The sequence below is a fragment of the Trifolium pratense genome, linkage group LG3 (genome assembly GCF_020283565.1).
Source record: "Trifolium pratense cultivar HEN17-A07 linkage group LG3, ARS_RC_1.1, whole genome shotgun sequence".
In the NCBI taxonomy this organism is placed as follows: Eukaryota; Viridiplantae; Streptophyta; class Magnoliopsida; order Fabales; family Fabaceae; genus Trifolium; species Trifolium pratense.
This window is the reverse complement of record NC_060061.1, coordinates 45,379,903-45,513,718: the sequence shown is the minus strand read 5'-3', so window position 1 is coordinate 45,513,718 and position 133,816 is coordinate 45,379,903. Positions and strand designations below refer to the sequence as shown.

General features: G+C 32.4%; 14 protein-coding genes, 2 long non-coding RNA genes and 2 pseudogenes across 33 annotated transcripts; 12 read left to right on the top strand and 6 right to left on the bottom strand.

The window, feature by feature from the left end:
* Nucleotides 1-2,698: 2,698 nt before the first annotated feature.
* LOC123918958 (indole-3-acetate O-methyltransferase 1-like) lies at nt 2,699-8,176 on the bottom strand. Its single transcript, XM_045971159.1, has 4 exons — nt 7,889-8,176; nt 6,988-7,404; nt 5,043-5,318; nt 2,699-3,632 (listed from the first exon to the last, which is right to left on the bottom strand). The coding sequence occupies exons 1-4, from the start codon at nt 7,988-7,990 to the stop codon at nt 3,276-3,278; spliced, it is 1,152 nt and encodes a 383-aa protein (XP_045827115.1). The 5' UTR covers nt 7,991-8,176; the 3' UTR covers nt 2,699-3,275.
* A 6,041-nt stretch (nt 8,177-14,217) lies between these two features.
* On the top strand, nt 14,218-25,977 carry LOC123918955 (annotated as a pseudogene).
* LOC123918957 lies at nt 15,700-17,777 on the bottom strand (annotated as a pseudogene).
* A 3,352-nt stretch (nt 25,978-29,329) lies between the features above and the next one.
* On the bottom strand, nt 29,330-34,268 carry LOC123918954 (putative BPI/LBP family protein At1g04970). Its single transcript, XM_045971158.1, has 6 exons — nt 33,594-34,268; nt 32,536-32,672; nt 31,539-31,890; nt 31,121-31,369; nt 30,505-30,630; nt 29,330-29,646 (listed from the first exon to the last, which is right to left on the bottom strand). The coding sequence occupies exons 1-6, from the start codon at nt 33,996-33,998 to the stop codon at nt 29,440-29,442; spliced, it is 1,476 nt and encodes a 491-aa protein (XP_045827114.1). The 5' UTR covers nt 33,999-34,268; the 3' UTR covers nt 29,330-29,439.
* Nucleotides 34,269-39,604: 5,336 nt separating this feature from the next.
* LOC123915224 lies at nt 39,605-40,033 on the top strand. Its single transcript, XM_045966365.1, has one exon. The coding sequence runs from the start codon at nt 39,605-39,607 to the stop codon at nt 40,031-40,033; it is 429 nt and encodes a 142-aa protein (XP_045822321.1).
* Nucleotides 40,034-41,047: 1,014 nt separating this feature from the next.
* LOC123918953 (syntaxin-52-like) lies at nt 41,048-44,434 on the top strand. The gene is made up of 6 exons (XM_045971157.1): nt 41,048-41,359; nt 42,722-42,934; nt 43,217-43,419; nt 43,509-43,609; nt 43,703-43,747; nt 43,997-44,434. Exons 2-6 carry the CDS (start codon nt 42,726-42,728, stop codon nt 44,126-44,128), a joined length of 690 nt encoding a protein of 229 aa, XP_045827113.1. The 5' UTR covers nt 41,048-41,359; nt 42,722-42,725; the 3' UTR covers nt 44,129-44,434.
* Nucleotides 44,435-47,698: 3,264 nt separating this feature from the next.
* On the top strand, nt 47,699-53,006 carry LOC123918952 (transcription initiation factor TFIID subunit 6-like). The gene is made up of 12 exons (XM_045971156.1): nt 47,699-48,020; nt 48,121-48,207; nt 49,186-49,287; nt 49,390-49,498; nt 49,755-49,849; nt 49,942-50,079; nt 50,186-50,281; nt 50,555-50,679; nt 50,951-51,083; nt 51,358-51,483; nt 51,693-51,804; nt 52,520-53,006. Exons 1-12 carry the CDS (start codon nt 47,895-47,897, stop codon nt 52,801-52,803), a joined length of 1,533 nt encoding a protein of 510 aa, XP_045827112.1. The 5' UTR covers nt 47,699-47,894; the 3' UTR covers nt 52,804-53,006.
* A 1,629-nt stretch (nt 53,007-54,635) lies between these two features.
* LOC123918948 (putative disease resistance RPP13-like protein 1) lies at nt 54,636-62,710 on the bottom strand. 8 transcript variants are annotated; one of them, XM_045971147.1, is made up of 9 exons: nt 62,533-62,710; nt 62,322-62,378; nt 57,874-61,542; nt 57,119-57,350; nt 56,310-56,758; nt 55,760-55,911; nt 55,606-55,667; nt 55,186-55,335; nt 54,636-54,867 (listed from the first exon to the last, which is right to left on the bottom strand). In XM_045971147.1, exon 3 carries the CDS (start codon nt 61,492-61,494, stop codon nt 57,883-57,885), a length of 3,612 nt encoding a protein of 1,203 aa, XP_045827103.1. In that variant the 5' UTR covers nt 61,495-61,542; nt 62,322-62,378; nt 62,533-62,710; the 3' UTR covers nt 54,636-54,867; nt 55,186-55,335; nt 55,606-55,667; nt 55,760-55,911; nt 56,310-56,758; nt 57,119-57,350; nt 57,874-57,882. The 8 variants fall into 8 exon arrangements, with proteins under 8 accessions (XP_045827103.1, XP_045827104.1, XP_045827099.1 ...); XM_045971148.1 differs by having other exon boundaries at nt 55,207-55,335; XM_045971143.1 differs by having other exon boundaries at nt 56,351-56,758.
* Nucleotides 62,711-64,627: 1,917 nt separating this feature from the next.
* Nucleotides 64,628-69,506, top strand: LOC123918950 (cell division protein FtsZ homolog 1, chloroplastic-like). The gene is made up of 6 exons (XM_045971150.1): nt 64,628-65,110; nt 66,754-66,853; nt 67,273-67,502; nt 67,793-67,960; nt 68,471-68,704; nt 69,013-69,506. Exons 1-6 carry the CDS (start codon nt 64,835-64,837, stop codon nt 69,280-69,282), a joined length of 1,278 nt encoding a protein of 425 aa, XP_045827106.1. The 5' UTR covers nt 64,628-64,834; the 3' UTR covers nt 69,283-69,506.
* Nucleotides 69,507-71,273: 1,767 nt separating this feature from the next.
* On the bottom strand, nt 71,274-73,967 carry LOC123918951 (UPF0235 protein At5g63440). Of its 7 annotated transcripts, none has more exons than XR_006812999.1 (5): nt 73,495-73,967; nt 72,961-73,415; nt 72,400-72,468; nt 72,151-72,297; nt 71,274-72,078 (listed from the first exon to the last, which is right to left on the bottom strand). XR_006812999.1 is itself a non-coding variant. In XM_045971151.1 (5 exons), exons 1-4 carry the CDS (start codon nt 73,607-73,609, stop codon nt 72,238-72,240), a joined length of 699 nt encoding a protein of 232 aa, XP_045827107.1. In that variant the 5' UTR covers nt 73,610-73,967; the 3' UTR covers nt 71,274-72,078; nt 72,215-72,237. The 7 variants fall into 7 exon arrangements, 4 of the variants coding, with proteins under 4 accessions (XP_045827107.1, XP_045827109.1, XP_045827110.1 ...); XR_006812997.1 differs by having other exon boundaries at nt 71,274-71,551; XR_006812998.1 differs by having other exon boundaries at nt 71,274-71,548.
* Nucleotides 73,968-74,343: 376 nt separating this feature from the next.
* LOC123918947 (V-type proton ATPase subunit e1) lies at nt 74,344-77,381 on the top strand. Its single transcript, XM_045971141.1, has 4 exons — nt 74,344-74,485; nt 74,637-74,777; nt 76,066-76,113; nt 76,989-77,381. The coding sequence occupies exons 2-4, from the start codon at nt 74,680-74,682 to the stop codon at nt 77,050-77,052; spliced, it is 210 nt and encodes a 69-aa protein (XP_045827097.1). The 5' UTR covers nt 74,344-74,485; nt 74,637-74,679; the 3' UTR covers nt 77,053-77,381.
* A 2,304-nt stretch (nt 77,382-79,685) lies between these two features.
* Nucleotides 79,686-84,249, top strand: LOC123918945 (calmodulin-2-like). The gene is made up of 2 exons (XM_045971140.1): nt 79,686-79,810; nt 83,637-84,249. The coding sequence occupies exons 1-2, from the start codon at nt 79,705-79,707 to the stop codon at nt 84,131-84,133; spliced, it is 603 nt and encodes a 200-aa protein (XP_045827096.1). The 5' UTR covers nt 79,686-79,704; the 3' UTR covers nt 84,134-84,249.
* Nucleotides 79,886-81,234, bottom strand: LOC123918946. The gene is made up of 2 exons (XR_006812996.1): nt 81,082-81,234; nt 79,886-80,158 (listed from the first exon to the last, which is right to left on the bottom strand). It is a non-coding gene; the product is annotated as an uncharacterized LOC123918946 (long non-coding RNA).
* A 1,172-nt stretch (nt 84,250-85,421) lies between the features above and the next one.
* Nucleotides 85,422-86,249, top strand: LOC123918944 (calmodulin-like). The gene is made up of 2 exons (XM_045971138.1): nt 85,422-85,540; nt 85,640-86,249. The coding sequence occupies exons 1-2, from the start codon at nt 85,435-85,437 to the stop codon at nt 86,077-86,079; spliced, it is 546 nt and encodes a 181-aa protein (XP_045827094.1). The 5' UTR covers nt 85,422-85,434; the 3' UTR covers nt 86,080-86,249.
* A 16,360-nt stretch (nt 86,250-102,609) lies between these two features.
* Nucleotides 102,610-118,508, top strand: LOC123918941. Of its 3 annotated transcripts, none has more exons than XM_045971135.1 (2): nt 102,610-102,764; nt 104,299-104,885. In XM_045971135.1, exons 1-2 carry the CDS (start codon nt 102,662-102,664, stop codon nt 104,772-104,774), a joined length of 579 nt encoding a protein of 192 aa, XP_045827091.1. In that variant the 5' UTR covers nt 102,610-102,661; the 3' UTR covers nt 104,775-104,885. The 3 variants fall into 3 exon arrangements, with proteins under 3 accessions (XP_045827091.1, XP_045827093.1, XP_045827092.1); XM_045971137.1 differs by lacking the exon at nt 104,299-104,885 and adding an exon at nt 117,971-118,508 and having other exon boundaries at nt 102,626-102,764; XM_045971136.1 differs by lacking the exons at nt 102,610-102,764; nt 104,299-104,885 and adding exons at nt 116,771-116,926; nt 117,971-118,508.
* On the top strand, nt 105,475-105,999 carry LOC123918943. Its single transcript, XR_006812995.1, has 2 exons — nt 105,475-105,737; nt 105,913-105,999. It is a non-coding gene; the product is annotated as an uncharacterized LOC123918943 (long non-coding RNA).
* Nucleotides 118,509-119,129: 621 nt separating the features above from the next.
* Nucleotides 119,130-119,567, top strand: LOC123915223 (calmodulin-2/4-like). The gene has a single exon (XM_045966364.1). The coding sequence runs from the start codon at nt 119,130-119,132 to the stop codon at nt 119,565-119,567; it is 438 nt and encodes a 145-aa protein (XP_045822320.1).
* Nucleotides 119,568-123,705: 4,138 nt separating this feature from the next.
* LOC123918940 lies at nt 123,706-133,180 on the top strand. 3 transcript variants are annotated; one of them, XM_045971133.1, is made up of 3 exons: nt 123,720-123,860; nt 132,145-132,405; nt 132,558-133,180. In XM_045971133.1, the coding sequence occupies exons 1-3, from the start codon at nt 123,758-123,760 to the stop codon at nt 132,911-132,913; spliced, it is 720 nt and encodes a 239-aa protein (XP_045827089.1). In that variant the 5' UTR covers nt 123,720-123,757; the 3' UTR covers nt 132,914-133,180. The 3 variants fall into 3 exon arrangements, with proteins under 3 accessions (XP_045827090.1, XP_045827089.1, XP_045827088.1); XM_045971132.1 differs by lacking the exon at nt 123,720-123,860 and adding an exon at nt 130,763-130,920; XM_045971134.1 differs by lacking the exons at nt 132,145-132,405; nt 132,558-133,180 and adding an exon at nt 125,172-125,705 and having other exon boundaries at nt 123,706-123,860.
* The last annotated feature ends 636 nt before the right edge of the window (nt 133,181-133,816 follow it).

Below are 133,816 nucleotides of genomic sequence, written 5' to 3'. Positions count from 1 at the left end.
TAATTATTAAGCGAGTAGTGAGAATTAACGAGAGATTGGATTGTGTTATTGGGCCTTAAGCCCAATGGGCCCTGCCATGTGGGTGGCGCCCATATAGGGCAAGGTAGAGAGAAAAAACTCATTTTTTTCTCTTTGTCTTGGAATTTAGAGAGAAGGAAGAGCATTGGTGAGCTAGGGCAAGAGGGAAAGTGAAGATCCAAGAGCAATTCTTCGAGATTTTCGTCGGTGAAGGTAAAAGAGTATATTTCACATTCGTGGGTGACTCGAGAAAGGGGAGAATGTCGATTTCTCCGTACCCGAACTTTTTCCACCCCATTTTCATTTTGGTTTGGGTGAACTTTTCTTAAAGAAAATGAAATATAATGTTCATAACATGGTTATTATGCTCTTACCATGTTGTATGAACAAATTGATGGGGTTTAAAAGGGGAATTTGTAGATGTTTTGTTAAGAACTTATTGTTTATGAAGTTTGTTTATAAATGTGTCAAAATCCATGATATAAGTGATTGTTGATGTTAATAAGTTGCTTATAAGTGTTTTTGAACATGTATAGACGTAGTATATGCTTGGTATATGTTGTGGGAGTGACATAAGTGATTCTGGGGTCAAAATAAGTGCTTTAACGCTCAAAATCACGTTTCTCAGTTTGGATCTGCAATTGGCGCACCATGCACAGGTTTCTGGCGCACCATGCGCAGAACTGGGTTTTGCCTCTGCCATTGGCGCACCATGCGCCAGTTTTGGGCGCATCATGCACAGGTTTCAGGTCAGCTATCAACCTGCGTTAACTTTCGTTGACTTGTGTTGACTTTTAACAGTTTTTGTCCCCGTGACCTATTTTACTCAGTTTTTCGCGTAGATTCTGATTCCGGAGTTTGTTTTGTGAGATAATGCATGCTTAATATAGTTTTCTTATATTATTAGTATTGTGTTAAAATGTGAGTAAATGCATTGCATGCGATAATGATGTGTTGATGATGTTTGTTTGAATATCAAAGAAGTATATTAAGGTGTTAATCAACTTAATAAAGAAGGATATTAGAATTATGATATTCTAATAAAGAAGGATATTAAGGTATAGTGTTATCTTAATAAAAACGAAATGTTGGATAGTGTTCCACATTATAAATGAAGAGCTTAATGCTATTGATGGTGAGTGAATCATGAAATACATACATGCATTCATTAATTATACGTGATATTGGATATTCCAATAAAGAAGGATATCAGATTATATTTATCCAATAAAGAAAGATATTAGAGGTGAGATACTCTAATAAAGAATATGGTACCACATGTATTAGATATGTCTAGGATGACATGGCATGAAGTTGGAGCATTAGATTGCATTAGGATATTTGTACATCATGTGATAATTGGTATGTGATACATATTTTGCTAAGTGTGATAATTGTTATGTGACACTTGTGTTTGGAATTGTTGGTAATTGTCCATGTGTGTTAGACTTGTTTTATGTGTTGATTGTCCGATGATTGTAAATATTATTGGCTTCAATCTCTCGTATACTATGATTGGTATGATGATGATGATGATGATGTATATTTATGATTTATGAATATGCATGAATTGTGATGAAGTGTTTAAGTATCGTTTACTTACACTTGTAGATTTTGAGTATGTTATCTAACTCTCTTTTATGTGTTATGTGCTGGACCTTTAGGGGTCCAGATTCACAGGTTTTGTGTTTATCGATGTCGAGTCGTCGGTGAAGCTCCGCTCTGATTGTGACACGGGAAAAAGGGTTGTATTTAAGTATATTGAGTCTTTCGTAGCTTATGTATTTTATATTAGGAAATGTACGTTTTATAAAGAGGATTTGTTTTGTATAAACGACTTTTACTAATTAATTACATTAGTATTATTTTTGGAAGAAGAATGTAATATCTCGAACAAACAATTTATCAATCAATTGATTTGAGTCTAGGACTTTATTTTATCTTCTACGTGGTTTTTGAAAAAGAAATTTTAAAGTTAGAATAAAGACAATAGTGGTTTTGGGTGTTAGAGCTAACGCCGGGATCCGCGTCCTTTCTTGGTAGAGTGGTTATTGATATGAATTCTTTTAGCCTCTCCATATTAGGTGATCAATAGGGATTAGCTAGATATGCTCAGTACTACGAAATCAACTTAATTATATATATCAACTAATGTTAAGACTCAAAACCTTACAATATTCTTGTATATTTAATATGAAATGTGAGTTGAGTAGACATAAATCTTTCTCTGCAAGTTCAAGCTTTTTGTATAAGCCTAACAACATAGAAATAATGAGTCAATTTTAAAAGAATTTTTACTAGGAGATGCATGGAGAGGAACTGAAAAATCTGTTGGTTTTTTTCTCTATATTGATTTGTGTTTGCTTTTCCTAACTATTCTTTTTCGTTGACCTTTTCAATAATTCTTTTTTTTCAAGCTTTTCAATACTTATTTATGGAGGTACATTATTTGTTTTCAAAACAATATCAATACTTATTTGTATAGTTTTTAGTTATCTAGCTCGACTTATTGAATTAATAACAATGATTGGGAAGTCTCATCGGTTCAATTATCAATTCGATTATGAAAACATCGATTCTACCAATTAAATTTCTATACGAGGTTTTGTTATTAAACTCGACATTTTCTTTTAGTAAAACGTTGTCGATATGGTTCATTAATAATTTGGATAGTTAAAGCCAACTATCTTATATATAAGAGAAGGTAACATTTCAAGATCCATGTATGCACATTTTAATTCTAAGTGCACATAACTAAAATATTTGGCTATTAAATAGTTTTGCTACAATACACAAACACATTGCATGTTAATCATAAAATGGATATATCTTCAACACTCAAGCTTGTTAACCATAAGAGAAGGCACATCATTCCATTCCATCCATAAAACTTTCACAAAATCTAGACATACACTAATGTTTAGAAACTACTAATTAAGATCAACAATAAGACACAAAATAAAGAAAGAAAAAAAAAAACTAAAGTCTAAAGAAGACCTTTTCTTTGTTGTCTTGTAATATTCAAAGGCTCTTTTCTCATGATTTGGGTTGTGTGCAATCACGAGATTACACGGTGAACCACAACTGAATAGTCCAACCAAAATAGGGTACTCTAAATTTCAATTTCAATATTTTAAATATTTTTAAAAGAAATGTATTGAAATTTAGACCGTCTCATCTTGATTAGATGACTTAGATGTGGCAAACTACGTGCAGTCACACGTCACACAATCCAAACCCTCTTTTCTATGTCTCCTTCACTGATCAAAAGAAAGGGATGCAACAATGTGAAAGAACTGAAGCTTCTCTAATAACTCTTTGCCATGGTTTGTGGCTCTTTTCTCCACTCTAAGGAAAAGTTCCTCACTAAGCTTATCACCAATATGAGCATCAACAAGAACACCAGAAACACTCCTACAACTGTTGGCTAGAGCTCTTCCAACTTCACTTGCATCATCTGGTTGATTCACCACTAGCGGGCTTCCTCCTTTGAAAACTTCAAGTTTGTTAATGGAAAATGAACCATTAGCTTCAACCACTTCCTTGAAGTCTTGTAGGCTTGGTGCATAAATTGGAATGTTGAAACTGTCTCTCTTCTCATTGCTAATTAACCCCTGTGATCAAGTATATATATGATTTAATTTAGTGAATTTAGTTCATAAATCATATACTTATAAATATATTAGATTTATCTTATGTGTAAGAAAACACGGTATATCTTTATCAAAAAAAAAAAAAAAAACCACAGTATATCAGGTTTACAACACGTTTACGTATAGCATTGGGTATACCCCCAATGCTATATCAATATATTAGGAATTGAGGTTGTGTAGGGTCAGAAAATAGTGACTGCACTATAGTTGTCATATATATAGATCGTCAGATCAAGATCAAACAGTATAAATTTAAAGCCTAAAATATCTCTTTTTATTTTACTAAAATCATGTTTGACAAAGATAAAATCAATTTTGATGATTTCCCTTTTAAACCAAAACACTTTTCTTACATGTTACATAGAGATATTTTATGAACATATTATGTACTCTATTAATTAAAGTATTGGATGCCTAACATGGAATGATATACTAGTACATGGTTTCGGTGATTAGATCCAAAGACAATAACTTTTGGGTCCCTTATCCTCCAAAATTCCAAATCATTAGATGAAAATAGATAAGAGATGAATGAAAAACATTCTTTTTTGTTTTGCTTTAAAACATGATGATGATGATTTTGTGTGTTCAAAACATCTAAAACCTAATTGTTGGTTAATATTATGGTCTGGCTGCCAGCAAGCATAGTCAATTATTGCTATTGTCATAATGTAGGACAATGAATAGATGGCTTCATAAAAATTGTGGTGGCCAACAAACATCTAACATCAACTTTTTCAATCATGCCATGAGAAGTGACAAATTAATGTGACACCTAAGACAATGCATCATTTATGTTCTTGTCCCAAGTCTTTTTTTGTCTGCCAATGACAAACATTTTGTACTGTGTTTGGATTTACTAAAGTCATTTTTAAAGCCTAAAATTAATTTTCTAATAATTGGTGCTTTTCGATTAAAATTTACTCTTCTTCAAAATTGATTTTTAAGATAAAACTTGATTTATAATTTATAATTTAAATTTATTGTTTAATTTACTCTTGAAGCAAATACGAAAGGATTATATGTTGTAACTATATTAACGCAGTAATCATTCTTGATCGTCTCATAAAAATTGAAAGGTTGAGAATAAAATTGTGTTCAATCCACATTTATCAATTAAGACCGTCTGATCACTTTTGGACGGTCGAAATTGTTTATTGCATGAAACAGATACAACAGACAATCCCTAAATTTAATATTCTCTAGTACTTTTAAAAATTTCAAACTTTTAACCTTGAAATTGTTGAATATTAAAGTCAAATTTTTTGTATAAACAAACTTCGATCAAAATCAATTTTTATCGCCACAGAAATTATTTGACACATTAACAAAGCACTCATAAAAAGGTTAGTGAATAAGAACAATTATTACCTCCTGGACAAGATCATCCCAAGCATCCTGAAAATGGGTCCCAAAGAGGAGACCAGCCCCACCTTGGTCTGTTGGGTCCACTGAAGTCCTGCCTAAACAAACCAAGAACATGGACCCCTTATTTTTCATCTCTATTGATCTTGAGCTAAGAAAACCTGCCAAATCTGTTTGGAATTGTTTCTTGTAAGCATTTGCTGTTATGTCACTAGCACCATGGATGAAGACTCTTCCTTTGTTGTATGCATTTGACCTTTTGTCTTGAACAGAATCTGGTACCTGTGGAACCAAACCATAGTAAATTTTATACTTCAATTGCATTTCAACATACTTCAGCATTTGTCCCTTTTGGATTGGATTTGTGTTTTGGTGATAATTAAATACATTATGCAACCGTCACATATATAAAATATAGTATAATATCGAATACTATAGTATAATATTGATCAATAAATATATTATGCATAAAGGGGTTTATCTTTTCTTTTTATGTTATACTCTATGCTCATATTTATGGATTTATCACCTCAAAGCTCTGCTCCAGTGATAAAAAGATAGGTCTTAAATATCATAAGTTTCGTATTCGAGTCCTGCTAATACTTTTAGAGGAAGGTAAATGTAAATATATTTGTAAGTGTTCATTGAACTCTAACATCTTTCCTATTTTGGATTGGGGCATCATCTTCTCACCCTAAATTTTTGGTAACCAAATGTTTTTATGGATTATCTGTTATAGGATCTAAAGAGCAATTTCAAAGTGTACATGCAAAACAAATGATAATATTTTATTCCTAATATACCATAAATTGAATCCTTAATCATATTAATCATATGCTTAAGCACCTTGAAATGTTTTGGTTACACATTGACATTGGTTAAGTAAATAATGAGGTGAAGAAAAGTATGTACTTAATTACTATGCATGCATTAATTAAAAAATAGTTCAATACGTGTCACTCTAACCCTGAAATGAGGTGTTTTTTCAAGTACTCTATAGACCATGGATTAGTTGCATAACTTTTGACCATAAATTATGGATTAGTCTTTAAACTAATGCATTACTATATTATCATATTATTATCCTCAGGAAAAGGAAAATATTTCTTGTTTTTTGTTGTAGAAATTACTGCATAGAAACTACATATATTCTTTGATGGGTGGGGTAGGGATGTGTATATAAGATCATAAGACAGTTATAAAATGAAGAAAATGCTTAAAAGTTTTAGCAAACTAACTTAATCATTATTAACCAAAAATTTCAAGAAATGTATGATACCTTCAAGTTGAAACTCAATCCAAAGGTTTGGAAAAGATAGAAAGTCAATGATTTCAAAGGGTAGTTCTTGAAAAGTATTTATAGCCTCTTTCTTTTTTAGAGAAAATTATAGTATTTAGGTAAAACTAATCATAATTGTATGCTAAAATAATAAAAGAGAAACACAAGATAGATAGCTCTTGCTTATTAAATAATTTAAGTTATATGATTGTCATCATAAATTTTTAGTTGATTGTGTTTATAAAGATAATGTTCATATATGCAAATTATTGTTTATAAGCTATATAAAACTAAGCCTATAATTGGTAATGGTGTTACGATGGATATGTCAGAATCACGGTGATTTGCAGAAACTACACTAATTTGTAGCTTTCAAAAAAATAATCACAGTAGATCACCGTGATTCTGACATACTAACCGTGATACTAAACGTATACTGACACTTCACATTAAATATATGTATTATATTTAACATGTGACGGGTGCGCAATTTTAACATGACAATGATATGCATGCGTGGTCATCACTTTATTTTGCTTAAATTATTATCTACATATCAGTGTCATTATCGAGTTAGGTCTAAAAATACATACATCAATAGAAGATAAAGAAAGAAAGAAAGAAAAAAATAACAGAGTGATGTTGATATATTAACAAGAATTGATATATTACCTGAGATAACCAATGCAGAGAAAATGCAGAATGAAAAACATCAACCGACCTAGCCGGAAAAAGTCTCCGGTAAAAAGAGCCGGGGACACCAGCAGCAAAGTACGAGCGGTGATTGTTAGCAGCAAGACACTCTTCCATACTAACACCAGAGTTGGCTAATGGAGGAAGGAGTTGAAAAAGGGTATTAAAGTCATTACTTGGAAGATCAGAGAAAAAAGCAGAGAATTCAGGTGGATTGAATCCTAATGCTTCATAACGTTTAGTGATGTGTTTTATGATCACATCCATAACATTGATAGTGTTGATTCCACATGAACAACCCAAATCCACAACTACAAATGGTATGTTAGGGTCATGAAGGACAACTCCATCTAGTGCTTCTTTTAGAAGGTGAAGCATTGACTTTGCATGTATGGCCTACACAAAAATAATATTCAATAAATTAATGAATTCTTATGTGTTATTTTTATGATATTTAGCATTGAAAAATATTTGATTAGAAAATTTTTGCTTAATTAGTATTCATGTAGACATGTGTTATTTTATGCATTAATGTTTACTTTCTTTGTACACACTAAATTATGTGACAAATTTCATGCTAATCTATTTTTAATTTTGATCACTAATTCTATTTTTTTTATTTCGTGTATGTTTAAATAGACAGTGAATTTGATAAAATTATGATGTATCACCAATTTGTTTCGAAAAATGACACTATAAAATTTCATCAAAATTATGGTACTATTATATTTTCATAGGAGGATTTGCCATTGAGAGAGAGAGAGAGATAGAGAGAGAGAGAGAGAGAGAGAGAGAGAGAGAGAGAGATGGAAGGAGGAAGATGGAATGATTCAATGGAATGATATAAAAAAATTAAGCACAAATTAACACCATAAGGTACCTGTCCTTGAGAATTGTTGGCATAGCTAGCCTCTCCTTTACCACCTTTCATGCTAAGCAAGCGTTCTAGCTTCATATTGGACACTACAACATTATCACCCATGACTAAGTGATGTGATGAAGTAAAAATAACTAGAGGAAGAAGGTATGTGTCAATATATTTAAGTTGTTTTTTCAAGGTCTCTATGATAGCTAAAATGAGAGCAAAGAGAGTTATATATATATAGACAAAGGAGGAGAATAGTTTATATAATCAATTATATGTTGGCTACTATATTCTATAGGGCCCTTTATTCATACAAGCAATTATTATGCATTACATTAATGCATTACATCTCTCCGGTCTCATATATAAGTCATTTTTCAATTTTTGTATTCATTCGATAACTAATATATCTGACATATATTATAAATCAAATACACGAGTTATTAGATGAATATAAAAAATGAAAATTTACTTATATATGAGACCTAAAGGAGTATAAAAATATACTAAAACACACAAAAATTTGAAAGAATAAAATAAGTAAGTATAATTATAATTATAAATATAATTATGAACTAATAGTAATGCAAAAGGGGTAATATTAATATTAATTATTAAGTATAAGAAAATAAAACATAGTACAAAAAAGTTGAAGGAACAAATTATGGGCCTCACATGCAAAAAGGAAGGCCCAAGATTGGCGCCGGATTTTAATTAATTTTTATAGCCACCAAACAACTTCTGCAATTTGCTGCGGTTGAATTAACATGCTCTCACTTTTTTTTACAAATGGTAAAAAGAGAAAAAGAATAAAACAACAGCAGCAAAAAAGCATATATGTTAATGCCCGACAAAAAATAATATACTGACTTGATTAATAATTTACTGACTTGTGTGTGCATTGGACCAACACTCTCCCCTTTTGTCCTTGAGCTATTCTCAATTCATTTTAAGGACTTTTTTTTTAATGTTATGTATAAAAATCACATAAACCTTGTTTTTAACGTTCATAAAAAATTGTCCTTCAAAAAAAACGTTCATAAAAAATTGAAATGGTCTCTCCGAAAAAAAAATTTGAAATAGGCTTAGGATTTTGATTAATGAACTTAATTTAATTTTTTTTTGTGTTAAGCGTTCGATTTGTTAAACAAAAACAAATTTCAGTTCAATAAATATATAGTAGATATTATTTTTTCATCGACGCTAGATCAGATGATATTTTTTTTTTATTTTACAAAAAGATGATAATGTTTTATAACATAAAGATCAAATTTGAGAATAAAAAGTTAAAGGATTAATCTAATTGTCGCGGCCGATTTTCCTGTAAAAAAATGAGTGGCCATGAATTTTAATTTGGTTATGTAAAAACTAGAAAAAGATTTAAAAAATATTAATCTCGAACGACCATGTTCGATGATGCAGAGATACACAAATCTAACGGTGTAAATGCAAATTCGATTCCGCTAAACAAAATCTGACTGATGCGATTGCAGAGAACAAATCGCAAATCTAACGGTGTAAATGTAAACTCGAATGAATTAACTACTGATTGGTTTCACTGTGAATGTGATTGGGAGTGAATTAAAGTAGAATGTATATATGGTTTATTTATTTAGATTATTCATCAAGTTTATCATATAAAAATAATAAATAAGAAAAAAATATTATTTACACCTTTTTTTACAAACATATAAAACAACTTAGAAAAAGACTAGAAAGCAACAAAAGCAAGAAAGTCTATAAACAAATTAGAAAAATAAATATATGAGAAGAGAGTACCTTTGTCTTCCATGAGTAAAGTTAATCCACCAATTTTTTTCTCGCTGTTTCTGAATTCTTATTCCCTAATTTATACCGGTAAATTAGAATTTTAGTCATTAATTAAGTGAATTCGTCAAACTAATTTATGATTAAAAATTATTCTAATTAAATTAGTCAAATCAATTTTTTTCTTTAGTCAATAAAAAACAAGTCAACTCATTAAAATCAAATATTTATTTTTAGTATTATTATTACTTTTTTTATTATTTTATTATAATTTAATTTTTTTAGTCAAAAGTAAATAAAAAGATTAAAATATGTCTAACACACATATTTTGTTAGAGTTTAATTGATATTCACTGACGGTGTAAAATACTTTTACACAATCGTCCGATAAATAACCATCATTTTGTCATGTCATTTCAAGAAAGTGGGGTCATGTGGCGGAAAACATGGTTGGTATTGGTTGACAGTGTAAAATTATTTTACATCGTCGGTGCATATCAATTAAATCAATTTTTTTTAATGATTTTGTTATTTCCATCATTTATCTAAAATTTGATTAATAAATTTGTTTAAAATATATCATTTTAGTAAGGAAAAATTACACTCACCTCCCCTGAGATGTATTAAAATGACACTGACACCCCCTCTATAATTTAAAAACTTACATTAACCTTCTTCATTTTCATATCAAATACACAAACACCTCCCTTATTAACTAACACCGTTAACTTTACGTTAACTTTTTTTTTATTTGTTCAAGTTTTTTTTTTTGCTACAGTTTGTTAAAAAAATCATAGAAACCTTACAAAAAAAAATAAAAAATCATAGAAAAGCACAAATTTTTGAATCAAAACAACAATCTCTAAACGGGCACCACACACAATCATAAAACTAAACTAAACAACCTCCAAAACACTACAACTATTGACCAATGATGACATACTATGGAAACAAATGTTGTGGCTCAATCCGGAAAAAAAAAGATTAATTTTCACGTCTATCTTCTTATTTTTGTTACTAATTCGTTGATATTCGACATCATTGATATGTGAAAATTGAAAACAATATAGTGTCAATTTGTTGATATGAGAAAACAATAAAGATTCAATTTATTGGGTTCGATATTGAAAGGATGTTAATGTTCTTTCTCCTTCTGTTAGAAGTTCCATATTGCCTAGAGATATGGTAAAAATAGCTTTTATAAATGTAGTGCAAACCTCAACTCTCAAGCTAGCTTTTGTGGTTGAGTATAGGCCTCCCAAATTCTAATATGGTATCAGAGCTTATCCTAGATCCATTTGTTGTTTGTTGTGGAGACCTCCCATATTTGGGCCACCCGTTGTTGTTGATCCCACATTCCATCTTGTTCAGTTCTGGACGTGAGGGGGTGTGTTAGAAGTCCCACATTGGCTAGAGATATGGCAAAGATAGCCTTTATAAATGTAGTGCAAACCTCAACTCTCAAGCTAGCTTTTGTGGTTGAGTATAGGCCTCCCAAATTCTAATACCTTCTTCAACTACAGAGAAACCCTAAAATATTAAATTTAAATTAATACGACTAATGATTGTTGAACTAAAAAAAAGTTAATGGAGAATTAAAGGTGTTAGTAGATCATGAATTATCATGCGTCTTTTGTTTACAACAAGCTGAAGACGAAAAACATCTTTTCTTTTCATGCCCTTTTAGTAAGAGAGTATGGAACACATTTTTATCTTGGTTAGGGACATCGTTACAAACCGGAGTCGAAGATAGAGATTATTTTCTTTTATTTGGTGATTTGTTCAAAATGAAAGACAATTGTCGTGTTCGATACTTGGTATGGTTGACAACCACTTGGAATATTTGTAATCTTCGCAATAAAGTAATTTTTAAAGACAATATTCTGGATATTTCGTCGTTATTGGAGACAATCAAACTTGATTCTTGGTTGAGGTTCACTAGTCGGTATGGGCGTAGGACTTGTACTCCTTTTCCTTTAGTGTTATTTTAATAGACCTCAGGGGATGTGAGTGTAATTTTCCTTTTTAATAATTATTTTTTTCTATAAAAAAGAAAATAAAAATAATTTATATATCTAGATGAAATATACTTTTTATATTGAAATTAATTTATTTAATGAATAATTCTACATCATAAAAAAATATTAAAACTCTTACATAATAATTAATTTAATATTTTATAAATAATTTAGAACACAAACAACAACTATATGGGTTTATATGAAGAAAATAAACAAAAAATTATGATTAAGCTTCGTTGTTGGGTTTAAACTCTTAACTTTCAACTCAAAATGATTAAGCTTCGTCGAATTTAATCTCTTAACTTTCAAAATAGCACTTTAATTTAACCCTCTAACTTTCACAAATTTGCGATAAAAAAATGAAAACTAAAGCCAGCTTTGTTAGTATAAGTTTATTAACAATCATATAAATCATAAATATATTATTATTTATTGACTGAGATCATTTGAGACTCAATCTTAAAAAATTTATTGAGAGTTGAGAATTTTTAAATAAAAAATAAATTAATCAATTATATAACTAAAATTTGCCTCAAAGGATAAAACAATTGATAAATTGCAATATAAGAGCATCTTAAATAGAGCTTCCTATTTTGTGTGCTTAAATGGATGGGTAGGAATGTCAACGAGGAGCGGATTGATTGGAGGATACTTTATCATCCCTGCCCCACCATCTAAAATGTTCTTCATTCCCATCCTCATTCCCCGTTTTGGGAAGTATTCTTCCTTCATTTTTATCCCTGCAGATCCCCACAGTTCATGCGGAGATCCACGAACCTTAAAAAGTATCAAATTTCTACCATATAAAACTAGTTGTAAAAAAATAGTAAATTTTAATTATAATACAAATAAAAAATTATAATATTATTACAAGGCTTGTGAAAGTAATAAACATCATATATAAACAAATGTATACACATATTATGTGAAAATATAATTAAAAATAATTTATAAAGTACTTAAATATACATTTATGAATGTTATTTTAATAACGTTTTCGGGGACGGAATCTCCTCCGCGGGGGATAAAATCTCGTCCCCATCCCCAAACCTCTCTCGGGGGGTCTTTGTCCTCCATCCCCATATCCAAGAGAAAAATTCTCCGTCTTCGAGTCCCCAAACGGGGCAATCCCTGCGGGGATCCCCATTTATTGATGAAATTGACATTCCTAAGACTGGAGTGTCAGATCGTTTCAATTAAATATATATATTTTTAAATAATATATATAAAAAATTATACAAAGAGAATATTTATTTATAATTAATGTAAGAGTCTTGTACTCCTATAATCTATACCTATATATAAAGATTATACAAAAAAAATTTGTGTGGACTTTTCATAATACTAACAATACTCTTGATTTTTTTTTGAACAAAAATCTTTGTTTAACAAACTCACCATAACATAATTTTTTTTAGCAGCAAAAATCTTATATTAATTAACAAACTCACCATAACATAAGACATGCATTTTTTTATTTATTTTCGACATAAGTTTACATAATAGACACAGACAAACGCGGAACGCGAGCTATCTGGCCGCTAATAAATAAATGTTAAATATGATTTTGCTCTCTATAAAATGGCGATGTTTTAAGTTTAATCATTACTTAATTTTTATTATATTTTTAGTTCCGATAAAAAATTTCTTGTACATATATAAGTTTTAGTCCATACTAAAACTAATTTAGGTAATTATCACTAAACTCTTAAATTTTTTATCGGCATATTTAAAATATTATATAAAATTTATTCATTAAAATTTATAATTTTTTAACATGATATTAATTAAATATGAATTTTTTTGAACGACAAAAATTCAAGACAAAAGTAATGAAATTCAAAATTTTGAATTCGCTTTTTCTGGAGAAACTTTTTATAATGTTCTAAACATACATGTGAAAAGATCCTTCAAAAATACACTTTGTCTTTAACAATATGGACCATAATTGAGTGCAGAATTATTTTCTAAGACTAAAAAATTAATAAAAGTTAAGTAAGAACTAAATTTAAAATGTCACCATTGTACAACCAAAAATATATTTAACCCTATAAATAATAATAATATTATTTTTTTCAAAATCATAAGAAAAATTATGTATGCTAACTCTGGTCCTGAATTGACTACTTTTAAAATTCTAAATCAGCCGGCAACATAAGAAAGACTTTTAACCCTTTTTGCACTTCGTTGACTGACTTCCACTGGTTAGCACTTAGCATTTAGCATTTTCCATATAATGATGTATGGCTAGACTCTTGTCCTCAGTTGACTGATCACTATAAAGGATTTGTAAAGTAATTATTTGTTACTATATTGTAATGAATTTTAAAGAGACTTTGATATGTATTATTTTAGATGGAAAGTTGAGCCTAATTCAAAGGTAAAATATAATTTGTCTCTACTTGTAAACATATATTTAAGTCGACTCATATTCGATGTGATACTTCTTAACGCGTTGTCTCATGTCATAATCTCAATAACAATAAGTTTTTTTTAAACCTTTATATATATATGATCATCATCTTTGCCTCATCTCTCATCTGCACACTCCCAAAAATGATGAATCTATCATCTAGTCTCTCTCTTTTTTTGCTCTCACTATCTTGTTTTATGGCTTGTTTTATGGCTTGCTTTGGTGCTAATTCAAATAGAAAAAACATCACCACAGATGAATTTTCTCTCCTAGCATTCAAATCTCTCATTACTTCAGACCTCTTGTCTAATAACTGGTCAACCTCAACTTCTGTATGCAATTGGGTTGGTGTCACTTGTGACAAACAACATGGTAGAGTTCGTAGTTTGAATATCTCAAACATGGGTCTTAAAGGTACTATTTCCCCAAACCTAGGGAATCTCTCGTTCCTTGTTAAACTTGACCTGTCCTACAATAGCTTTGGAGGCCATTTTCCTAAAGAGATATGTTCGTTGCACAGATTAAAGGTTATCGATTTTCGCCATAATAAGTTTATTGGAGAAATTCCTGCACCATTGGGGAACTTGTCACAGCTTCAATATTTGTACCTTGGCTCTAATAATTTTAGTGGATTTATCCCTCAATCTATCGGTAATCTTCGTCAGTTGAAAATTTTGGTTACTGAATATAACAAGATGTCTGGACCCATACCTCAAACAATCTCCAATATGTCTTCACTTGAGTATGTCTATTTATCTGGTAACAACTTTTCAGGTACTTCCTCCATTTCCCTCCTATATTAACCGGCACATTTAAAATATATATTCTTTTGTTCTATTATGATTTATTATAATAGCATTTTAATAAAATATTTATTAAGTTTAAAAAATTAATATTGTCACATGGTTGATCGCAACTGCGATTGGGATGGTGCTGAAATCATTTTATGTCAAAATTGATCCCCCAAAACCGGTCCAGTGGATCGGATAGTGATGGTGAAAACCAAAAAATCTAGGGGGAGTAAGTCAGACTACTTATAGTTTATTTACCCATCAACCAATAACAACAAGCTATATGTATGTGAAATAAAAATTGGTTACAAATTATTTGTGAGTACCACATGTAAATTTACTTATGCGTGTTCTCGTTGATTGTTGGACAAATACTCCTAAATTATAAGGGGTAGAATAGATGTCAACTTTTTTTAACTCATATAACAAAAAATATCGATGAAGTTTCTTTTACCTTACTTTTCCATTTTTACCCTCTCTTGGTAGTATTTAGTCAATTAAATATCTTAAATAGCTAATAAAATGAATATTAATATATGTTTCCAAAAATAATTATTGAAATGTTTTCGTGAGCATAGTTTACTTTTCCATTTCTACTTACTAGTATGATACCCGTGCCAAGCACGGGGGCAAAACTTTAAAAATTTACTTATTTTTGTTTACAACATAAATAAAAATTATGATGAATAGAGTAACAAAAAACGCATGATAAAAAATAATGGTCGATTTTTAGAAAATCAAATAACTCATATAATTTCTTTTCGTGATATCTAAACTAATGGTCAAATTTTAGGAAATCAAACTTACGATTTATTGACACCATTAACAAAAATATATCATCAAACGGTGAATCTCATTTAAAGTAATAACGGATTTGTGCTACATGAGCTCACACATCTCGATGCATCTTCGCATAATATCGATGAAAGTTATTTTTATATCACTGTAGTTGGTTGTGTATACCACTTATACATAATCCACCTTAACAAAATATAAATGTTTTCTTATAAAAAAAACGATTCAACAGGAGAAATAAATAAAACAATTGTCAACACTATTTGAAACTTCAACATATTATTTTGAAGCGTGTTTCATAATAGTCATCTGTTATTCATAATAGTCTGAACTGCAAAAAAAATGATGTGAAAAAAAAATACGAAGTTAGAAAAAAAATACACAAATAATAATAAATGAAATTTAAGCAACATTAATAGTATATTATAGTGTTAAGAAATAACCTGAAAAGTTTAGAAATCTTTATACGTTCTGAAAAACTTCGCGATAGACAACATTTGTGGTCTCACTACAAATATTATCATCTTCATCCAAAATCAACAACTTCAATCCCTTTCTAGATGTAACGCGAGAGACAGCAACATAAAGTTGTCCGTGAGTGAAAACGGGCTTCGGAAGATAAATGCCTACATGAGATAAAGACTGGCCTTGACTTTTATTGATGGTCATTGCAAAACAAAGAGTTATTGGAAATTGCCTACGCTTAAATTTAAATGGTAGGCCAGGATCACTTGGTAGCAAATCAAATCTAGGAATAAATATTTTATCCCCCGCATTTTTTCCTGTAATGACCGTAGCACTTATACTTTTCTTCCCTAGGTGGGTCACTGTTAACCTCGTACCATTACATAAACCTTTTTCCTGATCAACATTTCTCAGGAGCATAACAGGACATCCCACTTTTAGTTTCAACTTGTGATTAGGAATCCCCGAAACCTTGATATCATTTAAAAATTCTGTTGTGAACCAATCTCCTTGAATCTCGGAATTTTCATCTGATCGAACACAGGAGTCAGAGCTTAAAAACTCTCTCTCATCACCGGGAATCAGTGACATAAGATAATCATTAACATACTCAACTGATTCAAGAGTCGGGGCAAGAATTCCTCTTTCTTGAAAAAATTGTGGATTGTTAATATTATCCAGAAAGTTTGGATATACAAAATCGACCAAAGACATCAACGGATTTGTAGTATCAGTTATAAGCAAGTCTTCAGGGATTTTAATATTGCTCTAACCATCTCCATCTGCATTGTCATCACCGTCACCAATTGATAGTATCCATTTACCAAAATCTGCAATTTCTTTTTGTTCAGCCGGTATAGATGATGCACCCAATCTCATATTCACATTAAGTCGCATTACAGTACAATGAGCCCATAATTTTGAAGAATTAATTGCCGAAGAAACAATATCTTATCTTGACCCTCTCCTGATTACAGGTAATATCTGTCTGAAATCACCGCCAAGAACCACTGTTATACCACCAAACGGTTTGTATTTGTTGAGCGGATGTTTCTTTTCCATAATATCTCGCAAAAATCTATCAACACATTCAAAACATAGTTTATTCATCATTGGTGCCTCATCCCAAATTATTAACTTGGCTTCAGAAATTAGCTCTGCCTGTAGACTATCCTTTTTAAAGTTGGATGTAGACAACTCATTAATCTCAATAGGGATTCCAAAAGATGAGTGTGCAGTTTTTCCACCTGGTAATAACAGTGATGCAATTCCGCTAGAAGCTGCATTTAATACAATTAAACCTTTTGATCTAACAGCAGCAGACAATGTTTTCCATATAAATGTTTTTCCAGTACCCCCATAACCATATAAGAAAAAGAAACGACCATAACCTGAAAGAACGGATTCCATAATCTTATCATATGCATCCCTCTGCTCACTGGTCAACATGGATAATAGAGAATCATGTGTCTTTGCCAATTCAGTCTTGTCATAATTAAGGGCATCTACGATAAACATATTGTTGTAGGTCGGCATGCCGGTACGATCTGGCTGTGGCATAGACTTGTAATTCTCAAGAGTTTTTCCATTTAAAATAAGCAGCTTTTCAATCTCTATTAAACACAAATTCTTCAAATCATTTTCACTAATTTGTAGATGTGCAATTTGTGAATTAAACTTGTAAAATTATATGTTTACAAAATATAAAATTCAATAATAATAAAATAATGAGTTAAATAAAATTAGAAATAACCTGGAATTTTCAATTCCCTCCTCCTTGAATGTAAAATGCCATCGGACAACAAATGCCATGTTGCCTCCCAAACATCTTTAGCGCTTGTCATCGTACTGTTTGTTAATAGAAAAACGAAAAACCTACGCAATTGATGACCGGAACCCAACAAACTTGATTCAGTTATTCCATCTATAAACTCTTTGTCATCATCAAGTAAATCCAAAGCATCACATGCTTCTTGGAAGGTGTCATATGTGTGACCCTTAACTGTTTTTAGACATTTATATCCCTTACAACCTCTCTGCTGAGTAAGCAATATTCGCATATAATACATTTCACCAACACCAGGGGGTGTGTAATGAAGTCTTCCAATACAATAACCTTGCTGGCGTGGCTGCCACCTTTTTTCATCCTTCACATATGTAAATCTTTCTGGAAATTCAGCATACGTTAAATCTCTCCCTTCTTCATATACACGATTTGCCTCAAACCAAGCAAGAAACATAGTAGATTTTCCCTCATTGTAGTTCACAATTGAATTCATGTCATGAGAGCCTTCATATAAGATAGTTTGTTCATTATGCAAATGATATGTCAATTTAAGCACAGGAGGCCATTTTTGGTGTATATCAAAAGCCAATATTCTCCAAACAGCCTCGCAAGGTGAAACGTACCTATATCATAAATAAATATTCAATCAATTTATGAGATTTAATTAGTATAATTGACGCAATTTTTATGTAAAATAAAGAATTAGATATATGAGTTTGTTTCTTCCGTGAGATATTTATATTTTAAATTGACAAAAGAAAATTCAATAGTTTGTACACCAACTTAAAGAAAAAAGTATATTTATGGTGTACACCAAAAACAATTGTTTGTAAAAAAAAAAAAAAAAAAGGTCAAATTTGGAAGATGAAACATACCTACAGTCGTAATACTGTTTTATTTCATCTACTGGCTTTTCCTTGTCATGACCTTGACTATCAACAGATACTTGCATTGTCGCCCTATCAGGACCTTTGTTGACATATTTGAAAAGGTATTTGATGGAGTTAGACTTGTTACAATATTCAACATTAACATGTCCTGCGTATTTGATCAGAAGATATGGATTGTATGGGACAACATAACGATTATCTAAATAGACACCTTGTTTCTCAATTTCTATCCCGGTGTCACGGCGTCTATATCTCGGGTAACCTTCATCGTCGATTGTGGTAGTTTGTTTAAAAGCTTTTGGAAAAAATTTTGTACATCTTACTCCATCCATGCAAGGCGAGCTAAGTCTAGCACCACCGCAAGGTCCATGCATCATATACGAAGATACAACATCAGCCAATCTTGGGTACAATTTACTATCAGGTAGCTCAGCAGAAATGATTCTATCAATGTCATCAACTTTCTTCAGATTGTTATTTGAACTCAGCCAGATCAAGATATGTGCGTGTGGAAGCCCTCTCTTTTGAAACTCAACGGTGTACATGCCTGTAAAAAAACATTTAAAAATCAAAATACATAATATCTAAACAACTTCAAATAAAATGACGAAATATAAAATAAATATAGAAACCTGCATCAACTTTTTCAAAGAGTTCCTCCTTCTTAAAATCTGCCATCAGTCGATCCAATTTCATTTTGAATACGCGACTAACGATGTCCGGTCTATCAGATGCAGTTAAATTTCTCTGCTTAACAAAATCTTGAATTTCTCTCCAATTTGAATTGCACGTGATCGTTACAAATAAATCGGGATATCCAAATTTCTTACAAATTGCCATTGCATCCTGACAATTATTGAACATGTAACGATTGCCACCAGTGAAAGAGGGTGGTAAAATTATTTTCCTCCCTACATTAGAAGCATCAGTTTCACCTCTACTTAATGCCTCTTGCAAACCAGTCAACATGTCACACCGTATGCTCTTTTGGTTATTTCTAATAAATGTCAATCGTTGTGATTCAATCATGGTATAACAATCAACTACAAATTGCTGAAACAACCTCCTTGAGTTAACAATGTTGCCATACTCAACTGTCCTATCCATGATTCTAAATGCAATGAACTCTCGTATGGCAATACTTGTTCTCTTGTGAACTTTATCGGGTTTGTTGACAGTACTAAATGGAATATATGGACTAAATTCATCCTCACCGCGAGGAAACAACAACGGGTATTGTAACGGCATGAAATATGGTTCAGTTTCATATAACCTCTTAAACTCACCGGATGAATTTCTAACAATAATATCTCTTCCATTCTCCATATCAGTCTGATCACCAATAATTAAAGCAGCAACTTCATCACATGTTGGCAGATTGTGCATCCTTGCATCTCTTGAACGTTTTCCAAATAAACTTGAATTCTAATTCATGCTATAAAAAAAAAGATGATTAATGGTAAAAAAAAAATTCATAGAGGAGGAGTGAAGCCATATAAATATGAAACAACGAATAAAAAGAGTATTATGATGCGTAATATATATAGGAAAATTATACTACAAAGTACAAACTCATAAACATAAGGATAAGCATAAGCATGAATATATAAAAGGAAGAATTTTATTTAAATTAAATGTAATTAATATCAATTGTATGAATATTCAAATTCATTTCATTGACATTTTTAGCATCTAATATATTCCTATAATAGTTAAGCATATTCCTTATTCTCATTGGCATCCATCGTATGAATGAGATGAATTTTTCATGATGATGCTAGTTCTTTTAATAATATCGAAACATTCGTTTATATGATTTTTTTATTAAAGATAAAAAATTATTTTATGTTATATATTCATGAGATATTATTTTTTGCATTTCAATTTGAATATATATTAGTGAGATATCATTTTTTAAATATTTTCAATTTGAATTATATATATATATATATATATATATATATATATATATATATATATATAAGAAAATTAGTTTATTTATTTTGATTTATTGAAAAAAAGACAAAATTGATTTTGTTAGGTTATGCACGAAAAATAATAATAAAAATTATATACATATTATGATAAAAATAAATATATTTTGACAATTTTTTTTTTTTGTTAAAAATATATCTTGCATGAAAAAAACAATTTATTTGAAATAATAAAAATTTGAATATGGAATTAGAATTTGAATTATTTCCTTTTTAAATAGACAAATTCAATTAAATGCAATGTTATATGCACATGATTTAGGGTTGAGATTAAGGTCCTATATATAGTGAAAAAAAAGGACATATGAGTAATTTGGTCAAATTAAATGTTTCCTTTTAAATTACCCTAATAAAAATTTAGGAATGTTTTATGCACATGATTTGAATCAAGACACAAACAATGACTTTATCCATACCATCCCCACATATTTGCGATCCAAAAAAAAAAAAGCATAAAAACTATAAGCAACAATCTTCCCCACATATTTCCTTTTTAATACTATTGTGCCACAATTTGACAGCTTTGATTGCTATGAAATAGGATCACCACATTAGTATTACTTTTTATAAACATAATTACATATTAAATTAAATGGACAAATATATGAATGTAAATATATAGAATAATAGTAAACCAAAAAAAAAATATATATATATATATATATATATATATATATATATATATATAGAATAATCAATTGCCGGAAAAAAAAATTATGCCTATCAATATCAATTTGTATTGAATATAAATAATCAATTCCCTTTTTATATATTATTATTATTATATATTTGATTATTTGAATTTTTTGTGTAAAAAAAAATTATATAAATAATTAATAACAATTTCCGAAAAAAGAAAACTACATATTATGTCTATCAATATAATACAGATGTTGTGACAAATTTCCGGAAAAAAAAAATTAAATTAAATTAAATGGACAAATATATGAATGTCAATATATAGAATAATCAATTGCCGGAAAAAAAAATTATGCCTAGCAATATCAATTTGTATTGAATGTAAATAATCAATTCCCTTTTATATATTATTATATTATTATATATTTGATTATTTGAATTTTTTGTGTAAAAAAAAATATATAAATAATTAATAACAATTTCCGAAAAAAAAAACTACATATTATTAGTGAGCAATCTCATATATTCCTGTTTTATAGTATATCCTACAATTAGTGACAAATCTCGGTCATAATACAGATGCTGTGACAAATCTCGGAAAAAAAATTAGTTAACATATTTCCTTTTTAAATATCTATATTCAATACAAATATTGTAGGATGATTGTGAGCAAAACATTTGAAATTGAGCAATAAATACAAATATGTGAGGATGAATGTGAGCAAAGCATTTGAAAATTTGCATTAAATGAGGCTTAGAAAATAAGCCTCAAATGTATAGTATTAAGATTAAGATTAAGATTAAAATTCACCTTAAAGAGTGAAATTCTAGCTACTAGACAACCTGACCACGAAAAAATCAACTACTTGATTCAACAATCTTGCACCTAAGCCATCAAATACTTATAATCATTGAGTTAGGATGTCGATTTTATATGGACATCCTTAAAACATATTGATGATATCCAAATTATCAAATAATATATAATAAAATATTTCAACAATTTTCTATTTGGACAATATGAATAATTATATCATAGATTAATATGGATGATTGGCACGAAGATTTCATATAGCGTGATATTTAAATCATGTATATTTTCAACTGGTCAAACTGAACCCTTTAGTGACATCAAACTAAAGTTTGTAACTCAATATTTATGGAAATGATACATATATGGATATGGATTCGCTGCAGTAAAAAAAAACACGCAGTTTCACGTAATAACATATCTCGATCGTTAATTTAAAATTCGACAGTTTAGATTTTAAATAAAGTTTTATAAGTAAATTGATCTCAGTCACCCGTCATAAACTGGACGGCCCACATTCGTTACAGCACCCTATTGCAACCGCTGCTTCCATACATATATATAACCACCTGAACTTAATGCTATCCTTTTTCAGGTTGGATACCCGAGGAAATTGGCTATCTTGATAAACTTGAGTATCTCATATTGGCACACAATAGCTTCAATGGATCTATTCCTTCCAAACTCCTCAACATATCATCAATGAAACACTTGGAGCTTGAATATAACAACTTCTCAGGAACAATTCCATCAAATGCAAGATATAGCCTTCCTAACCTTGAAAAAATACACTTTGATCATAACAATTTTGTTGGAAATATTCCCAAGAATATATTCAACTCTTCTAAGCTCATTGAATTTCAATTTAGTGTCAATGCATTCAGTGGAACACTACCTAACATTGCATTTGAGGATTTAAGGTTTCTTGAAAGGTTTTTAATAGATGAAAACGATTTGACAATTGATGATTCCTTTCAGTTCTTTACTTCTTTGTCAAATTGTAGATATTTGAAATATCTAGCACTATCAAGGAATCATATATCATCCAATCTTCCTAAGTCAATTGGAAACATAACTGTAGATCACTTTTGGGCAGATTCATGTGGAATTTATGGTAATATTCCCCTAGAATTTGGAAATATGAGCAACTTGATAGCTTTTTCTCTAAATGGGAATAATATAGATGGACCAATACCTAGTACATTCAAAGATTTACAGAAACTTCAGGCGTTTGACCTTAGCGAAAATGGACTAATAGGATCATTTATCGAGGAGCTTTGTCAAATCGAGAGTTTAGTTCAGTTGGTAATAGAAAATAACAATCTTTCCGGAGTTTTACCAACATGTTTGGGAAATATGACTTCTCTTATATATTTATATTTAGGATTGAACGGTCTGAACTCTACAATACCTTTCTCTTTTTGGAGTCTCAAGGATATCATAGAGGTGGATTTTTCCTCTAATGCTTTCATTGGTAATCTTCCACTTGAGATTGGAAATTTGAGAGCAATTGTACTATTAGATCTATCAAGAAATCATATTTCAAGCAACATTCCGACAACTATTGGTTCCTTAAATACTTTGCAGAATCTCGCCTTAGCAGATAACAAATTGAATGGATCAATTCCCACGTCACTCGGTGACATGGTGAGCTTGATTTCTTTAGACTTGTCCCAGAATATGTTAACTGGTGTTATTCCAAAATCCTTAGAAATTTAGAATCACTTTTGTATCTTCAAAGCATTAACTTGTCATATAATAGATTACAAGGTGAGATTCCTGATGGTGGACCTTTCAAAAATTTCACAGCTCAATCATTTACACATAATGAAGCACTCTGCGGCAATTCTCGCTTGCATGTACCTCAATGTGTTAAACAAGTTAAGAAAACTTCAAGGGCAAAGAAGTTATTACTCAAATGCATAGTTCCCGTAGTTGTGTCAACCGTTTTGGTTGTTGCATTGATCATACTTCTAAAACAAAAGAAAAGGAAAAGGAATGCAAATAATCTTGAAAGGGGATTGTCAAGTTTCGGAGTTGCAAGAAGAATTTCATATTATGAACTTGTGCAAGCAACTAATGGATTCAGTGAGAGTAATTTACTTGGAAGGGGTGGTTTTGGCTCTGTGTATCAAGGAAAGCTTCCTGATGGTGAGATGGTCGCAGTTAAAGTAATTGATTTGCAATCAGAGGAAAAGTCAAGGAGTTTTGATGCAGAATGCAATGCAATGAGAAATCTACGACATCGAAATCTGGTTAAGATTATCAGTAGTTGCTCAAATAATCTTGATTTGAAATCATTGGTGATGGAGTTTATGTCAAATGGAAGTTTGGAGAAATGGTTATATTCAAATAACCATTGTTTAAATTTCTTGCAAAGGTTAAATATAATGATAGATGTTGCATCTGCATTGGAATATCTTCATCATGGTTCTTCAATACCAGTGGTTCATTGTGATCTAAAGCCTGCTAATGTCTTGTTGGATGAAAATATGGTTGCGCGTGTTAGCGATTTTGGTATTGCTAAGCTCATGGATGAAGGGCAATCTAAGACTCATACACAGACTTTGGCTACTATTGGATACCTTGCACCAGGTCATTTCTTCTCTTTTACTTTACATTTTCATCTTTTTGTTTTTAGTCCTAATCAATCTATCTGATTTTGTCTAAAAAATACTACAATAAATGTTACTCCCTCAGTTACATATTTTATGGGTGCGTTTGATCTGCAAAAAAAAAAAAAGAAGAGATTTGATTTTAAAATAGTTCCTAGGACTGGACAAATTGGGCGCCAAGGAAAGGACAAAAAATGATATTATTGTCCTCCACCGAATCACGGGACAACTTTTTGTCCTCTGCACAAATATTCTAGAATACCAAAATAACTTTTTGCAAACTAAATATCGTACAAGACAAAATTTATCCAATACCTCAAGCGTTTGTCATGTGTTGTTCTGTCTTATACTGTTCTGTCAAGTACTTATATTTTGCATATCAAATAGACCCTAAGCAAAATTCACTTTTTAAATTCATTGAATAATTGATATATTTGATTTACATTTATAACTCCAGAAATATATTTGTACTTTATAGTTAAGAAAGAGTGGTAATATTAACTCATTTCTCTTTTTTACAAGGAAGAAAAGAAGGGTGTTGATAATTATTAACTTGTTTCTAACAATTTAGTTGTTTCTATTAAATTTAACAATATTTGATAACTAGTAGTATTAACATGCAGAGTATGGATCTAAGGGAATTGTTTCTATCAAAGGAGATGTGTACAGCTATGGAATTATGCTGATGGAAATTTTCACAAGAAGAAAACCAACAGATGATATGTTTGTTGCAGAACTAAGTTTGAAAACATGGATCCGAGATTCAATGCCTAATTCAATTATGGAGGTCTTAGATTCTAATTTATTCCAAGAAAATGGGGGAAAAACCAATGACATATTGACACACATGTCATCTATTTTTGGTTTAGCCCTAAATTGTTGCGAATATTCACCTGAAGCAAGACTTAATATGGCAGATGTTACTGCATCGTTAATCAAAATCAAGACTTTGGTTCTTGGCGCAAACGGGGTCTAGTTATTTTCATTTGTACAAGTGGAGTTTTAAATCGTTGGAATGTATATTTAGCCAGGTGGCGTCTACATACTAGGTTGCTACATAATCATGTAAAAAAACATAGTTGAACATGTTTGGTAGAGAATATTAGGAAAACTAAGATGATGCTTGAGTTAAGCTCTTGGATTGTTGTATATGTTATACTTATAGTATTGATGTTTTTGCTGTTTCTGTTATGTGGTAGAGTTGTTTGGTAAAAATCAAAATTTTAAGAGAATATATATATGGTGATGTTTAGTTAACTATTTCAATGTGGTGTTTTATGGCTCATTTCCTTGTGTATATTTTCCAAGAAAATTATGGACTTTGAATTTCAAAGAGAACTTGGATAGATCAGAACAAATAATAACTGTTGAGACGGATTTGGATTCATTGCATTTGATACTTCTATGCAGTCACTGCAATCAATGAATCTCAACCGCTCCCATCATCTAATGTTCCATATAAGGCCACGCCATCTCCCTCACCATAAAAATAAAAGACTAGAACTACAATGAACCTTAGGCTTGAAATACAAGTATAGGGACAAAAATTGAAATGAAATACAAATTTAGTAAAAATGAAGTAAAATCACTTCCATATCATTGATATCTTTGGACTTGTGAAGATGTTAGTTTCTCAATAATGTCGTGAAGACAAAAAAAAATTGAGTTTGACAATGGAAGTAGCAACGTGACTTTGATTTGAAATGTTCGTACACGACAAGAATTCCTTGCGATTCCGACGAACATTTCCTACCAAAATTGAATTTGTAGGTGAACAGTACCATTTATGAGCATTTTTTGATAGGTGCGGCTTTCAAGGAACATTTCCTACAAGCTTTTTCGTAGGAAATGTACATTATGAGTATTGCTATTTTCAAGAAACGTTTCCTACGAATAATTTCGTCGGAATTGTTTTATTTAAAAAAATAAAAATATATTGTAACAGTCACGTTCTTTTTAATAGAAAAAGAAAGAATTGTTTATATGACACACGGATTCCTAGAAACATTACCTACCAATGCTTCGTCGGAATTGTTTTATTTTAAGAAAATAAAAATTGGTAAAGCAAAAAATTGTTTTATTTCCATATTTCAACTTTTTTTTTTACATCATCTTATAAAAAAAATATAATACTTAATCTATTCGAAAGGGGCTGGTACCACTTGATGCCAGAATTAATCCCCACCAGATTAAACTGGTGGTGAAAACATAAAAAAAAAAAATTAATCTACTTCTATCTACTTCTAATATAATAATAAAATTAATTAATATCAATAAGTTAAAACTAAGTTTCCAATGAGAATATTATTACGACCTGTCTATATATTCAGAGTCCGATTATCAAAAAAAGAATTCTCATTTGTTTGTTAGTCCAATTATGTGATATTGAACGGTCGGATTGATAAAATTCGAAATCTCCAGTCAAAATCGATAGTTTTAGTCTAACTTCATTACTCTTTCATTAAAACTAGCTTTTCAGTGAGACTGTTATTACGATCTGTCTATAAATCCGAAATCCGATGATCATAATTCGTTTTCTCATTTGTTTGTTAGTCCAATTATGTTATATTGAACGGTCTGATTGATAAAATTCGAAATCTCCAGTCAAAATCGGTAGTTTTAGTCAAACTTCATGACTCTTTCATTAAAACTAGTTTTCCAATGATACTGTTATTACGATCGTCTATACATTCGGAGTCCAATGATCAAAATTCTTTTTCTAATTTGTTTGTTAGTCCAATTAGGTGATATTGAACGATCGGATTGATAAAATTCGAAATCTCATCTTGTAGTGGTATTACTACACATTACATTATATGAAATTATTGATAGCGCCGACGTTAGCGTTATCCTATGCATATCTCATTCAATCAATTAGATTTCGATTTTTTATCAATATATGAATAGAAAAAAATTGACACTCGTCATTTAAAAGTCGATTCTATAATAAGTTAGACTCAATATAAACCCTAATAATTTTTTCAGCTAGACTTATAGAAATGAAGACCACTATGAAACTTTAGAGGACAAAAAGCAAACATGAATTCTTGTTTTACTTGATGTGTACTATAGCAACGATATGATTTTTGTTGTTACTTTTACCTTTCTTTTTTGAGGACATACTCCTACACTAATTGTGTAGCTAGTGATAGGAATATCTCAATAGTCCTAGGCATTGTCTTGTCCTATCCTCTCTAGCTAGGCCTTGTCTTTATATATGACTTCAACAAACACATTGTACAAATGATTTATTGAATTAACCTAGGAGTAGAATGAATATTGATGACCAGACCAAAAAGAATGGAATATTGATGATATGTATGTAACTCTATAGAGGAACAGCATTCCTAAAATTATTCAAGCGGTTCCAAGGCAAAACAGACTATGTTGGGTGGGTATTTGTCACCTCCATAAATAAATAAAAAAAGTAATAATAAAATTTCTAATTTTTATATATTTAAAACTCTATAGACTCTGTCAAAAAAAAAACTCTATTAGACACAACTCAAGTAGTTAATGAATTTCACCAAAGAAAGAATCATTCGGAAAAATTCGAGTATAATTTTTTTATATAACAATTTATTGATCAGACTTTATTTACCTCACAACTAAATTTTAGATTATTAGAACCACTTCTCCTGAAGAGTTTAAAAAAAGAAACTCTATTGACTCTCAATATCACCAAAACAATAGCATTTAAGTTAATTTAATTTTTTTAGGAAAATGTTAAATAGTGCCCAGGGCAATGGTTAAACATATTAAAAAGAAATTTTGTCTTAAAATTTGTGTATTCAATATCTTAAAAATGTAAAAAGTTATCTTATCAACATTAATTTTATCTTTTACTCCTTCCGGCCTTATTTATAAGCAAACGTTACTTTTTAGATTCATTGAAAAATCAATATATTTAGGAAATATTTCTTATTTTGATATACTTAACAAGTGTCCAGACACACGGTTTAACATGAACTTTTTTTAATGCTACTTCACTTAAAACTTACTAATCCCTTGGTTCCACAATACTTTGTTTTAAAGAAAATTAATTCCAAAATCAAATTTTCAAAATATGTTACAGTATATAGTATTCTGTTATATTTAGTTAGTTAGGTAAGTAAGTTGGTTAGGAAGTTAAGATGTTAGTTAGCACAACTAAGTCTATAAATGGGATTACTTATTGTATAATTTCACATATTATCAAAATGACACCTCAAGAGTCTTATACTCTCTATCTATTATATGCATATGATGAACCATAAAATCCTCTAATTATTAATAAAATACATATACCAATATTTTGGAGAAAAAAATTTAGAGAAAGAATTATTATTTATAACGGTGACACTACAACAGAATTTGAACTTTGTCCTAAAGTTAAAAAGTCAAATTCTTAGCATTTATAAACTAACACATCTTGAAAACTCAACAGCAAAAAGTTCAAAATAAATCAACTACTGCAAATGGCATACTAATGGTGATATATACACATAATTTCTTATTTCTACATACATTATGCACATTCTTCATACTTTACAAATATCTTAACACAGAAAATACAGCAGAAAAATTCTTTAGAGTAGTTTTATGATACATAAGTTGAATGTTGAATAAGATAGTAGTCTTCATCTATGAAGGAAACATCACTACATACTGAAATCCATGGATAATTGTACAAGATAATAGTATTCTGAAATCCATAACCATCAATAGTTGGCAATGGGAATCCATTCTTTAATTGGAGGTTCAAGTATGGTAGGACAACTGTTTTGAGGGTGCTTGATATCAGTGACTGCAAATATCGACAGAGTTGAAAGGTAAGATTCTTGTTGGTGAGATAGAAAATGATTAAGGCATACGAATCACATATTTGAAAATAGAAACTTTAAAAATAAAGGGAAACCTAGCGTACGATGCTCCCAACAGCTCGGGTCTGGGTAGGGTAGATGTACGGAGCCTTAACCCTATTAGCGGAAAGGCTGTTACCATCATGATTTGCAGCCATAACCTCAAGATCATAGCAACCTTATTGTTGCCAGGACTCACCCTCTTAAGTCTTTTTTTTTTGGGTTTACAATGAGCTGGGGATCGAACCCAGGACTTATAGCATACTACCCAAACCCCTCACCCCTAGATCAAACCTAGTGGCTTTAAGTCTTAACTACTAAACTATGTACAGAATCATAAATGAATCCTTAAAGTGAAACATGAAGGATAAGGGCAGAAAATATGTAGAAAGAAATGTGTTTGAAGCAGTAATAGAGGCACTGACGCGATAACGACACTGACACGTCAACACCTATAATAACTCGAAAAAATAAAATTGTATCAAACCACATGTGCAGCTGTTGTGTCAGTCTCTGATTCCGACACGTGTCAGATATTAGACATGCCTTCATAAACCTAGCACCTTGAGCATGTACTTTACTATAATTCAAGACCAGTAATCTTAGTGGACACAGTTAACAGGCAAGTCACATCCTCAATTCATGTTGACTAAAATCAAAGATTTTATGCCGCTATCAATTATGGCTAATCAATGAATAATTATAACAGAAACCCGGATCTAATGGTTCAGTTTAATACAGTTTTTAATAGAACACATGCATGGTAACAAGATGAAAAAACTAATACTTATATTATGATTTACCTGAATAAGATGTATGTGCAGTTTTCCTATTTTGCTCCATTTCAAGTATGCAGAAAAATTTTGTAATGTAAGTCTACCAGCAATGTTGTTTCCTAAAATTTCCACACCACATGAAGCACTAACATCCTGCAGCATAAGCAAGAACGATGGATCGCGTTAACCAGAATAATGATCATGACTACACAAAATGATAAATGAGATCATCGACACGCTAAGACATGTGCATGTTTTGTACAAGACAATGTGAATACAAAAGATTGGAAGTTCAATAGCTTAATCCAAATGTAGAAAAGAAGTACTCTAGGTGGTATAGCTACTTGTTTGGATTGACTTATTTGAGTTTATCGACTGACATAAGCACTAGTTAGATTGTTTGAGAGAGCTTATGAAAACAACTTATGACATGTCCATAAGCTGTTTCAGCTTATTTCCATAAACTCTTGAAGATAGCTTATAAAAACAGCTTGTAGTTTATATAAGAAATATCTAAGCACTTATATGATAAACGTTATGCTATAAGCAGTTGATTTAGTTGGTTATCCAAACAGAGCTATATCAATTGTTAACTATCTACTTAAGCACATTAGTTTTCACTCATAGATTTCAGCAAACCTACCACTGATATACATGCAACAGGAATGACTTCGCCACCTTCTAGAACATCGATTGTTATATCTACAGAAAGAGTAGCACCAATATCTTGGTAGCCCACTTGTATAACTGGTAGAGAAGATACAGAGATATTAATCTGCATGTCGTCATTTGGATATCGCTTGTATAATTGAGGAACTACAAATCTCCATTCAGCAGTGTTCAGAAGGTTCTGATCAGGTAGTTCATCGATAATTATTTGCATTTTACCTGCCTGAGCCCAAAAACAACACAAACTATATAAATCCTCCAACTTAAATGCTTGAACTGGGACAGTAATGAAGTTATCCAATCAGTCTATACTCTATATAACCGAATCAACATTATTCCGACACCCTTTTATCAACTTAAATGCCAAAGATGTGAGACTTTTAGAAACTTACATTGAAGTAAACTAGAGAAGCAGATTTTAATACATTTTCATGTATCGAAACCTTTATCATTTTTGGTAAACCACCACAGGCAGAAGAAACCTTATATCCATTCTTGTAACTTCGAGGTACTAAAATCTCACTTGTCCTTGTGAATAAACCATTAATTGCAATTGCAAGAGAGGAATTAGTCAACACGGGATTGCCAACAAAAGAAACATTTAGTGCAGCAGTTTTGTCTAGTGCGATTTGCTTAGGAAGAGTTTGCAAAGAATTATCAAGCTTTTCTATCCCTTCTTTTATTTTATCTGAAATGCCCTCTTCCACTGAAGATGCTATATTCTCTTGAAAAGCATCTATTAGCCTGAAACCAGCATAAAGAAGTTAAGGGCATAACATCTTCATAAAACTGCTTATGTATAAGTTGTTTCTATAATAAAAGATTAAAAAAAAGTCAAATTGTTTTCATATAAGCTATAAGCTGTTTTTATAAGTTATCATGGAGAGCTTATGGAAATAAGCTAAAATAAGCTTATGAATATGTCATAAGCTGTTTTCAGAAGCTCTGCCAAATAGTTTTGGACAAATGCTTTTGTTAGTAGATAAGCTCAAATAAGTCAATCAAAACAGACCCTTATAACATACCCTAATGTGAGACGAGTTGATAACATCATGAAAGAAAAATGACTGTTTTTTTTTTTTTAAGAAGCTAAATTAGCCCACTCAAATTGGCACCAGAGAGAACCGAACCTAAGACCTTAAGCAGGAGCACACTCCCAGGTCCCAAGCCAATACCACCAGACCAACCCAAGTGGGTTTGAAAGAAAGAAAAATGATTTTATTAACGGAAACTTCTCTTTTCTACTCTTACGGTTTCATGTCACACTTCAATACAGAACAAAATAGTACCGTCAAAAATTGAAATATGGATTTGGTATTATAGTTTTCTATGAAAGAACATATGAAGAGTTACCATTTATAAGAAACATGGCTTAAGAAGATTGCTTACACTTGGTAGAGCCAAGCTGCCCCACCGTTCAACTTTATAGATAAATCACCCACATAGCATCCATGATCTAAGAGACTCAACTTAAGACCTCCTTGGTTCTTTAAATTTAATGTAAGTCCCACTTGCATGCCTTCAACCTTCCAAACATGGAGATAATATTATTGATTGAACAACATATGTGTATTTCCAAAGAGCAAGAAATAAGTGTAGTTATTCTTCATTCTTCCTTTTGAAATTTATATTAAATTCAACTTACATGCACATGATTATGAATTATGAAAGCTTCATTTTGTATACAGTGCAAAGTAATCAAGATACTTTTCTACTTAGTCCCATGAATTTGACAACTTGCAAAAGGTAAAATTCCATTCCAACCTCCTTCTCCATAATTTCCTAGGACAACCAAGCTAACTAATTTTGACAACTATAATAAACTTTAGGAAAACATCTGTATTTGTTATAAAACCAAACCTTCATTATCAAAGCATAACATAACTAATTAAACTACAATTTCAACAAAACTCTGATCCCAAGTAACCAAGACATTGGACTTGAGTGGTTAATGAACTCCCTCTAGAACGAAATGTATGGTAGAACCCGAGTTCGAATCCTAGTGAGAACAATTTTTGGTAAGACTTTACTTATCTCGTGGCCGTACTGTGGATTACCGGAGCCCGTCCCATGAAAACCAGAGAGTTAATACCAAAAAAAACTCTAATCCCAAGTAGGTAGCTCGATTGGTAAGCTAAGGAACATCGAAAGTGTTTTAATTAAGAGCATCAAAGATCAAACCTTGAAACTAACATAACCACTAACTTAGTAACATTACCTATAAAAAACAAAACAAAACAAAACTCAGATATAGAAAAAGATCAAAGGCTAGTTAGTATAAACATGACATTGTAGTACCGACACTTCACATCGAAGGCATGTTCTTGGTACACTAAACTAACACTTGTGATTATATATAATCACTTATACTTTCTCAATTTATTATCGATGTCGACGTATCAGTATCTATATCGATGTTTCATATTAGTAAAATTTCAATTCGATACCTTAATTGAAGCAGTCCCATGATCAGAAATTCCAATCAACCAAGAACTCACAGTATACTTCCACTTCATACTCAAATCAACAGTAGCACCTGAAACAACTACAACTATACCACTCTCTCCAATAACAACAGAAGAAGAATTAACTTGAACATCCTTAATTGTAATATCAGAAAGAACAACCTTAGCATTTCCAACAAGTGCCACTTGTGCAGTATTCTCAATCTCAGGCAACTTAAGAAGAACAATAGTATCAATACCTTTCTCTATCAACAAATCCTTAGCAAAATCAAGACCTTTATTAGATATAACACCAGAGATGAACCCATCATCTTCAAGTGGTTGGAAATAACCACTTGTTGGAATTAATAGAAAGTATAATAGAAAGAAAAAATTAAAGGGTGTCATGGATTTTTGGAAAAAGGGTTGTGAGAGTGATAAAGTTAACAACTTTGAATCTTGAAAAGAAAGAATATGGGTTTTTATTGTTTGAGAGTGAAAGATTGAATTTTTGAGATACCCATGTGATGAAACATAAAGGGTTGGATTGGTTGTTATTGTTAAGTGTTGTTGGAGATTGGTTTGAATCGGTTGGTGTTGGAATTTAGATTTTGTTTGTTTTTTTAGATGTGTGACTGTGATGTGTTGAGTTGGTGTTAAGATGGCACAGATCAATTAGTACTGTGTGGGGGAGATCATGAATTAGCCAAGTGTACTTAGCATATGCATCCATCAATTTTAACTTTTATTAAGATAAGATAAGATGAGACAAAATGGATTAAATCGAAAATATAAACCAAACTTAAAAATTTGATTTATTTTTTTTCACCGGTATTAGTCTATGTTTACCAAACCATTTAATCTTATTTGAAAATCAGTTTTAATATTAAGTTATTTCAGCCCTTTTTAATCACAGTTGTGAGAAATTGAAATATATGTAATAATTTTGTTTATAATAAATTTGAACTAACAAGTTAAAGAAGGTTTTATTTTAATAAGTTAAAAAAGTAATTGTACCCCAAAAAAAAAATTAAAAGTAATTTGAATTCTTTAATTTTTATGTGTATACTAGCGGGTCAGGCAGTGTCTGTGTTTAACTTATGTCTAAAAAAAAATATCTTATGTTATGGTCAGTTTGTTAATAAAAAAAATTTGCTGCTAAAAAAAATGTGTCTTATGTTATAGTGAGTTTATTAATAAAAGATTTTTGTTGCTACTAAATAAAATCAAGGGTATTGTTGGTATTATGAAAATTTCACACCAAAACTGATGTATCCTCTTTATATATAGTACTAGCAGGTCAGGCGCGAGCTTGCCTGTGTCTAACTTATGTCCAATTAAAAAAAATGTTTTATGTTATGGTGAGTTTGTTAATAAATGATTTTTATTGCTACTAAAAAAATTCAAGGGTATTGTTGGTATTATGAAAAGTCCATACCAAAACCCATGTATCATCTTTTTTATATATACTAGCGGGTCAGGCAGGCGCGTTCCGCGCCTATCTGTGTCTAACTTATGTCCAAAAAAAAATATGTCTTATGTTGTAGTGAATTTGTTAATAAAAAAAATTTGCTGCTAAAAAAAAATGTACCCTTATGTTATGTTGAGTTTGTTAATAAAAGATTTTTTTCGCTACTAAAAAAATCAAGGATATTGTTGGTATTATGAAAAGTCCATACAAAAACTCGTGTATCCTCTTTATATATAATTAATATAATATAATATATATATATATATATATATATATATATATATAGGGTTTTCTAACTTAGACCCTAGTTAGGTCTAAGTTAGCAAGGTGCACCTTTTCAATTGGACCAAAATACTCATTCTTTTTAATTAATTAACCAAAATACCCATTAGTAGACGCAGATCCAGTGTCGCGCGCGTACCGAAGGACCATGGTTACAGACCGTTGATTTCCATCAGACAGCCAAGATCTGATCTCATCAAGACTGTCTGATCAATCAGACATCCCAGATCATCCTGATCCATCAGATTCCAGCGCCTGCGCCACACTGGATTACAACCTGGAGAGAGAAAAATTTGCTTTTTAAAAGTAGGACACGTGTCACACAATGGTTGGCTGGGCGTGATTTTTGTTCATTTAATACTTTGAACTCAATTATTTCGTTGTAAATTAATTTTTTATTTTTTTATTTTTATACCAAAATTCATAATTTTTTTTTGTCTACAAATAGAGACTTGGTTCGTTTGATTTGGACACCGAAAAAAAACCGCAATTTTTCACTACCTTAATCTCATTTTTTGTCTACTAAATACGTTACTTGTGTGTTGTAATTTAACACGCACCACTCAACCAACTCACTGAAACCATTATACCAGGAAAATAGTAGATAATATTCTGGAACTTTTGGTATATTTTATGAAATTTTTGGAGACCTGAAACTATTTTTAGTTAATTAAATGAGATAAAACAGTAATTAAAAACTAATGTTTGCTTCTGAAACCATTTTACTGGTAGAATGGTTGCACATAGTTGTATTCTGAAACCATTTTACTGATAGAATGGTTTCAATGAGTAATTTATTAATTGTGTTTGCTTCTGAAACCATTTATCTGGTACAATGGTTTCAGAGAGTTGTAATCTGAAACCATTTTGCTGGTAGAATGGTTTCAGTAAGTTGATTATTAGTTATTTGCTTCTGAAACCATTTAGCTTGTAGAATGGTTGCACATAGTTGTATTCTGAAACCATTTTACTGGTAGAATGGTTTCAGTGAGTAATTTATTAATTGTGTTTGCTTCTGAAACCATTTATCTGGTACAATGGTTTCAGAGAGTTGTAATCTGAAACCATTTTGCTGGTAGAATGGTTTCAGTGAGTTGAGGTAAGGTAGTGAAAAATGAGATTAAGGTAGTGAAAAATTGGGTTTTTTTTTCTGTGTCCAAATCAAACGAACCAAGTCTCTATTTGTAGAGAAAAAAAAATTATGAATTTTGGTATAAAAAAAATAAATAAAAAATTAATTTACAACGAAATAATTGAGTTCAAAGTATTAAATGGAAAAAAATCACGCCCAGCCAATCAGACAGCGACACGTGTCCTGCTTTTAAAAAGTAGATTCTTCTCTCTCCAGGCTGTAATCCAGTGTGGTGCACGCGCTGGAATCTGATGGATTCGGATGATCTGAGCTGTCTGATTGATCAGACAGTCTTGATGAGATCAGATCTTGGCTGTCTGATGGAAATCAACGGTCTGTAACCATGGTACTACGGTACGCGCGCGACACTGGATCCGCGTTCATTGATGGTAATTTGGTTAATTAATTAAAAAGAATGGGTATTTTGGTCCAACTGAAAAGGTGCACCTTGCTAACTTAGACCCAACTGGGTCTAAGTTAGCAGCCCCCTATATATATATAGGGGGCTGCTAATTTAGACCCAGTTGGGTCTAAATTAGCAAGGTGCACCTTTTGAGTTGGACAAAAATATCCATTTTTTTAATTTTTGAAACAATAAAGCAAAAGGGGCACTTCTGTAATTTTCCTCTATTTCACACGCACCCCCATTTCTTTTCCCACCCCCAGGACACGTGGCAAGCTGTAAGCCACAAAAAACAGGCGCGTGCAACACACGCGCGGGGGAGTGAGAAAAATTTTTGCATTGCATGGGACACGTGTCACTTCCTGGTGGCTCGCCTATTTTTTTCCATTTTATACTTTAAACTCGATTATTTCGTCGTAAATTAATTTTTTATTTTTTAATTTTTATACCAAAATTCATAATTTTTTTTTCTCTACAAATAGAGACTTGGTTTGTTTGATTTGGACACCGAAAAAAAAACACAATTTTTCACTACTTTAAACTCGATTATTTCGTCGTAAATTAATTTTTTATTTTTTATTTTTTATACCAAAATTCATAATTTTTTTTTCTCTTCAAATAGAGACTTGGTTCGTTTGATTTGGACACAGAAACAAAAAACTCAATTTTTCACTACCTTAATCTCATCAAATAACTAATAATCAACTTACTGAAACCATTTTACCAGCAAAATGGTTTCAGTTTACAACTCTCTGAAACCATTCTACCAGATAAATGGTTTCAGAAGCAAACACAATTAAATAATTACTCACTGAAACCATTCTACCAGTAAAATGGTTTCAGAATACAACTATGTGCAACCATTCTACAAGGTAAATGGTTTCAGAAGCAAATAACTAATAATCTACTTACTGAAACCATTTTACCAGCAAAATGGTTTCAGTTTACAACTCTCTGAAACCATTCTACCAGATAAATGGTTTCAGAAGCAAACACAATTAAATAATTACTCACTGAAACCATTCTACCAGTAAAATGGTTTCAGAATACAACTATGTGCAACCATTCTACAAGGTAAATGGTTTCAGAAGCAAATAACTAATAATCTACTTACTGAAACCATTCTACCAGCAAAATGGTTTCAGATTACAACTCTCTGAAACCATTGTACCAGATAAATGGTTTCAGAAGCAAACACAATTAATAAATTACTCACTGAAACCATTCTACCAGTAAAATGGTTTCAGAATACAACTATGTGCAACCATTCTACAAGCTAAATGGTTTCAGAAGCAAATAACTAATAATCAACTTACTGAAACCATTCTACCAGCAAAATGGTTTCAGATTACAACTCTCTGAAACCATTGTACCAGATAAATGGTTTCAGAAGCAAACATTAGTTTTTAATTATCGTTTTATCTCATTTAATTAACTAAAAATAGTTTCAGGTCTCCAAAAATTTCATAAAATATACCAAAAGTTCCAGAATATTATCTACTATTTTCCTGGTATAATGGTTTCAGTGGGTTGGTTGAGTTTAGAACACACACGTAACGTATTTAGTAAACAATAAAATGAGATTAAGGTAGTGAAAAATTGCGTTTTTTTTTTCGGTGTCCAAATCGAACGAACCAAATCTCTATTTGTAGGAAAAAAAAATTATGAATTTTGGTATAAAAAATAAAAAAAAAAAATTAATTTACGACGAAATAATCGAGTTTAAAGTAGTGAAAAATTGCGTTTTTTTTTTCGGTGTCCAAATCAAACAAACCAAGTCTCTATTTGTAGAGAAAAAAAAATTATGAATTTTGGTATAAAAATTAAAAAATAAAAAATTAATTTACGACGAAATAATCGAGTTTAAAGCATAAAATGGAAAAAATCAGGCAGACCCAGTCATATGCTGACACGTGGCTGCCTTTTTCAAAAGTAAAATTTTCTCTCTCCAGCTTATAATCTAGTGTGGCGCAGACAGGATGGTAGGATGACCTGGGCTGTCTGATCAATCAGACAGCCTTAATGAGATCACATCTTGGCTGTCTGATGGAAATCAACGGTCTGTAACCATGGTCCTTCCGTACGCGCGCGACACTGGATCCACGTCTATTAATTTTTAAGAAGGTGGGGGCGCGTGTCATTATTTTTTTTTTATGTAAAATTACAGAAATGCCCCTGTTGCTCTATTCTTTCAAAAATTAAAAGAATGGTATTTTGGTCCAATTGAAAAGGTGCACCTTGCTAACTTAGACCTAACTAGGGTCTAAGTTAGAAAACCCCATATATATATATATATATATATATATATATATATATATATATATATATATATATATATATATATATATATATATATATATATATATATATATATATTCAATGAGTTTTTTTTTTTAATCTGCTTTTGTTAACTTTTAAAAAATAGTTTGACCGAGTCACCTTTATTTTATTGAAGAGTTTCAATGTGGCACTAATTATGATTCTGTTACAATAATCCTAATATTTAGATTTGCATATAATTATTATATAAGATAAGATAAGATAAAAATTTAAGAGATTAAAATTTAAGATAAAATTTGTTGAATTTGACTACGATTATGATTCTCGTTAGTTATAAATAAATAGCCAAGTACACACAAACTCATTTGTATTCAAAATCATCTTCTATTTAATTTTATTGCTAAATAAAATTACAATGGACTGTGGAAAAGAGTTCATTTACCACAATGAAAGGGAGATATGAAACCTTGGTGATCAAGCTTGCAAGAGATCCAGCAGAGTCGATGAAACTTCTTGCATTGTGGCTATGGTTGGAAGAGGTTGGATATGGTAACGTGGTTCACAAGATATATGCTTCATCATATTCTATTATCAATGAACTTGCAGATGAAGGTGTTACTTGTCTTAATTGTATCGACACAAATATGATACATTCGTCATTTGAATTTAATGAAGATGACATTCCTCAAATGTGTTGCCTTGTGGATAGAAAAATCTCTCTCAAGATGTTATATGAAAATAGGGTTTTGGCTAGACAAGGGGTGAATATGATGTTAAAGAACGTGTGCATGGTGGCATTGGGAGATATCATGGATCAAGTTAATATGAAGATTATTGGTGATGATAATGTCAATCAAATCTCTACTCTAATTTGATTTATCTTTTAAGTTAGTTAGTTATTGATTTTTTGTTTAGAATGTTTTTGGATAACTATCACAAATTAAAGTCTAATTGAGATATTTTAATTTCATGTGTGATGTTACCTTTTTATTATTTAGTTATTTGTTTTTTTTCAATAATACTAATTAATGACACTTTCTCCGTTCTTTTTACTTGTCGTTTTAGAAAAATAAATTTGTTTCAAATTACTTGTCGTTTTGATAATTTTAGGTTATATTTTGTCTATTATACCCTCATGTAAATTCCAAATATTTAGAGTAGTTGTTGAAACCGTACAAGATTTAATATATATATTTGGAAACTAAAGTTTTTTTTTTTAATTTTTTTTTGTACATAGTAACATTTTTTTTTTGTACATAATATATTAAAATTATTGGAAAGAGAAAGTGTGTGCAAAAAAAATTATTGGTGAATTAAAATAAGAGTATAATAGAAAGATAAAGTGCAAAAATACACTTTATTAATTTATAGTTTTTTTCTAAAACGACAAGTAAAAATAACAAAGGGAGTACATATTTGGAAAACTAAAGTTTGTTTTTTCTTTTTAATTTTTTTTTACATAACATATTAACTTTATCCGAATTGGAAAGAGAAAGTGTGTTAAAAAAATAGAAATTTGTTGGTAAATTAAAATGAATGTATAATAGAAAGATAAAGCACAAAAATACATTTTACTAATGTGATATTACTATTTAAAAAAACACTTAAAAAAGAACGGAGGAAGTAACTTCTTAAAAAAAAAATCTTCTATTTTTTTTTAATAAAAGATTAGTTGATTAACTCTGATTATATTAGCCCCTTCTCCTAATAATTAGAGGATAATTAAAAAAATGTTATCCTAATCTGTTGGATTTAAAAAATAAATATTATCCTAATCCTTTGCAATTTGTTTTATTTATTCTATTTTTGAATTTGAATTTGAGATTAATAAAATATAATTAAATTTAAAAACCATATATAAAGAATTAAGAAAGAAAAATAACAAAAGTATGACACTTTTTTACCTGTCACAGAGATACACACACCAAAAAAAACAAAACAAAAATAACCCGCGTAGACGTAGATTCATTAAGCTACAATATAAACGACGCTGCGTTCAACGACTTTTTCCGTTCCATTCAGATTTCGTAAACGACAACAGCCACATACGGTGCCGCTCGGTGGTGCCACCGTTACGATTCAATCCACACTTTCCTACCTTCCTTGAACGACATCGTATTGATCAATCTCATAAAAGTTCCTCATTAATCTCAATTACCAAACCCTAATTCAGAGAAAGTTCATTTCTCCAAAATTAGCTTGTAAGATTTCATTCCTCTTTACGATCGCTACCTTTATTTTATTTGTTTTTGGTTTTTCGATCTGAATTGTAATTCTCAAGCTGCTGGATGGTAGTTTAGTTTTTCTCAATTTCGTGTTTTTCGTTGTTATTTTTGGATAATTATGTGTTTTGTGTTTGATTTTGATGTTAAAGGTGGTTATTTTTGGTGATTTTATGATGGGTGGGAATTTTGTAATTTTTCATTGTTTTTGTTGTATGATCATGATAAGCATGAAGGGATTCTTTGAACAGTTTCTTTCACTTTGTGGGACATAGCTATTGTGGTGTTGATTTGAATAGATGAAAGAGGAATTTTTTTGTTGAGGCAATTAGTTTGGCTTTCTGGGTTAAGAGGTCGATATATTTATGAATATTCATATTGGATAGTGTTGTTAATCCCGGATTGCCGAAAATAGTGGTTTCAACGGTGCTATATAACATGGTTATTGCCGCTATTTGACAAAACTTTATAGTAAATAGTGTATTTTGGAACAATTGCATTTTGTTGAAATCCTGCTACAATATAGTGATATAGTGTGGATATAGACGCTATTTGACAACACTGATTTCGGGTAAGAAGTATCTGGATGCTGGTGTCTCTCGGTTGGAGTGGTGTTAAATTGAAAGTTGGTTCAATGTTTGGTAGTAAAGGGTGGGAGGTCGCAGTTGTTGATGATGTTTATTTGATGAGTTACTTATTTTTCTTTCTGGATTGCTTTGTTGATAGAAATTATTAGATTTAGAGACAGGAATGTATCAAGAAGTGGAGGAGAATGTTGTAAATCTATTTCAGACTCTAAGGACTGGTGTGGTTGTATTACTAAAATACTAATCATTTAAATGTTTGAGCAAGCATGAGATTTTAACATATTGACAGAGAAAGTTTGGTTCTTGTTTTATACCTTTGTTAAAGTGTCTTGAATATCTTCTATTTGTTCTTTCTTTTGGTGAAAATTGAAGACAAGAAATCAGGGTAAGTTTTTAGGGATGCTCTTTTGTTAGTCGCTGGATTCTACTTGGTTAGAATAGTTTTTCTCCCCTCTATGTATGTAATAACTAACAACCATGTCTTCCTAGCTTTGTAGTTTTCCTTTCACTTAATAGGTTTCCTCAACAGCAAAAAAACCTTCTCAGATTATTTGGAAAAGTTCTTTATCTTGCTGGAAACTACCTAAACATTTATGGACTTTCTGGATTATTGATTATATGGAATCTTTTGTTTCGTTTTGGTGTCGTTCAATGTAAATCTAATAAGTACAAATGTGCAACTTCTGTTGATTATTTCTTCTATATAAATTATCATAATTTGGCTCTCATTTTTTTCTTTTTCACCTAATTTCAGGCAAATGGCATCTTCTTCAGACTCATGGATGAAGGAATATAATGAAGCAATGAAACTTGCCGATGATATCACTGGCATGATTTCTGAACATAATTCATTTCCTTCGTCCGGACCAGAAACACAGCGTCATGCATCTGCTATAAGAAGGAAGATCACAATATTGGGGACCAGACTGGATAGCTTGCAATCCCTTTTGTCAAAGGTCCCTGTAAAGTGAGTATTTTGCCCGATTATAAAAGAGTTGTGCTATTACAGCAAAGCAATGATGACCTGAGCGCAATGTCCTGTAGTAATATGATGGTTTTTATTTTGAAAAAATGTTTGTGGAATCCTCCTGATCTATCTCCATCTTACTATTTCTTGTCATTGTAATATAAATCTTTTGTGATATACTGATAAGAATATATGTTATCAATATACGTGTCAACGTTTTCTTTTGAATTGCAAAGGTGTGTGATGTAATGCATTACATGTTTCTTTGTCAATAATGAACAGGTCTGACAAAGAGATGAATCGTCGCAAGGACAATCTTGCAAGTTTGAGGTCAAAGGTTAACCAAATGGCTTCAACGTTGAACATGTCAAACTTTGCAAATAGGGATAGTTTGTTTGGGCCTGAAATTAAGCCAGATGCAATGAGCAGAACTGTTGGCTTGGATAATAATGGACTTGTTGGTCTGCAACGGCAAGTTATGAAAGGTAACTTAATTTTGAATCGTGTGAACATTGAAATATATAACTTGTAGTTGTGCTTTGGATATTGATTTCGGAGGCTGTTTTTCGAGCAGAGCAAGACGAGGGCCTTGAGAAATTGGAGGAAACAGTATTAAGTACAAAACATATTGCATTGGCAGTGAATGAAGAGCTTAGTCTACACACTAGACTCATTGTATGTTCCCCTCCTATATTAATTTTCTTTGGCAATATTTTGCGGTCCATGTTTCTATCCTTATGAAAAATGAATCTTCTTTTTTCCTGCTAGGATGACTTGGACGAACATGTAGAGGTTACAGATTCTCGGCTAAGGGTAACACTCTTACCACAACTTCTGTATTGGATTGGGACCATAAGTCTTGTTTAGGCATATATGAAAAATAAACATTTTGAGATTGGAAAAGATCACAATATGCTTAATTTGTCTACATCATGTAAAATCTCATTTCGAATAATTAAGTTGTTATCTTTTCCCTTTGAAGTTTTAATTCTTGAATTGGGATATGTCAATATTGTAGGGTTTACTTGCAACTAACTTTTTCTGTGTCTGCTGTGATAACAGAGAGTGCAGAAGAACTTGGCAGTTTTAAACAAACGCACCAAAGGTGGTTGCTCGTGCTTGTGCATGCTATTATCAGTGATTGGTATAGTGGTTTTGGTTGTTGTCATATGGCTTCTGGTCAAATATTTGTAGATATGAAAAATACCCATCTCGCAAACTTTTTCCTCAAGTTTAAGTTTCTGAATGTGTGCCTTGAAACATATATCATATATAACCGGGTTTCTTTGATTGTTCTTGGTACTTTGCAATGACATGAAATTTATTGCGTTCTTGAAAGGCTATGATTTGTAATTGTGAGATCTTTTTTAAGTGTTGATATTTCTTTTTGTTTGTTAAAGTATATGAAAGTAAATGTGACATGTAATGATAACTTAAGTTGCCTATTAATGAGTGAGATCATTCAAATATATCAAGATCGCCAGGGGCACTAGGTTGCAATCTTGTGCACTGTCATGTTGTTTTCTTTTTGGTTTTGAACCTTTGATATAATGCTGCTTGAATAGCATAGCATATATTCAAAGTTCTGGTTTGGCACGGGTTCTAAATACGAAAATGCACAAATGAATTTTTAGTTTACAGTTATATTAATTTTATTTACTATTCTGTCTACAGACAAAAATATATTTATTAATATTTTCAATTTTATTATCAAATTTCATTCATTCTGTGATAAAAGTATATATAAAAGGTTTTACTTTATAAATCATTTAACTATCAATGAAAATAAAATTTATTAGTGAACCAAACAACTTATGAGTGTGAATCAATTATAAAAAATGTAAATGAGCTTTTTGTTGTATTTTCTGATTTTGAGGAAACATACTATTAAGATTAATTCCCAAGAGATAAGTGCTTTCAGGTTAAACTTACAACCTGTTTGGTTAGAGAAAAATTGAGGGGATGAATAATTTTAAATTTTAGCTGTTTGATTTATTTTTTTGTAGGGAGGGAAAGGTAGAGAGCAAAATCTCTCATAAGCTAAATTTTACAGATATGGATTGGGTGCATTGAGATTGTTTGTGCAGTCATGCAGTCACCTAGTTTAATGGTCCAGATCCAAAGTTCACAAAATAAATAAAATACATAAATAAAATGGGTGGTTGAGATTACCCGCGGTCAAATTTGACTGCAGGGAATCCATTTCCTAATTTTACCCCTCCTCCACTAGTGAAGGATTTGGAGTACTTGTTTAAAATTTGATGCAGTCGTTTTGGTACTGCGTTATTTTTCTCAAAACCATGGTGAGTTTTCACATTGACGGGGAATATTAAGGGTGTCAAAGTAATTTTATACTTCTTTCGATTAAAAAATCTCATCTCTCTTCTCTTACATGACCAAACACATTTTAAAATTTCTCTCTTCCTTTACATTAAAATCTCTCCTCTTCTCCATCATTTCCCTTCCCTCCGCTTAGTCTATCTTTGGTATCACCGCGGAAACACTAAAATTATAGTGATCCACCATGATTGACATATACCCACCGTGATAACAATATATAGGCTAAAAGTCTAAGACTAAACGTAGTATTCATAAAATTGAGTAATCTAGTAATTGTTTTTTTACCCCATTTATATATTAAAAAAAATGCACCAACCGTATAAAATAATTTTATACCGTCAATCAATAGCAATTTTGTAATTCGCCAAGTCACCACCACTTTACCCCATATGCTTGGATAATGAAAGATTAAAGACAAAATTACACTACAAGTCATTTATCTTTCTTTTGTAACATTTTGATCTTTTATCTCTCGATACGCGAATACTTTGGTCTTTTTCGTAATTTTCGTGCACAAAAATGTTGATGTGACTATTTATGTCTATTTTGTTACTGACGTGGAATTAACACCGTTACTTACACATAGTGGAAGCATTGAAACCCATTTGAGACCTCTAAACGTTGAAACCCATTGAAGAATCACAACTTTCACTTGACATAAGGAGTCTGGGGCCAAATCATTGCGAATGAAACACGTACTGTAACTAGAGTTGTTGTAGCTTTTGGAATTCGCAGAACTGGTGCGGATTGAAGCCATTGAGAATTGCAATTTCTCCTTTTTCGTTTTAGGGTTCATAAATTGGGGGAAACCAATTTTATTTTAAGAGTAAGAAAGTGTGCCAAGATATAATTTCCACATAGATAAATGTTTATTTAAGTTTTATTGACAAGTCAGTAACAGAGTTAACACATCACATCTTCTTAAACGGAAGTGACAAAAAGGACCAAAGTCGCGTATTGAGAGATAAATTGCCAAACGTTACAAAAGAAAAACAAAAGACCAAAGTGTTAAAAAAAAGAGTTTAGGGCCCGTTTGGTGCGCAGGATAGGATAATGACAGGATAGGATATACAACAGGATAGTGATAGGATATGATATCAGCAGGATAACAGTTATCCTCAGTTATCCTATCCTGTGTTTGGTGCACACAAGATAACAAACATGATAACTATTATATCATATTTTTAATACATATTTGTTCATACCAATATGATAAGATACATAACATATTTAAATGACAAAATTACCCTCGTAAAACAATTATTATTTGTTAAAAATTATATTGTAATACTTTGAATTTTATAAATAAAAATATAAATAAGTAATTGTACAAAAAGAAAAAGTAATCAAATAACTTTAAATTTTAAATACAAATCATGAGAAAATAAACAAATTAAGTTTTTTATATGAATCATGATCAAATAAATAACTCAATTATACATGTTAGATAAGCTAAATAAATATATGATATATGTAAATAATAAAACTACCATTGCAAAAGAATTATATTTAAGTTGTTATTAAGTTTAAATTAATATTCTTATTTTGCAATTTTTTAATAATTATTTTAATTTAAAATATTGTAATTTTAGGAGAATTTTGATTTTTTAGATTATATAAATTACAAAATTACCCTTGTGAGAAAATCACATATATATTTAAAAATTAATTATTTTATTATTAATTTACTATCAAATTATTTTATTAATTTTCAATTTTTTATTTTAAAATATATTTTATAGAATAAATCAACGATTTTTTTTTCTTATCCTATCCTGCTGGTAACCCAGCTCAAATTCAGGATAAGGATTTTAACTAGAGAAACAGGATAGGATAAGCTTCAGGATTAACTTATCATATCCTGTTGTGTCACCAAACACTGGATTGAGACATGATATGATATAGTTATCCTATCATGTCTCTTATCCTGTGCACCAAACGGGCCCTTAATTGATATGCACTGACGGTGTAAAATAGTTTTACACCATCGTCCAATAAACAACCATTATTTTGCCATGTCATATTAAGAAAGTGGGGTGATGTGGCAGAAAACATGGTTGATATTGGTTGACAGTGTAAAATTATTTTACACCGTCGGTGCATATCAATTAAATTCTAAAAAAAATAAGATAAAAAACCAGTAATGTAATTTTGCCAAGATTAAATTATTTTTATTAAATGTTAATGTAAAATACGCAATCAGTACCACAATGAATTGATCTAAATGATAAGAGTTTTGATCTCCTTAAGCATATGCGGTGATAAAAAAAATCTAGCATTTTATAATTATTATTTTTTTGATTTGATTCTTTTTTAGAAATTTTTTAGATTTGATTTATAAATTTTTTATTACGTTTAAATTAAACTCGTACTGTATTGTCTGACACTGATAATAGATTGCAATGCAACTAACTAGATTACAAACATAAAACATCACAACACAAACACAACACAAGAAAACATAATTGACTTCACTTTTCCCTTCCTAACGTGGGAAAACCTAATACTCCATTCATTCTTACAACACTTGAATTCAATTCATTCATTACCAAATCCAAAACCCTAACTTTGATTCAACTTCTTAAAGATTCTTTCTTTATAAATAAATCAAAAATACAAGATGAGTGTGATTCCAAAAGAAACAATTGAAGTTATTGCACAAACCATTGGCATCACTAATTTATCTTCCGATGTTGCCCTTGCTCTTGCACCCGATCTTGAATATCGCATTCGTGAAATAATGCAGGTAAGTAAGTAACACCCCCTTTTCCCCAATTTTCAATTTTGATTCTTTAATTTTAATTTAATCCCTTTTTTGTGTGTTTGTTTTTGAATTTTATTTATAGGAATCGATTAAATGTATGCGTCATGGAATGAGAACTTTTCTTACTGCTGATGATGTTGATGCTGCACTTGCATTGAGAAATTTAGAGGTAACTTTGTTTTGCTTTGGCTTACTTTCCTTTAGGGTTTTAGATAGCGGTTACGGAACGGTTGTGGTTATGTTGCGGCTTAGATTGCAGTGGTGGGCATTTATTGCGGAGAATTGTCGCCTATACCGGCTTGATTGCATTACAGTTTGAGCAACATAAAAGGTCATAATGTCGCAGCTTAGATCGCGGTTGTAGGCCTTTATTTAAAACTCTGCTTTACTTTTCATGTGTTTGCTTCACTTTTTATTTGATAGGGTTGTTTTTCAAGTTGTCATCAATTTTCTGTTGTTTTTTTAGTTGAAAATCTTGTAGCTTTTTATCTTTCTTTTTTTTTTTTACAAGAAAATATTAGTAAGTTGGTGGTTATGTCAATTTTTAGGGTTCGAATTTCAAACCTTTTGCGTAATTCTTATTTGGTGTTTCTTAGCTCACCAACTTAGCTACATAGTTGGGATTTTTAAGCCCTGTCTATTTTGTGAAAACATTTTCTGTTCATTTTCAAAAATGTATTTCTTTTAACTGGCTAGTAGAAGATGTGGGACTGCCATTGAGATGGAGGATAGATGAAATACTAGTTAGAGTGGTGCATTTTTAGAAATAGTGAAAACAATCTTTTGGTATTTTCACTGTTTCCAAAAAGTGCACACAATTGTTTATTTCAAGAGTCTAGTATCTTCAAAAAGTGCACACAATTTTTAAGAGATGAAAATAGAGAAAGTTTTCACAAAGTAAACAGAGCCTTAGTTTATGTTTGAGCTAACTCCTGTTTTAGTTTCTGTTTGAGCTAAATCTTGTATTAGTTAGTATCTTTGATTTGATTGTGTTGTTTCTGTTTCCATTTATCTTATGTATTTGCCGATAAACATTGTATATGATAAAACATTATGACGTTTATCATACCTAGTGGAATAAGGCTTAGTTGTTGTTGATTTATTGTTTTTGGTTCATTTTTTTCTTATGCTTGTATTTATGTATCAGCCGATATATGGTTTTGCCTCTAATGATCCTCCGCGGTTCAAAAGAGCTCCTGGGCACAAGGATTTGTTCTACATTGATGACAAGGATGTGGATATTAAAGATGTAAGAGTTTTGTAGGTACTCCTAGACATTTTGTTCTAATTGAAATAGTTGAAGAATTGCTACTTGATATGATATCCTTACTATTTTTCTTGATTTGAATAGCTGGTGGAAGCTCCTTTACCAAAAGCACCCCTTGATACATCAATTACCAGTCATTGGTTGGCTATTGAAGGTGTGCAGCCTGCAATTCCTGAAAATGCTCCATTTGAAGGTAAATTTGTAGATTTAAGTGCTCCTTAGTATATTAGGTTTAACAAACCTCATTGCATAGCTCATATTATTTTTTGTTAATTTCTGCCTGTTAATCCTACCTGCTATAGTATTGATTATAACTAGCGTGGATTTTGTATTTTATCATCCATATGATTTCACTCCTTTTTATTGCATTCCAGTTAACAGGAGGTGTATGATTAGAAAGTTTGGTTTTCCAACAATTGACAATTTTGCTTGTGTTATGTTACTTGCAGCTTCCTCTGAGATAAGACAAATTGAATATAAGGATGATGCGCTTCCTGTTGATGTCAAATTACCAGTTAAACATATAATAACGACGGAGCTTCAGGTATAAACAATCATATGGGATGCATTATTTTGAAGTAGTTTCTTATTTACTGATCAACATTAATGAGCTTTGTTTTTGACTTTTTTCTACAGCTTTACTATGAAAAAATAATTGAGCTGATTTTGAATAAGCCTGGCTCCATTCCTTTTAGAAGAGCATTGGTTACCTTGGCAACTGACTCAGGACTCCATCCTTTAGTTCCTTATTTTACACGCTTTGTTGCTGATGAGGTATTGACAAGTTTATATCTGTTGCACTTTTTGGTTAAACTTCTTATATATGGTGTGAAATAGACTTTTAAGCACTCATTTTTATCTTTTTTCCCTGTCATATCAGGTGGCAAGGAATTTAAATAATTTAAATATTTTATCTGCCTTGATGCGCCTTGTGCGGAGCCTTTTGCGAAATCCTCACATACATATAGAACTTTATGTAAGTATGGTACTATTTTAATTGTTTTTGCATCTAAATTTCATCAACTTCAGATGATTATTGCCTTCTATGACAATGCTCATGAGGTTGTAGGGTTGAAGTTTATCATTGATCTGTTATTTTGTAACATAATGACTTCATCAAAATTTTGGATATATCTGAACTACTGAAGCAAAGACTTAAGGGCAGTTGTTGTTTATTGAAACCTGAGCTTTAATACATATGTCTTTTGAGTTTCAGTTGATATCTAATTTTTTTGTCGAATTCTACCAGTTACACCAATTGATGCCGCCTATCATTACTTGCATTGTTGCAAAAAGGATTGGAAACAGACTGTCTGATAATCACTGGGAGCTTAGGGACTTTAGTGCTAATCTTGTGGCTTTGATATGCAAAAGGTGCGGACCTTCTTTCTATAGATGATAAGATTATAAAATGTAGCAGTGCTCATTTAATTATAATTGAACTTGATAGTTCTCATCTCTTTTGACTTCATTAAATCGGAATTTAATGCATATTTGAGGTAATAGGTACAAAAAAGAGAAATGAGAAGGTCAACTTGTAATGCTGGGCAATATGGTTAACGTTAAAAGCTGGCTATTGAGGCTGTTGCTTATATGCATCATTTATATTTTTTTGAGTATTTACGTGCTTGTCTGAATTTTACAGATTTGGGCATATGTATCACAATCTTCAGCCGCGTGTGACAAAGACATTTCTTCATTCTTTCTTGGATCCTACAAAAGCTCTACCTCAACACTATGGTGCAATTAAAGGAATAACAGCTCTTGGATCAAGACTGGTATATATCTTCAATCCTATGTGTTTTAATATTAGCAGAGTGGACTGGTAGATAACATTTGTGGTTGTAAAATTGGTCTCATTGTTTTTATGATGCTATCCTTCCTTGATGTGGTGTTACTATCTCAAATCTATGCATCTGTTGTTAACACATGTTACTCTTTACAACCTTAACTTTTTTTTTCCTTTGGAGTTAATGGGTGACTTTTATGCTGTGATTTAGAACATCTAATTGTGTATGCCAATTAATTGATAATGCTCTTTCTTTTGAGTAGGTTCGCTTGCTTATACTTCCAAATCTCGAGCCATATATGCATCTTCTTGAGCCAGAAATGCAACTTGAGAAGCAAAAAAATGAAATAAAAAGGCAAGAAGCATGGCAAGTCTACGGAGCCTTGCTGGTGAGTTATAATTTTTGTAATTGAGTTTAATGTTGATACAATCCAAAAAGAAAATACTGTTATCCAATGATGTGTTGTCACATTCAATTTGATGTGTTCTTAATTCTCATTGAATGACGTGGCACCACACCTAGTTTTGATTATGCATGAATCTATTTGTTTTTTACTGAACATCTTTTACCTAATTACCGAAGTCATAAACCTTTCAGTGTGCAGTAGGCCAAAATATGCATGAAAAGGTCAAAAGATTCAGCAGTTTGCTTCCCCCTCCAACTCGTGCTACTTCAATTGGCAATGGAAAAGCCATGGTTGCAATGCCAGGTTTGACTTTATTTTGATGCATAACTATTGTTTTTCAGTCAATCCTTGTAAGTTAAAATGTTTTTGAAGCAATAAACCTTTTCTCTGGAATGGATAATTTTTGTTTAGTTAAGCTATATTTTAAATTTTAATATTAAAAGGAAATAAACACTAAAAGGGTTAAAAAGATATGGCGAATGGAAAACATTTTCGATAAAACAAATTAGTCGGTGATACTCTTTATTAGCACCCTTAACAGTAACCTTGAAGTATGTTGTTAATCTTCTGATAGTAATGCTATATCTTTAATCTCCAATTAATGAAGGTAAACATAAAGCATAAATAAATACCGTAAGAGTTTGCCTAATATCAAATAACATAGATAAATACTGTTAAAACAAACAATAATCAATATTTCATCTCCAAAGTAAAGCATAACTATTTATAAATAGAAAAATATTTGTTATAAAATAATATTGACCAAAATTTTACATTTTAAAACCAATATATATTACGTTTCAAAAAAAAAAAAAACCAATATATATTACAGTACAGAAGTAACTAGACCACATTTCAAAAATAATGACCAAAAATTTACATTATAAGGTCAAATAAATCTAGAATTGTAAACTACTAGTAAAATCGAGAGTTTACTAATCTTGTTAGAGTTTACATGTGAATTAACTCGTTTTTGTGATCGAGAATCATAAAGTTGACAACCTTGAAATTTGCACAGGTGTTACTGGGACTATGGTACCAATGAATTCCATGTCAGTTGACAACATGCAAGGGTCAACAAGTGGATATTCCCCCATGATGGGAGTTTCTAATTCAAACGCCGGCATGTCATCAACAATGGGTCGTCAACTATCCAAAGAATACAACACTTCCTCTTCCATTCTAGCTCAGGCTTGGAAGGATGACATAGATGCAGGACAATTGCTGCCACCAGTGTTTGAATTATTTGGCGAGAGTCTGTTATCATTTATACCAAAACCTGAATCATATGTATTTTTGTAAAACATAGGTGTACTATTTGTATTTGTTTTACATGTGAAAGTGCATGTAACTCAGCCACTGGTTCTGTGACTCGTGGCTGCATAAAATAGAAGATACTATAGAAATTAATCTGTCATTTATTCTCTTCTAACATTCATTAGTTGAAATTTGTCTTAAGAGATGATTTATTTAGTATAGATTCTAGTGTCTTTTGATTCTTGTAATGTAAATTCAAAATAGAGCTTTTCTACTTTCTTTGCTGTAAAAAAACAAACAAATCACTTGTTTTGTGCAAAGCAAAACAACTGAAAATCTTTTAATCCTTTTAATTTGTATTTCCTTTTAGCTATTTCAACTTGGCACTGGGGTTCGCGGAAATATTTTCTTATATCCTTAGGATTGACACAAGCTAATTGCACCTTTAATACTAATGCAACTTCTTTGTGTCAATTCCAACACATCATTTTGCTCTGCAAGATGTTTTAACTTGTCTAGCAAATCTTTGATCCTAGACTCAAATCGATTAGTCAAAGTTGAAACGAAGCTTTTCACCTTGACCTTTTGCTTTGCATTTGTAGCAGTCTCATCCAATAATTGATCTACTTCATATACCTCATGTTTTAGATGATCAAGCCATTTCTATTGTTTTTTCTCTGCATCATCCAACAATTGATTGATAGAATTTAGTGTGATTTCAAGTTTTTCAACCAACCCTTTATTGAAGAGGTCTTTGAAATCACTTGAGGAAAACCTCTCAAGATTGAGGATGGAGGGAGTATAAAACTACTATGCTTTTAAGGTGGAATTTTTTTTAAGGATAATATTCTACCAATTTAAAAGTGTGAAAATTAATTTTGATATTTTTATTGTTTTTGTTAAGAATTTTATAGAGAGATATATTATTTTAGTGTGTGAAACAAATAAAATGAGAATAAGATCTTCTAATTAGAGACAAAGATGAAGTCTAAATGGACACAAGTATTCTATTTCAGAAAATAAATACAATCAACACCAGTAACTAGAAATGAGTCAATAGTTATATTTCCTAATCTCAATTACATTTTAAAGAAAGCAACATTATAAGTTTCTATTAAACTACTAAACTTATATAGGAAACCAAAATTCTTCAAAAATATCAACAAACTAAGAAGTTTAAAATGGTCTATGAAAGCAAGGGCAATGCCTTCTCTAGTTCTCATTTTTCTATTTTATATACAATCTTTGAAAGCAAAACTCGACAACATGACCGCGTCTTGCAAAAATTTTGGCTTTGAATGTCCAAGATCAACTCTATATATTCCTTCAGTTCTTGATAGAGAGCTGTCTCAATGTTTTTAGGTGTTAATCCTCCGGTTTCCAGGGAAAGGTGGTTGTAGTAATTCAAAGTTTAGCATATTATTTGTAGACATTTTGCCCTATGCTATTAACTTAAATGTTATGAGTTTATTCGCAGATTCACCCTATACGTTTTTAACGATGTTGAATATATGATTTTATTTGATGTAGGAATGAATATTATTTTATTTTTGTCCAAAAAACTCCAACCATCAATGTGAAAACTCTTATTCTAGAGTCACATAATCCAACTCGCCTAAAACTTTTCTAGATCAATAAAAACAGTTTATCCCAATAAAACGAGAGAAACAAGAAAAAAGAAAACTAGAAAATCGCATAACAGATGACAATGCTCATATCATCTAAGATAGAAGTATAGAACAAGAGACAAAATCAAGAACTAAAAAGAAAGTTCGAAGGTTAACAGACATATTCCTTAGAAATTTATACAAACATATGTGACTTAATTTGTTGGCCTCATGATACGTGTTGAACTTGCAGATAATGAGCACACGATGTTTGATAACTAAGTTCAGCCAATATTGCTTACGTCTCTGACTGCAGAGCAGCTGCAGTTCCCTTACAATGCATGTGTATTTAAATACTACTGTCTAGATTACAACATTAACAATAGCTGAGATGTTTGCCCTCTTTGACTCATTTCTTGGTCTTTGCCCTCTTTGAAAATTGGAGTTATTTCATCTACTGAGATGTTCCTCCTATTCTTCTACCTCTTTTCTTTTCAGCAACCTGTATCCAGATTTTTAACAATTATTAAGTATGTATGTACCGGCATTTTCATTCAATATAGGAAAAAATCTTAAACCACATTGCCTAGTTCATCACACTAAAGTCATGATCTCATTGTTCCTTTGACTCTGACATATAGACAGAATTGTTATTTATAGAACTGTTAAGCATCATATATAAGATAGTAATGTACAATAAGTGTATATATAGTAAAGGAAAACTAAATCTTCAGAGTTTTTAAAAAGACAAATAAACAAATCTACAATTGTCTCTGAAATAAGGAATTTTAGCAAGATGAGATAATGAGAAATCACATACTCAAAAGAACGTGCAACAGACTTGATCAGTTTGAGAACTTAGGAAAGCAAGAGTTCAATTTCTTCTTTATTCATCATTCTTCGATAACTTGACGCAAAAATGACATAGTTCCATAAGCATCACCACATTATCCTTATGCCTCATCCAAACCTACAACATATGGTAGCAACATTTTGGTTCATAGGTTCCAAAATGAAACAATAACATGTCATTATATCCAAATACTTATGATTGAAACCTGGAGAAATATCAGCCATTGATTAAACAAATTTTCTTTCGAGTGATTATCTCTGCAAATGCATCCATGAATTGATAAAATTATAATAAAGATGCATTAAGTTTCCATACAAAGGTCCAGATGAATTTGTTAAAACTGTGCTGCAGTTTTCTAGTCTCTAAGAGAAAATGATTGAAACTTACCTAATCCACTCACTTAAATTCAATAAGCCCTCTAATTGAGTGTGCTAACTTATTTGTTGCCTCTGGAAGCATACAAAAACGCAGATGTTAGATTTGAGTATTCTCGAATTTGTTAAACGCAGATGGTAATGCTTTGCAAAGAATGGTCATTTACTTCAGTGAAGCACTTGGATACACGATAGTCAAATATTTGCCTGGTACGTACAAAGCCTTCAACTACTTCAAAACAAATCCTCATTCAAATATACTTCTACAAACCGTGTCCCTTTTGAAGGTCCATATAAGCACGCTTTGAAACTAATTCACCTATGAACAATGACAAATATGAATACACGTGAAATTTATTGTAAAGGATCTCAATAATTTAAACCTTTTTTATAAATACGTTGAATGAGTAAAAATTGAAAATGAAGAATGCCATGAAATGTTTTTTGATTAATTTTGTGTTAATGCAGCACTAAAATTAGAGACTGCAGAAGTTGTATGCAGGCAAAACTTATTATGTTCAACTATATCTTTGAGGCAGGCACCATTTATGTTTGTGGCTATGTAAAAATCACAACTTTAAATATTTAGGTGAAGAATGTTATTAAGTATCATTGTGGCATGATGCAAGGACAATAAGAAAATAGGTGAAGTTCATTATTCTATTTACACATATTTTTTATTTGATGTAATTGTTAAGAAATAAATTAATCATTCACCATTCAAATAAGGGACCTGCAAGGTTGCAACAGGATCTTACGCGAGCTTCATCGCAGTGGCAAGAGTATATCATGGTCACAGAAATGAGAGCGGTGTACGGAAATGAGTATGGTTTCAAGTCTCCTGTAAGAAAGATATCAGAAATGCATTTGCTAACATATATATCAAATACTTGGCCTTGTCAAGAAAATAATATTGGCCAATGTTTGATAGATTATAAAAAGATTAGTATGGTGCACTTGCTTGCATTAACATCTCAGTTTTTCTGCTCAATAAACTCAATCTCTTCATAAGCCAACAACCCTCCTCTGGAAAGCTCTGGATAATCGGACAGCTCCAGAGAATGAAGATTGGTGAACTAATTAAGCCTTCTTCTTGAACCTGCTTAGATTTCTTCTCTTGACGGCAATACTGAACAAAATATGGTGTTCTCCAGATTTCTTCAGTCCTAAAAAATTCATTGTCTTCAGAAAACATTCATAAAGTGTATCCCCTTTTTAAAGGTTCTCATAAACATGCTTCTAAACTAATTGACTTATGAATAAGAATGAATGTTCATGACAATTTATTGTATTAAAATACCTGAGAAAAAGGATCTCAACAATTAAAGCACGAATAAAATTTATAAAGAATGTCATGAAACTTTTTTAAACAATTCCTGTTAATACAGCACCAAATATAGAGATTATTGAAGTTCTATGCATTGGAAAACTCATGATGATGATCAATAGAGAGCTGTGACAGTGTGGAAAAACAGAAACTAAGACCTAGAAAACAAAAACACAATGGAGTATGCAAAAATCTTCACCTTCTCTTCTTGAGCCACCTAAGAATCACCGTAATAGTCTAGTCTTAGTTATGCCGCTGGTCTTTGATACATTGATAAACTGTGTAGAAGTGAAACCTGAGATTCAAACACCATGGAAACTCCCTTTCACCATGGTTTTTTTTCTCGAATTGGAAACTCCCTTCCCTTGTAATTTGTTGATGCAAGCTATCTGACTGCTTCATTTCTCAAGTCTCATGTTTACTAGGCAGACCTAAAAAGAAAAGGGGACACAACAAAGTGAGAAGAATAACAAAGAGGAATTGTAGTTTTTTGGAAAACAAAAACACTATTTTTGGAAAACCATTCATTTTGGCACAGATAGAAAAATTATTGATAAAATAGAATAACAAGGATATGCAAAACTGGAAATCAAATATAAATCAAGGTTGTTGTTGCGCTCTTAGGTTCATAAATTAAGCCAGCCAGTGCTTCATCCCTAACATATGCATCAAAGTATAAGTGAAAACAAAAGAATTCTATTTCAAAAAATAATTCAAGGTGCAAGGATGATTAGAAAACAAAAAAAAAATCCCTTTAAAATCATGTTACAATGAGGATTATACAATAATCTTGTTCACATGTTTTTGAACTGTTGAAAGTAATTTGTGCTTCGTGTCGGTGGAAGGAACAACAAGATTCTTCAGGTACACTTGCCACCATTCAACATCAATTACAGAGTCAAAATAAATTACTATTTATAATTAAGAGAATATAAACACATGTGTTGTACTTGCCTGCCTGCATTAAAATCTCACTCCACGGATGTGACGAATTGTGTGCCAACGCTCTCCTCCCTCCTTTTTGTACTTCTCCTTTATTAATGGACAATTGTTAATCCACAAACTATCAAGGGAGATGAGTAATTGACCCTCCTCTGGCAAGCTCTCAAGACTAGGGCAGTTTCTAATAATTAGAGATTTAAGAGAATTGAGGTGGAGAAAACCCTTGTAGTTCATTATTCTTAGCTTTGAACAATTATGCAAAGTAAGAAACACAAGAGTTGGTGGCAGAAGATTCTCCTCTGGGAAGGACTCCACATTTTCAAACTCATGATCACCAACTGTAAAACGTCTCAAATGATTGAGTTGGAACAAACCCCACTCCTCTCTCAAAGCAATCAGTTTAGGGCAATTGCGTATTACAAGCTCTGCCAAGTGGGAGGCCAAACCTCCCCAAGGTAACGATTCCAGCTGTTGGAAATCGGTCAACGCTAGCAAACGAAGATTGATGAACTGATGTAGTGAAAAAGGCAAGGAGGAGGAGTGCCATCCTGTTATTGAAAGTTTACGAAGAGAATTATAGCAACACAAATCTAAAGAGGGACGTTTTACAAAGCCTCTGAAATCAAACTCCAACTCTTCAAGAATGGTACATTTTACTAAATTTTGCTCCTCCGTGAACTCGGTATACCGATTTTGTAAAAGGACAAACTTTTTCAAGCAAGTCGACAATCCATTTACAAAAATCCGATCACATTTCTGTAGATCTAACTCTAAGATACTACCACCCTTGGGAATCGATGCCTCCATCATTTCGCAATTATAAATCGTCAATTTCTGTAAAGAAGGAAGGTGCTGAGGCAATGCCCGTTTCAATTTGGAACAATGTCTAATAGAAAGCGTTTTAAGAAAAGGAGATCCCTCAAGACACAAACATTCCTCCAACTTGTTGCATTCAGCTATGTACAAATTTTGTAAAGAAGGAAGGTGTTGAGGCAGGACCCTTTTCAATTCGGGGCAATTGTAAATAGAAATCACTTTAAGCAAAGGAAACCCTTCAAGCCATAACCATTCTTCCCAATTGTCCATATTCTCAAATTTCAAAACTTCAAGGGACATGAACGGAATACTTGTTGAATCATTGTCATAAATCTCTTCGCCAATGATCTTTATTCCATCACAATGTGAAATGTAAAGCTCCTTGAGAGAAGGAAGTTGACCAAGTGCCGGCAAATGAGAACATAATCTACAACTCTTAACTTTAAGAGATACTAAGTTGGGTAAATGACAACCCTTTAACCAATTCGGAAAAGAGTTGCCATTGTAGTATTCAACGGTGAGCCTTTTCAAGTTGCTGTTTGGTTGAAGAGCCTCAAAGACAGATACATTTCTTTCAACAATTGAGTCATTCATTTCTTCTCTTCTCTCATAGAAATTCATATGTAATTCTTCTAAATACTTCTTATCTTTCAAATTGGCCATTGCAGCATCTGCAGGATCAACGACATTAGCCAATCCTTCAATATGAAGTCTTCCATGAAGATGATTTAGTTTCTCCAACTCCTGAAGAACAGATCCGTTATGCTCTTCCACAATTAAGTAAGGCAAGGACTGAAGTTTGTTCAACTTTCCTATATTTTTTGGCATCTTTTTTATATAAGAGCGATCACTATGATCAAAAGGGAGTTCAAGATGACATAAATTGATGAGTTTGGAGAAATTTGATGGGAGATCAGTCATCATTTCACACCCTTCCAACAAGAGTGTTTGCAAATTATACAACATACAAATGGTATCAGGTAAGCTTTTAATCTTTGTGTGAGAAAGGTCTAGATAACGCAAAAGTTTTAAATTGCCTATCTCATCAACTAGCTCTGAGAGACGACAATAACTAAATGATAACATCCGCAAACATGTTAGTCTTGAAAACAGATCAAGTTGCACATTTTTGCTTATCAACGTATCTGACGTAGCTGTGCAACATATTACTATCAGACTACGTAATCCCTTACGCTCACAAATTGACTCTAGTAATTTATCACCACAATTTAATTGAAGATACAACCAAATGTGACGTGTTCTTTCAGGGATACCTTTCACCCTAGAACCCTCTATTTGCATACCAAATTCTCCTGACACTGATTTTGCTAAATCATTGACAAGATCATGCATCACAAAGTAGGAAGACGATTTTTGGAAAAATGAAATTGACTCAAGATCACCGAAAATTTCATTACCAAACTCTTCTTCACTTTTTCCTGCGCCGCAACACTTCAACAAACCTTCTGCCATCCAAAACCTGATTAGCCCACCTTTGCAATAGCCATACCCTCTGGGAAATATAGAACAATAAGCAAAACAACGCTTATGGTTGGAAGGGAGATTATGATAACTCAATCTCAGCACTGGGTTAATGTTTTTGACCCCGTCTGGTAATCTCCACATATCAGTCTCCAATATCTTAGTCCATTCATGTTCAGAGAAATTTTTTCTCAACAGTTGTCCCAGTGTTTTTACAGCTAAAGGCAACCCTCCACACTTGTTCACTATTTTCTTTCCAATTGATTCAAATTTTGGATATTCGCAGACATTCCTACCTTGAAATGCATGTGTCACAAATAAACTCCAACAATAGCTTTTGTCCAATTGTTGTAAATCAAATAACTTTGAATTCAGGACCTCCGCTACCTCCTTTTCACGTGTTGTCACAATAATCTTACTTCCAGAAGATCCATGGTTAAACGGAAGTAGTAACTTCTCCCAACATTCAGCATTCCCGTTCCAGATATCGTCTAAAACAAGCAAGTATTTCTTGCCTGTTAGTTTGTCATGCAGTTGTTGTTGAAGTAGATTCAAGTCTTCGCCATCTGCTGAAAACTCAAATGACGTGAGAATTGCTTTGGTGAATCCAACATCATCAAAAGATTCTGAAACATAGACCCATGCTTTAAGTTCAAAGTGACCCTTCATCGTATTGTCGTTGTACACAAGCTTAGCAAGAGTGGTTTTTCCCATCCCTCCTAAACCAACTATGCTGATTATTGGAACTTGGTTGCCCCTGTCATTGCCTTCAAATAAAAATTTGATAAGTTCTTCCTTCTGAACACCTCTGCCATATATGGTTGACTCATCCACAAGAGCTGTAGTTGACAATCTAGTTGCTGGTTTCCAGCTGACTAAGCCTTCTTTACTAGCACAAGGACCATCTTCCAATCCCAAATCTTTCTTTTGATCTGCGAGTAACTGTAGATTCTCCAGTAGTTCATTGATCCTAGATTCAAATGGATTTGGAGTTAAAGATGGAAAGAAGCTCAATACAATAGTGGTAACAGGTTCAGATTCCGCTTTCATCTCATTCACCATTGCATCAGTATCAATCTCATCCAAAATTTGGTCTGCTTCATAAACAACATGTTTAAGTTCATCAAGCCACTTCTTCACATGTGTGCTTTGATACTGTTTTATCTCTGCTTCTTCCAAGACATGGTTGATAGAATTGAGTTTAATATCAAGTTCTTTCACCAGCTTATCAAGTTTATTACTACCAAAGTAGTCTCTGATATCAACCGAAGCCAACCTCTCAAAAATCATTTGAAAGGAAGAAGAAAGTAATGCCTCAACAACCAACTCTGCCATGATATTGAATCTCAAGCACAGTCTCTCCAAGATGGAAATGTGTTCTTTCTGTCAAGTAACATTAAATTAAATGAAACAAGAAGAATTATAAACTTAATAGTAACATCTACAAAATATCATTGTTCCTATATATCTAAAATTGTAAATCATGTGACTTTTATCTTTCTCCATAACTCTATTCTATTAATTATAAAAATAATCACTAAATTATGGGTAGGTTATAATAACAAGAAAATATATTTTGAATAGCCAACGTTTTTTTTGTTGAAATAAAAAGAAAAGGCTATTATTGCAAAATTCAGGCCTGAAAATTCATCTCATTTTAAAAAATTCTAAAGTTCTGTAAATAAACTTTTTATAGTATTCTAAACAGGCATCATGAAAAAAAAATTATTCGAAAATTTAAAAGTTTAATAGGACAATATAAAGTGCTTCCTCCGGCCTTATTTATAAGCAAAAGTCAACAAATTTTTTTGGCCTTAAATATAAATTCAACTATATTAAATGTTATTGTTACTAAAATACCCCTCATTAATTGTCTACTTTTTAAGATGATTGCATATTCCCAACGTAAATTTAATATATTGTAAAGGATAGTTTAGTAAATATAACAACTTTCTTTTGACTAAAACAACTTTCTTAATAAGTGTGAAATAAGTGTGAAATGAGAGAATTTGGCTTATAAATACGGCCGGAGGGAGTAACTCATTTTCGAAAGTAACTCTCATTTTTGTACAACTTTATCTCTTGTTTAGAGACAAATAGCTTAACATACATAATTTGAAAGATTAATTTTTGTTAACAAAGAAAGAGTGGAGCTAGATTACCTGAAAGTGTGAAAACAATCAAGCTGAGATCTTTGTCAGAAGAATACAACCTAAGATCTGCAAAGGAAAGAGAGAGATTGAGAGAGCATAAAAAATTAGAAAACGATTTATAGGTAATATAAAATGTCAAATATGAAATTTGAGTACTACCAAAACGGAAGCTATGATGAGTAAAATGTGTTTACTACTAATATTTAGAGAGAAAAATTACTTGAATTAATTGTTTGGAAACAAACAAAGAAACAAACTGAAGCTGTAGAGAGATCTCCAAAAAGAAAGATGAGTGAACTAAGAAGTAAGAAGTAGTAAATGAATTGTACGCGTCTTTCAACAAACCACGGTCCTTCCCATCACTTGCGTAAATTGAGTGAGTAACTTTTGCAGTAAAACTAGTCATCCAAACAGACATAAATGCATCTGGTTCGCTTCGGTTGGTTTTAAAAAGTCATATAAACCAAACTATTAGGGTTGTTTGGTTTGTGCGGTTTTTTGCGATATAAAAATATGATAATATTATCAACTTGCATATATAATATAGTTCTGGATCGTGTGAAATGATATGTTTTGACATCCTACTGTTTTATGGACTCAATTTGGGTTGAGTTTGCTAATTTGGACTATGTAATAAGTTAATTGTTCGAGTTTCTCATGTATATCGGGAAGCAAATAAGGTTGTGGATGCCTAAGCTTCATTGGGATATGAGATGAAAGTAGGGATGACAATTTGACCCATACCTAGAGGGTACCCGCAAAAATTACCCACAGCAGGTAGGGTAAAAACTTGCATTTTGGGTACGAGCACGGGTATGGGTAATTACCCGCAAAAATGAACGGGTACGGGTACCTTAGTACCCACCCTGCCTCATACCCACATAATATATATTTATTTATTTATTTTATTTATATTATTATATAATAATATATGTAAATCAATTTTAAATAATACAACTCTATTAAACTATTACATATTTTTAATAAAAATATTTATTTATAACATAATACAAAAATAATGTGAATATTTAACATAAATATGAACTTTAAGATAAGGTTAGTAATAATTTTGTTTATAATTTTCATGAGTCAATAATAAAATTCTTTGAAATTTTTTTAATTCTATTAAAATTATATGATATTTTATAATTAATCAATTTATTTTTAGTAAAAATGCGGGTAACGGGTACGGGTATGGGTACCTAGGTACCCATAGGGTATGGGGACGGGGGGAAAAATTGTTACCCACGCGGGTATAGGGATGGGTACGGGTATTTTTCCAATCCGCGGGTATGGGGATGGGTACTATAGTACCCTACCCATACCCTACCCATTGTCATCCATAGATGCAAGGTTTATCTTACTTTGATGCGCCTTCAACTAGTTTAGAGGAAAGTTTCTACTCCTCGTGTTATATTTATGTACTTTTGTTTTTCTTGGGCTTTGCCACTCTCTTTATGCAATTCATAGCCTTAAGAGACACAACATTACTATTCATGATATTTTGAGCTCTTTGCAAAAAATTTACAACCTTTGGTGTAAGGAAGCCAAAAGTATCAAACGCAAAACATGTTTAGCCACTTTGCTTGAACCAACTTTGAACCAACGTTGAGAGATATTTGTCCCATAGTAAAAGCATCAACCCTTAATCCCACAAGTGGCGAAACCCTAGTCAAATCTACACATATACGTCTTCCGCTTATCCACTCATACACCACAACATATGTCAGTCTAAGAGTCGATCTTCCCTTATGTGGATCTTTCAAAAAGTTCACAAGCGCCGCTTTTTGTACATATATTCCGACATGCATAAAAATATCAAAAAGAACATTCTTAACAAAGTTGTGCATGTAGTTGAAGTATGAAGTCTACAATTCAGTGTGTGCTCCCCAAAATCATGAGGCGATATATATATATATATATATATATATATATATATAAGGTTTAATAATAAACATATGAGACAAACTTGAAACCTAAAATAAACACAAGAGACCAACTTGAAATCTAAAATTTGATGGAAGGGCTAATTAATGCAACAGAAGAAAAGATAAAGAACCAACATAAAACTTTTAAAAGATAATGGACCAACTTAAAACATAAAATAAAAATAAGAGACAAAAAATGTAATTAAACCAAAAATAAATGGATGAAAAAAAAATAAGGGTATGCTAGGCATTTGTTAAACATACTAAAATAGGAGATTAAAAGATATAGTTAATGTTAAAAAGATGACTTATTATGTTTTTAATGTGTTAAATGTACAAATTTCAAGATAAAACTTCTATATTAATATGCTTAACTAGTGTCCGGATACTGTTTATCATTTTCCAAAAAATAATTAAAAAACTAAGTAAAAGAGCTCCCTTGCTGATGAGAGTGGGTCTTCGTCTCATATGAACCTTAACATGAAAAAATTCAACTCAATCTTCAACTTCTATTAAAATTAAACCCCTGAATTCCCAATTCTTCTTCCATTTCCCAATTACAAAAACCCTTAACACACCACAAGCATAGCAAAAATGGCTATGCTTTCTCTTAAAACCCCCAATAAGCTACTCTCATCTTCTTCCATTCCCACTCCAATTTCTCACACTTCACTCTCTTCTTCATCCACTCTTAGAAATTCTATTTCACTGAATCCTAGATTAATAACCTGTAATAATGAACCCCTACGACGTCGTTTTAGGCCCGTTTCATGCTCCTTTGATTCCATTGACAATGCTAAGATTAAGGTTGTTGGTGTTGGTGGTGGTGGCAACAATGCCGTTAACCGCATGATTGGTTGTGGATTACAGGTTTTTCCTTTCCCTTTTTCCGTTATTAATGATAAAGTTTTGTTTTTTATTCATTTTTTTGGCATATCTATTAATGGGTTTTTTGTTTTTCGTTCATGAATCATGTGCAATTGTGATAACTTTGGTGGGTTTGCTTATCTGCGAAATGATAATTAACATGCTCTATTTGATTTGTTGAAATTTATGTGGAATGCAAATTATTTATTGGGTTTCATTTGAATTTCAACAAATAGAAGAGAAAGTATTGAAATCAGAGTGTAGAGTGTATTACGCAAATATGAAGAACGGACACTCTAAGATTAGGTGTGTCCTGGTGTCAGACACGCCTCGGTGCCGGACACTGACATATCTCACCGACACAGCACCGAAACAACACTGACACAACCCTGCCACTTATGATTACACTGAGTTATGTGATTTTCTCAAATTATTATCGGTGTTGACGTGTCAGTTTCGTGTCCAGTGTCCGTGCATCAAGCAATTCTCTTGTTTCTGTTTTTGGGAGATGTTTTTATCATGGTTGCATTTTAGCAATCATGACATTGTCATTGTTCCTGCAAGGATTTGAGGGGTATGAAGAATGTGATTATCAGGCTAGTAGGGTACTAGGCACTAATATTGTGTTTTCTGTCTTTGGTCAAGACAGTGTAGCTTTTCAGTAACTTTTTTTTTTTATAAAACATTAGCGTGCATCACATGATAACTATGACATCTCAACTATGTTGGCACCCCATAATCACCATCTATCATTTGCAGCACCCTAATAAATTTATTAAGAAGAAAGAAAAAAGAGACAAACTTGGGGGGACTAGACCAAAACCCAAGAAGACAAAAATACAAGGAACCTGCCACTGCCTCATTAAAAACCTTTCCTGGAAAACCCCAAGGGATAAAACCAAGGATAAGGGAAAAAGAGTGCAATGAATTTAATGAAATCTAAAAGACGGAAGACCCATTAAATTACTAATATAATCTCCTTGAACACTCGGCGGAACATTATCCCACCAATAAAAACCATCAACATTGATGCCTAAAGCAGCCATTTTATCTGCACAACAGTTCCCTTCACGAAAAATGTGAGTCACTCTAAAATGCATGGTTTTAGTCAACTCCAAGCAATTGCACCATCGATTACGGAGCTTCCAAAGGACAATGAGGGAGGACTTAAAAGCTAAATTAACCAATTGTGAATCGGATTCAAGCCAAAGATAATTCCACTCTTTTGAATGAGCGATCTCAATAGCATTCATAACACCTATAAGCTCAACATGGAGGGCGTAAGAATTTCCAATATTAATAGAAAAACCTCCAAGAAAAGTAGCAGTATAGTCTCTAAAAAGACCCCCACAAGAAGCAATACCGGGGTTACCCAACGCTGAACCATCTGTGTTGCGTTTAACCCAATTATAAAGCGGAGGATGCCACCATACTTCTTTGATGACAGGTGCATTGGGATGATGGACATTGACATTAAAAGCTTTCAAAATGACGAATTCCTGCATAGAAATGAAAGAAGCTTTTTTAGATAAATTGCCAGATAAAGAAACATTGGAGAAGCTTTTCAGTAACTAATCATTGGTGTTTGCTATTGAATTGCAACTACATAGTTCTGAAACATTTTCTTTCCATATTTTTTTAATCAGGGTGTAGACTTTTATGCTATAAATACTGATGCTCAAGCATTGTTGCATTCTGTTGCTGAGAATCCTATCAAAATTGGAGAACTCTTGACTCGTGGATTAGGTCAGAAACCCGCCCTTTATTCCCTTGAGATTCATATGTGAATTGTGCTCAATTGAACTTGCTTATATGTTGATCATTATGTGATTTGTGTGTAGCTTTAATTCCTATATCAGTTATGGGTCTAAGTTTAAGTGAAATTCTTGAGAATGTTCGTTACCATGAAATAGGGTCAAAAGAAAATGCCATTTTGAGTTGTACTGGCAATTTGCATGCATGGGCGGCGATCCCATTTTTCCTAAATCTTTATGAACATAATTACAATTTTTTTCCCTACAAATATGTGAGTTAGGAGGGATTGGTTGACAAAATATGAGCGAAAGGCTGAATCTTACAACACATTTTATTTGCTGCGAGATATATTGACAGCTTCGGATCGTTTGATTGTTGCATTTGATTCAAACTGCTTGATTGAGATGCAGGTACTGGTGGTAATCCAGTTTTGGGGGAACAAGCTGCTGAGGAATCAAAAGAAACTATTGCTAATGCTCTTCAGGGCTCAGATTTAGTGTTTGTAACTGCCGGTATGGGTGGAGGCACGGGTTCTGGGGCTGCCCCTGTCGTGGCTCGGATATCAAAAGAGGCTGGTTACTTGACCGTTGGTGTTGTTACCTATCCCTTCAGTTTTGAAGGACGCAAAAGATCCTTGCAGGCATGTGTCATTTCTTTCCTCAGTCGGAACTTGAAAGTACACTTTGTAGAAGCTACTTCAAATGTTACTTAACAATTAACACTGTTATTGTATGCTAAAAAGAGTTGAAATTTCGTCTTATTTTTTCCCAATTCATACCTTATATCATTAATCATGAGTTATATCTATCTTATGGCTGAACCGTGATGATGCATTTCATAAATTTTTTTATGTTTATTTTCTTTTTTCCAAGATATTGCATTGCTTTGAGGATACTTTGAGTGGTTGAAATTCAAATGTAATCATTTCAGGCACTAGAAGCCATCGAAAATCTGCAGAAAAATGTGGATACACTTATAGTGATTCCAAATGACCGTCTGCTTGACATAGCTGATGAGCAAATGCCTCTGACGGATTCTTTCCGTCTTGCTGATGATGTTCTACGACAAGGAGTACAGGGAATATCAGACATCATAACAGTGAGTTGATTAACTGTTTAGGCTTTTTCTAACATGAACAAGTGATTCATGTGGTGCATCATGCACAAGTCTCGAATAACATTATAACGAATACGAATTTTACAAAATCGACCGTTGGATTGAAAGACTATATCACATAGATCATTCATAGAAATTTTTAGAAAAATTGAAAATGATTTGATATGTTATTGAGATCCATCAAAATTAACGGTTTATGAGTTTTATTAAATACCGTTAATTTTGATGGATCTCAATAACATATCAAATCATTTTCAATTTTTCTAAGAGTTTCCATGGATGATCTATATGATATAATCTTTCAATTCAACGCTCGATTTTATAAAATTCGTATTCGTTATAACGTTATCCGAAACTTGTGCATGGTGCACCACATTACCCACTTATTCATGTTAGACATGGCCAATTATTGATATTTCCTATATGGTCACTGTACTGTCAAAGTTCAAGGTTTTGAAGTTATCTTATATGGATTATCCTGACTTTTTACAGATACCTGGTCTTGTAAATGTGGATTTTGCTGATGTAAAAGCTGTGATGAAAGACTCTGGAACTGCAATGCTTGGAGTAGGTGTTTCCTCCGGTAAAAACCGTGCAGAAGAAGCTGCAGAACAAGCTACTTTGGCACCTTTAATAGGATCATCTATTCAGTCAGCTACAGGGATAGTGTATAATATTACTGGAGGAAAAGACATAACTCTTCAGGAAGTGAACAGAGTATCTCAGGTATTTCATTTTATCAGCACTTGTTGAAAGAGCATATTTATAATTCATTTTGCACTAAGGTTCTGTTTGGATAACTTAATTGAACTTATTTACTAGTATAAGCACTTGTGAAGTTGTTTGAGAGAGCTTACGGAAACAACTTATAACATGTCCATAAAATATTTTCATAAAAACAGCTTATAGCTTATACATATGCACTTACATGATAAGTGCTTAATTAAGTTATTTATCCAAACAGGGTCTGAGTTGATATTGTGCGTCTGTGTAAAATATATGTATCCTTTATCTAAAACGGGTAATCTTTACAGGTTGTGACAAGTTTAGCCGATCCTTCTGCCAATATTATATTTGGAGCTGTTGTTGATGATCGCTACAATGGTGAGATTCACGTGACTATCATTGCAACTGGCTTCTCACAGTCCTTCCAAAAGATGCTACTAACAGATCCAAGGGCTGCAAAGCTTCTTGACAGAATACCTGGGGGCCAAGAAAGCAATCAAACATCTACTCCCCTTAAAGCCTCAAACTTTTCATCAACAGTTGCATCTAAAGCACCCCCACGAAAACTCTTCTTTTAGCTTCTCGGTTCTTTTGAACCTTTTCATAGTAGTTTTGTATCTGTAAAAAATTTTAAGCTTGATTTAGGCATCAATCTGGTTATGGTCTTGTCCCTCGATTGTTGAGAATGATTTTACAAACTCTTAAAAAAAAATTAGTTATTGGCTTGACTCTGTGATTCACAATGTCAGTGTAACGTTTGTAACATTTTTGTTAAAGGAATGAGGATGTATATAAGTTACTACTGGGGTGCAGGAATGGCATAACTAAACAAATTTAAATTTATTAGGAGTTATCACTGCGTGCTGACATTTTTAATATGGACGCAAACATGATACGTCCAAGTTATACAATCCGAACTCCCCTTGTACATATTTAAAATTTCAAGATTTTACACATTTATGTTTTATAATCCGAAACCTCTTGAATTACATCATTTCAAATAGTGATGTTCCTCATGATTCTCCCTCTTGTATGAAGCTAGACATTGCATCTAAATTGTGGTGTCTAACTTCACAGCAACAAGAGCATCCCCAAAAGTTGTGTTATACAGCTTAAGCATGTATCCAAAAAAGTTACTTTTTCTTTATTCTGACACTCCTTAGATCGGGGGTTCGACACCTATAAGACAGTCGTACGACACGTGTTGGACAAGTGTTGTAAAAGTAATATTTTTTCTTTACTTCTACTTTTTTTAGACACATATCAGACATATCTATAAGAGTTAAAGATGTGTCGAAACAACAATGTTAATCAATCAAGGATTAAAAATATTACATTTTGATTATAATATTTTTAGCTTTTTCGATACTTGATGAATAAATAAAAGTCAAATACATCTTATCTTGTTTTAAAACTTTTTTTAATGAAACATAGTATCTCGGGTACTTTCATTTTATCTGCACTTGTTGAAAGAGCATATTATAATTCATTTTGCACTAAGGTTCTGTTTGGATAACGTATTTGAACTTATTTACTATTATAAGCACTTGTGAAGTTGTTTGAGAGAGCTTATAGAAACAACTTATAAACATGTCCATATAGGCAAAATTACACTACAGGTCCTTTATCTTATTTTTTTGTAACAGTTTGGTCATTTATTTTTTTTTGTAACAATTTGGTCCTTTATCTTTTTTTTTATAACACTTTGGTTCTTATCTTATTTATTTATAAAAAATAAAGGACCAAACTGTTACAAATAAAAAAAGATAAAGGATCAAACTGTTACAAAAAAAGGGACTAAAGTGTTAAAAATAAAAAAAATAAAGGACTAAAATGTTACAAATAAAAGATAAAGGACTAAAGTGTTGCAAAAAAAAGATAAAGGACCAAAGTGTTACAAATAAATAAGATAAAGGACGTGTAGTGTAATTTTGCCTAAATTATAATTGCAACTGGCTTCTCACGGTCCTTCCAAAAGATGTTACTAACAGATCCAAGGGCTGCAAAGCTTCTTGACAGATTACCTGGGGGCCAAGAAAGCGATCAAACATCAACTCCCCTCAAAGCCTCAAACTTTTCATCAACAGTTGCATCTAAAGCATCCCCACGAAAACTCTTCTTTTAGCTTCTCGGTTCTTTTGAACTTTTTCATAGTAGTTTCGTATCTGTAAAATTCTTTAAGCTTGATTTAGGCATCAATCTAGTTATGATCTTGTCCCTTGATTGTTGAGAATGATTTTACAAACTCTTCAAAAAAATATTAGCTATTGGCACGTCTCAGAATGTCGGTGTAACACTTGTAACATTTTTGTTAACGGAATGAGGATGTATATAAGTTACTTTGCATGTTGAGAAAGAAGTTTCTACTGGGTGCAGGAATGGCATAACATCCACAATATTAGGTGCAATGTGTATGTAAGGATAAAAAAGCAGATTATGAGGATAATTGTTTACATGTTTGACTTTATTGAGCTTTCACATTTAATTGCGAAGTGAATAGTTTTAGTAATTTAGTTTAAAACCCCTCATGAAATAAAAATAGACAGAATAGTTTAAATACATTAGGGTGTGACAGAATATTTAAAATAAAAATAGACATTCAAGGTATTTTACTCATCAATTCATCAACAATACAAAAGGACTATTAGAAAGATTGGTGACTAGCTATTAATAGAGCTTCTCTAGCAAGTTTGTGGACAACATTATTAGCTTGTCTTCGGATCAAACTTACTTTAAAGTTTGGAAAATAGGAAATAAGATCAATACACTCCATAAGAACATTATAGAAATCCAATTCACAAACCCATTGGAGAACTTTCAGAAGACCATAGGCTGCTTCCTTTTCTGCTGTAACATGACAAAAAGAAACTCTCAATATTTGCACCAATAAAAGCCCCATTTGAGTCAAGACAACACGTCGTTCCTAAACCAGTAGAAAAAACTGCATCACACAATACACTTTTAAAATCTTACACAACACACCCTTTCTCCTTATAAACCAAACCCCCTTCAACCATCATTATTATACACGACAACAATATTTGTTCGCTAGTCTTGTTCAATTCCCCTACCCTAGTCCTCTTCCCGTCTCCCTCTCCTCCAATGAGATGTACTCAGTATCAACCGTGCACATCTCAACCACCCTTTCACCATTCCCTCTTTTTCTCCACAGCCATTAAAACAATTGCTCACCCCTTTAGTAGTCTTTCAATCACAACAATGTAGACTTTTAACAGTTTTTCACATTCAATCAAACACATATCGTTATGGTTCAACCAGACTCAATTTCTGATTAATCAAATGAGTTTTACTTATTCTAGATTTCCAATATCAATGTCCAAGGAGCAATAGGCCATGGCCTTGTATGCGTGTCTCTGTAAAATTAAATAAATAAAACTGAAATTCAAATCCCAAACTTATTTTTGTTGAAAAAAGAGATTCCACACCTACTATGAAAATGAAATGTCAAGAAGAACTGTGACGTTGAGTTAAATCAGAACCCATGCTTACATGCATAATAAAGCTAGCAAGCATCAAGGTTGCACAGCCTCCAAAAGTTTCTCATAAACTTGTCTAGCAGTCAAATCCTCCACCTGAAATGAATTAAACAGGGTACATCCTATTAGAGGGAATTAGAATTGAAATTAATGTGGATGCTTAAGTTGAAGGGGTGGTAAGATAGTAATGTAACTCACCACAAGAAGTTTAGACTTGTTATTCCATCCTCTCTGAAGAGTCATTTGACTCAATCTTAAACCCAAAACCTATAATAATAATATAAAAATTTAGTGAATCAGTCATATCATATGTATGTTGTGAGTGCTAAATGTACCTAAAGGTCATTTAAGTTTCACGTTTGTAACAGGTCATTTAAGTTTTTTAGGTAACAATTAGGTCATTTAAGTTTCTAACTTGTTGCACTGTTATCCTTTCGGTTAATTTCCATCAACATATGCGCCTTTTTCATCAAAATATCCACCAAGGTGGAAGTCAATGTTAACAGCCACAGTGCAAAAAGTAACCCTAAGGGTAACGGTACAACAAGTTAGAAACTAAATGACCTATTTGTTACCTAAAAAACTTAAAACCTAATTGTTACCTAAAAAACTTACAACCTAACTCTTACAATACAAAATTTAAAGGACCCCTGATGTATTTGGCCGGGCGCTAACTAACAAACTACATATCTACATTATTATTACAGTAACAGATTAAAAATAATGCATAGAAGAAGAAGTAAGTATAATACTACATACTTTTCCCATAAACTCCAAGAGTTCATTGTTAGCTTCACCACGAGCAGCCGGAGCAGCTACACTGACTCTAACATCATCAGCATTGACTCTGGTAATTGCAGACCGGTGAGCACGATCCTCAACTTCAATAGCAAGCTGAACAAGTCCACCTTCAAGGTGGGAAATGCAGGGAGGAACAGGTGCATCCTGAGGGTTAGTTTCAGCAGCAACAGTACTGAGTGCAGCATCAAGGACATAAATAAAAGAGGATGAATCAAATTCTGGTTGAGATCGATAGCAAACAAAGAGACCGCAACCGATACAGTTCATTCGGAATTGTTTCTCAACTTTTCCTTCACCACGCTTTAAGAGAACATTGCCTGCTTCGTGAATGTTGAATCTGGCAAGATGTTTGCTCTTGTCTAAAACGTAAGCTCTGTCGGTTTTTCTTCGAGGCATTTTCTGCAATTGAGTGTCTATTGTTTGTTTCATTAGGTTTAGGGTTTGAAAAGAGAATCGAATTGAATTAAATTGAATTGAATCAAACTAACTAACCAGTTATGAGGACATGGGATCCGCAGTGTTTGCAGTAATAAACGAAGAGATCGGATTGTGGGCCCTCTGGTGCAGCATCCTCGCTAGAGTATGTATGTGTCGTCCTCTTCGGCATTCTCTCTTCCTTCCTGCTGCAATTGACGGCGACGGTGAGCGGCGGAGGTTGGAGGGAAAGGGCTTTCACGCGTTTGGGAATAGCATTCAGTTTCAGCCTTTCACGGTTTCGGAGAAAAGAAAACTAAAAAGTTGAAAATAGATTGAACCGGCTGGAAATACAATAGCCGGACCGGTTCATCAATTTACTCGGTTCACACCGATTTTATGTGTTTTTGGCGGTTCACGGACTAGCGGCGATAGCTATCACCGACCGAACTATATGTAATCTATACATTTTTATAATTGTTTATTATTATACTTTTAGTCGGATGTAAGCTCTGCAATAAAGTTATACTCAAAAGTAACATGTGCAATCCGAAGTGTTCATTGGTCAGAAATGAGTTTGATATTTAACACTTCAATTTTGAACAGTATTGAACTTTCGAGCCCGAATCCGATCAAAATCAGACCGATGCACACCTCTAATACATCAAATAATATATGGATACATCATGTAATGTGTTTTAAAACACATGACTTGCCATACTCATTCAATGATATGACAATACATTATGAAATGCATGCGTAAAATAATTTTACAATGACAATGAACAACAATTTTTTTTTTTTTTTTTAATTTGGAATAAATATATCAAAAATACATAAATATTTTCCACTTGAGAAGGTTCCTAATCTGTCGTGTTAGGTTGTCCTGTAAAAAAGATTTAAAAAAGTTTAAGAGGTGTATTAGTAAATAAAGATGGTGTAAATAGATTTCAAGCTCATTGGCCCAAGCCCAATTATTGTGAATGAGAAAATCAACAACGTGTCTCTATAGCACAAAACTGATCAAGCGATAGAACCGTAAGATCTCTCTCTGCTTCAGAGTTCAGAGGTAACAAAATTCTCAATTCTCATTTTCATTTTTGTAATTATTAATATTATTTTCTGATCCACTTTTTCGTTTTTTCTTTCTCGATCACAAATTCTCGCTTCAAATCTATTCAAATTACATCATCGTTGTTTTGATTTCTTCTTCGTTTTAGGAATTAATTTTCTCTGATCGGAATCTGAAATCAACGAATCGGAATGGGTTTCTTGATAACAACAGCAATCTTCGCGGTGATTGGAATCATCGCGTGTCTCTGCACCAGAATTTGCTGCAATAGAGGACCTTCTGCAAATCTGTAATATTTTTTTCTGATCTTCGTTTTCATCTTTTAGCTTCTCTATCAATTTGATTTTTTGCTATTTGTTCGCAATTTTATCGATTTATGATGCTGATTCAAAATTTGGGAGTTTCTGCATTTGATGAATTAGTGTACTATGTACTCAATTTGGTGTATAGTAAGATATTTATGAATTGTTTTGATTTGAGCTTAAGAAGTATGAAAATGTTGAATTGTGTTAGTTGATGTGATTTTTGTGCGAGATTTTACTTTTAAATATATAAAAATCTGACTAATAATGCTCAACATTTTGATAAGAGAAACTCGAGGATTATATAGGCACTGTATTTTTCTTGTTTTCTAGTGCTTACAGTTACTCTAGTTAAAATTTTAAAGGTTTTTTGTGATCAAATTAGGCTAAGTGTGTCTTGTATACTACTTAGCGTTGACACTTTATTAGATTGAAGGTTTGCTCGTGTATAGAAACTACCGACATGACAATGACACTTGTGTTTACTTACAATCCTTTTTATTTTCTAAATTTTATATAGGTGTCTACATATTAGTGTTGTGTTCGGTGTCCTTATCGGTGCTTCAGAGCTTGTATAAATTTAAATTAGACATTAGACATAACTGAGATGCACTTAGAAGAATGACCAGTATTATTGGTTAATTCAAAAACTGTCTAGCATTATTGTGTAGGATTCAATACAGCAGGCATCTATGGTTGCCTTCTTTAGGAAGGTCTGCTTCTTTTTCTTTATTGTTAGTTACTACTGTTAATCGTTATTAACTTCTCATTAATAGTTGATATGGTGTCATCGATTATTCATGGCTTCATGCCAACTTTTTATTGTGTTTTGTAAAGCTAAGGGCTCATTTACTTCTCATGTTTCTTGTTTTCATTTTCACTTCAACTAATAAACATAAGAGAATGTGTATATAATATTTTCTCTTACAATTTTCGAAAATTGATCTAGCATTTTTAGAAATCGTGAAGATGCCAAAACACTGTTTTTATTGTTTTTTAAAATGCATTCTTCCTTTTTTTTTTCCAACTTCACTCTATCTTTAAGATGAACACAAACTTTAGAAAATGAAAACTGAAAATACTTTAGAAAGTAAACAGACCTAAGTATTCGACTCATTTAGTGATGCCAACAGGTTCTAAAGAATTTGTACACACAAGGACATATATCCACAAATCTCTTGAACATTCATTTTGTATATTTTCTTGATTATTGATATCTGTACAATACATGTATCATTTTCTTTGACATGTTTCTAATCTCTTATTTTATTGCAGATTTCACCTAACTCTGGTTATTACTGCAACAATATGCTGCTGGATGATGTAAGTACCGTTTAATAGTCATTCTTCTTTTTAGTTTGTATCAAGTCAATCAAGGAATTATTGCAAATAGAAATTGTGCACCTAAGTTTATTGTACCTGGATAAGGAACTTATTGATTAGAAGAAAAATAATTAATGGCATGCTATTCGTGCCCATGAATTAATTTCACACTCACAGGCGGACATGTACTCAGTACTCCAAGTAGTTAATGTTGTTGAAGCTATTTTTTTCTTCTTTTTCCATAGCTATTCTTCAAAGTGCGACAAGATGTTGTGTGGTTTTAGTCATATGAAACATACTGTATAGCAGCCCTCATCAAAACAATAGTAATAGAAGCCTGATAGACGAACCCTATAAAACTGATGTAGTTTAGTTTAATCATCCTTGAGCGTTGCTATTATTTGATATTGTCTTTTATTGAAAATTAAGTGGGCCATCATTATTTTAATGTTTGTATATCATAACATGTCCAGTTGCAAATAGCTTATAATTTACTAGTTAGTTTGAAGATTATGCTTTTCTCGGATTAAACTACCCATTGTCATTTTAATGTTATATTTACATTCTAAATCTTAAATGTGTTGTTTTACTAAAGAAAATTATAAATTGATATTGTGTACTTAGAGTCTGTTCATTATGCACAATTCATCTAGTATGTGTGCGTCATTTTATAGGTAAAAATAAAATATGATGTTTGACAGTCTGTACAGAGGTTGTTTACAGGTTGAGTTGAACTGACCTTTAGATGGAATGATCATTCTTAGACATGATTGTTCATTCCAAAATTTTCCGTCTGCATATTTATAAACTTGTAATTAACCATATAATGTCTTGCTTGTGGTCGTGCTCACCTCGTCTTTCCTTTGTTGTATCAGGTGGGCGATTGTATATTTGGCACAAATGAAACCGCTCATAGTACCTATACTAAGTGGCGAATAAGTTTGTGTGAACAGATGTAGCTTCTTGTATGTTAGAGAATATGGATAACAGATTGGTTGCTGGAGAGAATTTGATATCAGCTCTTGTGAGTTGTTGATTATTTGCTAAGGGTGGATATGTACGTATTTTTTTGTTTGATACTGTCATTTCCGTTGTTGCCTGATGTTGCTGTGTTACAGTTGTTGTATTCAATCCTCATTCATTTCAGACAGTCAGTTCAATTTCGAAACATTAGTGAAAAATAAGAAATTACACATTAGTCATAAAATAAGAACTTTGATAAAATACTATAAATGTCTTTTGATGATAATTGATATCTCTATTCTCTATGCTCCAATCATCTTATTTGTAGAACCCTAATTTGTTGTTTTTGAACATAAATATTTTAGACATCATGTTATTGAGAACATTTTACTGTTCATCAATTTACAGAGGTGTTCTTGCAAGCGTGCGTGTGACTGTGCGACTGTCCCTAGTTATATTAGTTTAATTATTTTATTGAAGAAAAAAGAGAGAAGATAAACCAATATCTCCATTATTTTATGGTGATGAAAAACTTGTTGAAGGAATTGAACTCTGATTCTTTTAACTTTTTGATTTCTCTAACACTTAAATCAAAGCAGCTGAGCAACCCAACTCTTTTAGTGCATGTTTTGGTTACCCGGTGAGATAACCCAAAAGCACGTATATGCTCCGCCACCGTGCTTTAGACATGTTTGGCTTCTTTGACTATCTCTGCTGCCACTGCACATTGCACATTTTGTCTCCAAAATTGATTTCGAGTGAAACTGGTCGCACTAGCTTCTGGAAATCGTGTCTCCACAGCATATATTACATCACATTTAATTTGTCAATTTTCCCTCTTTTGCCCTTTTGAAGTCCATTGTTGATTCGTTATTAATCGAAAGGAAGAAAGGAAGAGAATATGGGCTGTTTACCCAAAATCAATAGATTTATTTAAAGAAAAGGAACAACGATGTTATAACCTATCTCTCTGCATTTTGCAATTTGCTATGTTATGCAATTAATTTCAAAATAACAATTTGGTGGAATACAAGATGTTTATTGGATGTCAGTTTAAAACTATTACTAGCGGTGCTTATTCTATATTCTCAATTTTCAATGTATTGATTTTATATATATTTATAAAATTTTATTATTTAAGATCTTTAAAAAGTGTCCCGAAAACACTTGTTCTAATATTCTAAAAAGTAGTATACTCCACATTTTATTTTTATGCACTCGTATTAAAGGTAGAACGATGAGACTTATTTATCTAATAATAGAAAATAAAATTGTCCACATGATGTTAATGGAATTGTGATTTTTTTTTTGGAGTAGTGGAATTGTGAAATTGATTATGATGCTTCACTTATGTACAATGTGTTTATTTATAATTATACAAATTAAGTGATAACAAACTTCCAAAGTAACTTGTAACATGTAACATGTAACTTGTAACTGTTACGAACTTCAACTAACTTGACATATGGATCATGATTAACATTTCTAATTACGTATTCTCTAGCCTAACTATACATTTAACATTTGACATATGGATGTCCACAAGTTTGATCTATAGGTAAGGATTAGCTTTCCTTGGTTTACTTGGTATCTAAGAAAATGAAACTTAGTTTTTATGTGCTTGCTCTTCCCATGAGCAATGAGATTCCTTGCAAGACATATTGCTGATTTGGTCAACCATAATTTTTTATAGCAATGATTGTAACCACACACGTTGGCATGCTACAATGCAAGTTGAGATATACTCATCTTCACATGCTGAGAGTGCCATCAAAATTTTCTTCTTTGAACTCCATGAAATTGGAGAGTTGAAGATCTTGAACATATATATCCCATAGTGCTTCTCCTTTCTACTTGATACCCTCACCAATCTGAGTCACAATAACCAATCAATCTGCCTCCTTGACCTTCAAGCATACCTTATACACTTTTTTGCCATCTTCATTATTGTTTATCTATGCTATCAATAACAAAATGGATAAAAAAAAACTATATATCTTTAATCATTGAAGTTTGTTATCTTTAACATATTATTAGAGATTGTGCTTCAACAGAATCACTTGTAGTGGCATTTTTAGAGACTCGAGTGGTGCAACCTTAGATTGTTTTTCTCCCCCTATTGTTTATTATTTTGCATTTCATGACGAGTTTATTGGTGTTACTACTTCCATTAAAATTTCTTATTCTATAGGTTAGTAGAACTTTAATTGGAAAGTGACTCTTGATAGGTTTGTTTTAGATATTAAGTCTTTTCATATTGTTTTTTTGGCAATTGAGAAATCGTTGGCTCCATCGTTTAAATATTTATCTTTTATTATTTCTCATATCCTTCATTATTGTTGGGTTATTCTTTGAGTTTTCATTGTTTCCTTTTTTCTTCATAATTTTATCCCACTTGTTCGTAACGAATAATTGCCGTAAACTCATGTTATTTCTTAGTATAGCCCCTCCAAGATGTATTTATACTGTATATCCTTTTTGAAGTTGCTTTGGCAGCAAGTTTTGGCATAATTTATTTTCAAACTTGACTCTTGGCCCCATAAAAAGGACATATTCTTGCTCTATATAGAGATTATTGCATTACTATTTATCAAACCATTGCATTGTAATTCGCCAAGAAGTAATAACATGGATTGCTTGAAGTCATATATGATTTTTGCTCTTGTTCTTTTTGTTATTCTCTATTCTCAAGTTTTAACGGCAATTCAAGTGCATGATGAGTCTCCTATTACTGGTGAGTCACAGCCTATAATTTATTTCTGTATTTTTTTTTACGATTCTACGTGAAAATTCCGTCTATTTAGTCGCTTATTATAACACCCCATATCAATTTATCTAGAATATCAACAAGAGTGTACATAACTGAATCGGGAAACATTAAATTTTCATTACATATCGTCCGAATACATAAATAGGATTACAAAATTCAAGAGATTAATACTAAATTGAGCTAACAACCGAAAACATAAAGAAACTAAATCTTATACAAAATATAAGATAACATGACGTCAGCTCAACTAGCATAATCCAAGTATCTGAACTCCATGCTTGTAGACCATGATATCTCGATCAACCTGTTTATCTAAAATCAAATAACTGGGGGATGAGAACAGTCACTTCGTCTCAGTGGATTCCTACTACACAGTTACTATTGGTGTTTACACCGGGGGCAACTAATGAACTAAAAGTTCCTTGATCCTGATTGTCAGTCCCTAACATAATTTCATAACATGATTTCATAAACATAATAATATAAAGGTGTAACACAAATTAATTATCTTGTTCAGTTTAACATAACTAAGACACTCTGAGGTGAGCCGATCTCAGAGGCTTGACATATCCGTCGTTGATGATTATACGCATCAACACGGCATGAAGCTCACAATCGTAACATGATTAGATTACTCGAATCCCATAACGTGGTACATAAGTAACCACCATGATTGACTGACTTTCTTAACTTAACTTAATTATCGTGATTGTTATCCTGCCCATGAATTCCCTTCCAGGGTATTTTTAAACTGTCCTGGTTTCTGATACTTAATTTCCTGAAGTGATTAACAATCTATTCACATAATATTATCATACTGCTTACAAAAATACTTCAGAATAGTCAGGGATATAAAATGAATGGATTATTATTTAAAACATTGTTTTTCCAGAGTTCTGTTCTGCCACGCTCGCTTGGCGAATCTTCATACTCACTAAGCGAGAAAACCAGTACAGTTCCCTCCTTTGCATTTTCAAAGAATATATCATAATTCCACCTACAATCCCATTCTTCTCTAGTTATAAGCAACATAAAAATATTAAATGAATAGAATGAAGATGATTTTGGGATTTAAACCTTATCACACAATAATATCCTAATTTCCTTAAAGTGGTCATGCATTAATAATTCGGGGAAACTATCATCTTATTCTAGCTAATGTTATCATGCATATTTTATTTGGGGAAACTAATGGAGCTAAACTAACTAGAGTTTAAGGCTCTAAGGGAACCCACCTGAAATTGCTAGCAGTACCGAGCCATATCGCCCGCTTAGAGCCATCCGATGGTGCCACTCGCATATACAAACTCGCGACATATTTTTGCATAAAACTGCTACTGACTTCCGACCTCTAATTTTTGCATTTCAACTTCAAATCAAACTCTTAGAGTCTGTTTGGTAAAAATAAGCTATAAGCTAGCTGATAGCTGAAAAGCTAGCTTATAGCTGATAGCTGAAAAGCTGGCTGATTGAAATTAAAGTGTTTGGTAAAATTAGCTTTTAAAGTGGTTAATAAATATAAAATGACATAATTGATAGTGGGTAATTTCTATTTTAGAGTGAGTAGTTATTAAATGAAAGGGTAAAAATGGAATAAAGTGTAAAAAGTTATAAGCTATAAGCTCAAACGCTACTTGAAATAGCATCTGAAAAAAAACTATAAGCTAGTAAAAAAAACTTGTTACCAAACACCTCTAATTTTTTTAAACAAGCTTATAAACTCATATAATAAGCTATAAGCTAGCTTATTTGTGTTACCAAACAGACTCTTACTCAGCCAATTAAGCATACATATTCAGTTCTGGAATCATTCACCCAACTTAAACTCACATTTTAGCTTATTCCGCAAAATCCATGCCAAAACCCGTATGCAGTTTCCAGCATCAATATCCAAACTTCAAACTCGTTTTCCGAATCCATTTCTAATCCAAAACATATCAAACTTACATCCAAACTGAAGGGAATTAAGTGTAGAATCCGAAAATCCAACAATTACACATGTCTGGGCTACACAGCAACAACTATGACTCGATTAGTACCTGTACTGTCATACGAATTTTTCACTAAAATTCCATAGAATTCAGCCATAACCATTCTAATCATATCAATCAGTTTTAACAACAACATCAGACCACTGTACAGCAACAACAACAGTTCATTAAGGTTGCTAAATCACTTTTCCATAATAATTTCTTAAATCCCAAGTCCTTTCCAACTTCTGCAAGTTTTCAGCTTCCTTAATCTTTGAGAATTTCTTAACTCTATAACTTACCCTTCCTTTATCATGCTGCTGATTGAGAATTTGTTCCAGAATTTGCACATGCAATCAACACCATAAACACCTATGATTTTCTTCAATTTAATTTCCCGTAATAGAGAAAGAATGAATGGTTTGTTACAGGTCAATGACTAAGAGTTAACTAGAAAAGAGTACATGCAACCTTTTGGGTAGAAGAATGAAACATGGGTTATGGAGGAGGGGCGTGAGGTTGAAGAACACGGGTTATGGGAGAGAAAGAAATGAGACAAGTTGTTGTTCTGATTCTTCACAAATGAGTAAAGGGTTCTCTTTCTCTCAAATGCTGATAGTTAACTTATTCTTGGTGTTCTTTAATTATCTCTTATATTTGTTCACTTATTTTCAATTAGTCTCCAATAATCAACTATAATTAATATTTTTCTATTAATTAAAGTTGGGATGTTACATTTATTGAACATGTTGGCTTATGACTGAACATAACTGATGACATGACATAATTAGTGATGGGTAAATCGAATTTTGCTAATATTATAGGGGCAAAATACTAAATAGTCAAATTAAAGACAACATGTTCAATCAATGACTAATTAGAAGTCAAGAATCTTCACATTATAGGGTTGGAATCCGAAAAAATAATATTACATGGGATAAATTGAAATTTACTAACATTACTGAGGTAAACATTATTTTTACAAGTCAAATGCATATAATTTTATTGATATATGCATCGTAATGGTAATTTTTTTTTTACCTGCATTCAATCACATCTCACTATTATTTTACTCTAGGGTTAAAAGTGTTTTTCGTCTCAATAAAATTAGTGAATTTTAATTTTGTCCCCATAAAAAAAATTGCATGTTTTCATCTTAAAAAAACTGCTGTTTTGGTTTTAGTCCATAATGGACAAAATTTTGACATTTTTTTTTTTAACTTAATATTGATATTAAAATGAACATAAATTGGTGATTACGGACTAAAAATAAAACATAAAATTTTTAGGGGATAAAAACATGTGATTTTATTTTATAGGGAGGAAAACCAAATTTTACTAATTTTATAGGGATGAAAATTATATTTAACCCTTTACTTTATTATCAAATTTTTTTTGACTTATTATTATCAATTTTTAATTTATCTCTACAAGTATGTATATTATAAAATTTGTTTGAAAGCATGTGTATATTTTTGTATATATTCACAGATTGAAAAATATATTTAAAAATATAATTTAGCGCGGTGGCGCGGTGTATAAAAAAGAGTTAAATGTTTTGAATAGAGAGGGTCATACATAGTTTCAAATTATGAAAGGGTGGATTAGAAAAAACCTTTTATCTAAGGCAATGCATAGTTTTATAAAAGAACGAAAAGTTAAGCCACTAGGTTTGGTCTAGTGGTGAGGGGTTTGGGTAGTACGTTATAGGTCCTGGGTTCGATCCTAAGCTCATTGTAAAAAAAAAAGAACGAAAAGTTACTCATATATTGTTCCACATCACATACAAATCAATTTACTCTTCTATTCTATTTTTGCAGAATCAAATCTTTCTCGAATGGTTGTTAAATCCACCGATGAACGGATCTTAGAATTTAAGAAGACCTTCATCCTTTTCAACAACGGAAAAGTTGGTTGTATTGCTATCAAAGAATTTGGAAATGTAATGCGGTCGATCGGTCATATCCCAACTAATGCTGAGTTGCAGGTCATTAAAAATGAGGTCGACGTTGGTACCAGTTACGTTGTAGAAATATTGAACTGGATCACAAAAATGTTCATTAAGTTTGATGAGGATCATAATGATGTCATATCTGTAGACGAGTTTCGTCATTTCGCTACAAAGCTCGACAAGCATGAGATGAATGTCCAAACAGCGAATGATGCCGTTGGTGCTTATGATAGTGATAGTGATGGGAAGCTAAACTTACATGAGTTTTACAATATAGTAATAGTGATGATTAAGGACAGAAATAAGTTTTTAGGAGTTAATCGTAATAGTAATGGAGATAGATCAAAACCACAACCAAAATCTTAAAAAACAAAGGAAAAAAAGGGAAGGGGCAAATGAGTTTTTATGGGAATTATTCTATTTTCATTATTAGGACATGTTTTATTTGGTCTGTTTATTTCATTATTATGAGTTTTTTTTTTGCCTTTGTCATATATTTAGGTGATCGTTTTTTAGTTGTGCTATTACTAGTATTTATGTATATTATGAACTTTTTCTTGTATTTATTTTGTATATGATATTTTGTTGTGTTCGCTGATTTGTTTGCAATATAATTATATTATTGCTACTACTCGTTATTAGAATTCGAGGTATTTGGGTGCACCGAGCAAGCATCGTAACTTTGAAAGGTTTCAAGATAGCAAAACCTCTCAAAGAGGAAGTTGATGTACATGAGTTGTATTGTCATTTTGTTTTATGGTGAACTCTATGGTGCCATAAGTGATTAAAGTCTTGCACTACATGAACAAGCGCTTATATTTATGATCCCGTCGATAAATCTCAGATGATCGATATGACTTATTTATCCAATAATAGAAAACAAAATTGTCCACAATGATGTTAGAACTTGTGCATAGAACTTGATAAATACGCAAAGAGAAGATAATAATGGAATTGTGAAATTGATTATGATGCTATACACTTATGTAAAATGTGTTTACAAGCTATTTATACAAACCTGCTTAGTGACGGATTTTGCTACGCCCCAAAATCCGTAACCATTTTTAACGTCACAAATATTAGTGAGTAAATTTCAATTCCATTACAAACTAGTACGAAATATATCCATCACCAATGCTTGTATTTCATCACTAAATTATACAGAGAAAACAAATGCATCACTTATATTTCTAGCTTGTGATACTTTTGCATTCTAATTTTTCCAAAAATAAAATAATCAAATGGACGACCTATATAAAAAAGTGTTACGTTTTAATTTTCATTTCTATCACTACTAGAAATTTTCTATTTTCTTGTGGATTTGGACCCAAACTCCGCAGGAAATACATTTTCTGCGAATTCTCTCGAGAATTTTAGTTTCCAACTAATACCTTCGTGGATAATTGTTTTCTGCAATTTTTGAAATCGTGAAACTCTCCTGCGGAAGTTTTTGCGGATAATAAGAACAAATCCGCAACAAATTTTCCTACCATAATTCTGCAATATTTAAATTTGTATATCCTTTAGTAGTTGCTTTGGTAGCAAGTTTTGTCATAATTTATTTTTAAACTTGACTCTTGACCCCCATAAAAACTACGTATTCTTGCCCTATATAGAGACCACTGCATTATTAACCATATCATTGTAATTCGCCAAGAAATAATAACATGAATTACTCAAAGTCATATATGTTTTTTTGTCTTGTTCTTTTTGTTATTCTCTATTCTCAAGTTTTAACTGCAATTCATGTGCATGATGAATCTCCTACTAATGGTAAGTCTTGCTAGCCTATAAATTAAAGAACAAAATTTTACTCACATATTGTTCCACATCTCATACAAATCATTTTCCTCTTCTCTTCTACTTTTGCAGAATCAAATCTTCCTCCAATGGCCGTTCAATCCCCCTACAAAAGGATCTTAGAGTTTAAGAAGACCATCAGCCTTTTCAACATCGGAAAAAATGGTTGTATTACTATCAAAGAAATTGGGAATGTAATGCGGTTGCTCGATCATATCTCAACCAATGTCGAGTTAAAAGTCATAAAAAATGAGGTCGACGTTCATATCATTGGATACCTTGAATGGTATTTGGAGTGGATTCCGGAAATTTTTAGAAATTTTGATGAGGATCATAATGATTTCATATCTGTAGAAGAATTTCATCATTTCGCGACAAAGTTCGACAACCATGAGATGACCATTGAAGCAGCGAACAATACTGTTAGTGGTTATGATATTGATGGTGACAGGAAGCTAGACTTAAATGAGTTTATCAATATAGTGAAAGTGATGATTTATGGACATAGATAATTTATATGTGGTTTATTAGTGATGACTCTTTAGCAATAGATTTAGTCCTAACATTTGTTTTATACTATTCCCTTCCCATGAACAAATCTAAGGATATGTTTGATCTTGAGATTCTCCAGATTCTCCACTTATTCGCTTAAAGATGTAAATTTTTTAGTGACCGAGTACTACTTGACAAAAAATACATTCATTTGAACTAGTTTTGTAAAACTTTATTCTTTATGAATTCGCTTTGTCTTAATGCATATAATTTATTGATTAGCACCATATTTTTGTGTTATATTAAAGATGCATACCAATTGAAAAATAATCATTTTCAAATATATAGGTACATTTAAATTTTCAAATATACCATAAAAATTATAAAAAGGATATTAAACTAAATATTCAATTATATTTAACCAATTGTATATTTGTGTAGTTTCACATCATAATGCCGAGTTGCAAGTCATGATGAATGTGGTGGACGTTATCCCTTCAGATGAGGAGCTTATGGGTTATTTCAATTTATTTGACGTCTGCAGATTAGGTTCAATATGTGTATGCAAGATTCGGCAACACATCGCTTACCATTGAAGAAGCGAACCAAATTATTCGTATTAGAGATAATAATAGAGATGGAAAGATAAGCTTTGAGGAATTACGCGAAGGAGTTCGCTTCCCCTCCCACGAGCTCCGCTAATAACGAGGGGTCGGCAGTGGCTAAGACCCCCAATCCATCTTTTACATATTCCTTCACTTTAATTCTTACATACCTATTTTATATGTGTATATATATCCAATAATTGAAACCTTGACGGACAAGACGATTTCAAACCTACATATCTCAATAGACTTAGAACATCTTGAAGCAGCTAGGTCATTAAACACAACGAGATTCAACAAAATGCCTAAGAGGTTGGACCGAGAGATGAATCCAATACATTAGTAACCAGACCCTTACGTGTTAACATAACCATACCCTTTCATATTAAACAAGCATAATACCCGTGCATACGCACGGGTCGCGGCGTTGCCGCGATATTTTTTTTTATCGTAGGATGAATATTGTATAATATGAAATTAATCGCGTTATAAAATTATTTATCATTGCAAAGATTATGGGTTCCTACTACATTGTGCAGACTTACGGTCATTTTAGACATCGTTGATAAATATATATATATATATCCCGTATTTTTTTGCGCGTTTATTTGAACTATAAATATTACTAAATATTAAAGTCGACAAATTTGATATTAACAAAAAAAAAATTGAAAAATTTGGTTAAGAAATATTTTTTTTTTATAATTAAAAAATTGATACATTGGGTTACTTAAATTTTTCAATAGCAACAACCCGTTATCTGTGTACAGTAGTTATTTAAATTTTTCATAAGCAAATTTTTTTTCCCCATGTATAATAGTTATTTTAAAAAAAAATTATGAGCAATATTTGTCTAATATAATCATTCATCAAAATTCATATTTAATTCATCCCTAAATAAAAAAAATTAAACTTTTGTAAGAAATTTGTTTGTAATGTATTAAAGATGACCAGAGAAAAAAATTCAAAATTTTAAAGCGCAAAAAATATGAAAATTCATAATTAATTAATCCATTTTTAAAATAATTTAACATTTTGCTAAAGATATTTCTATCAATGATACACTTGAGTTGATTTAAAAGCATGATTAAAAGTTATGACAAAAAATATTTAGGGGATCGAAATTTGCTGAAATTTTTATAGGGACTAAAAATAACATTAGATATATTTATAAAATAAAAAAAATTAATAACACTTGAGATTTATTATTAGAGTTTTGTATAATAGATAAAAAATTAACATAAGACAAAAGACTTTATTTTATAGGATATGTATATATGTGTCAAAAGGATGATATGTGAATTTTTTTTTAAAAAAAATTATGTGTCAACAAATGAAGAGGGCTAGTTTGGACCTTTCCATAGTATCTTTCTTTACTAAATTATATATATATATATATATATATATATATATATATATATATATATATATATATATATATATATATATATATATATATAATCTCATCCCTCTATAAAAAAAAATTCAAAATTTTTGTAATGTATTAAGATGACCGTAGAAAAAAATTTCAAAATTGTTTTAATGTACCTTTCCATATATATGATCTCATCCCTCTATGATCTCATCTTTCTTTACCAAATGAAGAGAAATTTTTGTAATGTATTAAGAAGACCGTCGAAAAAAATTTAAAATCTTAAAACGCAAAAAATATAAAAATTCATAATTAATTAATCCATTTTTAAAAGAAAAAAAAGAATATAAGTAGACAGTGTAAAAATTGTTTACACAGACATGCAATAGAATTTTGCCATGTCATTTATTTATTTATTTAAAATATATAATTGTTAATTTGTCTCTTACCATCTACCTTCCCACATTTTCTCCATTAAAGTTGCAACTTTCTTTCAAACTACCCATATTCATCTCTGATGTTTATGATATTTCATATTCACTCTCCCCCTAATTTTTGTGAACACCACAACAAATACTATATCCCTTAATTTCTACGCTTCTTCTTCTTCTTCTTCTTCTCAATTCCCTCACACTATTTTCAATATCCCACCCCATTAATGGTGGTTGGTCCCTCTATCCAAATTTATTAACATAGTATGCATCTATCCATTTTTTAAGCATGACTTCAATGGTGGTGGGAAGAAAAAAGGTTGTGCTTAATTGTAATAGAAGAGAATGAAGCATGTGTGAAGAGGAAAAATTTGGAGTGGTGGGCGTTGCATATCAGAGAATGTGGAAGCAGAACAATTTTTATAATTTTCTTTTAACTATTTTTAAAAATAATAAAATTTGACATGACAGTTAAATGAAATATGATCGGTTGTACGTGTAAACTTCAATTATAGCGTCATTGCACTATCTTTCAACTCTTTTTAAAATAATTTAACATTTTGCTAAAGATATATTTCTATCAAGGATTTCATTGATATGCACCGACGGTGTAAAATAATTTTACACTGTCAACCAATACCAACCATGTTTTCCGCCACATCACCCCACTTACTTGGTATGACATGACAAAATGGTGGTTGTTTATTGGACGATCCTGTAAAACTATTTTACACCGTCCGTATGAAGGTGTGAAAACACAAGAAGGGGGGGTTGAATTGTGTTTTAGTCAAGTTTAAAACTTTTTCAAGTTCTTAACTTAACTACTACGGCAGCGGATAAATAACACAATAAACACGATAAGAGAGGGAGAGAGATCACACAAGCAATTTATACTGGTTCCTCTCACAAAACGAGAGTAGTCCAGTCCCCTTGCACTTCCAAGGGATTTCACTATAATCACACAAGATTACACCTGCTCAAGCACACAAGCAAGAGACTTCTCAACAATGCTCAAGCACACAAGCTTAAGACTTCACACTTAAGCACACAAGCTTAAGTTTCCTCAAGAAATAGTAAAGTATATGAAAATATACAAATGCTCTTAGATGAACCTAAAGAGAGCAAATACAAAGAGTACAGAGTATTTGACTAAAGTGCAAAAACACTTAACAGAGGTTCAGAGCTTGTATATCACAGAGTTCAGAGTTTGTTCAGCGCGAGTTCAATCCTAGATAATTATTATTTTTGTTGTAGCTGAATCTTCTAGTATATATACCACTAGAAAAGAGTCGTTGCAAAAGGAGCCGTTGGAGTTGATAATCTTTTGTCTTCAAGCAGTCTGTCTTGATGCAGTTTGTTTGTATCCAAAACTGAGTAAGAGTTTCAGCTACTTTGACTACTGCAGAGTGGACTTTCCTTATTCAGCTAACAAAACTGAAGACCCACGTTCTCAAGAGAGTACAGACAAACTGAGTGTATCTGAACTGATCAGGCTTGAAAGGTCCTTTTCTTCATTGGTAGAAGAGTTGACTTGCAAAGGGAATCTTCACAGATATCAAAAAGATCTTCAGAGGTTGATGAACCTTTAGTCAGTCAAGAAGTTCTGAAGTCTTCATCCTCTGAATGTTGTATCTTCTGAAGTCCAACATCTTCTGAGCGCTTATGAACTTCTGAATTCACATCCTCTGAGCTTCACTCAGAGCTTATCTGATGCTTATATCTGCGCACTTAAAATAAACTTTTAGTCCTTCCAATTGTTAATTAATACTTTGTTATCATCAAAACCTTTATAGATTTAGGGGCTAACATTTTTAAATCGATTTTGTTCCAACAATCTCCCCCTTTTTGATGATGACAAACATAAGTATTAATTGACAATTGTTGTTAAATTAACTTATCATGTTTCTCTTAGGTTTATGAGGTTTGCAAGCTCCCCCTAAGATTGATACTCCTTAAAGCCAAAACTTTAGGTTATATCCATGATATTTTAATTTAGTATAAGATTAAGATAATCTGAAATAAAACAAGTTTCATATCTTTCTTCAGAGTGAGAGGTTTGCAAGCTCTCCCCCTAAGTCTCATAAGGCTAAGTTAAAATTGCACTCTTAACTTATCCTTACTTATGAAATTTATTTTAGTTTCAACTAACTTAGTCTCCGCATTGAAATACGTAAAACAACTTAAAAGTAACAACTTTTAACATAACGGATAAAAGCGAGATAAAAGTGTGGTTTCAGTTTTTGAAACTTATCACTTATCAATTAATGCGTAACTACTCCCCCTTTTGTCATTATCAAAAAGTAAAAAAAAATTATATAACCAAGACAGTGAAAGAAGACGAGTGGTTGTTACAAAGGTGAATTTATTTCAAAGACAAAAAACAACACGCCTAAAGGCTTATAAAAAGGTGAACGAGTTAACATGCCTTCTTCACGAAAAAACAAGAATAAACGAGGAAAGCAAGAGAGATTAGGAATAATGAAAAGGTTTAGTTCACGCATTGCAGAGTTTCGAAGAAAGAAAGAAGAAGAAAAACGCGAAAAAGATGAGAAAGATAAAGAAGACAGCAAGAAACCACAAGATGCTGAGATAATAATCATCTCATCAGATTCTGAAGCTGAAGAGAATGAAGATGATGCTGACTATGTTGAGTTCTTGGCTAGCTATGTTCCAGAAGAAGAACAAGAAGAAGAAGAAGAAGAGCAAAACCCAGATCCCATAGAAATTCCATCAGATGATGCTGATGAGAAATCTGAGATTTCTTCTGAGTATTATCCATCTGATTAGGATTAGGTTGTCTTTTCCTTTTTCTTTTTACCAATGTACTCAACATTGTTAGATCATTAATAAAAATTTTCGTTTTAACAGCTTCTTGTGTTCTTATGGTCTTATTTATCAAGAAAAAATATAGCACAAAATAACAAACCACATAACAAGAAAACAAAACAGCTTAAAATAAAATTGTTCAGAAGATAATCAAGAAAACAAAAATAGCTGAAAATAAAATTGTTCAGAAGATGATAAAAAGAAACTTAAAAACAAGTGCATAGAATCCTAGGGTTTCTTAAGAAAAGCTAAGAGTTGGTCAAATTTGTCATTCAGCGATCCCACATTGGAAACTAAACCATCCACCTTGGTTTCCAATGTTTGGTGAGCAGCTCTTTGCCTTTCCAAACCTTCCTGCTGTTCCCTCAGGGCTTCTCGAAAGATCTGCAACTGATCAACAACCACAGGAGCTTGATCTTGATCCAAAGGGGCTTGTTCTTCAACCAAAGGAGCCTTGCCTTTATCAGAGGATTCACCTTCCTCTGGATAATCAATCATCAGCACATCCTCTTGATTCTGAATAGCAAGCACATCATCCTCTGGAATATCTTCTGGTTGCAACTCATTTGCCAACTGGGCAACTCTTGCAGCAGCTTCTTCTAACCTTTCAGACTCAGACCTCTGAGCTTCAAGACTCTGAAACAGCTTGGAGTCTATCCAGATGACTTTGAAAGCGTTCAGACGTTGTTCAGCAGCAGCAAGTGCTTCCAGCTTAGCACGTTCAGACTCAGCATGATTGAAAGTTGTAATCCTCTTCAACTCAGCCCTAGCCAGACTTTCCCTCATGAAGCTTATCACATCCAAGTCTCTTCTTCCAACCACAACCTTAATATCCTCAGCAGCACCATCCAAAGCATCGCAAATTCTTGCCTTAATGCTTGAAACTTCCATATCCACATCAGAAGGACAAACTAGAAACCTGTCCTTTAGCAAAGATAATCTAACTAAGTCATTATGCAACTGAGTGGATAGGTTACTGAAGGGGTTAGATGATGAGGGTGAAGGATTGGGAATGGAAGAGAGGTTGGTTGATTCATTAGCAGGATTGTCAAGAATGACAACTTCTGCCTCTGAAGGCTTGGGGGCACAAGTGTGAATACGCTCAGGAGAAGCATGTTCAGCACTTGGGGTAGGATTGGGTTCAGGAGATGATTCAGATGATGAGATGTCAGAGGTTGATTCAGGATAAATGTGTTCAGGGGATGGTTCAGGAGATTTGTGTTCAGCTGTTGGTTCAGGAGATATATGTTCAGAGGGTTGTTTTGAGGGAGAGGTTGGTTCAGTGAGTGGAATATGTGATTCTGTTTCAGATGGTGGAATGGTAGGTGTTTCTCTTTGTGATTGGGGTTGAGGTGAATTTGGTTTAGGGGGTGATGAAGATTTCTGGGTGAAGGTTTGATTGTTAAGAGGATCTGGACTAAGATGTTTCTCTAGTTCAGAAAGAGGGTTATCAGAGGTTGAAATAATTGTGGGTTCAGGAAGTATAGTCCTAAGAGGTTTTGTATAACCTATCCCAATTTCAGCTTCATTAAAGACAAACTTAGAAGACTTACCTTTACCTTTAGGAACAGGAACAGGTCTTCTACGAAGTCTTTCAGCAATAGTCTCTTCATCAGACTCAGTTTCATCTTCAGACTCAGATTCTTCAGATGAACTGTCTACCTCAACAACAATAGGCTTTTTGGAAGGTCCTTCAGCAGCCTTGTTTGCATTTTCTTCATGTTTCTTCTTGGTTCTCTGTTCAGCATCAGCTTGCTCCACTTTAATCCTCTTCTGAGCCAAGAGATCTGGCTTAGGTTGATCAGCTTGAGCAACAGCCTTTCTCTTAGGTCTCCTTGTAGGATTATACAAATTTGCAGGAGCAGGAGGAATCATACTTCTATCAACAATGAATCCTTCTTTTCTGAGCTCTTCCAAATAGTCCTGAATGATGTGCTCAGCATCAGCTTCTGAAATGACTGGATATCCATCCACATACAGACGATCTTCAAGTTTAGCAGATAGCTCTTGTGGAGGTGCAATAGGCTTAGATGCAATAAGACGCATCTTAGTAAGGAAACTAGCATGCAGAATTTCAGGAGTGAACTTCTTCTCCACAAGTTCTGGGTGAAATTTCTTTAAGTTCTGAACAACATGACCTTGATGCAGAAGGTCTGACAACAATCTAGGATAAACTATAGTAGTTTTCCTCTGAGATTTACTTGCAAAAATGGCTTCACATATCCTTTCAAAGAAATAATCTCCCAGATTTACCTTCTTTCCTGTCAGAAGGAAATATAGCAGATGACGATGAGTCCAGGAGATTGTATCAGTTCCACCAACCCTTGGACTGATAGTTGCTAAGATGATTTTGAAAAGAACTCTACATTCATCAGTCAATCCCTTTACTTTCCCTTTCAAGGAGAAGTCTGTGCAGATGAGATGCAGAAGATCATCTCTGTATCTTGTATCCTTTTCAAATGCATCTAACTCTATCCCAGAGTTAGGCAAACCAAGTAAAGCATTGAAGTGAATAGGCGAGAATGCCATATTCATCCCACAGATATTTGACCTAATCTGTATACCCGTGAATTCCAACAGACCCATTTCCTTTCTAGTTTTACCCTTCAGACTAGGATCCCTTTCTATTGCAGCAAGCTCTTCCTTCTTAGCTTCATGCTTGTCAAACACCTTTGCTTTCATCCAGAATTTCTTCAACAAATCTGGGTAGATAGGACCGTTAAGCATGTCGAAGTACTTATCCCAACCTTGAGTGATAAAATACTGTTTAACGTCGAAACCATTTGCTTTCAAGCCGTCGAAATCAACTATCTTCTCTGACAGAAACGTGAGTTCAGATTCTGGGAATTCCATCTCGTTCCCAACAATCTGAAGGTTCTTGAACAAAAATGGTGGAATCTTAGTTGACGAGGAAGATGAAGGTCCGGCCATTGTTGGAGATTAGGGTAGGGTTTGGAAACTAACGAGAGAGAAAGAAAGTTTGTTGGAGGTTTAGAGAGAAAAAGAAAGTGTAGGTTGTGAGAGTGAGAAGTGTGCAAGTGTATTGTGTAAGTTTTATTTAAATGCACACAGTTAACACGAAAATAGCAAATTTGGGAAATTACGCTAATTGACAGAAAGTTGAATACCAAAAATCATCATTAACCACCCACTACCTGACACACGTAGACCACGTGCAGAAAATTACTCGGTAACTGCTATTTTAATGGACAACTGTTCAGTATCAAATACCAAACGTTTTCCATTTAAATAGTTTAGAGCCTCTGAGTTTTTAAAATATTCTATCAGAGTTAGGTACTTCAGAGCTTGTGTTTCAGATGTTCTGAGACATAAGTTCTGATATACATAACCTCTTACACTTTAATTGCCAAAAAACAATTTTCATTCAGAGATTGAAAACATGTTCAGATGTTTCTTTATAAAATCAAATCTTTCAACAGGTAAGACTTTAGTAAATATGTCAGCCCATTGATTTTCAGTATCAACAAACTTAATATCTATTATGCCTCTCTGAACATAATCTCTAATAAAATGGTGTTTAATTTCAATATGTTTGGCTCTAGAGTGTAGGATAGGATTTTTAGATAAATGAATGGCTGCAGTATTATCACAATATAAAGGAATATTGTTACTGTTTACCTGATAATCTTCTAACTGATATTTTAACCAGAGTAGTTGTGTACAACACTTAGCTGCTGAAATGTATTCTGCTTCTGCTGTAGACAAAGCTATAGTAGTTTGTCTCTTACTAGCCCAGGAGATAAGGTTTTCACCAACAAATTGACAATTGCCACTTGTGGATTTTCTTTCAATTTTATCTCCAGCATAGTCAGCATCACAGAATCCATTTAGCACATAATCATTGGATTTCTTATAGAGAAGTCCAAGATTAGTTGTTCCTTTCAGATACCTAAAGATTCTCTTTACAGCAGTAAGATGAGATTCTCTAGGATCTGACTGGAATCTTGCACATAAGCATACACTGAATAAAATATCTGGTCTAGAGGCTGTCAGATAGAGTAAGGAACCAATCATACCTCTGTAGACCTTTTGATCTACTTTTCCTTCATCATCTGACTTGCTCATGTTGGTAGTTGAGTGCATAGGAGTGTTCATTATCTTGCAATCATCTAAGTTGAATTTCTTCAGAAGTTCTTTGGTGTATTTTGATTGATGAACATAAGTTCCTTCCTTCTTCTGATTAATTTGAATTCCAAGAAAGAATTTCAATTCTCCCATCATGCTCATTTCAAATTCATCCTGCATTATCTTAGAAAAATTCTTGCACAAGGAAGCATTAGTTGAACCAAAGATAATATCATCAACATAAATTTGAATGATTAAAATGTCTTCTTTGGTTGTTTTTCTAAAGAGTGTGCAATCAACCTTTCCTTTCTCAAAACCCTTTTCAAGAAGGAAATTACTGAGTCTATCATACCAAGCTCTTGGAGCTTGTTTCAGACCATACAGTGATTTCTTTAGTTTGAAAACATGTTCTGGGTTTGAGACATCTTCAAAACCAGGAGGTTGCTTAACATACACTTCTTCAGAAATGAAACCATTTAAGAAGGCACTCTTAACATCCATCTGATATAAGGTTATTCCATGATTAACGGCATAAGATAGAAGTAACCTGATTGCTTCAAGTCTAGCAACTGGTGCAAAGGTTTCAGTATAGTCAATCCCCTCTTGTTGACTATAACCTTGTGCAACCAATCTAGCCTTGTTTCTTACCACTTCACCTTGTTCATTCAGCTTGTTTCTGAATACCCATTTTGTTCCAATAATGTTCTTGTGTGAAGGTTTGGGTACTAGAGTCCATACATCATTTCTTTGGAATTGATTCAGCTCTTCTTGCATTGCCACTATCCAAGCATCATCTTTCAGAGCTTCATCAATCTTTGAAGGTTCCATCATTGAGATAAGACCAACTAAAGATTCCTCATTTCTCAGCTGAGATCTTGTCTTCCTTGGACTATCCTTGTTGCCTAAGATCAGTTCCTCTGGATGTGATGATTTGTATTTGAAAGTATTTCTTGGGGGCTCATCATCTTCAGACTCATCAACATCAGGTTCAGCAGTTGCTTCAGTTCTTTGTTGTTCAGAGTCTGTAGAAACTGTTATGTTCAGAGGTTCTTCAGAGAATGGATGTTCTGAGTAGTTTGGAATATCTGAATACTGATCCTCTGATACCTGAAATCTAGACAACCCTTCCACAAGCTCTGACACTCGGTCAGGCTCTTTGTCATCAAATTTGACATGCATAGTTTCTTCCACAGTATGTGTTTCAGAAATATACAGTCTGTATGCTTTTGAGCGTTCAGAGTATCCTATAAAAGTACCCTTATAACCTCTAGCATCAAATTTCTTTAGATGGACTTTGTTGTTTAAGATGTAACAAGTACATCCAAACTGATGAAAATAAGAAATATCAGGCTTTCTTCCTTTGAACAATTCATAAGCAGTTTTGTTCAGCTTAGATCTGATATAGATTCTATTCTGAACATAACATGCTGTGTTTACAGCTTCTGCCCATAAAAACTTTGCTACATTAGTTTCATGCATCATGGTTCTGGCCATTTCTTGCAGAGTTCTATTCTTCCTTTCAACAACCCCATTTTGTTGAGGTGTTCTAGGAGAAGAGAATTCATGCAGAATGCCATATTTTTCACAAAAGTTTTCAAAAGGTTCATTTTCAAATTCTCCACCATGATCACTTCTAACTTTTAAAATAGTGTAGCCTTTTTCATTTTGAATTTGTTTGCAGAAGATGCTGAACTCATCATAAGCTTCATCTTTTGTTCTTAAGAATTTTACCCAAGTCCATCTACTGTAATCATCAACAATTACTAATCCATACTTCTTTCCACTGATAGAGGCAGTGTGAACTGGCCCAAAAAGATCAATGTGAAGAAGTTCCAATGGTCTTGAGGTAGAAACAATGTTTTTAGGTTTAAAAGATGATTTTGTAATTTTTCCTTTTTGACAAGAACCACAAAGTGTGTTTGAGTGATATTTGATTTTTGGTAAACCTCTGACAAGGTCAAGCTTACTAAGCTTAGAGATTAACCTCCAGTTAGCATGGCCTAACCTCTTATGCCAGATCCATTTTTCTTCACTCAAGGTCAAAAGACACATCACTTTTTGTTCATTCAAATCAGAAAGATTAATTTTATAAACATTGTTCTTTCTCAGACCTTTGAATATAATGGAGTTATCAGATTGTTTAGATACAGTACATGATTCCTTATTAAAGACAACTACATAACCATTGTCGCAAAATTGACTTATGCTCAATAAGTTATGTTTGAGTCCATCTACTAACCAAACATCATTAATAGATAGGGAAGAATTACCTACTGTACCTGTACCTATTATCTTTCCTTTTTGATTACCTCCAAAGCCAACAGATCCTCCTTCTTTCATAGTCAGCTTAGAAAATAGTTGTTTGTCACCAGTCATATGCCTTGAACATCCACTATCCAGATACCATGAATGATTCATGATACTTCCTTGAGTGGCAGGTTGTATGAGAAACAACTTTAATCATTGCGATAGAACTCTTCATCACAGTTAATGATAAAGTCATCCCAATATTCTTCCTCTTCATTTTTCAAGTTCTGATTGTTAACTTGAGAACTTGTCAGCCATTTGTCTAGGACATAAGCCCTTCTTCCTTTGCATAGGACTTGTTTCCATACTCTAGGTAGGACATATCCTTTCCTAGTTGGTAAATCTGAATGATACATTATTTCAGCTTTTGGTACCCATCTTCTGGGTCCACGCTTGTTAGTCCATACATGCTTACTATGTTGTCTAGTGTTAGAGAAAGATCTTGGTTTGGAGTAATAACCTTTTTGAAACCTTTTCTTTTGAAATCTGTTATTATTCCAGGACTTGGATTGTTTATGATTCCAGGGTTTGTATTTATCATCAATCCCATGTTCTGATTGATTATATTTACTGATTCTAGAATCATAAATAATCTGAGTCCTGTACTTCATCTGAGATTTGGAATTTGAATTTTTTCTTTTAAAACCTTCTGATCTTTTAGATTGACTAGCTTCAGGTACTGAAGTTCCTTTGGATCCAGAATTTGAAGTTTCAGATGTTGAAGCTTTCAGAACTTCTGAACTAATGTTCTCAGGTTCTGAACAGCTTCTATCTTCTGATCTTATCTTTCCAGATCCTGAGGCACTTGGTTCCTCTGAGCTGTCAGCTTCTAAATCACTCAGATCATCATTGTCATTTTCAACAATACCAGGATTCTTTCCCTCTTCACTGGATGGAACAACATAATAAACCCAAGATTTTCCAACCTTTTTGGCAGAGGTCTTCAGCTTTGAATATGTTCTACCATATTCATAGCCAAGTCCTTCTCCTCTATGTCTCAAAACATTATAAATTCTATTAGCAGCTTTGCTCTTCCCAAGGTTGAGATGCACAAACTGTTGAAGAGCTATTTCCTGCTCATCAATAGGTTTGTGACAAACAGCACAACCCTTTTCAAAGTCATTTACTCTATTCAGAGTTTCTTGATATAGACCTTGAAAATGTTCTGCTTGTTCAGTCAGAGTGTTAAGCTTTTCTTGTAAAACTTTTTGTTTACTTAACACTCTGAGATGTTTCTCAATGACCTTGTTAAGTGCAGTTATAAGTTGAGATTTAGAGCAGTCAGAAAATACCTCATCAGTTACTTTTGAATCTGATTCTGATTCATCGTCTGAGTCTGCATCTGAGTCAGTTGAAGCCATCAGGGCTAGATTTGCCTCTTCTTCTTCCTCAACTTCTTCCTCAGATGATAGCTCTTCAAAGGTAGCCATCAGACTCTTTTTCAATTTGCTCTTAAATTGTTGCTTCTTTGAGCTGTATCTTTTGCTTTTGTCTTTAGCAGACATTTCTGGACAGTCAGCAATAAAGTGTCCTGGCTTCTTACAATTGAAGCAGTTCTTCTGATCATCCTTTTTGCTGACAAAGTTTCTGGAACTGTTACCTCTGAAGTTTCTTTTGTTAAATCTGTTCCATTGCTGAAACTTGGTGAATAAAGCAAATTCATCTTCACCCATTTCCTCCTCTTGACCATCTGCAGAAGATTCCTCTTCAATGTCAAGAAGCTGAGTCTTAAGAGCTTTAGAAGGAGTCCTAGTTGACTGTAAAGCCACAGACTTGGACTTCTTCTTAGCTTCTGAATCAGCATTCAGAACCATCTCATGGCTTCTGAGATTGCTTATCAGAGCCTCAAGACTCAGAGTCTTGAGATTTTGAGCTTCCTCTATTGCAGTGACCTTAGGTCTCCAAGCAATAGGATGACTTCTCAGAATCTTCTGAACATGGTCATAGGTGGAATAACTTCTCTTAAGAGCTTTAAGACCAGATACAAGGATTTGAAACCTTGTAAACATAGTCTCAATGTTTTCATCTTGTTGCATAGTGAATAGTTCATATTGCCTTATCAAGAGACTAGCCTTAGCCTCTTGAACCTTTTCATTACCATCATAGGTAGCACATATAGAATCAAATATAGATTTAGCAGTAGACTTGTTCTCTATTCTGACATAATCCTCATGTCTAATAGCACCAACAACAATGTCCTTTACTCTATGATGCTTAGTGTAGGTTTTTAAGTTAGCTGGTGTGAGTAACTTTCTATGCTCAATGGACAATCTTCCATGTTCATTTAAGTTTTCAAAAGTTACTCCCAGCTCAACCAAATCCCACAACTCATGATCAATAGCAGTAATATTGCTATACAATCTTTCCTTCCACCACTCAAATAAAGATGCATCACCATTGAATATAGGGGCTTTTCTATTGCCACTATGTTCATGTGATTCATTACTCAAGTAGTCAAAACCAAAAGCATTTCTAGGACCACCACCAGCTCCACTGGCCTCACCGGCTTCACCGGTTGTTCTAGTGCTACTATCGTCTCCTCCAGACATAGTGTTCTCACAAGATCTTTACTGTCTCACTGTTAAGTGAAAGTAACAGACCAGAGCTCTAGATACCAATTGAAGGTGTGAAAACACAAGAAGGGGGGGTTGAATTGTGTTTTAGTCAAGTTTAAAACTTTTTCAAGTTCTTAACTTAACTACTACGGCAGCGGATAAATAACACAATAAACACGATAAGAGAGGGAGAGAGATCACACAAGCAATTTATACTGGTTCCTCTCACAAAACGAGAGTAGTCCAGTCCCCTTGCACTTCCAAGGGATTTCACTATAATCACACAAGATTACACCTGCTCAAGCACACAAGCAAGAGACTTCTCAACAATGCTCAAGCACACAAGCTTAAGACTTCACACTTAAGCACACAAGCTTAAGTTTCCTCAAGAAATAGTAAAGTATATGAAAATATACAAATGCTCTTAGATGAACCTAAAGAGAGCAAATACAAAGAGTACAGAGTATTTGACTAAAGTGCAAAAACACTTAACAGAGGTTCAGAGCTTGTATATCACAGAGTTCAGAGTTTGTTCAGTGCGAGTTCAATCCTAGATAATTATTATTTTTGTTGTAGCTGAATCTTCTAGTATATATACCACTAGAAAAGAGTCGTTGCAAAAGGAGCCGTTGGAGTTGATAATCTTTTGTCTTCAAGCAGTCTGTCTTGATGCAGTTTGTTTGTATCCAAAACTGAGTAAGAGTTTCAGCTACTTTGACTACTGCAGAGTGGACTTTCCTTATTCAGCTAACAAAACTGAAGACCCACGTTCTCAAGAGAGTACAGACAAACTGAGTGTATCTGAACTGATCAGGCTTGAAAGGTCCTTTTCTTCATTGGTAGAAGAGTTGACTTGCAAAGGGAATCTTCACAGATATCAAAAAGATCTTCAGAGGTTGATGAACCTTTAGTCAGTCAAGAAGTTCTGAAGTCTTCATCCTCTGAATGTTGTATCTTCTGAAGTCCAACATCTTCTGAGCGCTTATGAACTTCTGAATTCACATCCTCTGAGCTTCACTCAGAGCTTATCTGATGCTTATATCTGCGCACTTAAAATAAACTTTTAGTCCTTCCAATTGTTAATTAATACTTTGTTATCATCAAAACCTTTATAGATTTAGGGGCTAACATTTTTAAATCGATTTTGTTCCAACACCGTACATATCAATTAAACACTTTCGGGATCCATATTAGTGGATTTAACCTTCTTCAAAGAAACAATTTTGTTAGTTTCAAGAACGTGAGCTCTACAAACACTGTTGTAAGTTCCTTGACCAATTTGCAGTGTGATAAATAATAAAGACATGAATTAACTAAACGCATCAACGACAAGCAAAACAAATGAACTAAACAATATGAACTCTTTATGAGTTTTCAATATGAACTAAAAAAGGAACCCTAATATGAACAGAGAAATATTCAGCCAACAATTAACACAACAAAACAATATTGAACCTAGAGACGGTAATAGGAGAGTGATCGGAGACGAAGAGACGAAGTTCTCGAAAGAAGATTTGTAGGGACGAAGAGCGATGATAACGACCGCGATGACAACCGCGAGAGAGAGAGAGAGAGTCACGACGGCGATGGAAACAGAGAGAAAGCGATGACGGAGAGTTACCTAGTGCATAACGGTGGTGGAACGAAAACAGTTAGAGAGATAGTTTTTTTTTTTATGATACTACCTCCGATCGAGAAGAATTACTTTTTAAATTCATTGAGAATCTAATGTATATAGTCCATATACCTTTTTAGATTTATTGAGAATATAAATTAATTAAATCAAAAATGAAAATATTTAAAAAAAAATGTAATGATTAGCCGGGAAAATTTGAGATGGGGTAAAAGCATGTCCAAACAATTGCAAATTAGCTAGAACAATATATTGTAGTAATGTTTTGGTAGTTAATCTGATTTTTTTTTATTTACAATGAGGTGGGAATCGAAATCAAGACATATAACGTTGCTATCCAAACCTTTCAACACTAGACCAAACCTAGTGACTTGTAGTTAATCTGATATTTTCTTGTAGTGAATAATGTATTCGAACTTGAGACTTTCTATTTATTTAAAAGGATGAATTTCAAGCCACTAGCTAGACTATTTGATTAAAAATAGAAAAAAAAAATCTTCATTCCTCCGAAGAAATGAATTTAAAAGAAATAGACACAACAAATTTTAAAAAAATTCTTAGTTTTACGTAAAGATCAAGTAGGACTTTAGCAACCTCAATGTTAATTCTCAATTCAATATAATTTAATATTAACATCTCCTTGGCTCCTTAATTTATATAGAGAATGTTTACATCACATTGACTCTTGGCTTCATAAAAAGTTAATCTCCTTGTCCTATATATAGAGAATATTACATTATTATTTCTCAACCACATTGCATTGTAATTTAGAAAGAATTGAAGTAATATGGCTTACTCAAGGTCATTTATGTTTCTTGGTGTTATTCTTTTTGTTATTCTCTCAACTCAAGTTTTAGATGCAAATCATGTACCCGAGCCTTCTAATACTAGTGAGTCATACTAGCCTATAATTTACATTTGCAAGTCATATGAATATGTAATTTTATTGATATGTATTGTCATACGATAAATAAGTTTTACACTTGATTTCAATTATACATTTTACTATTATGACATTTTGTTTTTACATTTTGTTTTTACTTTTGAATGTATCACTACTTTTGAATGACATTTTTGTTTTATACATTCTACTATTATGGCATTTGCTAATAAAATGTCGGATTTGGATCCTCTTCATTTTTTCTTTATGTTTTTTTTTTTTTTTTTTAATTCAATGGTTGATTTTTTTTTTATTCTTGGTAATTTACCAACTTTTGATTAAGAAAAATGAGAGAAGAATATTGCTATATACAGCGAAGAATCACTTTCACGAATTTCACGAAAAAACTTGACCATATAATTTTTCTTTTTTGAGAACGTTGACCTACTTTTCATTTAACATCCTATACAATAATTTTAGCTTATAAATTCAGTTTGAGTATTGAACTGATTTGGAAGATTTTTTTATTTTTTTTACAATTATTTGCATGAGTATCAACTTAACTGTGTCTTCAATTTTGATATGATAATTCAAAAGTACTTATATGAGATAATACAAGTATCTTTTAGTTAACCAAGGTTTTAATCTATGATTTAAGCATGCAGAAATATTAAAACTTTAAGGAGAGTTTGCCATCCATTTGAAAAATATAAAAAAATTTGATCTAATCATTTTGAAGATCCTAATCCGTCTTTAAGTTCAAACAAATCGATAATCTATTGGTCGAACTTTACTTATCTTGCGACCGAATTACTAGGGTTTTATTCCCCTATATGTATAGGAGGGTTAGCACAAAAAACAAATCCAATAATCTATGGATCAGTTTGAATCGAGTTTATTAAAAGTGAAATTGGATTAATGCGAAATATATGTAAAATATTTTTTATTGACTTTTTTTTTTTGACAATTTTTTTATCGACTTTGTTACTACTAAAACAATATACGTACTTTTCTTTACCCAAAGATATTCACCACACAAATAACGGGTCCTCTAGTGTTCACCTCATAAATAAAAAAAGGAGTTGGTCATTTAATTAAAAAATTTGATGAAAACAGCCTATAATGATGCTAATTAATCAATCATATGTAGTATTCGGGAATGGTTCGTGATAACATTTTTCGCTAAAAGTAGCATTTTCTTTTAAGATAAATGCCTTTGATCTGTACTTTCTGTCATTATTATAAGAAAAAAATTATTTTTGCAATGATTAAGAAATTTATTTCAGTGAAATTCATTTTCTAGATTTATGGTAAGACATAAGTTAAATATACTTAATTGTCCTTTTTAATATGGCAAACGGGCAACTTGTTTGCCATAAGTTAAATATACTTAATTGCGCTGATACCTTTTTCTTTTTAACAATGCTTATAATCTTGATCATCCAACTGATACAATTATTTCCATTATTAATATACATCTTTTAATTTCTATTACACTTTTATATTTCTAGACATATCTAATGTATTATCCATAATTATTGTAGAGCCGATGGCCAGCATGCACAGTCATTTGATGTTTTCGGAATCTGATTTGATGACTATTCATGAAAATTTGATGAAGAAGTATGATGCTAAAACTATTCTCAAACGCCAAAAAATTCTAAATGATGTATTTGACAAGAAAAATGAAGTTTCTATCAGTGGTGAAGAAGAGAAAGTTTTCTTAGACGATAAGGAAGACAAATTACAAAAAAGTGTCGACGAAAATGATGTTTCAAAAAATCATGAGGAGGATAAAGTTTCTTTGAGTGACGCAGAAGATAAAGTTACCAAAGGTAATCATGAAGGTAAAATTTCTAAAAATGACAATGAAGATAGTGCTCGGGAGAGGGATGACGGTCGTGCTCGGGCGAACAAGGAGATGGAGGAGCTGATTACGAAGTTGAATGTCCTGTACGAGGAGTTGAATACGCTCAATAACCATATGTCAGATTTACAGGAAAGGTTGATGCCGTTGTAATTTAATGTTTTTTTATGTGCCAGCGTTATGCTCGCCTTGAAGGCACCTTATGATGTACCTCTTGACAATATGCAGCTGCTTTATGTTATTGTACTTTGGTTTTTCTTTTTATCCGCTTGCATTTTATCTTTCGTCGTTTATTTTTGCTTAGATTTAGACTTTTTGCATGAGATATTTTTATTTCTTCGCGATGTCGATTTGAATGCTTGTATGCTTGATACTTATAATTTCGTGTTCGATAAGTTTCGAGGTTTTAACTTTAACAAATTTTAGACGTTCTATACGCTGGGTCAATGCCTTTGCACTAGTGTTCGCCTAAATAGTGGTCGTTACTTGATAGCGGGTATCTTGGATGTCGTGCTCGAAAGGATTGGTCTGACTAGACCGACCTGCTCTGATACCACTTTGTAACACCCTTAATTTACCCCTTTATTTTATTTGTGAAAAAGTTAATTTTATTTATTTAATAAGGATGTCACACATACTCAACGTAACTATGTCCTCAAATCACTAGTGGAAAAAACACTTATTAAATCATACATTCTAAATCAGATGTCATCCACCTGATTTAATAACCTCAAAACAGGACAAGGCAAGTTTTTAAGTGAATAACAATTAAATCAGTTAGCCTGATTTAAAAAGAATTATTTATAATTAAAAAAAAAAATAAATTATTCACTCTTTTTTCATTTCACAAAACCACACACAATGAACAACCTTCTCTCTCTCTCTCTCTCTCTCTAAAAAATCGAAACCCAACCTTTTGCTTCTATCTCTGAACCCAAATCGGTGGCGGCGATGGCAACAGCATCCGTAGTTCCGGCGAATCTCCGGCGAACGGTTACTTCCAACGAGGATATGGACTTCGAGACAACAGAAGGTGTGAAAGCCATCGGAAGCTTCGAAGAGATGGGGATAAAAGACGGTTACTGTTTGTCAAGTTGTTGATACCTCCGTCAGAGAGTGAGTTTCTTTTTTCTTCTTTTTATCTTTTTTTTTTATTTGTTTGGATTAGGAATTTGAAGAGTAGAGATGATTTTAGGTTGGATTTGTTGATTAGGGTTTTTTAGGGTAATTAGGGGTTTTGAGTTTTGATTTGTTTTTGTGTGATATTGGATAATATGGATTCTCATTCCAGATTCACGCACCGCTTTTGGTCCTCTCTTTCCAGATTCATTGTTTTTGTGTGATATTGTGTTTTCTAAAGTTCGATTTGTTTTGTCAATAGTTTTGTAATCCAGTTTAGATTTAGTTTCAATAAGTAGAGGCGTTTCTGTGTTGCAATTAACCTTGTTTCGAAAAGAAGATTTTTATAAAAGAAAACAATACAATGGGAAAAAAAAGGTAAAATTGTCCGCACTTCTTAGCACCTTGGTTAGCTTTTGCTTTTTGCTGGCTGGTCTTCATTTGGACCTGTTGCAAGTGTTAGCTTTTCTCTTTCAGTTATGCAATATAGTTCACAATAGACTGATTGAGGTTAATAGGTAAAGGTTGGTGAGATCTCAATTAGGACAAACTAAAGAATTGGTTGTGATTGAGGTTTTCTTTGTAAAACAAAAAACTATAGATTTAAAAACTTCCAATGACTTTTTTAACATTTTTTAAATCGGGCAAACTGATTTAATAAACTCTTTGAAATCGGGCAACCCGATTTAATAAATTTTTTTAAATCGGTTTGAAACCCGATTTAAAAACGAAAAACTTACTAAATCGATGGAATTTAAATCGGTTCCGGAACCGATTTAAAAAGCCTTCCAGAACCGATTTAATAAGTGTTTTTTGCACTAGTGAATGATTAGAAATTATGCCGCGGAGAATAAAAATTAAGCCAATAATATAAGTTTCAAAGTCCAAATTGAAATGATTGAATCAAAACGACATAGTCCAATTGTTAATAAACAATTAGTAGCATAATTAAATAAAAGTTTTCCCCAACAACATCCTAACAGAGCGACTCCAATTAAATAGCAAAGCAACAGCTATCCGAACGCATCAGTTATGACTCATCACCTACCTGAAAATCTACGGTTGCACACCGTAGGGCCAAGCCAGAAGGGGGAATGTAAAGGTGAGCGACAATACATCAAGAAAGTAACTGAATTAAAACGTAATAACTAGCAACATCATAAACAACAACAAGACCATCTAAGCGGATGGCCACGCGCATTCATCAGTCAACCACAATCATCAATCAACAATTAAATAAAGAGAAATAAACAACATTTAAATGAACAAATATAATTAAAATGCATGCAATGCGCCTAGACTCGCTACATGCATGTGGTACCAATAACAACGTCATTTCCAGTTTTATATCATGGAGGATCAACATCGTTATAAGCAACGTCATTTTCAACTTCATTAAGCAACGTCATTTTCAACATCATTTATACAACTTCAATAGGCAACGTCATTTGACGCATGAATGAATGCATGTCATGTCATTTAACAACTTCATCGTCATTATAATAACAACAATAATCAATGGTTTAATCACGGAACAACATCAATAGTCAACGGCTTAAAGACAACATCTTATAAACAACAACATATTATAGCGGCTTATAAACAACGGCTTATAACAACAAAGGCAACACGACAAACGGCAACACAACGACCACCAAAGCAATCAACGGTAACAACGACAATTTATTTTTTATACAACGGCATAATCACCACCTTGTAAGCATCAACTCAATTAACTATGATTCAAAATATGATAATTCAAAGAACTTAATCTTCTCTATACTTTTATTAGTTTTTTCTTTTTAATTATTTATTTACTTTTATAAGTTACCCAAATCATCATCAACTCACTTCTCAAACAACAACAAACACACTTCAAAGAAAACTAGTTTCTTTCTATTAGTTTATTTTTAATTATTTTCTTTTAAAATATAAAGGCCCTATTACCACTTCACAACACAATTACTATCAATGAGCAACGACTTAAAACAACACCGATACACAATAATTACTAGCAACTTCGATTACAAACCAACTAAAACTTCATAACTCAGTTAATCTTTCACTCCTCTCTAAAACAGCAGCCCCTTACTCCTCTTTAACAGTACCCCTAACCCAAATCATCTTGATTTAGTTTACCGACGAAACATACGAATTTTAAATCAATTTAATTAATAAAAATTGTGAAATAAATTCAAATCCTTGGAGGGACATAAATCAGAGAGAGTGAAGTACACCAAAAGGTTCCAAAATATTCAAAATAGTCTACATAAAATTTTGGGAAACTTTTATAAAATTATAATATTTTTAATGGCATTTTTACCTCAAATAACTAACTAATAAAAATAGCTATATGTGTCCAAAAATTCCCAAAGAGGTACCAAAATATCAAGACAATTAACCCACTTGGGGTTGGTCGAGTGGTGTTGGCTTGGGCCCTTGGAGTATGCTCCTCTCAAGGTCTCAGGTTCGATTCCCACTGGTTCCAATTTCGGTGGGCTAAGTCCATACAGAGCAAAAAAAACTCTGGCTTTAAATGGGGCCCCCACAAGTGGGCGGTGGGATTGGTCCCCTTGGATTAGTCGGTCCTAAGACCGGATACCAAGTTTTAAAAAAAAAAAATATCAATACAATTATTTACAATTTTTCTATAAAAACAAATTTTAACAAAACGATCTCCAGGCCCTCGCACGCGCCCCACGCGTCAGACTCGCGACTGGGCGTGATGCTCGGCACTGTTCATCATCACTCTCACTCGTTTCCTGCAAACGGGTCGCACGACCCGGTTTTTCGACCCGGTTCATTCTCCCTCTTTACTTAACGAAAATCGACGTTCTTTATATCGTTTTGATCGTCATTTGATTTCTAAAGGATACCCGTCATTATTTTCAAAAATCGGCAATCGAATAGCATCTTGTTCTCTTTTTAAAAACAACAACAACTCCATTAAAAATCCTTCCTCCCCTTCATTCTCTTCTCTCCCACGTGCCTTCTCCCTTTCTCACACTTGCACTTTTGATTTTATTTTATTTTTGTTTCTATCAGAATGTTGACTATTCCTATTTCCTAACCTTACTCCTCTTTAAACCACTTTATTTCAAAGAACAAGATTTTCGATACAATTAAAGTGAATTTATTAAAATTAAAATCATGGTTTTCTTTTATTTTTATTTTTACTACAATCCTATTCACACCCCTCCTCTTTGCTCTCAACACCTCATTATATAATTTTTCTACTTTTAATTTGATTTAAGTTCATCAACATCATTCTGCCCATTTATTTTCCCATGATTAATTATTTAACACATCAAAATAATTAAACAACAATCAACACAAACAACTTTTAATAATAAAAAAATATATTAATAAACTAATTCTAAAAGTTGGGGCGTTACAAGGTGAATATACCTCAATTGCTTTCAATGAATTTTGTGACCTCCATGGGATAAAAAGGCAACTCACAGCTGCTTACACTCCTCATCAAAATGGAGTATCTGAAAGGTAAAATAAAACCATAATGAATATGGTCAGGTGTATGATCAATGAGAAGAATGTTCCAAAGACATTTTGGCCTGAAGCAGTAAATTGGTCTGTGCACATACTAAACAGGTGCCCTACTTTTGCAGTAAAAGATATAACACTAGAAGAAGCCTGGAGTGGAATCAAGCCATCAGTGAGTCACTTCAAAGTTTTTGGCTGTATTGCTTATGTACATGTACCAGACAATCTGAGGAAAAAGTTGGATGATAAGAGCACAACATGTATTCACTTAGGCATAAGTGAAGAATCAAAGGCATATAAATTGTATGACTCTATTAAAAGGAAAATTGTTGTCAGCAAAGATGTGAAGTGTGATGAAGGAAAGCAGTGGAATTGGGAAAACAAAGATGCTGAGAAATCCAATACAAATAAACAGATAATTGATTGTGAAGATGATGCAGAGACTTGCTCAAAAAGTAATCATAGTGAAAATGCAAATGAAGTAGAAGATCATGCTAGTAATGCTCATACTGAAGATATGGATCTAGTTGTACCTGATTCAGAAGAAGAAAATGACATTGATGAAAATGGATTAGCGAAGAGAGTATCTAAGAAACCCGGCTATCTCAATGATTATGAAACTGGAGACTATGAAACAGGTGAAATTAGTGACGGTCAAGTTTTCTTTAGTCCAAGTGAAGATCCTATAACATACAGTGAAGCAGCTAAGCATGAGTGTGGAAACAAGCTATGGACACTGAAATTGCAGCAATTGAAAGCAATGACACTTGGAAACTGACAAGGAAAAAATGAAAAACACAAAGCAAGATTGGTAGCTAAAAGCTATTCTCAGCAACATGGTAATGATTACAATGAAGTATTTGCTCCTGTTGCCAAATGGTATACTATAAGGACAATACTAGCTATAGCGGCAGCTAAAAACTGGGATGTGTTTAAACTTGATGTGAAAAGTGTCTTTCTACATGGTGAATTAGATGAAGTAGTATATGTGGAGCAACCATTAGGCTATCAGAAGCAAAAGAAAGAAATGATGTATAGATTGAAGAAATCTTTCTATGGCATGAAACAAGCTCCAAAAGCTTGGTACAGCAAAATTGAGGCCTATTTTAGCAAGGAAGGGTTTGTCAAATGTGCTCATGAGCACACTCTATTTGTAAAGAAGGAAGCACATGGAAAAATCATCATTGTAAGCTTGTATGTTGATGATCTAATTTTCACTGGTAATGATCAAATTTTTTTTGACAATTTCAAAATTTCTATGGAAAAGAACTTTGCTATGAGTGATTTGGGCAAAATGAGACACTTTCTTGGAATTGAGGTAAAGCAGACTAAGGAAGGTGTTTTTATGTGTCAGCAGAAATATGCTTGTGAAATTCTAAAGAGATTCAACATGGAGAATTGCAATAGTGTGTGCAATCATATTGTGCCTAGAAACAAATTGAAGAAAGATGAAACTTGTATAGCCTGGGACTCAACTAACTACAAGCAAATGGTTGTTTGTTTAATGTATCTTCTTGCCACTAGACCTGGTCTGGCTTTTTCAGTATGCTTAGTTGCAGGGACATATTCAGACATGAAAATCTGGTGTGGCTAAAATCTTAAAGAAAATGTGACAAAAAAAATATAAAAATGAAGAAACAATGAACTAAATTATACGAAAAATAAGATATAATATTGTTAAGTACAATACATTTACAACGAAAATCGTCTACCATCCATTTGTTGAAAATGAGCTAAAATTACATCATTGTCAATTGTTGCAAGAACATCTCTTTCTATAAGAGTTACAAGACGGTCATTTAACCATTGATCACTCATTTTGTTACATAGCAGACTCTTTACTAAATTAATTCATAGATGAAAAAATGCGTTCCACATTTGCAGTTGCTACCGGCAAGACTAAAGCCATTTTCAAAAGCTTATAAACTAAATCATATGTGTTGCACTTATTTGTTTACACAAGTTTTGCACAAAGATCTAAAAGTCCTTTTAAATTTGCAAAATTTGTGTCCTCTCGAACATAAGAATTAAAGTGGTACAATTGTTTTCGTTATGATTAAAAATTGTATATTTTTTAAGAAACTACTTTCTCCTACTTTAATTATAATCAAATATTCACTTTTTAAACTAATTGAATAAATGATATATTTTTTTTGGCATTAGTCCTTTGATTTCCGGGTACAGAGTCCGGCCACGAGGTTAGAAAAATCTGGCTAAGAATTGTTTCCGCTAAAAATCGAACTCGAATTCTACCAAACGATATGTCCTAAAAAAATAAATGATGTATTTGATGAATAATAATGAAAAAGACCGTATCCAACTTGTACTAACTAATATTATATAAAGAATGAAAATAATCATGCAAAATGGCTGTTGGGCTAACCAATGCCACACGATAACTACTCACACAATTTTTCTCTTTCACTACATATATTTTTATAAAAAAGATATGAAAAATCTGGTGTGGCTTTACCCACACACAACCCCTTAGTGTGTCCGTCCCTGCTTAGTTGCTAGATTTATAGAGAGGCCTACTGAAATTCATGTTGCTGCCGTAAAGAGAATTATCAAGTATTTGAAAGGAACCATTAGTTATGGTTTGTGGTATGAAAAGGGAAAAGATGATAATCACACTGGTTAGTCAGACTCAGATTATGCAGGAGATTTAGATGATAGAAAAATTGCATCTGGTTATATGTTTATGATTGGTTCAAAAGTTGTGTCATGGTCCTCAAAGAAGCAACCAATTGTTACACTATCCAACACTGAGGCAGAGTTCATATCAGCAACTAATAGTTCATGTCAAACAATTTGGTTATCTAGAATTCTTGCTCACATCAGTAAAGAAAAGGAAGACTGCATCACCATATATTGTGATAATAGCTCATCAATTAAGTTATCAAGGAACTCATAGATTTCATTTTCTCAGAGATCTAACTAAAGATGGAAAAGTTCAATTGCTGCATTGCCCATCCTTTGAGCAAGTTGCAGACATCATGACTAAGGCATTGAGTCTTGACAACTTTTGCAGGATCAGAGATTTGCTTGGCTTGTGTAAGCTTGAAGATGTAAACTGAATTTTTGATATATTTCAGTTTAGGAGAGGCTATGCTAGATATGTGTTGATCATAGTGTACATTCATGCCCCATGTTAGGCCTAGTGCGTGTGTTTAGCTTGGCAAGCTTTTGTGCTAGCGCGCGTTTGTTACTTAAGGCCCAAGCTATCGTGTTTGTGTGTTAGTTTGTTATTGTAATTGTTTGTACCCTTGTGCATTGGCTATATAGGCCTTGCCTATCACTAATGAGAATTAGAGGTTCCATTTGCCTTAACAAATGGTCCCATTTTAGGTTTCATAATGATCCCTTAAAAGAAAAAAAGGTTCGTTTTGGTCCCTTAAAAACATCTTCGTTTGTCAATTTGGTCCCTTCCGTTAGTTTTTTGACAAAAAAAGTTAACTTTTGCATAGGTGTCAAATGGTTGTGTTACCTGACACTGTTGTGTGGCAAAACTGAAATATTTTCATTAAAGCTAGAAAACCGTTTTTGAGAAATCGAAGACAAAAATCGAACCAAATCCTCTGCTCTCCACCATGTTGATAACCCTAATCCGAGAAACCATGTCGTTCCCAAAATAATGATCCTTTACTTTTGCTCGTTTGTTTTTTAATTAAAATATTTCTCTTCTGCAACACACAATAGTGCCAGGTAACACGACAATTTAACACCTATGCAAAATTAACGTTTTTGGCCAAAAACTAATGTAAGATACCAAATTGACAAACGAAGATGTCTTTAAGGGATCAAAACAGATTTTTTTTTTCTTTAAGGGACCATTATGACTGTGTTTGTAGTAAAAATTATCATCCATTACATCTTATTAGTGGCAAATGAAGCAAAAATGTTATACTTAAATATCATTTTCGTCCCTGTTCTCGAATTTTTGGTTTTAGTCCATATATGTTTTTTGTTGCAAATACATCCCTGAATATTCAAATCTTGTTGGTTTTAGTCACTCTCGTTAAAAAATGACTGTGTTTGTAGCTAATTGGTAAGTCGAGAGGGACTAAAACCAACAAGATTTGGACATTAAGGGATGTATTTGCAACAAAAAACATACAGGGACTAAAATCAAAAACACACGAACATACAGGGTCGAAAATGATATTTAAACCTACATTTTTAAACTGTGCCACATTTCATATGCATTAAATTGAGGCTATAAGCATACTTTCTAACCATCATATTTGCCTAAAACAAATTTGGTGTCTGCTCCAAATAACAAGTTAAATGGCTGCATGATAAACAAATTAAGTTCATTGGCTGCATTACAATACACTTAGACAAGTTAACAACAACAAAAAGATATCCAGACAGAGAAAATTATCGATTTCAATATATCTCATGTCTTAATATACCACTATAATCCTAGAGGAAATATTCAATTTAAAATGCTGAAAAGCTTCTATCCAACAGATACAGTGGCTTTGATTCCTTAAATCAAATACCAAAGGAGAAACCAATGTTTTTGACATAAACATAAGATTGTACCTGCGATTGAGTAAACTTGTTGTCAGAAATTGTTGAAAGGCCTGTAAGATCAAGTTCCATATATTCGAAAATAAGGTACAAGCTACCAGAAAGCTTTGAAGTATCAATCCTTCAAGTTTCATGACATTTCGGATGATCGAGACTTCTTAGGAGAATGATTTCTCTTGCCATAAAACGAACACTTTCGGGATCCATATTAGTGGATTTAACCTTCTTCAAAGCAACAATTTTGTTAGTTTCAAGATCGCGAGCTCTACAAACACTTTTGTAAGTTCCTTGACCAATCTGCAGTGTGATAAATAATAAAGACATGAATTAACTAGCAGTGGATTATAGAAGATGAAGAAAAAAAAAAGAATTAACTAAACACATCAACAACAAGCAAATCAAATGAACTATTACACAAGACTATTGTCAAGGATTCAATTCAAGGCATATGTTGTACTGCAAATCTTACTGAAATTTAATATCAATATATTACTTGGTACTTGCTATGAAAACCATAAACCTTATTCCATGAACAGAGTAATATTCAGAGTTAAGCCAAAATCAAAGTTATGCCATAAGAATCACTTTTTTCTCTTTCAAAAAGGAACCCTAACATGAACAGAGTAATATTCAGCCAACAATTAACACAACAAAACAATATGAACTCTTTATGAGTTTTCAATAATCATAGATCAGCCTAAATCAAGTTTCTATCCATTTTCATCAAAATTTTCAGCATAAAATTGATTTCAATAAACACTGACACACAATCATAGATCAACAACAAAAAGAAAAATCATAAACCATCAATTAATCAAATAATACATATAGATGAAAAAAGCACGAAAGCACATTCGATCAATGATAAGTGCCAAAAAGTGGTAATTTTACATATATATTTTAAGTACTTATTGACTTATTTTAAAAGTAATTTCATATAAAAAAACACAAACTAATTGTAAATATTAGTTTTAATGAGAAAATTAGTATTTTTGCTATTTCTATCTAATTCCAACACTTTTTTTTATGAAAATTTGGATTTAATGGAATTTGGAATGAAGAGATAAAGATTTTGAGTATAAGTTATTGGCTAAGCGACGACAAATCGACAGACAAAGCGACGCAAGCTGTCAGAAAATGCAGAAAAATCGGTGTCGTCGTTGAGCGAGAAGTAGCGACGGAGAGCGAGTCAAGTTAGTGGCAGGATAAGTTGTAGCAACAGATAGCGAGGTATAGCAAAGGTCGTCGCTGAGCAAGCTGTAGCGAGAGCCAGCGAAGCTATGGCGGCTAAAAAGTACTTCAGGGTGAAGAAATCTCCATCGCTGAGCGAACAGTTCCGTCGCTAAGCGAGAATCCACTTTTATGTCACTTAAAAAAGGCCATCAGACTTCATTTGAGATCTAATCCACTCTAAACACTCAAAAACACGTCCAGAAGCAAAGAGAGACCCAAGGAGGCTGATTCAAAGGGATTTGAGGGTGGATCTACAACTTTTGTTAGGAAATCATCATTGATGTTTGTTCATCTCTCTTTTCTTCTTATCTTTTATAAAGCTATCATGAAAATGAATAGGTAATCTCTCTTTTGTTGGGATTAGGTGTAAATTACTCTATTAGTATGTATTTATCTTGATCTTGTTATATATGTTTTAGTTTATCTATCAATATTGATATTATCTTTGAATCTCATGTTTTATTTTAAGATTTGAATTGTTATAGACATATACTCTTTGAATCTAAAAGAACTAAGATGATATCTATTAAAGCTTAAATTCTAGACATAGATTTAGGTTTAATATTAACTTTTTGTATCAGGTCTTAGTGCTATTGTATTGATTGATCATCCGAGACATCGAAGGTTATTAGGTATAATAGATATCTCGGCGGTATCTGGAGACGGAAACGTACGACGAGTGATACATGATAATATTGGTAGATGGCTAAAATCTATATAACTGATTAGGGAAATACAAATGAATGAGTTAATGAAATCTAATCCCAGCAAACTTATCTCTCTGTGATTTCAACCATTTCTTTACCGTCGTTATAGTTTCGTACTTTTTCACAAACAAACACTTTACGAAGAGATACATCGAACCTAGAGACGGTAATAGGAGAGTGATCAGAGACAAAAAGACGAAATTCTCGAAGAAGATCGGTAGGGATGAAGAGTGATGATAACGATCACGATGACAACGGCGAGAGAGAGAATCACGACGGCGATGGAAACAGAGAGAAAGCGATGACGAAGAGTTACCTAGTGCATAACGGTGGTGGTGGTGGTGGAACAGAGATAGTTTTTTTTTTTAATAATACTGCCTCCTGTCTAGATTAATTGAGAATCTAATGTATCTAGTCCATATACCTTTTTAGATTAATTGAGAATATAAATTAATTAAATCAAAAATGAAAATATAAAAAAAAATGTAATGATTAGCCGGGAAAATTTGAGATGTGCTAAAAGCATGTCCAAACAATTGCAAATTAGCTAGAACAATATATTGTAGTAATATTTTGGTAGATAATATGATTTTTTTTTTTTGTTTACTACGAAACCCCTCAACACTAGACCAAACCTAGTGGTTTGTAATTAATCTGATATTTTCTTGTAGTGAATAATGTATTCGAACTTGAGACGTTCTATTTATTTAAAAGGATGAATTTCAAGCCACTAGCTAGACTATTTGATTAAAAATAGAAAATAAAATCTTCATTCCTCCGAAGAAATGAATTTAAAAGAAATAGACACAACAAATTAAAAAAAAATTAAAAATTCTTAGTTTTACAGAAAGATCAAGTAGGACTTTAGCAACCTCAATGTTAATTCTCAATTCAATATAAATTAATATTAGCATCTCCTTGGTACTTTCTTTAGCCACATGCATGTTTCTCCTTAATTTATATATAGAGAATATTTACAATATATCTCCTTGACTGTTGGCCTCATAAAAAGTAATCTTCTTGTCCTATATATAGAGAATATTACATTATTATTATTTGTCAACCACATTGCATTGTAATTTAGAATTAGAAAGAATTGAAGTAACATGGCTTACTCAAGGTCATTTATGTTTCTTGGTGTTATTCTTTTTGTTATTCTCTCAACTCAAGTTTTAGATGCAAATCATGTACCCGAGCCTTCTAATACTAGTGAGTCATACTAGTCTATAATTTACATTTGCAAGTCATATGAATATACATTTTACTGTTATGACATTTTGTTTTTACTTTTGAATGTATCACTTGGAGATATCTATATATCTATATATTACTATATTATGTACCCTTAAGGCACATATATACTATATTAGCATTTGCAAATAAAATGTCATGCATGTATAAAATTATTTATTTAGGTTAACAGTACATAATGTATGGGTGTGTTTAATTTGGACCTATTAAAAAATGGTTCAAAAGGTGGCCTTTTACCATTATGGTAAAAAAACAATGACTTTATAGAGATTAAAAACAATATTTTATTAAAAACTTACTATAAATATGAGGATCCACCCTTGCATCGGGTCCATATAAGACAAACTCCTTTAATCTATACTTTCTCGTGTCATTATTATAAGAAAAAACATTATTTTTGCAATGATTAAGAAATTTAGTTCAATGAAATTCATTTTCTAAATTTAAGGTTAAACATAAGTTTTTTTTTTAATACAATCACAAGATGAGATGAACAGAACAAAAAAGTTTTACTTAATTGTCTGTGAAGAATAGACTTTGTGCTTGGTGTATGCCATGAATGCAAGCTACAAGATGAAGTAGTTGCAGAGAAACTAGAAGAATATGCAGAGAAAGAAATGAGCAAAAGATAGAAATTCTTATTCATGAAAAACTTGATTGAATACAAGCACTATGTTCTATCTTATATATTGAAGGGATCAAACTAACAATCTAACTAACTAACAAACTATTTACAACAAACTCCAACAGTTTGTAACTGCCAAAACCAACTCCAAAAGCAGTTAGCTTATAAGGCAAGTGAGATGGAATTCATTTATTTGCTTTTGTCATTAACATTGTCCATTTTAATATGGCAAATGGGGAACTTATTTGCGCCAATACCCTTTTCTTTTTAACAATGCTTATAATCTTGATCATCCAACTAAAACAACCGTTCCCATTAATAATATACATCTGTTAATTTCTATTGCACTTTTATATTTCTATCCATAATTATTGTAGAGCCAATGGCCAGCGTGCAAAGCCGTTTGATGGTTTCGGAATCTGATTTGATGGCTATCAATGAGCTGACTAAGAAGGCGGATGTCCTGCACAAGAAGGTGAAGAAGCTCAATGAGGAGTTCTTAGATTTAAAGGAAAGGCTGAAGTCCTCTGTTGAAACCTCGATAAATGTCGAGGAGAAGACTGCTGATCCTGCTGGGGAATACAAGAATTCTAGTCGAGCTGCATTGATCGCAAAGATTTTCGAGTCTGAATCCCTACTGTTGGAAACCGCTAAGTCCAGCTTCGACAATGCTATCGCCCAGATGCTAGTACTGAACCCCAGCGTGGAGTTGGTAACTGAGGGCTTGGACGAGTTCAAGGAAGTTCGCGACGAGCATATCGTCTCTCCTCCTCCTGAAGATTAAAGTTGTTGTAATTTAATGTTTTTTTATGTGTCGGCATTATGCTCGCCTTGAAGGCACCTTATGATGTACCTCTTCACAAAGTGCAGTCCTCAAGTCTGCTTTATGTTATTGTACTTTGATTTTTCTTTTTATCCGCATGCATTTTATCTTTCGTCGTTTATTTCTGCTTAGACTTAGATTTTTTGCATGAGATATTTTTATTTCCTCGCGATGTCAATTTGAATGCTTGTATGCTTGATACTTATAATTCCGTGTTCAAAGAGTTTCGAGGTTTTAACTTTAACAAATTCCTCGCGATGTCGATTTGAATGCTTGTATGCTTGATACTTATAGACTTTCAATACGCTGGGTCAATGCCTTTGCCCTAGTGCTCGCCTAAACGGCGATCGTTACTTGATAGCTGGTATCATGTAATTATAGACTTTCTATATGCTGGGTCAATGATCAAGCCTCTCAAGCTGGAATCATTTGTGAAGTTGAGATCGAAACTTGGAGTGTGTGATGCCTTCAACTCCAATGCTTAATTTTTCATTGTACTATAGCTACTGTATCATGTATTGTTTTGTGTTTGTAATCTGTTTAGACAATGCTCGGATTAGGGGAGCATATGTTAGGAGTATATTAGCTCAGGGCGCGCCTATGGGCTTCGAGTGATTGGGCCAGGCCTGATAACTTGTTGCTTATGCCTTAAGAAAAGGTTTGGTATGCATTATCCTTGTAACACTATATAATGGGGTCTTCCCATAGTATCAATGCTAGCTAACACAATTACTCCTTACAAAGATGGTTGTATTGCTATCAAAGAATTTGGAAACATAATGCGTTCGATCGATCATATCGCAACCAATGCTGAGTTGCAGGTCATTAAAAATGAGGTCGACGTTGGTACCAGTTACGTTGTAGAAATATTGAACCGGATTACAGAAATGTTCATTAAGTTTGATGAGGATCATAATCATGTCATATTTGTAGCTGAATTTCGTCATTTCGCTACAAAGCTCGACAAGCATGAGATGAATGTCCAAATAGCGAACGATGCTGTTGGTGCTTATGATAGTGATAGTGATGAGAAGCTAAACTTAGATGAGTTTTGCAATATAGTAATAGTGATGATTAAGGACAGAGATAAGTTTTTAGGAGTTAATCGTAATAGTAATGGAGATAGATCAAAACCACAACCAAAATCTTAAAAAACAAAGGAAAAAAAAAGGAAATGGGCAAATGAGTTTTTATGGGAATTATTCTATTCTATTTTTTTTTTTGACGGAGGAAGTATTCTATTTTCAATATTAGGACATGTTTTATTTGGTCCGTTTATTTCCATTGTTTTGTTCTTTTTATTTTTCGGTTTTTTGGGACGACATAGAAGGGTTGGACTGCACCGCTTGTTTTGTTCTTTTTGGTCTATTTATTTTTTTAGGGTGGTTTTTTTTTTTTCTTTTTTTTTTGCCTTTGTCATATATTTAGGTGATCGTTTTTTAGTTGTGCTATTACTAGTATTTATGTATATTATGAACTTTTTCTTGTATTTATTTTATATATAATATTTTTGTTGTGTTCGCTGATTTGTTTGCAATATAATTATACCCAAAATAATATAAATAGTACAACCAAGTATTCGTAAAGGAGTTTCTCGACTCCACCTAACCTAGAAAAAATAAGTTACAAAGACTGAAAGAAAAAAACCTTATTGGCCTTGGAGTTCCTTGGCCTCATTTTCTCCTCCTTGGAGTTCTCCTACTCTAGAGTGAATATTGGACAAGTCTCAATATTTCTGAATGTATTGGAATGAATAATAGTGAAGGAGGAAAACTCTATTTATAGTTTTTCAGCTGAGTTTGGGTTTTTTCTGCGCACCCATCGTGGCCACGATGGCGTGTAATTTTGTCTCATCGTGGCCACGATGGATCCTATCGTGGTGTGATGAAAGATTTGATCAGGATTTTCTGCTTATTTTTCAAGTAATCATCGTGCCACGATGACAAGCCATCGTGCCACGATTGTAAAGATTATCAGCAGATTTTCTTCAATTTTAACCATCTTCTCATCGCGCCACGTTGAACCTCATCGTGGGTACGATGGTTGCGCTGCTTTATTACATTTTTGCCATTTTTTGCTGCTTTTTCCACTTTTCTTGCTTTTGGTCCTTGTAACTTCACTTTTCCCGATATTTGCTTGCTTTTGGGCTTCAATTACTATAAAAACTATACTAATCTACTACTAAAAACATCATATAATTGGTTGTCATCATCCGTGGTTGAGTCTCATTGGAGCCCCGATGTCTGAGGCGCTGGAAGGTCTGTAGCAGGTTCGATGGGGGGTCGCCTTCTCCCCTTAATATGATTTGTATGATCAAGCTCATTTAGGTCTTCAACTGGTTGACCTCATCCCTCAACAACTTTTGACCTTTTTGAAGTCTCTTGAGACATACTTCAAATTTGCTTCGAGTATCGGGAAACCGGCTAGCGGGATTACGGTTGGAGGAAAACAAAGGTGGAAGATCGGCTAGCGGGATTACGGTTGGAGGAAAACGAAGGTGGAAGATATATGAGCTTCACGTAGGAAATGTAGATGCATGAAAATGCATGAATATGCAAAAAGTTTTTTTTTTTAACGTATGCAAAAATATTTTAATAACATGTCATGAGTGAGTAAAGAAGGTCAGGGTATGACCTCAAGGACAAGTTTGTAGGGTAATTGGAAATTGAAAATACATAACTTAAGTAAGGGGTTCCATACGATAGGCCGGTTCTAAATATTTACTACCCAATCCCCTCATATGTATGTTCTAGGGTTTTTTTTTTTGTTTAAGGGTGACAACCAAGGTCACGACCCTCATTCATAACTTCCCCATGAGATTGGGCTAGCCAATTCAAAGGGTCTCCCATAGATAGAGTCATTGGGTTCTACAAAGGTCAAATAGGTCCCTAGAGTCACGGACCCAAGGGGAAAATATTGCCGCCATTGCAAATACTCGCAAGATAACAACATCTTCAAGATAACATTACCATCTTATCTTAAGTTTTTCTCAAAGCTCGAGTGTAGAGCTTCCCTCAAGTAACATTCCACCCCACAGTTGATATATATGCACAATAGAAATAAATAAATAGAAATGAAATAAAACATATATACAAAAGCAAGAACAAAGGGAAAGTAAAACATAGGAAAAGTAAGCAAACAAAAGAAAAAAACACAACCCTAAGACTAACAAGGATATGCTTGACTCTCTTAAAACATCAGCAGTGAAGTCGCCAGCTGAAGCGGGTGAAAAAATGCGCGGGCGGAATGCGCTCGCTAGACAATAAAATCGCCACCGAACTTTATTTATTCCCGAAGGAAAAGGAAAATATCGATAAAACCTTGAAAGAATAGAAAGATGGTCTTCGCAACCATTTTCGAGTTTGGGAGTCGATTATGCAAGGGGAAATGTACCTGCGATTGAGTAAACTTGTTGCCCGACATTGTTGAAAGGCCATTAAGACCAAGTTCCATATATTCGAAAATAAGGTACAAGCTACCAGAAATCTTTGAAGTAATCATTCCTTCAAGTTTCATGACATTTTAGATGATCGAGCCTTCTTTGGAGAATGATTTCTCTTGCCATAAAACGAACACTTTCGGGATCCATATTAGTGGATTTAACCTTCTTCAAAGAAACAATTTTGTTAGTTTCAAGAACGTGAGCTCTACAAACACTGTTGTAAGTTCCTTCACCAATCTGCAGTGTGATAAATAATAAAGACATGAATTAACTAAACGCATCAACGACAAGCAAAACAAATGAACTAAACAATATGAACTCTTTATGAGTTTTCAATATGAACTAAAAAAGGAACCCTAACATGAACAGAGAAATATTCAACCAACAATTAACACAACAAAACAATATTGAACCTAGAGACGGTAATAGGAGAGTGATCGGAGACGAAGAGACGAAGTTCTCGAAAGAAGATTTGTAGGGACGAAGAGCGATGATAACCAAGGTTTTAAATTGCGGACCGCATCACCTGATGCGGCCGCAATATTGCGGATGCGGTAGACACTGCAACCGCATCGGACCGCAATTGCGGTGTGAACTCAAATCACACGTGATGCCGCAACGCAACAGCATTTCACCGCAACACAACGGAGTTTTGACTGCAACAGCCGCAACGGTTCAATCCAATATTCCTTTTCGTAAAAATTCAGAGAATCTCACCTTTATTTTTTCCTTTATGTCCTTTCATTTTAGAGTTTCTGTCTTCTTATGTCTCGATGACTTAAAAATGAATTAAAATTTATATAGAATTATAAGTAAAAGATATATAAGGAATTACAATAATTATAGTTATTTTTTTGTGTTTGTGCGGATAAAAAATTATTTCACGTCGCAACGGCCGCAATTGCATCGCAGTGTCCGCATTAGCCGCAATCGCAATACTTGCAACCGCAACCGCATCCACGACCGCAACCGCAATTTAAAACCTTGATGATAACGACCGCGATGACAACCGCGAGAGAGAGAGAGAGAGAGAGAGAGAGAGAGAGAGAGAGAGTCACGACGGCGATGGAAACAGAGAGAAAGCGATGACGGAGAGTTACCTAGTGCATAACGGTGGTGGAACGAAAATAGTTAGAGAGATAGTTTTTTTTTTTTATGATACTACCTCCGATCGAGAAGAATTACTTTTTAAATTCATTGAGAATCTAATGTATATAGTCCATATACCTTTTTAGATTTATTGAGAATATAAATTAATTAAATCAAAAATGAAAATATTTAAAAAAAATGTAATGATTAGCCGGGAAAATTTGAGATGGGGTAAAAGCATGTCCAAACAATTGCAAATTAGCTAGAACAATATATTGTAGTAATGTTTTGGTAGTTAATCTGATTTTTTTTTATTTACAATGAGGTGGGAATCGAAATCAAGACATATAACGTTGCTATCCAAACCTTTCAACACTAGACCAAACCTAGTGACTTGTAGTTAATCTGATATTTTCTTGTAGTGAATAATGTATTCGAACTTGAGACTTTCTATTTATTTAAAAGGATGAATTTCAAGCCACTAGCTAGACTATTTGATTAAAAATAGAAAAAAAAAATCTTCATTCCTCCGAAGAAATGAATTTAAAAGAAATAGACACAACAAATTTTAAAAAAATTCTTAGTTTTACGTAAAGATCAAGTAGGACTTTAGCAACCTCAATGTTAATTCTCAATTCAATATAATTTAATATTAACATCTCCTTGGCTCCTTAATTTATATAGAGAATGTTTACATCACATTGACTCTTGGCTTCATAAAAAGTTAATCTCCTTGTCCTATATATAGAGAATATTACATTATTATTTCTCAACCACATTGCATTGTAATTTAGAAAGAATTGAAGTAATATGGCTTACTCAAGGTCATTTATGTTTCTTGGTGTTATTCTTTTTGTTATTCTCTCAACTCAAGTTTTAGATGCAAATCATGTACCCGAGCCTTCTAATACTAGTGAGTCATACTAGCCTATAATTTACATTTGCAAGTCATATGAATATGTAATTTTATTGATATGTATTGTCATACGATAAATAAGTTTTACACTTTCTTCCAATTATACATTTTACTATTATGACATTTTGTTTTTACTTTTGAATGTATCACTGCATATATCTATATATTAAAATAGGGTCTTGCTAATAATCCTATCATTATTAAGAAATCTAAAAATTGAATTTTTGTATTGGAAAACATGACAGTTCAATTTTTGAAAAATTGAATTCATGACTCAATATTTTTATACCGAGTTCTTTAATTATTATGTACCCTTAAGCCACATATATACCATATTATTAGCATTTGCAAATAAAATGTCATGCATGTATTTAATTATGGATTTAATTGATATGCACCGACGGTGTAAAATAATTTTACACTTTCAACCAATACCAACCATGTTTTCCGCCACATCACCCCACTTCACCCCATTTTCTTATATGACATGGCAAAATAATGGTTGTTTATTGGACGATTATATAAAACTATTTAACACTGTCGGTGCATATCAATTAAACTCTTTAATTATTTATTTATTTAGGTTAACAGGACATAATGTATGGGTTTGTTTAATTTGGACCTATTAAAAAATGGTTTAAAAGGTGGACTTTTACCATTTATGGTAAAAAAAAAAAAAGAACTTTATTGAGACTAAAAACAATATATTATTAAAAACTTACTATGAATATGAGGATCCACCTTTGCATCGGGTCGATATAAGAAAACTTCTTTAATCTATACTTTCTCGTGTCATTATTATAAGAAAAAATATTATTTTTGCAATGATTAAGAAATGAATTTAATTTATATGCATCGTTAGTATAAAATTATTTTACACATGCATCCAATAATATACTGACATATCATGTATGATATTTAAAAACACATGATGTGTCATATTCATTAAATGATGTGGAAACACATTATTGGATATATGTGTAAAGAATGTTTACACCGACAGTACACAACAATTAAACTCTTAAAAAATTTAATTCAGTGAAATTCATTTTCTAAATTTAATGTTAAACATAAGTTTTTTTTCAATACAATCACAAGATGAGATGAACAGAAAAAGAAGAAAAAAAAACTGTTTTACTTAATTGTCCTTTTTAATATGGCAAATGGGGAACTTAATTGCGCTAATACCCTTTTCTTTTTAACAATGCTTATAATCTTGATCATCCGACTAAAACAATTGTTCCCATTATTAATATACATCTATTAATTTCTATTACACTTTTATATTTCTACCCATAATTATTGTAGAGCCGATGGCCAGCGTGCAAAGCCGTTTGGTTTCGCAATCTGATTTGATGGATGTCCTTGAGCTGACTAAGAAGGCGGCCGTCCTGCTTGAGGAGGTGAAGAAGCTCAATGAGGAGTTCTCTGATTTAAGGGAAAGGCTGAAGTCCTCTGTTGAAACCTCAGTAAGTGTCGAGAAGAATACTGCTGATCCCGTCCGGGAATACATGAGTTTTAGTCGAGCTGCGCTGATCGCAAAGATTCTCGAGTCTAAATCCCTGCAGTTGGAAACCGCTAAGTCCAGCTTCGAAAATGCTATCGCCCAGATGCTAGTACTGAACCCCAACGTGGAGTTGGTCACTAAGGGCTTGGACGAGTTCAAGGAAGTTCGCGACGAGCAGATCGTCGCTCCTCCTCCTGAAGATTAAAGTTGTTGTAATTTAATTTTTTGTATGTGTCGGCATTATGCTCGCCATAAAGGCACTTTATGATGTACCTCTTGACAACGTGCAGTCCTCATGGCTGCTTTATGTTATTGTACTTTGATTTTTCTTTTTATCAGTGTGCATTTTATCTTTCGTCGTTTATTTCTGCTTAGACTTGGATATTTTGCATGAGATATTTTTATTTCCTTGCGATGTCGATTAGAATGCTTGTATGCTTGATACTTATAATTCTGTGTTCAACAAGTTTCGAGGTTTAACTTTAACAAATTCCTCGCGATGTCGATTTCAATGCTTGTATGCTTGATACTTATAGACGTTCTATACGCTAGGTCAATGCGTTTGCCCTAGTGCTCGGCTAAACCACGGTCTTTACTTGATAGCGGGTATCTTGGACGCCATGCTCGGAAGTTTTTTGGTGACCTATTCGAGTGTTCAGAGTAGTCTTCCGAACTCAAAATGAGGAAAGGGGCCGTCGTTAGGTTTTCTTCCTTGGGGCATGAATATCCCATCGCGAGCTGGGCATTCTGTCTGGCGTGTACTATGACGATGGCGTCCTGTCGCTTAGGACTTTCGTCGTCAAGCATGGCTGAGTCCCATTCGAGTCCCTAACACATCTTTTCAGTTTTAAGATTTGTGCTCGTACCTAAGCACTCCATAGTTCCAAAGGCGCGCTTCTCTTTGTCAGTTGTAAAAGGAACTTGCTCTGACATACAGTGTAAACTGTCAACCAATATCAACCATATTTTTGCCACGTCACCCCACTTTCTGAATATGACATGGCAAAATAATAGTTGTTTATTGGATGATCGTGTAAAACTATTTTACACTATCGATGTATCTCCATTAAACTCTAGTTAATATGTATTAAAAATGTAAAAAAAATAAATTACCATGTCAATAAATTATAATTATTGAATTATTAAATGTATAAGATAAGAAGCTGGATAAGGATATGCTTTGATATTGATAGGATAAACGCATGACAATGTATTTATTGGAACAAAATTGGTTTCGTTAATCTCTCTAGTGGTTTTGATGATAACAATATATTAAAAGAACAATTGGTGTTACTAATATTTGTTCAAGTGTGCAGGATTGAAAGATAAAATTAATATCCACTTGAACATGTTGAAGAGAAACTGAAAAAAAAAAAAAAAAAACTCTGAGAAGCATACTCTTAAAGGTGTTCAGAGGTTGCAAGCTTCAGAAGCTAAAGAGCATCAGAAGTAGTGAACATCAGACTCTAAGTTGGTATAATCTTGGAAGATCAGACTTGGGTTACTTAGAGATTCACTTCAGAGATGACAAAGAGGAAAGAATAAAGTACAACGTCACTATCCTGGCAGTTGGAGCAGTTGTCCTTTTGCTAGGAATGTGAAGACATTATCCTCTTCTTCAAAGCATTGAAGCAGTTATTACCCAGATTGCAACTACCTTTGCATAAAGCAAATTATAAGTTCCAACAAGCTTCTCAACAGATCTATTTCTTCTGCATATGAATAGAGCAATCCAGTTGAAGAAAATCACCAAGACCTATCAGCCTCTAAAAGCGCACAAACTCTCTCAAAGTCAAAAGTTGTAAAAACACTTAGGAATTCTTACAAACTTTGTATCTTAGAATTTAATGAAGGTTCGAGAAACACAAGAAAGGAGTGTTTGACGATTCTTCTAAAAACACTTGAAATTGGTCTTATTTTCATGTAATGACGCATGTCATCAATTTTCAACCCTTTAACCTAGAAAGGTTATACAACAGCTTTTTGTGTTTACAAGTTCCTTCTTGAAAGAAGATACACAAATGATTTTTAAGCTCGTATACTCAGTACTTTCTCCTAAGTATTTACAAAAGATTTACAAAGAATAAAAGAATGTATGTATGTATGTATGTATGTATGTACTTTTACACTTTTCTTTGAATTCTTTGATCTCCTTTTACAGTTGTATGAGGAAGTAGACCGTTGGAATTTGAATTAGGAGCGTCTTCATTGCTGATTGCCATTATTTTATCGTTGTCGTTGCAAGGCTTTCCATAATTGATTTCTTTGTTTGATGCTTCATAAAAGGAAATACTTCATTTTGGTATTGATGGCAAAGATTTTCTTCCAACGTCTCTTTTGATCATTGACTTTAGTTGAAAATATCATTGAAGTGTAGTCAAGTGATTGGTCGTTTTCTCTTGTCTGAGATTACTTGGATTTTTAACTGAACACTTCGCACAGAGTCTGAAATCCAACACTAGTGACAACACTCGAACTTCACTCATTCAGAATCTTCACATAGTTCAGAGTCAGAGTCTTGCTTTGTTCATCGTCCTTTATGTAAGGTCTTCCAGTATCTTCAGATACAACTTTCTTATATTTTCTGCACACTTAATAAAAACGTTAGTGCATAAAATTGTTCTCTTCATATTTTGTTATCATCAAAACTCTTGAGTTAGATAGTTGTAGAACCAACCTTATTCCAACATTTAAGTGTTAAGTCTTGTATCTGTGTTGTATTTTGTGAACACCTCTGATAGTATATCAAGTACGTGTTAAATTTTAAAATCTCTTAAAAAATTTTAAGTTAGTTTAACAAGTCTCTTGTACGTATTACTTGAGCAAGGAAGTACTAGGCTAGTGTGTCTGGGCAAGGAAGTACTAAGCTAGAGAGTTTGGGCAAGGAAGTCCTAAGTTAGTGGATTTGGGCAACAAAGTCTTGAGCTAGGTGCTTGAGCACTTGCGATCATCTGTGATTTTAGTGAATTCCCTTGGAAATGCAGGGGAATTGTACTACTCTCGTTTATGGTAGGAATTAGTATAAAAACTTTTGTGTAGTCTGAAGGTGTGAAAAACACAAGAGGGGAGGGGGGGGAGGTTGAATTGTGTTTTAGTAAGTTAAAAACTTTTTCAGAAGTTTTTTATCAAAAACAATTAAGCAGCGGATAGAGCACAATTAAAGAGAGCTAGAGAGAGATGAACACACTGTGATTTATATTGGTTCCCATCACAAATCGAGAGTACTCCAGTCCTCTTGCACTTTCAAGGGAGTTCACTAAAATCATAAAAGATTTACACAAATGCTTAAGCACACAGCAAGAAACTTCTAATGCTCAAGTTACAACTAACAAGAGACTTCACTAATCTTACAAATAAAAAATGAAAGTATAAGACTAACACTTGAAACAATCAAAAGTGTTATACAAATTTCTAAGCTTTTTCTAAGACTCAAAAATATTTAACGTACAAATTTACAATGTATATGAACAGATTCAGAGGATCAGAGTCTTGTGAAATACTGATATCTTAGAATGTAGTGAGTTGAGTCAGCCAAATCTAAATGAAGATGTCTTCTAATTTATAACCAAGGATAGAGACGTTAGAATGATGACCAATTGAGAAGATTCTATATGACAGCTGGATATGAAAAATCATTAGGGATGTGAATTGAATTTCTTTACCTTAAAAGGTTAATTCAATTCCACTACCTTGTCCTTGAAAATATAGTACTCTACCATTTAGAGTAAAATAGTACAATAGTACTATACGCTCCATTTGTTGATAAGATTGAGGATAAGAATGATGTATTATACGCTCCATATAGAAAACGTCCTTCAATCATTTGCAAATCAGAGAATCTGATTTAAATAATTGTCTTGTCAGAACTTCAAATTTTGACTTCTATAGGACTTGTAGAGTCTTCAGCTTATGAGAGATTCACTGACTCTAATAGATTTTCATGACTTGTCTTTCATTCAGAGTCAAGATATTTGCTTCCTTCAGAACTTGTTCTTCAGAGCTTGAAGACCACATCTTCTCAGTAGTTCTTATGATCATAGTGTGTAAAATTTTAACTTATGGTCCTGAACACTAGATAAAATATTAGTGCTACCAATTGTTTATTCAATACTTTGTTATCATCAAAATCTATTTTAAATCATAAGGGTTTGACAAACCACATTTTGTTCCAACATAGTCTTCTATGCTCTCTCTCCCTCCCTCCCTCTCTCTCTCCCTCCCTCCCTCCCTCCCTCTCTCTCTCTCTCTCTCTCTCTCTCTCTCTCTCTCTCTCTCTCTCTCTCTTCTATCTCTCTATGTGTTTATATTTCTGGCTCTGGTGCATATCACTCTGTTTTCATAACACAAATAAAATTTTTAGAAACGATAAAACACAATTCAACCCCTCGCTTCGGGGGAGTATTCTATCAACCTTAAAAAATATATTAATTTTTTATTATTTTCAAACAAACTAGATGTAAAATAAATAACAAAGTTTAATCATATTTAAGACATTATTATGAGTCTTGTGAAAATAATAAAAATTATATATAAACAAATTTATACACATCTTGTATGAAAGTATAAGTAAAAATAATGTATAAAATACTTAATTATACATTATAAAGGGAAGGTTTTCCTTTTTTTATCTCGTTTTTTTATCTCGATTGACTGTTCTTCCATTGTCTAAGCATAAACAATTTGAGGATTTTATTTTTTTTTATCTAAGTTTTTATTTAATATATCCCAGCCTATAGATGCATCCAACGATACAAATATTAGCGGCAGACATTGCTGCAGAGTAAAACGCTGCTGAGGATCCAGACCGGTATCAAAATGTATCCTTGCACTCATTTGATATTTTTATATATTTTTTTCCAATAGCGAATATACAATTTTGCTTATTAAAAAAAATACAGCGAATATTTAATACCACTCATATTAAATCTTTTTATGAAAATTTTTAACTTGTGGGCTCACTCATACCATCTTTCATGAATTTGAAAAGTTATCTAAGAATGTAAAAATAAAATAAAACAAATGTCATTGTTGTGTGTTGAGGAATTGGAATATTTTCTATTACGTTTCCCCGTCAGCATAATTTAGTTGATATTTATATTATAGAGTTTAATTTGTATGCTATTATCAATATAATTTTTTATTTATTTATTTATTTAAAAGAATGAATTTCAAGTCACTAGACTACTTAATAATAAAAAAAAAAACTTCTTCATTCAACCAAAGAAATAGACACAACAAATTAATAAAGAATGAATTATGTTTAAATTCTCAATTCAATATAATTTAATATTAACATCTCCTTGGCTCCTTAATTTATATAGAGAATGTTTACATCTCATTGACTCTTGGCCTCATAAAAAGTTAATCTCCTTGTCCTATATATAGAGAATATTACATTATTATTTCTCAACCACATTGCATTGTAATTTAGAAAGAATTGAAGTAACATGGCTTACTCAAGGTCATTTATGTTTCTTGGTGTTATTCTTTTTGTTATTCTCTCAACTCAAGTTTTAGATGCAAATCATGTACCCGGGCCTTATATTACTAGTGAGTCATATTAGCCTATAATTTACATTTACAAGTCAAATGCATATATAATTTTATATATTATGTATTGTCATACGATAAATAAGTTTTACACCTGCTTCCAATTATACATTTCACTGTTATGGCATTTTGTTTTTAATTTTGAATGTATCTCTGCCGATATCTATATAATAAAATAGGGTCTTGCTAATAATTCTTATTTTTTGAACTGTTAAATTTTATTAATAACGCAATTGAGCCCAAGGGGTCTTGCTAATAATCCTAATATTGAAAAAGTCAAATGCATATATAATTTTATTGTTATTGTTATGTATTGTCATACAATAAATAAGTTTTACACTTGCTTCCAATTATACATTTCACTGTTATGAAATTTTGTTTTTAATTTTGAATGTATCTATGCAAATATCTATATAATAAAATAGGGTGAGGCTTACCGTACTCATTCATAATTTGAAGGTATTTTTTCATCAACCAATGAAAACAAATCATATAAGTAAATTTGCATATGTGGTACCCACAACTAACTTGTAACAAATTTGCATATGTGAATTTGAAGGTTTTTTTTTTTTTGTAACAAACTTCTAACAAACATTGAATTTACATATGTGAATTTTCATATGACTTGTTCTTATTGGTTGATGGATATAAATACTCTCAAATCATAAAATGGTAGATTAGAAAAAACTATAAAATAGGGTTTTGCTTATAATCCTGCCATTAAAAAAATGGTCTTGCTAATAATTGTAATATTAAGAAATTTAAAAATAGAATTTTTGTATCATAAAATATAACATTTTAATATTTGAAAAATTGAACACACAACTTTTAAAACTTAATATTTTTATACTGAGTTCTTTATTATGTGCCCACATATTACTATATTAGCATTTGCTAATATAATGTCATGCATCTAAAAAATTGTTTGTTTAGGTTAACAATACATAATGTATGGGTGTGTTTAATTTGGTCCTATAAAAAATGGTTCAAAGGTGGAGTTTTACCACTTATGGTAAAAAAAAAAAGAACTTTATAGAAAATAAAATATAATTTTATTAAAAAATTACTATGAATAGGTGGATCCACCTTTGTACTGGGTCCATATTTAATCTATACTTTCTCCCAACTGAAACAACTGTTCCCATTATTAATATGCATCTTTTAATTTCTATTACACTTTTATATTTCTAGACATATCTAATGTATTATCCATAATTATTGTAGATCCGATGGCCAGAGTGGACAACCGTTTGATGTTTTCGGAATCTGATTTGATTACTATGCATAAAAATTTGATGAAGTATGATGCTAACACTATTCTCAAAATCCGAAACATAGTAAATGATTTATTTGACGAGGAAAATGAAGTTACTATAAGTGGTGAAAAAAATAAAGTTTCATTAAGTGATGAAGAACATCAAATTTCCAAAAATGACGTGGAAGATCATGCTTCACTATGTCATAAAGAACATCAAGTTTCCAAAAGTGAAGAACATCAAATACCCTTTTCTTTTTAACAATGCTTATATTCTTGATCATCTAACTGAAACAATTGTTCCCATTATTAATATACATCTTTTAATTTCTATTATACTATTATATTTCTAGACATAATGTATTATCCATAATTATTGTAGAGCCGATGACCAGCGTGAACAGCCGTTTGATGTTTTCGGAATCTGATTTGATGAATATGCATAAAAATTTGATGAAGTATGATGCTAACACTATTCTCAAAATCCGAGACATAGTAAACGATTTATTTGACGAGGAAAATGAAGTTTCTATAAGTAACCGTGAAGAGAAAGTTACCAAAAGTAACCATGAAGATGAAGTTTTCAAAATTGATGAAGAACATAAAATTTCTATAAATGATGAGGAGTATAAAGTCTCTAAAAGTGACAATGAAGATAGTGCTTCTATGAATGATGAGAAACATAAAGTTTCCAAAAGTGGGGAGGAAAATAAAGTTTCTTTTAACATAACCAATTGAACCCTCTAGCAAAAAATATGTATTATTTGGTGCCTTCTATATATGATGACCAAGAAATGATGTATGCAATTATAAATAAAAGGGTTAAATATGTGTTTGATCCTTAATTCCTTATAATAAAAGGATAACTTTCTAAATTTATGTTTTACTTAATTTTTATAATATTGTTAGTCAGGGCCGGTTTTGGGCCAGGGCAACTAGGCCCCCAGTCCAGGGCCTCAAAAATGTACTATATTTATCAAGAAAAAAAAAACTATATTTGTAGAATTATGTTATAACTTTTATTAAAAATACTATCAATTTTTAATGATATTTACTTGAAAGTGTATTTTATTACAAAAAAAAGAGAAAGATTGTAATTATTTTTTATGTTATTGATGTTATTTACATTTTAATGAGTTAGTATTGATAGCAATTGAGGATGACTTGTTGGAGAATATACAATATGAAAATTTGGTTGATGAATTTATTTTAAAAAATGCTACAATATGACCTTTTTTTTATTAGTCACAAGAATGAATGATTAATTTTGATGTTATTGAAAATTGTTTACAATTTAAATATATTATATTCTTTCTTTCTTTTTTTTAAAAAAAAATTATGTTTTTTTTTATAAGGGCCCATTTTTATTATTCGCCCAGGACCTCTGAATTCTCATAAACGGCCTTGTTGTTAGTTCCTATAAAAAAAGTTTCGCACATAGTTTTAGTCCATAGTAAAACTAAATTTGCCCAATAGAAGTAATGTAAAACCCACGGTTTTATGTTAGTGTAGAGAGAGAATTCATTTTGTCATAAGAAATAAAGAGAGGTAGAAAGAGAAGGAGAAAGGCTAGAGGGGAGAAGAAGAGCAGGAAATATCATCAAACTTTTTCTATCTCATTTTCCATTGAGGTAAGTGGGT

Bases quoted from the DNA above. Each gene is read 5' to 3' on its own strand.
- LOC123918958 (XM_045971159.1), bottom strand. From the start codon at position 7,990: ATGGGTGATAATGTTGTAGTGTCCAATATGAAGCTAGAACGCTTGCTT. The intron at 7,405-7,888 runs GTACCTTATGGT...ATTTTTGTGTAG, and splicing joins CCAACAATTCTCAAGGACAG to GCCATACATGCAAAGTCAAT. The intron at 5,319-6,987 runs GTAATATATCAA...TTGGTTCCACAG, and splicing joins CTCTGCATTGGTTATCTCAG to GTACCAGATTCTGTTCAAGA.
- LOC123918954 (XM_045971158.1), bottom strand. From the start codon at position 33,998: ATGACACCCTTTAATTTTTTCTTTCTATTATACTTTCTATTAATTCCA. The intron at 31,370-31,538 runs GTAAGTTTCTAA...TTTTGGGCTCAG, and splicing joins CTTCTCTAGTTTACTTCAAT to GCAGGTAAAATGCAAATAAT. The intron at 29,647-30,504 runs GTAAATCATAAT...CGATATTTGCAG, and splicing joins TGCACATACATCTTATTCAG to TCACTGATATCAAGCACCCT.
- LOC123915224 (XM_045966365.1), top strand. From the start codon at position 39,605: ATGAAAGGGAGATATGAAACCTTGGTGATCAAGCTTGCAAGAGATCCA.
- LOC123918953 (XM_045971157.1), top strand. From the start codon at position 42,726: ATGGCATCTTCTTCAGACTCATGGATGAAGGAATATAATGAAGCAATG. The intron at 43,420-43,508 runs GTAACTTAATTT...TTTTTCGAGCAG, and splicing joins GCAACGGCAAGTTATGAAAG to AGCAAGACGAGGGCCTTGAG. The intron at 43,610-43,702 runs GTATGTTCCCCT...TTTTCCTGCTAG, and splicing joins GTCTACACACTAGACTCATT to GATGACTTGGACGAACATGT.
- LOC123918952 (XM_045971156.1), top strand. From the start codon at position 47,895: ATGAGTGTGATTCCAAAAGAAACAATTGAAGTTATTGCACAAACCATT. The intron at 48,208-49,185 runs GTAACTTTGTTT...TTTATGTATCAG, and splicing joins TTGCATTGAGAAATTTAGAG to CCGATATATGGTTTTGCCTC. The intron at 49,288-49,389 runs GTAAGAGTTTTG...TGATTTGAATAG, and splicing joins AGGATGTGGATATTAAAGAT to CTGGTGGAAGCTCCTTTACC.
- LOC123918948 (XM_045971145.1), bottom strand. From the start codon at position 61,494: ATGGCAGAGTTGGTTGTTGAGGCATTACTTTCTTCTTCCTTTCAAATG.
- LOC123918950 (XM_045971150.1), top strand. From the start codon at position 64,835: ATGGCTATGCTTTCTCTTAAAACCCCCAATAAGCTACTCTCATCTTCT. The intron at 65,111-66,753 runs GTTTTTCCTTTC...TTTTTTAATCAG, and splicing joins TGATTGGTTGTGGATTACAG to GGTGTAGACTTTTATGCTAT. The intron at 66,854-67,272 runs GTCAGAAACCCG...ATTGAGATGCAG, and splicing joins ACTCTTGACTCGTGGATTAG to GTACTGGTGGTAATCCAGTT.
- LOC123918951 (XM_045971151.1), bottom strand. From the start codon at position 73,609: ATGCCGAAGAGGACGACACATACATACTCTAGCGAGGATGCTGCACCA. The intron at 73,416-73,494 runs GTTAGTTAGTTT...AACAAACAATAG, and splicing joins ATCCCATGTCCTCATAACTG to ACACTCAATTGCAGAAAATG. The intron at 72,298-72,399 runs GTGAGTTACATT...AATTCATTTCAG, and splicing joins ACAAGTCTAAACTTCTTGTG to GTGGAGGATTTGACTGCTAG.
- LOC123918947 (XM_045971141.1), top strand. From the start codon at position 74,680: ATGGGTTTCTTGATAACAACAGCAATCTTCGCGGTGATTGGAATCATC. The intron at 74,778-76,065 runs GTAATATTTTTT...ATTTTATTGCAG, and splicing joins AGAGGACCTTCTGCAAATCT to ATTTCACCTAACTCTGGTTA. The intron at 76,114-76,988 runs GTAAGTACCGTT...TTGTTGTATCAG, and splicing joins ACAATATGCTGCTGGATGAT to GTGGGCGATTGTATATTTGG.
- LOC123918945 (XM_045971140.1), top strand. From the start codon at position 79,705: ATGGATTGCTTGAAGTCATATATGATTTTTGCTCTTGTTCTTTTTGTT. The intron at 79,811-83,636 runs GTGAGTCACAGC...CTATTTTTGCAG, and splicing joins TGATGAGTCTCCTATTACTG to AATCAAATCTTTCTCGAATG.
- LOC123918944 (XM_045971138.1), top strand. From the start codon at position 85,435: ATGAATTACTCAAAGTCATATATGTTTTTTTGTCTTGTTCTTTTTGTT. The intron at 85,541-85,639 runs GTAAGTCTTGCT...CTACTTTTGCAG, and splicing joins TGATGAATCTCCTACTAATG to AATCAAATCTTCCTCCAATG.
- LOC123918941 (XM_045971135.1), top strand. From the start codon at position 102,662: ATGGCTTACTCAAGGTCATTTATGTTTCTTGGTGTTATTCTTTTTGTT. The intron at 102,765-104,298 runs GTGAGTCATACT...TAATTATTGTAG, and splicing joins ACCCGAGCCTTCTAATACTA to AGCCGATGGCCAGCATGCAC.
- LOC123915223 (XM_045966364.1), top strand. From the start codon at position 119,130: ATGCTAGCTAACACAATTACTCCTTACAAAGATGGTTGTATTGCTATC.
- LOC123918940 (XM_045971133.1), top strand. From the start codon at position 123,758: ATGGCTTACTCAAGGTCATTTATGTTTCTTGGTGTTATTCTTTTTGTT. The intron at 123,861-132,144 runs GTGAGTCATACT...TAATTATTGTAG, and splicing joins ACCCGAGCCTTCTAATACTA to ATCCGATGGCCAGAGTGGAC. The intron at 132,406-132,557 runs GTGAAGAACATC...TAATTATTGTAG, and splicing joins AGAACATCAAGTTTCCAAAA to AGCCGATGACCAGCGTGAAC.